This window comes from Corylus avellana, chromosome 3 (assembly GCF_965113065.1).
Source record: "Corylus avellana chromosome 3, dhCorAvel1.hap1.2, whole genome shotgun sequence".
NCBI lineage: Eukaryota > Viridiplantae > Streptophyta > Magnoliopsida > Fagales > Betulaceae > Corylus > Corylus avellana.
In genome coordinates this window covers 29,054,007-29,175,902 of record NC_142492.1, presented here as the reverse complement: position 1 = coordinate 29,175,902, position 121,896 = coordinate 29,054,007, and the positions used below count along the sequence as shown (strand labels likewise).

General features: G+C 35.2%; 5 protein-coding genes across 14 annotated transcripts; 3 read left to right on the top strand and 2 right to left on the bottom strand.

Annotated features, from left to right (window-relative positions):
- Positions 1–8,375: 8,375 nt before the first annotated feature.
- APT3 (adenine phosphoribosyl transferase 3) lies at positions 8,376–15,906 on the top strand. The gene is made up of 6 exons (XM_059587374.2): positions 8,376–8,729; positions 9,133–9,243; positions 12,334–12,426; positions 13,554–13,703; positions 14,666–14,724; positions 15,730–15,906. Exons 1-6 carry the CDS (start codon positions 8,648–8,650, stop codon positions 15,781–15,783), a joined length of 549 nt encoding a protein of 182 aa, XP_059443357.1. The 5' UTR covers positions 8,376–8,647; the 3' UTR covers positions 15,784–15,906.
- Positions 15,907–20,221: 4,315 nt separating this feature from the next.
- Positions 20,222–21,553, bottom strand: LOC132175814 (sulfated surface-like glycoprotein). The gene has a single exon (XM_059587871.2). The coding sequence runs from the start codon at positions 21,397–21,399 to the stop codon at positions 20,548–20,550; it is 852 nt and encodes a 283-aa protein (XP_059443854.1). The 5' UTR covers positions 21,400–21,553; the 3' UTR covers positions 20,222–20,547.
- A 19,280-nt stretch (positions 21,554–40,833) lies between these two features.
- On the top strand, positions 40,834–55,497 carry LPPBETA (Phosphatidic acid phosphatase (PAP2) family protein). 8 transcript variants are annotated; one of them, XR_009439541.2, is made up of 4 exons: positions 40,835–41,532; positions 54,267–54,304; positions 54,638–54,811; positions 54,969–55,497. XR_009439541.2 is itself a non-coding variant. In XM_059588844.2 (3 exons), the coding sequence occupies exon 1, from the start codon at positions 40,931–40,933 to the stop codon at positions 41,522–41,524; it is 594 nt and encodes a 197-aa protein (XP_059444827.2). In that variant the 5' UTR covers positions 40,835–40,930; the 3' UTR covers positions 41,525–41,532; positions 54,267–54,304; positions 54,969–55,497. The 8 variants fall into 8 exon arrangements, 3 of the variants coding, with proteins under 3 accessions (XP_059444828.2, XP_059444829.2, XP_059444827.2); XR_009439540.2 differs by having other exon boundaries at positions 54,267–54,344; XR_009439538.2 differs by having other exon boundaries at positions 54,267–54,811; positions 54,969–55,064; positions 55,187–55,497.
- Positions 55,498–98,505: 43,008 nt separating this feature from the next.
- ORP2A (OSBP(oxysterol binding protein)-related protein 2A) lies at positions 98,506–108,894 on the top strand. 3 transcript variants are annotated; one of them, XM_059586311.2, is made up of 11 exons: positions 98,509–99,128; positions 100,709–101,071; positions 101,579–101,675; positions 102,741–103,183; positions 104,374–104,529; positions 105,433–105,600; positions 106,140–106,280; positions 106,537–106,767; positions 106,880–106,993; positions 107,805–107,995; positions 108,416–108,894. In XM_059586311.2, exons 1-10 carry the CDS (start codon positions 98,730–98,732, stop codon positions 107,982–107,984), a joined length of 2,292 nt encoding a protein of 763 aa, XP_059442294.1. In that variant the 5' UTR covers positions 98,509–98,729; the 3' UTR covers positions 107,985–107,995; positions 108,416–108,894. The 3 variants fall into 3 exon arrangements, with proteins under 3 accessions (XP_059442295.1, XP_059442294.1, XP_059442293.1); XM_059586310.2 differs by having other exon boundaries at positions 100,706–101,071; XM_059586312.2 differs by lacking the exons at positions 107,805–107,995; positions 108,416–108,894 and having other exon boundaries at positions 98,506–99,128; positions 100,706–101,071; positions 106,846–106,973.
- Positions 108,895–113,592: 4,698 nt separating this feature from the next.
- Positions 113,593–120,005, bottom strand: NRT1.1 (nitrate transporter 1.1). Its single transcript, XM_059588304.2, has 5 exons — positions 119,870–120,005; positions 119,606–119,783; positions 119,463–119,502; positions 118,785–119,356; positions 113,593–114,612 (listed from the first exon to the last, which is right to left on the bottom strand). Exons 1-5 carry the CDS (start codon positions 119,973–119,975, stop codon positions 113,742–113,744), a joined length of 1,767 nt encoding a protein of 588 aa, XP_059444287.1. The 5' UTR covers positions 119,976–120,005; the 3' UTR covers positions 113,593–113,741.
- Positions 120,006–121,896: the final 1,891 nt, after the last annotated feature.

The window sequence follows — 121,896 nt, the reverse complement described above, 5'->3', positions numbered from 1 at the left end:
TCACACTAGGATTAGGGTTTTTATGACGTTAGGGGAGGTGGAGGGTCGAAGGGTAGGGTTTATATAGGGGCTTGGGGCATGCTTTGGTTTGAAAATGTGGAGAATGAGTTAAAATTATTTTTCAGACTGTCAGTGAGTGCTCGGGTACTATTGAGCGAACGTTTAGGTACTATTACACAATGGATAAAAAGGTTTAAGCGTAAGTTTGGGGTATTGCCTAATGGCTCAAAGACTGGTCAACGAAGGCTCGTGGTGGTCCCCCTAGCATACGTTCGCACTTAAGTCAAGAGCGTATGCTCAGGTGGTCCCCTAGCGTACATTCGGCCAGTGAGAGTGGTTTTGGGTTTTTGCTTCAAAAAGTCTCAAGGAGTTGAGTTACGTGCAAAAATATTTAGGTCTTTTGGTTTATAAAACCTTGTTAGCCATTTCTTAGCAAATCATTAGCCTTTTAAAACAAGTGTTTTTGTTGGGGTATTGTACAATGTAACATAATTCCTATGTTTTGAAAGTTTGAATAAATTCTATATTTTGTCTGCATGTGGACGTGTGTAGCATAATTAGAATTGAATGTTGAAGCAACCCTTGTCTCATGCAAACGATCCAATTGTTGTTTGGAATTTCGGGTGCTCAATGCTCATCACAAGGCCAAAAAAATATTTACCCACAACATTCAAGAATAGGTTTTATTTAAGAACGTTTTTAATATTATTTGATTCTCTTATTTATTGATATCAATTTTTTAAGCCTTATTTATTTTGTTGGGATTTTTTTTTTTTTTTTATATGTCTACACAAGGAAAGGGGGAGGAGATATTCGAACTAATGACCTCCGCTTCATGAAGCGTAGTCTACAACCAATTGAGCTACCCATTGGAGACTATTTTGTTGGGAATTAAGTTTTTAAGAGAATCAAATGATATTAATGCATTTTTAAAATTACTTATTTACTATAATTAGAGAGCCTTAATTAAAAAATATTGACAGTAATTAAGGCTTTAATTTTTATTTTTTTTGGAAACTTCACTTTAGACCCATAAAATACCATGTGTTTTGAAAAGACCCTCAAAATTTAAAAAACTCTCAATTTCACCCCCTAAACTTTCAATTTGATGCAATGTGTCTCCTCCGTCAACTTTTAAATGTTAAAAGTGATAAAATGACCCTGATTTTTTTATAAAATTTCATATTTACCCTTATTTTCAAATTAAAAATAAAAAAATAAAGTTATTATAAAAAAATAGCACAAGGTGACCCACTTTTTTTTAAAAAATTTTTAACTTTTTAAAGAAAAGAGGAAAATCGAAGGGTAATTTGGTATTTTTAGGGATTTCTGTTAGGGTTTAACGGCAAAAATTGACAGAATGAGTAAATTGCATCAAAATGAAAGTTCGATGGGTGCAATTGAGAGTTTTTGAAATTGAGACTTATTTACCATAATTAAAGGGACTTAATTAAAGACCATAGACGGTAATTAGGGCTTTAATTTGTTTTATAAAAATATTTTTATTAATATTCATTAGTCGGGGGCCTTTAGGCGACTCCCTAATTAACCTAAGAGTAATGTTAGAGACCATCTTTTTATCATATTTTTATCTTCCTAAAGCTGATGTGGCTTTCAAAATCATCATTGGATCAAAATTCAAGTATGATTAATATAAAATTTAATAGTGATTTTAAAAATCACATCAACTTTAGGAGGATAAAAAAATGGTTCCTAATATTACTCTTCACCTAATGGTGGAGCCGGCCTCCTTACGCCCCCTTATTTGTCATTCGAGTAAGTTTACAAATAAGCAACCAACAACAGCAGCCAGTAAGGGAGACTTTCGGAAATCCATAACAAACCCCTTGGTCTTATATTAATTACATGTATGTGTATATACAGCAATGCTTAGGCACAAGCAATAGAGAAAAATCATTTTGGGTATATTTCTTATAAATATGGAATGAAACAAAATATGAACAATATCATGGGAAGGTTGACGGTTCCTCAGTAGTTGTGATAGAGTTCACTGTCGCGTACGAATGTTGAGCAAGTCCCACATGAGTTTGTTTGCTTTCACGATTATATATGGCGATTAATTAAGGCAAAAGGCTCCTTGGCGCACAATAATGTAAAGTACTTACGGAAATAGAGGCTGGACAAAGGTTTCCAACACGTTATGTACGATGATAAAAACGAACAAACAACGAAAGTATGCATGTCATGATCATGATATATGTCACATTGTATCATGGATTTTTTACTAAACGTGTTAGTATGTATATGCTACTCAATGTAACAGAGTGTATATATGTATATATTGTTACGACTAGATTGCATATGATGTTTCCTTGCTTAGATACTCCTATATGCTGGTGTTCTCCAAATGTTGCAGAATACATGTATATGCCATATGCTGGTGTTCTACGAAAGTTGTACTATATATATATATATACTTTAATATCTCTTGTACCCAAGTATTTCTATTTCTACATTTCAAAAATAATAATAATAATAATAATAATAATAACTAAAAAAATTGTTTAAAAAGGATAAGTTGAACCCCCACAACAAATGCAAATTAGTGTTGGATGTTGAAATATCATTATGACATGGACTGAATTGGACCACCCAAATTAACATCCAAGCTGCAAGAAGATATGATGCAACTGGATCGATGTATAACTAGGTAGCGAAAGGTATAATATATTATTAATAATTAAGGCAATGGAATTATTGAAATATGTGGTGGATTATTATTGAAATCTTCGCCACACCTTTCAAAAAGTCTTTTTATTTGCCGTTTTTGGACACACACTGTAGTGGATCATAAGGTTGGTTAAAGGATTCTTTTAGAGCCACAACTCCAAAATTATTGAAATATCTATCATATATATATATATATATATATATGACCCTTATCTTCAACAACTAAAACAAAACAAAACAGAAAAGAAGACATCGATCTTTTAAGAAAAGTTAAAAGGGAATATATATATATATATATATTCCCTAATTCTCTATTTTAAAATTTAGTTTTTAAGATCCTAATTCCTAAATTTTAAGACTCTTATCTATTTTTTTATTTTTTTTTAAAAAAAATAACATAAAAATAATATTATGCAATTTTCATTTTAAAAAAAATTTAAAATAAAAATAAGGGATGGCTTGCGGCCACTCTTTATTATTTATTTTTTTTAAAAAAAAGGAAAATGATATAATAATATTTTATGTTATTGTAATTATTTAATTGAAAATTTTTTGCAGAAGTCATAATTAAATTTACTATATTAAAAATTAAGGTTTAGAAGACCAAATTCAAAAAAAAAAAGAAAAAAAAGATTTAGAATTATTTTTTTGGAAAAATTAACTATTAAGATGTTGACTATAGAAATGAGATTTTACAGCCATATTTCACCAATTGACCTGGTAGATGTTAAAAGAAAGGAACATTTTTTATCTGCATTTTTCACCAACATTTCAAAGGTCTTAATATCTTTTTACCCTATAGGATTGTACGTTGTAGCCTTGTAAGTATATATATATATATATATATATATATGTCCTTCAAGACTTGAAGTTGAAGACAATGTTAAAATAATGAGAAGCTGAAGGAGGGAAGGCTCGCGCAATTCGGACAAAAGAGGAGTCGGTCGGAAAGCTTTACTGCAAATGGCTCTGCTACAGTCTACATTCAATATTTGCACAGTAAGCAACAGTTCTAAGCTTAGCCACGTGGCCACGTGGCATGCCCTTTTATTTATTTATTTTTTTTAAAAAAAAAAACTATAACAATAGAGGATATTACACCTAATCATGAATTATATATATATATATATATATATATATATATATATATATATATAATTCATGATTAGGTGTAATATCCTCTATTGTTTATATATATATATATATATTAAAATCTCAGCCATTTAAATTGAGGCTTAATTCGAACTCAATATAAAATGAAAAATGATACAAATTTATTTTCTACCCATCTTCGGACAGTCCATTTTAAAATTTATTATTATTATTATTTTTGAATTGGTACTTCAAACTTTCTCATTAAAAATCAACTTTGTCGGTGGATATAATCTCATGCATACAAACCAGAAATTCATCTCTAGACTTTGTCCTCCCCTAAAGAGAGAGCTAGTTTTGCTAGATTGTGAGCCGCCCCATTTGCCTCACGCCCTACATGGTTCACACCGTGCTCTTGGAAGCATTGAAGAAGGTATTTCGTGTCATTAAGAACTTGTCTGTACAGCCCCCAAGCGTCTCCCTCCTTCCGGAGAGCTTGGACTATCTCAAGCGTGTCGCCTTCCAATATGATCTTTGTTATACCCAAAGCTTCACTGAGTTCTACCCCACTTCTTGCTGCCAAAGCTTATGCGGTTGCCGGGTCCTCGACATGATTCTTTGTCGCACAGAGCATCGCAATAACCTCACCCTTGCAGTCCTGCACGAGAACCCTGATGTGGTATTTTTGTGACAAAATATCAATTATAAAATTACCACTCACAATAGGACGAATCTTTGTAGGATACAACTATAGAGAGGATGTCGAACCTCAAGGATTGCAGGGGTTTTATTATCAAAATTCGAAAGATTAAAATTAACTTAATTAAAAAGAGAATTGATTTGATTTTAGTGCATGAAAATCAAAGAGATTTAAAATAAGAGAGAGAGTGTAGGTTATTGACTTCACCTCTATCCGCACAACAATAGTTAATCATAATTAATCCCAGATATTCATTCTATGCATGTTATAAATAAACAATAAACTACCTTATTAAAGAATAAGCATAATCTATCTTCGGTTGGCACGGATCGTCCATCTAACCACTAAGATGCGGTACGACCCATCTTCCATAGGTAGAAATTATCAAATTCTTTAACAGGATACATACAATCAATGAATAAGTGTAACCCATCTTCGGTTGGCACGAACTGTCTACCTAAATTACACTAAACTAGGATGTAGTACAATCCGTCTTCCCTAGGCATGGCCTATCAAATCCTATTGATCATATGTCAATTAAACCCATTGTATAACCATCATCCTCATAATCACAGAAAACAAGAATGATTTGATTTCAATAAAAGTAAAATACTTTCTAAGACAAAAGAAGAGTTTCATAAATATTGATTTTGGAATTTAAGAACAATTGCATTTAATATGAAGAACAAAAATCAATTGTAGCAATCCTCATAGTTATACAATCAACATGCATAAATTGAAAATCTAGAAATTAAATACAATCAAATCATTGTGCTTGGATAAGGTTACATCAACACCCCACGAAGGGGTTTAGCCGCTCATGATCTTCTAAGCTCCAAAGACAAATTTCTGATTTTTAGCTCTAGGAAGCGGTGTCCCCATTTTCTCAATGATTAGAGGCCTATTTATAGGGATTATGAGAACCCTAGAAGCCCTAAGAATCTCAGAAAAATTGTAATTCAGTCTCCCAATCGGATTGGGAGACCTAGAAAAACTTTCCTTCTCAATTTTGGAGTTTGTTTTGCCTCTGGCGCCCATGTGCGCTGGAGCGTATTGTAGCTACAATAACTTTGCTACAGTCCCCCCCCCCCCCCCCCCCCCCCACCTGCTACAGTGTCTGCTACAGTACTTGAATTGCATTTTGAGCCAAAAAACAATGATTTTCTTGTATCTTTATTAAACCCCTATCCCTACTCTTTTCCTTGATTTATCAACCGATGCATCCCAATTGATTTTGATGGATCATTCTGGCGGTTTACACTAGTGATTAGCTACAGGCTTCCTTGGCGTTTGTCTTCTATCCCGTTCCTGCTTCTCAGCCAAAGAGTGAGCCTCCAGTTGGTCTTTGGAGATACGTAAAATGGTTGACGGGTAGAGGAACTTCCCTTCAAAAACCATTGAGTTTCTTCTAAGCCAAATCTGCCTAGCAACAATGGCCACCCAGGTTCATCTCTTCCTCACTTGTTCGCTGCATCAACCGCTCCATAATACTCATAAAATCAGTGTGGTCACAAGTGCTTTTGCTTACTCGGACTGCACATTCTGCCAAAACGTCTTGGGCTGAGGGGCAGCTCCACAAGATGTGTTATACAGACTCTACCTCCAAACTGCAAATCGCACATAAAGGATCAGGAGTGACTTGCTTCTTGAATAAATTCTCTTTAGTGGCCAAGATGTTATTGCACACTTTCCATATAAGTGTTTTAACTGCTCTTGAGACTCCCCTACTCCATATTGTCTTTGATAAGCCCCGATTACTATCCCTGTTAGAGCAGCTGCCTTTGTCCACTTCGAAGCGCTCTTTAACCAAATGATATGCACTTCGAACCATGTAAACTCCATCTTTCGTACTTTCCCAATTCAGCCTATTCTCCCCTCCACGTGGGCTAACCGCCAAACTACATATGAGTAGGGGTGTAAACGAGCCGAGCTTGAGCGAGCTTCCCTTGTTCAGGCTTGGCTCGTTTAAATTTTACTCGAGCTCAAGGGCGAGCCAAAAAAATCAAGCTCAAGCTAATAATAAGTCGAGCCAAGCCAGCTCGCGAGCTGGCTCTTATATTTAATGTTTTTGTTTTAAATTTTTTTTTTTTAACTTCAAGTACTCTTAAACGGCAGAAGAAGTTAGTTTGCATATGAGTATTTGCTTAGCCTGGCTAGTCGAGTATGGAGCCTGAGTCAATACAGCAAGGCATTTGGTTTCAAAGAGAGAGGATATGCATCCTTTTATAGATAAGCAAACTTGGCGATTGATGTTTTCTTAACAATGTGAGACAAGTTAACAGGTTGCATTCAGACTGCATTGGGATAACGCCTCCTACAAAAAAATATTTTTTTAACGTCTCTCTCTCAATCCCCCTCACCAGTCACAACGGATCTTCCACCTGAACTCTCATTTCCCACTCTATCACTCACGCTTACCAGACAGGTAGTGATAGTGTTTGGGTCTGTTTGATTCTTCAATAGTTTATGCCTTTCGCAATCTCCCTCAATAATTTCTGCTTGATTCTTCTTTTTTTCGTTTGTGTCTGCTCTAATTGAATCAAGGTATTTTTAATGATTGCTCTCTCTCTTTGATCACGAAGGGTCTAGAATTTTTCATTATCTAACGCTTAAATATAAATGCAATTTTAAGGTTTTAATAATTATGAGATTTATAATTAATTATGTATTACTTAGTTTATATATATATATATATATATATATATATATATATATATATATATATATACACACATGAGCTTATACGAGCTATTCACGAGCTTAGCCGAGCTTGCTTTGTTTAATATTCGAGCCAGGATTTGTGTTCATGAAGTGCTTCATTTAATATTCGAGTCGAGCTGAGCTTATGCGAGCTGAGCCCGAGCTTGCTCGCGAGACGCTTCGCTCACTTAACAGCCCTACATATGAGCCTCGCTTTCTCAGCCGAGAAAATTTCATGCACAAGGGTCGTGTTCATTTGTGAGAATTTAACTTATTTATTTAAATGAGTCAAATTAAATAAGATATCTAAAAGTACAAATAATAAATCTAGAAAATGTAATATATAATTAATTGTGAACATGCAACTCTCTATTTTCATTACCCCGCCCAAAAAGTTTTGGAATTTCCCTAATAGCCCTTATGCCCCCTTTCTTTGTCACTCGAGTGAGCTTACAAATAAGAAACCAACAGAAGCAGCCAGTAGGGACACTTTTGGAATCCACAACCAACCCCTCGGCCTTAATTACATGTATGTGCATTAGCCACAAGCAATAGAGAAAAATCATTTTGTGTATATTTCTCTTCTCTAAAAGATATAACTTCAATAATATTTGGGTGTAAATTGAGTTTTCTGCACTCTTCAATAAGAAAGAGATACTTTAACTTAAAACTCCAAAAAATAATATAATTATTTTTAATAAATACACACAAATACCTATTGATAAGTCTTGATTGATTTTAAAAATTCTGGTGTCGGAGGCTCGATGGTTAGGTGAGTGAAGAGTGAAGGGTTCGGTAATCAATAATGAGCATTGGGTTATAATAAATGAAAAAAAAAAATTATGAAATTGATTTAAATTAAATACAGTATTTTTATTTCTATTGTATTGTATTTGATGCTATTGTTTATTGTGTCAAATTTATATTAAATTAAATGCTATAAAAAAATTTTATTCCACGTTTTGACAGAAGAGACTCAATATATACTCATAAATAGATTGATATAAAAAATAAAAATGATAGAAAATAATAAAAATATATCTGGGGAAGGAGAAAGAACTGGAAACAGAGAATATAAAATAGAGGGAGAAAGAGCAATAAATTAAAAGCACCTCGTGATACTAGTTTTTGTATTTTGTTACCACCTTTTACGATCCCTCTCTTTCTTACTCAATCGAAAAGATTTGGTGTCTCTCATATATATTCTTGTGCAGAGAGCCCCCTCTCTCCGGAAGCACTCTCTCCATCTATTATAAATACCCACCTTTCTCTGCCTCTCTCTCTTCCATTACTTTCTCTCTGTTGAGTGCTCTCAGCTACCGAGCTGGTTTCAACTGTGAGAAAGGGAAAGAAAATAAAGGAGAGAGAGAGAGAGAGACAGAGAGAGGAGGGAGAGTTTTTTTTTTTGGAGTTTTGTTTTGTTTTTACCTGTTTTTGAGTTGGGTTTGTGACATAGATACGATAATGTCGACGTACAGAGACGAAGATCCTCGTATCCATGGCATCAAAACTAAGATTCGGGTCGTCCCCAATTTCCCCAAACAAGGTTCGTCCTGTGATTTTCTTTCTTCTCTCTGTTTGCTCGCTGAGAAAATGTGGGAAATGAAATATTTTACAACCCCAGAAACAAAACAAAAAAAAAAAAACACCAAACTACGCGTTGTACAACTGTCTGCCTTGATGGAAGTGGGTTTCCATTTTTCGTTTGTAGAAACAATGGCCCATGAGTCTGTAAAGTTCACAAAAAAATTTCTACCCCAAAGAATAAAGGTTAAAATTTTTTATATTTCTTTCAATTTCTTTTCTTCCCTTTTCCTCAAATTTCCTGGCGACCACATAAAGGGTTTGTTTGTATTCTTCTTATGCTTCTTTTTGTTTTTCGGGTTTATTTGGGTTCACATTTTTGTTTTTGTGTTTTTTTTTTTAATGGTAAATGGACAAAATGACAGGAATTATGTTCCAAGACATAACGACTCTATTACTGGATCCCAAAGCCTTCAAAGACACAATCGATTTGTTCGTTGAGCGATACAAGGGCAAAAACATTTCAGTTGTTGCAGGTAAAAAGAAAAGAAAAGAAAAAAATCCTTTCTTTTTGTTTGGGGAAAAAGATTTGGTTGTTGTGGGGTTAGCATTTCTCTTGATCAAGAGCTTTTTGGGGAGAACTTTTTTCTCACTGTGATTAGCTTGAAGGTGGTGGGGTCCTTTGCTTACGACAAAGTAGGGCTGGGAGATGCAGAAAGTGCTTTCTCTTTCCTTCTTCTCTTTTCTATTGCATAAGTTTCTGGTTGTCTTTTTGAATGCTTTCGAGAGACATTATGGAATGGAAGTGACTGTGGGTTTTTGGGGGAGTGATTTTTTGTTTGACTATGAGCTTTGGTAGTGGGTTGTGCCATTGATTGCTCCCTCTGAAATTTCTCTTGAGCGGCTCACATTTGCTCGCTCTCTGCGGGCATGTGCTCTGATTCAATTTGCATGGATGGTGGTTGGTGATGGATGCCCAGGATGCCCAACTTGTTCAAATGTGGACCCGCCTGATGCGAGTTTCGATTGGGCCGGTCTTTTTGGCTCCATTATAATGTGGGTTTCACATTTCACTGTTCACTGGCTTGCTTCTGTGCCTCCTTTGTTCTCGTTATTTTTATTTTTATTTTTTAATTATTTTTTAGAATAAATCCTGTCTAAATCTGTGTGGCATTGTTGGTTTCGCCGGATGAACTGTAAATTCTATGCGTCGTTTATTGTTGTCCCTTTTTTATTTTTTTTAATGTGATTCTCTTAGGATTGCTTGCTTATTTCAGCTTCTTGAGATTAACCCTTGAAACTTTGATAACTAAATTATCGAATATTATGCTTTTTATCTTTATCTCCCCGTGTTTTGTATTGCCCGGTTACAGACATTTCGTTTTCACAGTTTGGAAACATTATTCATGTAAAAAAGAATCTGATGATGAAAGCAACGTTTGTTGCGGCTATAATTGCTTCATGTCATACAACATACCATGTACTTTGATGTACTTATGCAAACAATCTGTTTATACTAACATTACTTGCAAAAACTTGAGGAGAGTAGTAAAAGCCATATGATCTCATTATTGATATGGCCTTGGACTCTCTTTCTCATTTTTTTCCTTTTTTTTTTTTTTTTTGGTAAGTTTGGTCTCTCATTTCTATTATATCTGATTCAGAAATGATTTTGTTTGACATTTATTTTATGTGTTTTGTCCTCATGTGTGCATTAGGAACTCTTCCCTAGTGTGCTTTGTACACTTTTTCTGTCTTCTTGTCCTGTAATTCTGAGAACCTTTGTGGAATCTTCTGTTACAAAATTCAGTCTCACATGAATAAGATTCAGTTTTTTATTTTCATTATAGTTGATATTATTGTGTGGATAGGTTTTGATTATTAGAAAATCTAGTTTGTTTAGTGCATCATAAGGGTATGTTGCACTCAGTTACAATGACATTTGACACGATGCCGTGATGTTATGTGCAATCATGCCATTACATGTGTCTGTTTCAATATCTTTTTGCAATGCAATTTTTCCAAAAGTGTATTGTCTGAGTCGGTATCATTTTTCCACTTCTTCAACTACTATCAGTCTTCTGTATTTTCAAATAATTTTAAATAATTGATATTTCCAAGCTGACTCTCGTGATTGGAGATTAGTGTTTCCTAGGAGGTATACTTATCAAAACATTTGTCCCCTATGAGGAACTTCAAAATTTGAAAACAATGCAAACTAAAAAAGGATTGGCACCCTTCTCTATCTTTTATTTTTTATATTTTGACTTTCATACACCAGCTCCACTACTACCAATGGGAATTGAGTTTCCCATTGGGCTTGTAATGGTTCAAGTTATTTGACCTAGTGCACCTTGAATGGTCATAAAAATTAAAGTTAAATGCCATAACCTGCTCCTTTCTGTTGTCAATCTCATTCAGAATTGTCAGGTGCTACATCCATAGCCCTTAAAGGGTTTCTCTGTGTGTTGGAGTATACAGCTTGTCAATTGGATTATAAATGAACTATAAATATGTTACATGCACAGCTATTGCTTAGTTGAGATTTGGACTCATGACTTCTTAATTGTCAAATATTTGAGTTCATCAGATGGTGTGAGATCATTTGGTGATTGTCGTTCCTATTTGATTGTAAGGAAGGACAAATAGACCCTGGTCACTTTGACAACAATCCAACCTTTGATAGCACCTTTAGCATTCTTTGGGTTGGTGGTAGATTTTGAATTATTTGTGCCCATGGAGTTTTATTGTGGTCAGCTGAATGGAGAATAATATAGGTTAGGACTCTAGTTTAAGCTGGTTTGTGACAAGTACGAATTTTTCTATTAAAAAAAAAAAAAAAGAAGTGGGGGAGGGGCAGGGGGAGGGGGAGGGGGAGGGGGAGAGGGAGAGGGAGAGGGGCGGGCGGGCTGGGTCTCTTTATAAGTTATTTTCGTTTCAACTTCACAGGAACTTTTTTTGTTTTAAATGATTGTCACGGGTTGAGGCAAGTGTCTACTATTGAATATCTTCAATAGAGTCAATTCTATTACTGTACTGACTTAGTTTGGTATTTTTGTTGGAATCCTGTTTATAGATTTATTTAGTTATGGGCTTCAGGTATTGGCAAATGCCACTCCTATGCTAGTATCATTCAGGAATGTTACTTATTTTATGATAGATTATTTCTTATTTGTTTAAAGTAATGTTCTTTCAACATATATACTCATTGATGTTCTTTACAGGTTGGAGAGATTATGCTTTGTGTATGGGACATCCCCTAGTGCTGTAGAAGTTTCTTTGTGTATGCTTTCTTAGTGCAGTGTATAGTTTCTATTTGTTTTTTATGGAAAGGTTCTTTTTTTTTCCCCTGTTTTCTTAGAATATAAAAATTCAGAGATTTTTTTTATGCAATTTTTGGATCAATAATGGAAAAGTTACATTAAGTTGTAGTCAGCTATATGTTGGTGTCTTGTTTCATTTTTTTTTTTTTTGGTCAAGTATAAGTATTAGCATTGATACTGCTGTTCTTTTAATTACTTATGCTAATTGTTGTATTGAAAATAAAACAATTCTTGAATTACTTAGCCCTTGCATTGTGTTCTGAAATACGAGAGTGCCCTGTTGTTTTGTTTTGCTTTTTCCAGGAATAGAAGCTCGGGGTTTTATCTTTGGTCCTCCCATTGCTTTGGCTATAGGGGCAAAGTTTGTTCCCTTGAGAAAACCAAGGAAGCTGCCTGGTATTTTTCATCTTGCTACTGTAATTTCCTGTATCTCTTGCTATGAGTGCACTGACTCTCCCATTTTATTTTTTTTAAGACAAGATTTTTCTTCCATGCGATGTTGGTTCCTGGCAATGCTATTTCATTCAATGCATTTTTTTTTAAAGAAACATTTATAATGTTGCTTTCACATTATCTGCTTGTTCGTACTGATCCCTGAACCTGTAGTTTGGCCTCTTGTAATTTTGAAAATTCCTTAAATTTATTTTCCATGATTTCAAAAATTCAAGAGTCCAACTTTCTCAATGTGTGGATCTACTGAAGCTGCATAACCAGAGGAATTTTCTATTGATAGTGACCATACGAGACAAGTGCTTTATTTCCATTGTCTTGTTTTGGAAGCTGTAATCTAATTTGCTAGACGTGAGTAGTGTTAATCACCATTTAAGAGAATATCTTGGATTTCTTTCACACTGTAACTGCATATTCTCCAACTGAATGATGACTAATAATGCTGATGATTTTGGACCTTGGTTGTCGGGGGGGGGAAGCCTGACTACACTGCTGACAGCTGCTTTGTTGTGGAGCATTATTGTTATTTTTTATATTTACTGCCATTCTGTGTTTGAATGGTTGTTATGTTTTCTAGTTCTCGCATGTACAATATAATTGCTCGTGTTCTCTTGTGGTCTTCAGTCTTGGTCCATCTAGTGAACCTGTGGTCTGTATTTCTTGTGGTTTATTGTAGCCTGGTCAGGCATCACAATGATATGACACAACCATGTTTTAAGCTGAAGTCACCATGCCATGGGTTTCATGATTTTAGCATTTTAGCCTAAATGTTCTTTTCCCCCTTCTTTGGAGCCTGAATATTATGGTATTCCTAGTGCTTCAATAAAATATATTTCCCATCAGTATTGTGTATTGCTTTGTATTCCATAATGTTCTGGTGTTTATTGGAATCATGGACATATATAGTATTATTCTGATATGGCTCTTACAGAGGATATTAGGGGCTTAACAAGCCTTGTCCTTGGATCTCTTTGGGTTTTAAATATTTGCAGTCAACTTTGAAGATGTTGTGGCTACTACATAGATTCATATGTTGTTAGTACTGTTCAACTATAATCTACACTTAATGGCAGGTGAAGTTATTTCTGAAGAGTATATTTTGGAATACGGAAGGGATTGTCTTGAGATGCATGTTGGGGCTGTTGAACCTGGTGAACGTGCTTTAGTGGTCGATGATTTAATTGCCACAGGTGGCACACTCTGTGCGGCTATGAACTTACTAGGTAATTGCGTTGTAAATTCTTAATACACTGTGTTGTGTCCAATTTTAGATCAAATCATCCCCCTTCTGCCCATGGGCTTTTAATTTTATAGATAAGTTTTTACATCCTTGGGTGGGGAGTTTAAATGAATCTGCAATTCATCTTGGAAGCTATTTGAATCAGTGATTACAATTTTTTCTAATTTTTTTGTTTTTTTGGATAACCATTGGAATAACAGACTAAGCTACTTAACAAACATTATTTACCATGTCAATTCATTAACATTTAGACATTGAGAACTTTATCAGACCATAACACAAGAAAGCAGAGCCAATGGTCTGTGGATCAAATGGCAGTTCTTGCTTTAAAATAGGGGATGGTGGGGTGAGGTAACAGGTTCAATCCCATATGCTTGTGCGAATTGTGTTTATCTATAAGAACAGAAAAGGAAAACTAGCAAGCAGATTTACTCATGTGACATAACTAATTGGCAACACTTGGAAATCTATGTTAGGAGGAGAAAACTTAGAGAGTCAAACAAGAGTAAGTTAATATAAATATTAGGACACCACTTCTAGTGCAAAAGCCTAATTTACTGGGCTTCGAATCCATTTAGGTATATTTCTTTTTTAACAAGTAAAGCCGTTGTTGAGTAAGGTATATTAATCACTTACTCTCTACATTTTCTTAACGTGGGACACAAACCTCACAAGTGCACTCACAACAAATCTCCCCCTCACTTGTGAGTCTTTTCTACAATGACCCAATTTGCTAGTTAGGCTCTTTAAGAAAGCCAAAAAACAAAAAGAGGTACTTTGTTGCCTTAATATTTACTTGTTTGGCTTGGTGCACTACTTATATTCAGCTTCAAAATCATATCTAATTGCATGTCCTCTCTTTTGTTTTGTTGATCTTGCTGATGCTATCAAATTTTTGTGCTAATTACTTCAGTCAATTTTTTATGTAATCTTGTTGCTTCTCAGAACGTGTCGGAGCAGAAGTAATTGAATGTGCATGTGTAATTGAGTTACCGGAATTAAAGGTGCACATATTGCTTCAACTCTTTGCGTCTTTTTTTTTTTTTTTGGTGGCAGTTATTAAACTATCAAGTGACTATAGTATTTGCTTGCTTTAGTGCTTCTGTTACCTTGTTGCCTCCTGGAACACGTGAGCATAATTTCTGCACACAAAATGATTAAATTTTATTGGCAATTGAGTTTTGCCACCCATTTACGCTCACCCATGCATGACAAGGTTGATGTTTTCATATGTTAATTCTGGGAAATTGACAAATCATGGAAATGTGAAGATAAGGAAAAGCAAGGTAGAAGAGACATGTCAAGAATTTAAGTTGATTTTGGCACACTACTCATTTGCACATTGTTGGTACTGACTTTTAATAATAGTATTGAGTAATAAAACTCTGCTGTGCTAATTGTGAGAGATGGTTATGTGAGTCTTAAAACCCTGTAATCCGGATATACGGGCGCGTCTACTTTTAAGCATGTGGTATATATATGGTGTCATGCTCAAGACAGGTAGTTGAAAGTTTGGATTTTTAGTTGATGCCTTGAATGAGGAAACTAGTGCAGTCAAGTAATTTAGAGACAGATGAGTGGGGTTTATTTGATTCTCTTGTTGATATTAACTTCGAGTTGAAATGACTGCTTGGTAAATTGAACACACAACCTTAGAATAGATTTTGCATGAAGTGTGGAGGTGGTGCTGTGCACGGGTCGGGGTAGGTACATGAAGTGGCGCTGCCTTAAACAGGTTCCTCATCATAAAAAAGAAAAAGAAAAAGAAAGATTTTCCATGAAGAATATATATTGTCTCGCTTTTCCTCTATAATTACAATCCAACTATAGAGTTTCTTGTTTGTTTTGAATCATATTCAGGGAAATATCCAATTAAGCATGAATCTAGTTTTTCTCTGATGCTTGTTTATCTTATTCTGGACTATCATGCCTTTGTCTTATGTCTGCAATGGACCAAAGAAAAATCATTGATTTCGGCTATAACATGTAAATTTTTCTGGACATTGCAGGGTCGGGGGCGATTGAACGGCAAGCCATTGTACGTACTAGTGGAGTACCAATAATTGTGGCAGATGATACAATTAGCCTGGCTGTGGTTCACCATGACAACATGTAGAATAGAGGATATTATTATTGGGCCTTTTTGCCCCCATTATCAATGAATTTTGATGAACTTTTGTTGTTGAGACCCTTCATTTTACCTAGTAGCATAGGACATTGAATTGTGGAAAGGGCTTGATTTGAAAAAAAAAAAAAAAAAATGCTTCTAGTGGAGCACATTTTTTCATGAGAATTGAATTCATATAACCTGTCATGGGTTTCATTTGGGGTGCCAATAATAGCTGTCCTGCCATGTGACTTTGACATCAAAAGAGTGAAAAGGCATGCTAATAATTCTCCAAATACTTGCAATCAGACTTGCTTCTTTGGTCATTCTGATTGTTTCACAATTCTCCTCATGCTTGCTAAAGTTTGTCTTCTTTGGATACACCCCAAAAGATGCCCTTTTATGATGCATAAAACTTTAGCTGTTAATTTTCCACCTATAAGTGTGGTTCTATTGATTTCAATAAGCGTAAGGCTAGAAATTATATTTTCATCTTATAATCATTTTACGATGCTAATGTCTTGAAAAACGTTTTTAGCATTTTCAGGTCTATGTGTGTGTTTGGAAAACTTGGTTAATAGAAAAATGTTTTTGGTTAGCCATAAAACATCCTTTATTTTTAGCAAAACAATTTTCGCCCATAGAGCTATGGGCGAAAATTCACACCTGATGAACACCTGCATCATATCATTCTGTGTCAGAACCATCCCCATTGGAGTTATGATGCAAGCGAGTTTTATCTGTTTTGGGGTCAAATTCACACCTGATGAATTTTATTAAAAAGGTTACATCTCGAGTTTCGAATATTGGACTCGAGCGAGCTTGGTGGCGTTGGGAAGCTAATTCAAAGATCAATCATGTTTCACAAGTCAAAACGGGTTGAAAATGAAAGACTAAAAAGTTGGGCAGAAATAAAGGCAAAAATTCAATAAGGAAAGACTTAATTGCTCTATTGAGGATTGTAATAAATATTTAATTTCAGCAATCAAAGATCTTCAAAGTTATGTTTTATGAGGTTTGGCTAATTCCGATGTTTACTAGGAAAAAATGGGCTGCAAAGGGAAGATTAGAAAGCTGAATGAAAATAAATGCAAGAATCCAAGAAAGAAAGTCTTGATTTCTCTATTGGGGACTTTAATAAATGTTTTATTCCAGCAAATTAGATCATCCAGTAAGCAAATATATTTTATTTTATTATTTAAATTAGGATTTTATTTAATTGTAATAATTTTCTTTATTATTTTAGAAATTTCCATAATAGACTTAGGTTTGCTTTTGCTCCAAGTTTGCTTGTTGATAATACAAACCTTGGGTATAACTCACTCTTGAAAACTGTCTTACAAGGAAAGGGTGCCAAAGAGTTTATATACATATGGTTAAGATTAGACTTAACCCATGTATGACACTAAGATCATAACATAAATATAGCAGTCCAAATATGTAAGAGGTGATTAATCTATCAATATGAAACGCTCTGAGCGATTTTCTATCCCGTTTGCCTTGATTTCTTGATAAAATCTTGATTTCAGAAGAGTTGTGATTCTATTGTTGTTTACTATTGCAAACCCAATATGCCACCCTGCATCAAATCAAAAGGGTCAGAGTATTAAAAGAAAAGAAAAGTAGAATACCCCACTGAATTCTACTCGTTGTGACTCAGTCACTGGTGGCTTTGCATATTCATTTTTGTTTGTTTGTTGGTTGATTTTTCTCTTTTTGTTTGTTTGTTCTTTGTTTTCTATTGATGGAAATCCAGAAAAGAAAGCAAAAGAAAGAATGGTAAGAGAGAGGATAGTGATTGTTCGTTAAACGCAAAGGGTCCCATTCCCATCCCATGGCTGAATTATTTGGTTAATTGGGAAAGTAAAGCGCAAGTCACGCAATCGGATCTGTGTCTCCACCTGTTCTGGGAGAAAATGGTGGTGCGTGGTCGCAATCTTTTGATGGCTGATAGATACCTTCCATTGATATGCAAGCTAAGCTAAGCTCTTGGTGTCTTTAAGCATTTATGCTTTGCTTGCTCGGTCAAGAAAAGCACAATTACAAATATTCTACGTTCTTTGATTCAACTTTCATGTACACCAAAGCCAATATTGGTGGCACCTAATTCAGAATTTGAATGCCAATTTTCTCTCTCTCTCTCTCTCTCTCTCTCTCTTCTAAGCAAATAAGAAAAGGGAAAGGGAAAGATTGCACATGTGAGTTTTTTCAAATAAAATGAGAGTAATTGGGTTGTATTGGAAGCGGGCCAGCGGCCCATTTAGTAAACCGATGTGCTCTGTAATTAGCATAACGGAGCGGTCTTCAAAGCGGTCCAACTTCGAAAATGTTAGATTAATATTGTTTTCTCTTAGGTCTTCTTAATCCCATGAATAGTTTGATCATTCAAAAAGCTTAGCAAAGCTTGTAAAAGAGAAAGATACTTGATCAATTTTGATGAATGGTGCTCTATCGTAATTTATCCCATATAGAATTCTGTTTGTTAATGTGTTTTAAGTGTTTTTTGTTTTGAGGAATGATTTATGTCAACATTTTCTCTATTTTCTCTCCATCTCATCCTACAAATTTAATAGATCAACTATTAGATTTGTGAACTCATGTGAACCCAACACAAATTTAATAGTGAATTCATGTCTTTTAGCTAAACGTATATACACGATATTAAAGAAAAATTCGAAAAACATGATGGATTGTTGGGTACCAATAAGAGTACTAAAGTTGTGATTCTAAAGAGATTCAACTTATTACAATAAAATGCATTTCAGTCAAAAGATGTTTTTTTTTTTTTTTTTTTCATTTTTTTATTATTATTATTATTTTTTAGGCGATAATATTAAACTAAACATGCAAAAATATATTTTTTGAAAAAATCATAAAACTAGAGCAGTTTGCTCTAACAAAACAATTCACAAATACAAGTAAGAATATCTTCCATCAAAACTTGATCCATAACTTGTTTAATTGCTGCTTTGGCTAAGTCATGAGCATGAGATTTTACATCCCTTCTGACATGAACTAATTAACAATTTGTCTTAGAGCATTTCCAGCAGCTTCTTCGTCATTTTCCCTACATTTAAAGATCCAAACTACTTTTTCCTTCCCTATGTCAAAATACACTCTAATAGCTTTCCTTAATCATTTCCTATATCATTAAAATATTTGTTTTTTTTTAATTTTTATATATATATATATATATATGAGAGAAGAGATGAGAGAGAATTATGAGAGGAGAGAAGAGAGAATCATTTTTTTATATTTCAATAATCATAAGGATTGCAATAGTGGAACCCAAAACATTGGGTTTCACTGTAGCAATTATAATGCTTAGGATTCATTTAGGGAGTCTGTTATAAGATGTTTTTTGTGATTTTTTGAACATATTTCCTAAACTTAGGAAACAGACTCTCTTATAAGGAGTCTGCTTGGAATGCTTTAATCCTAAGTCTCTACAAAACTCTACAACATGTAAAACTCTCAAAGCTTCAACAGCAACAAGTTCAAGATTCACTCATTTGGTCAAACTTTTTGTCGCCATTGAATTTGTATGATCTACATGTGAGTCCTACATATTTAATGGTAAATTTAAAATCAATATAGATGAAGATGATTAGAAAAATGAGGAATAACATATCTGTTAGTATGCTGGCCAACAAGATGAAGCCCTCAATATATATACAAAATTACTCATAAATTTTTAATTAAGGTTGCATTTGTTTCAGTGAAAAATATTTTTTATATTTTCTAGAGTATGTAAAGGAAAAAAAAAAAAAATCTGGTCAAAACAGAAAATAATTTCCAGCTCAATAGCAAATTTGTCACTGTAGGGGGAACAAACACTTTGTGAAGCTTGTCTCTCTCTCATTGTTTCCACCACCTTTCTCGCTCTTAACCGCAACCCGGACCCATAAAGGAATCTTAGCTGCCACCCTCTCTATGGACTATGGAGCCAAGCCACTTAGCCACCCCGGCCCACCGTCCCCTTTTCGTCGTCCTGACCCTTGCTATGGTAAGAAGCCTCACCACCGCAGGCGCAGAGGAAAGCTAGCCATCCTTCCGGTGAAGAATTTTTTATCAACGGAAAATAAATTCCAGCTCAATAGCAAATTTGTCATTGTAGGGGGAAAATCAACCTAGCGCTCATGTAAAATCAAACTTCATGCCTTTTTATTATTATTTTTTTGATTTGATCTGTAATTTAATGTAGGAGTTTCTCCGGCTAGTTCATTGTATAATCAATATAACATTCATTTCGTCTTCAAGAGATAATTCAATCGGCTAGAACCACGCATAATGAAACGAATGTCATTAGTTCGAATCTTTCTCTCCCGCATGTCAAAAAAAAAATATATATATATAACATTCATTTCTTAGCTGATCTATGGTGAAACACCAGGAATCACACAAATAAATTATTTAAAACCCCCTAATTGCATGAAATGAAACGGTACATTGATTAACTAATATGTTTTGGCACCTATACCACTATGTTGGGCACCAAAATTTACAAAACCAAAGAAGCTGTAAATTGGTTAATTAGCATTCATCAACACAACTTTTCATAATTACACAAAACCATCAACCACCCAACACAGAGCAAAACGAAAAACTGTGTTGATAAATGCAAAGAAGAAGCTTCATCAAATCTCCATTAAGAAAAAATTCAGAAGACCAAAAAATAAAAAAAAACTTCAAAAAATAAATGAAAAATTTCCTAGTATTTTTACAATTTATATATGATAAGAAAGCAAGGCAACACCGCGCGAGAATCAAACACTAGTAACTCGCCGTTGTCCCCACTCACCGAGTCGAAACCGACTCGACCATCCAACAACGAGTCGATCCGGAGTCGCTTCGAGACCCTACCCGCTATGACCCGGCAAACCAGCATGGCCCTCCTGCCCCTTCCACCGCCGGCGCTCTCGTGTGCCCCACCACTCCCGGAGAACGTGCAAATCGCCGATCCCTTCGGCCCTGGAAACGCCCACGCGCCGCCCCGAGCGTCATACACTCCGCCGCCAGACGGTGGCCCCAGGCAGTGAAACCGCATCACCTCGTTTCCGTCCGCGACGCACCGCGCATTCTCTTCCCACGTGGCTCCACCGGTCGGGCCGCCCGACCCAGCACGAGACTTGACGGCCTCGCGATACTCCTCGAAGCGGGCCACAGTCCTGGACCCGTTCTGGACCTTGAAAATCATCTCGACCCGACCCGTAAAGGCTTTGGGGCTCCAACTCGTGTGGAAGATAATCTCTACGACGTTACGAGAAGGGTGGCCCTCATGCAGCTCGGCCAGGGCCGGGACGTAGGGCTCCGGAGCACGTGCCGACCGGCTTGCAGGGGCCGAAACGGGTTCGGATTTGGTGGGTCGCGGATGCTTTGTAGCGGGTTGTCTCTTGGGCGACGTGGACTTTGGGTTTCTGGGCTTGTGCTTGGTGGTGTCAATCACGTCCCTAATGCTCTGCACGCTCTTTCTGCAACTGGCACTGGGTATGAGGTGCTTCGGGTTCGGGTGGTACACGTCCTCGTACGCTCTCGATTTGCATTGCAACGACTTGACCCACCCGCTCGCCATCCAAAGCCCCGTTCGGATCCTCTCTTCTCTTTCTCTTTCTTTGTACAAAAGGGAGACAGTTTCTAAGGTTGTCTTTGTTTTGGCTTGGTGTGTTTGGGAGTTCTCATGTTCCCTTTGGCTTTGTTGTGCGCTGTTTGTTTGGTGGAGAAAGGAATGGCGCCATATTAAATGGATTGGGGACGGAATGACCATAATACCCTTCTGAAGATTTTGTAATTACCCACGTGGATTCTGTCTCTTTCTTGGGTGGGAGGGACTAGGGAGAATAGGAACAAATCTCATTTACTAGGAAAAAAGGAAACGAAATTTCATCCAACAGAGCTCTGGGAGAAGGTTTGGTCACTGGAGCCCTGTTGTGATGATGTGGCTCAGCCTCTTTCAGGTTATCATCATGTTGTTTCAATCCCATTATTTCATTTCCCTTTTTAACGGTGGAAGGAGAGAGACTTCTCTTTTGAAATCAGAAATCATTTTTGCGTATATTTTCGCTGAGTTTGCATGCTTTATTAAAGAAGATCATAAACAAAATGGACGCCATAATGTAAAAAAATATTTCTTAATTGAAATTAATAATGTTAAATTATTGATTAAGTGATTAAATTCACATTTTCTTATCAGCTTAAACTTTTGAGATAACTGGTAATTTAACATAGTATCAGAGTCAAAGGTATTGAAATCAAACTTTGACTCCGTCAATTCATCCAATTTAAATTAAATGTTTTAAGTGTTAGGCCTTACCTACTAAAAGAGAGTTTAAGTCTACACATCACACGCGATGAAGATTATTAAACTAATGATTAGGTAATTAAATTTACATCATTTTATCAGCTTAAACTTTTAGGATAACTGATGATTTAACGGATAATATTTATTTGATCTTCAAAGTTAGTGTATTCAACTGTGTACATTATGTCAATTGTGACACGTGTTATATAAAAATTCAAATAATATAACATTAGGTCTACTGTTAAATACATAAACTTTAAATTTTGATGGAATCGATTTTAAAGAAAATGAGAGAATATTGTCTTTCTAATTTACCGGTTTTAAAACGTTTTTTTTTTTTTTTTTTGGTAAGAAAAACATTTGAGTCTTGCCAACCACGGCTGTTGGAGATTGTTAGAAGGGCATTATTTCACATTACCGAAAAGCTGGTGGGAAACGTTGTCTTTGGCTTTGATTGGCATCCTGTGACACTGTATCTCTGCTTCGTGAGATTCAAGTTTTATATAATTTTTTTCTAAATGCTAAGTATTACTTCCGGAAAGATGCTATTCACAAAAAACAAAAGGATCAACATCAATTTTTTTCTTTTCCTTTTTTGTTTTTTGTTTTTTTGTTTTTTTTTGGTACAATGGATTTTCTAGAAGATATATTTAAGTTATCTATTGAGAATTCAATGTTTTTGAGTAAATGGTGTTAAAATGTTGATTAAATAATTGAATTGAATTTTTCTTTTTCTTATTAGTTTAAATTTTTAAAATAAATGGTGGTTTAACATGATATTAGAGTCAAATGTTCTTTGATAAAAAAAAAAAAAAAAAAGAGTTAAAGGTTCTTAGTTCGAACCCTGATTCCATCAATTTACCCTTTATTTAATTAAAAGTTTTAACTTGCTGTGTTTTAAAAAACTTGATATCACAAGTGAGTGAGAACATTAAAGTGTTGATTAAATAACTAAATTTACCCATTCATATCCTATGGGATATGATCCTCTATTTGAAATGGAGAGGGTCCCGTTAATCTTTTTAAGAGGGGTAAAATTGTTATTTTACCCCTCTTGAAAAACGACTAACCGCCTCTTCTCCACTTCAAATATTATATTTAAAATTGAGAGGAAATGAATGGAGATGATCAGTATCCCTATCATGTAAACTTTTATTGCATATTACAAGAACAAAAAAGAGAAAAAAAACAAAAAACAAAAAGTTGGGGGAAATTCATTTGCATTAATTTGTTTAGATATAGAGTTGGTAAATGTAGATAATAGGGTCAAGTCCTTTTCAAATAAAAAGTTTGCCCTCCCATCTAACTTTGATTAATGCTTTCATTGCTTTGTTTCTCCTTGAAATCAAAGCAACAATAACTCCTTCACTGTCTTGGTGAGCTTCAGGTTTTCAATGCAACAGGAAAACCCCTGGCCCCTTTCTTGTCTTCTCCCCATTTTATTATCATAATTATTATTATTAATAGAAATAAATCATGGGGTGGAATCTTTCATGGGAGTTTGAAGTGGAACAGGTGGGAGAATAGAAGAAGAACAATGGAAACTGGCAGAGAGAAGAGAATGCATCTAAAAAAGCACTGAAATTTGAACAAGTAAAACGACAGATTTTCTTCCACTTGTGTTTATTTTATTTTACTTGAAACCCCATTAGGGTGGTGCTCATTGGGATTACATCACAAGGGGACAATTACATTGAGATAATCAAAGGCTAATCAATAATAATTATATAGGTATATTTTTGTAGTATACTTGGCCATACTGGCAAAGTAGGCAAATTTTATATATAAACAATTTGTCCTATATATGGTGATAAACTGATTGTTTATATGGTATTTAATTAAAAGAAGTGCATGGTATAAAGGAAATAAGAATGTATACATGGTGGGTGGGAGGTTGGGGCTGCGGGTGGGGTTTTGCCAGCCTTTGCTCTCACGCCTGTGGCATCTATTGGGGCAAGTATCCGGGCGTGCATCAATTCAGCAACCCTATATTTTCCACTTTTTTATTTTACTTTTTTTCAAATTTTTTTGGTCAAATTATATAGGGAAAACTTTAGAAACCTCCCACTAATTTTCACATGTTTTGAAATTCTCAATTAATAATATCAAATTTTTAATTTCTTTCACTTATCGTCTTCCGTTATAATTTTTTAATTATTAAATCTGGTCAAAATTTTTAAAATATCATTTTCATAATAAAAAATTGTAAATATTCTAGCGTTTATTTTTTTATAAAAAATAAAAATAAAAGCATTTCTGCAATATTTTTGCGACAACTTTGCAATATTATCTTTTCTTTTTTTTTAAAAAAAAAAAGGTATTTGAGAAATTTTGACAAGATTCAATGAAAAATTCTAACCAAATGAAGTAATTAAAAGAAATTGAAAATTTAATAACATTAATTAAAATTCAATTTTTAAACTTAGAAATAATCTTAAAACAAGTAAGAATTTAGGAAAATATTCTAAAGTTTCCTTTTTTGGGGGGTAAACTTACCACCACGGTAAAGTCTTAATGAGGCAAAATTGATTTTTGAAATTATTGTGACTCAGAAGGAAAATCGGGCTGTCATAGCTAGTCAGAGAATGTTATAAATATATTTTGAGAAATTATCTTTTGCCCTTATAAATTACAACTCATTTTTTACTTTGCCCCATGAATTATCATTTTGTGTCTAAAACTCTTATTCTGTTACTTAAATGCCTTAAGTCAGACGGTCAAAGTGACATTGCGTTGTAGTTCATTGGGGTAAAGTAAAAATGCGTATAGTTTATGGAGGCAAAGTAACAATGAATTGTAGTTCATGAGGCAAAGTGACGGGTAGACCGTCTGAGTTAATGCTTTTGACTGACGAAATTGACCTTTGATTGACGGAAGAGGGATTTTGGGCACAAAATAGTGGTTCATGGGGTTGAATGTCACAGTTGATAGTTTATGGGAAAAAGTGTCATGACGTTGTAGTTCATGGAAAAAATGTAATTTTCCCTTATTTATTTATTTATTTATTTTTGGGGTATTTAGTCATGCACTTGTCTGTCTTCATTTAATCTTCAATCCAAACCGGCACTCATTTATAATAATTAAAAAAAAGGAGAAAAGTTGGAATTTTGTTTGAGTTGGGGTCACCAAATTAAGCCACCTAGAAGATGAAGTAAATTCAATTTGCAAGTACTATCGCATTCATCATCTACCAATTTTTAAACTGCCCCAAGCTGCAGGTACCAATGTAATGTTGCTATCACACCATCAATAAACCCATGTTGGGGTCTCAATACTTCAGCACATCTTTTGTAGCGTTAGATTCGTCTTGGGATTGGATTGCGTTTGCGAAATAAAGTTTTTAAGTTAAAAAATATTTTTTTGACAAAAGCCTCATTTTTAAGCTTTCAGCAAAAATGCGTTTTGACCATTTTTATAACATGATTGAGATTATGTTTGAGAAATAGAGCTTTTAAGTCAAAAAGACTTAAAAATGCTTTTAACACTCAACAAGTCCGTTTGAAGAAAAAAATACTCATTTGGTAAAAAAATTAAAAGTGTTTTTAAGGGTCCAAAAAACCTAAAAATTGTAAAAAATGCACTTTTGGCAAAAGCTTAAAAGTGAAGCTTTTGCCCAAAAGCTCATTTTGATTTAAAAATTATATTTCTCAAACGCAATTTCAAATAGGTTCTAAGTCAAAAAATAATTTTTGGCAAAAGCTTCATTCCAAAGTTTTCGCAAAAAAATGCGTTTTGACCATTTTTAGCGTAATATATATATACTTTAGAATTTTTTACTAAATAGGTCAGCTTTTGTTTGGTACGACTCTTTAAATATTTAAAGTATTTTTTAAGCTCTCAAACACAATTCCAAAGATGCCCTTAACTGAAAAATAGAATTAAATTCAAACAGTTGAAAAAATTATAAAAAAATACGCTGTAATTTTTTAAAAAAAAAAAAAAAAGAAAAGAATATAGCAACATGACCAAGGGCTATATATGGGCGACACAAAAGTAGGAGAAAATAATGACAGAAAACAAAGTGACTTGAAATAGAGGCAATGTTCGGTCCAATGGTACTCTCTATCCACAAGCCAACAGAAGGGATAAAACTACTTGAAAATGCTATTAATACTTCAAAAGTTCGTTTAAAAAAAAATTAGAAAAAAAAGTGTTCATTTGGTAAAAAAATTAAAAGTGTTTTTAAGAGTCAAAAAAGCCTAAAAATGACCAAAACACATTTTTGGCAAAAGTTTAAAAACAAAGTTTTTGCCCAAAAACTCTTTTTAACTTAAAAACTCTATTTTTCAAATGCAATTCTAAACATTCTCGAAGTAAAGAGTTCAACTCTTTTAGTACTATCATTGGCTTTCGAAGCTGCTTTTGAAAATTTTCCAAGGGCTTTTGAAGCTGCTTTTGAAAAATTTCCAATGGCTTTTGAAGTTGCTTTTGAAAATTTTCTAATTTTAATGTGGGTCAAAATTATTTTAGAATCTCGTGGATATCTTTCCATTCCTAAGAATGTTGTATGGGGGTATTGTTCAAGGAAGGTGCAAAAAAGTTTTAGTGGGAGGGGTTGAAAAAGACAACAACAAAAATAAGGGTTAAATACTAAATTAGTCCCTAGGGTTTCACAACTTTATTTTTTCCCCCCTGGGTTTTCATTTTTATCACAGGAGGTCCCTGTGGTTTTGATAAGTGACCAAATTAGTCCATCCGTTAGTTGACCGTTAGTTGACCGTTAAACTGGACACGTGGACCAATCAGACGTCGACACGTGGCACATATATTAATTTTTTTTTTTAATTTTTTTTTAATTAAAAAAAATGTTTTTTTAAAAAAAAAATATTAAAAAAAAAATATTAAAAAAAAAAAAAAAAAAAAAGAAAAATCGTAAAAAACTGGGGGTGGCTCTTGGCAATTTGGGGGTGGCTCGGCCACCCCCAAATTGCCAAGGGGGTGGCTCGGCCACCCCCAGTTTTTTACGATTTTTCTTTTTTTTTTTTTTTTTTTTTAATATATTTTTTTTAATTTTTTTTTTTAAAAAAAACATTTTTTTTAATTAAAAAAAAAAAAATTAATATATGTGCCACGTGTCGACGTCTGATTGGTCCACGTGTCCAGTTTAACGGTCAACTAACGGTCAACTAACGGATGGACTAATTTGGTCACTTATCAAAACCACAGGGACCTCCTGTGATAAAAATGAAAACCCAGGGGGGAAAAAATAAAGTTGTGAAACCCTAGGGACTAATTTAGTATTTAACCCCAAAAATAATTATTGAGAAGAAATTTATATTTCTAATGTGTTTTCAATTGTACGGCTTATATATAGTTAAATGAGGTCATAAAAAAAAAAATACAATAATTACAAAATCACATAAAATCACATAATATTCTTAACATATTTACAATAGTGAATACAGTAGCAAATATTATCATAACATATGGAGAATATTTCTGTGTAGTATAATGAGAATATTACGGAAATATTTTGTCACATAAATGACAATACCGTAATTGTACAATAATACCAAAATATTTTAACAGAAGGGAAGATTTTATGCAAATCCTGGGTGAGCTAATAGAAAAACTGGATAAGTAAGAGGTAGAAGGATTGGCAACAATAGCGAGAACAATGTGGTTGCGTAGAAATATAGTATAGTCTTTGGTGGAAAACTTGCTCATCCTTTCCCATTAATCCGAGATGTTAAGGAGACAATGGAGGAATTTAAAATTGCAACACAAAATGTGCGTACTAATGTTGAGCAAGACCGAAATACAGAAGCTCTAGAGTAGACAAATCTAGAAAAATGATAGGTGTAGGGGTTATTGTCAGAGATTAAGAGGGGAATGTTTTGGCAACCATGTGTTCCTTTTAAGCATTTTATAGTTGATCCTACAGTTGTGGAAGCATATGTGGCTTGAAAGGCGGAAAAATTCAGCATAGACTTGGATATCTTTGTTGAGGTGTAACAGTGTCACTCTAGTCAAGTGGACAGTTCTTAGAACATGATTTGTGGGATGTAATTTCAAATGTCATACAAGGCTTTAGCTTCACTCACTGAACACCTATTGATTTTCAGATAAAATGGTCAAAGGTTCGATCTAACAATCTTGAATATAATGGTGGAGGAAGATGCTATAGAGATTGTAAATGTTTTGCAGATAAAAAAGACATTCGTGGAGTCGATATGGACAATAAATTAATAATGCTAAGATATTCTGCATTGTTTTCGATCATGAAACGTGTGACAAGTCAAAAAGGAAGCAAATATGACATAAAGAAAGTCTTGTTATTATGATTTTTTAAGAATTTTTCATACATTTAGAGAATTTAATGTTGGTGCTCTTATTTGCTTATCTAAATTACAGTTTGTAATCTCTTACCCTTTTCCTATATTGCTCAGGAAAAAAAAACTTTAAAAGAAAGAATTTTTTTTTTTAAAAAAAAAAAAAAAAACAAAAATCTGTATTTGTTGTTTTTATTTTAGATTGTGTTACCAAAAGGGATTTTCAAATCTATAACTTTCTTTTATCTTTAGGGTAGGTATCAACTCCATAGCCTAGTTAAGGAGGTTTTTGTTTTTCATGGTCAAAAGCCCTTGAAATCGAGGAGGTTGATGACATTTATGTTTTAATTGAGTAACGTGGAGCCTTGAAGCAATCAATGCATCTTATGACCAAGCATTCAACTCAATTATTATTTCTTTTTTCAAAAATAAAATAAAAAAATAAAATAAAAAAATTATAGGGCAAGTATTAAACTCATGAATTGAATGCATCACTTTCCAACTTTCTCATATAGTTAAATGCCTGCCTTTTCATATATCATTGACAACAACATCATCACCATTATATTTATGCACCTTGGAAATTGCCCATAAATAGGTAGTATTATCGCCGACAATTTTTAACACAATTTATGAATTCAACACGAAATTAAAGAGTTAGGGTTAAAGAATCTGACTCGTTTAATTAAATAGATTAAGCTAAAATTGACATATATAGTCTTATATCCATACTTTGACACGACCTGAAACTAACAAGCAACATAATGACAGTCAATTTTGTACATAATAAACAAATCATAATAAAAAAATTAGATGGTTAGGGTTGAAGAGTTTGAATTGTTTAATTAAATGTGTCGAATTATAATTGACCTATATAACATGTACTCATACCTAAACACAATTCGAATCCAGCACACAAACGCAAATTGCCACCCTACTTAGCTTCCTTATTTCAGATAAGCTGTCAAAAAGCTTGAAAATTTGGCTATTATTTTGATTATAGTCTTACAATTTGGCAGCTTTTGAGAAACTCAAGTAGGAATATGTGCACCATTGTAGCACAGAATGCAATAACTGATGAGAGAACAGGTGAAGCCTCAGGTGCCACAAGCCAGGGCAGAGCTGGATCAGGTGGGACTCATTATTTATTCTTGAACCAAAATTAATTTAGACTGCTCAAAAAGTCAAAATACAAATCCTGAAAATCTACGGACTGCAATGCATGATTACCACCATGCTATTCTAATCATCAAATTGGCAAGGTTTTGTTGTACGCAGGTACACGGTACGCGGTACACCCACTGAAGCACTGCGGTTGGATTAATTATCAATCTCGTGCTTCAGATCTGTCACCATTGGCTTTGCAAATATTGTCTGCACCTGGGATGCATACTAGTCTTTCACTCGGGAGTCGGGACTATTACTTCTGACGCGTGAATTTATTTTTTTATTTTTTTATTTTTATATCAGAAAAAAAAAAGTAAAAAGTAGATGAGAGAAATTAATTGCAATTATTATATTTATATTTTTTCATTGGTAGCCGCACATGGGCTTAAATGAAGAAAACTACGTTCACTTTTTCAAATCTAACTAAATCATAATTTGATTTAACTCCAATAAAGAATAAAAAAAAAAACCAAAATAATTTATACTAATTAAGCAAAGTTTTTCTTCAAACCGAGTTAAAGGAATTTTCTTTAACTTAGTCTATAAAAGTGACATGTGTTCATTTTTTTTTAATAACATGTGAGATGCATATGAGTTTTTAATAAAATTTATTTCAACTTTATCTCAGTTATTAAAAAAAAATAGACACATATCACTTTTATAGATTAGATTGAAAAAAATTCATTAAACTCAATTTAAAAGAAAACTTTATCTGCACTACTGTGTACCTAACCACTTTGAAAATTTTATGACATTTGAATTATTCCTAAAATTTATTACGGAAAAGACTCAAAAGAGAGAGGAGGTACATATAATTTTTTTAATAGAAATTTGTTAATAAAAAGGGTTTTCTTGCTTAATTAAAACTCAAAAAAAACAAACAAACAAACAAACTTCAAGACAAATAAAATATTAACACTTGATCGGTTTCCTTTAGCCTCTAATAAATGGAGGGTGTAGAATTTGCAAAAATAAAAAAGATACATAATTTCAGTTCTTTTCAGAGTTTGACATGAGTGAAGTATATTTTTTTGCAAAGTGTTTAATTTTAATATTGTAATAATTAAAGGAGTTATGATTTTCCTAACAAATTGGCCTTTTTCTTTCTAGAGGAATCATGTTTGCAGAAGTGACATATTAGCTAAGGGTGGTTAGAGTAGCCGATTTTTATTTTAGCTATTCAAAATGTAATTTTTTTTTTTAAATTTTTTTAACTACTAGTTTTTCACTAGTATCTCTAACAGAATCTTTATTCTAACTCTTTACGTTCTTTAAATATTATTTTTTGATATGGTATTTGTTCTTTTTTTATCCCTGCATTTTCTCCACCCGCTCTCCTCTCTCTCTCTCTCTCTCTCTCTCTCTATGGCATGTTAGATTATATGTAGTATTGTCCCACATGGGTTAGAGATATGTAGTGTCTGTATTACTAGCCTGTATATATAGGCGCCTTAATTATATACATCATTTTGTGTAATTCAATGTACAATATTATTCTCAACATGATATATATTAGAGGTTCTGAATCACCTGTTATACATGTTCTCTTCTCTTCTCTCTCTTTTTTTTTTTTTTTTTTTTTTTTTTTTTCGCCCTCCCGTCTGTTTTCCGGCAATCCAACCGGTGACAACACCGCTCGAAACCTCAGAAGATGACCGTTTCAGAGCCGCCGAGCACAGCTTCATTGGAGTATTCACGCTCCCACATGCGCCACCCAGAGTCTTTGTCGTTCCGCCACGACTGCTTCCGCCATAGGTCGCCACCGTAGTTCACTTCCGATGGCAGGACTTCCATTCGACAAATCTTCCTCCGGGGATTCTAGATCAGCCTCGACCGCCGCCATACAAGCTACCACGCGCCCTCATGCATTGCCCCGAGTTTCGGCCATTCCACCATAGGCCACCACCATTGTTCACTTCTGACGGCAGGACCTCCACTCGACAGACCTTCCTCCAACGATTCCAAATCAGCCTTGACCATCGCCATATGAGCCGCCACACGCTGCTCAACGATCAGCACGTGAAACTTACACGCCTAGCGCCGCCATTACTACCGTTCGTGCACCACACACGCCAAGCCTTCTACTCAGCACAGCTACATGTCAGATCCTCAGAGCACCACATCAGCCCTATTGCCACGTGCCACACCAGCGATACGGCCACGATAGCCCTACTACCATGCCAATCGTTGACCGATGACTTTGCCATAGTTGACTAGATACTTCCTACTCTATTTTTCCTCTTGATCCCATTTTGTGGTTTGTTTTTTGCATTTGACCTTTGTAGATGGCACAAAACGAGATTTTTCATCATATTCATACTGTATTGGATGTCATAAACTACATTGTTTGGTCCCAATCTATGCGTGGTTTTCTCAAAAGCCACAAGCTTTGGTCTTATGTGACTAGTGTTACCATCAAGCCGGTTAAAGGGGTTACTGAAACTGATGACGCCCTCCACACTCATCTCATTGATTGGGATAGTAAAGGTCATCATATTCTTACATGGTTCTGTAACACCACTATTCCATCAATTTATGTCCTATTTGGTAGTTTTGATGAAGCTAAGGGTGTTTAGGATATGCTTGCATCTCGCTATTTTGCTGTTGACGGTGCTTGAGAGTACCAACTTTTGTTTGAGCTTTTTCATCTGAAACAAGAACCTGGGCAAAGTATCAATGATTTTCTTGCTCACATGCAATTCTTATGGGACCAAATTGATCTTTCTAATCCTATTTGGAAGGATCTCATCGATGCTCAGATGTATGCTGAACGCAGGGATCAACATCGCCTTCATCAATTTCTTATGGCCTTATGTGATGATTTCGAGCATGTTCGTGTGCAACTTTTACATTGCTCGTCTCTTCCTACTTTGGACAAGGTCATCTTCGAAATTGTCCGTGCAGGGAGTAGATTGCAGAACATGCACTCTCAACATAGTCATCCAGTGTTGGCTGCTCCACTATCCGTTTCTTCCTTTGTTCAGCTAGAGCGCTTTGACAAGTTTGGTGCTCCTCGACTCCCTCCTAAGCCTCGTGACAACAATTATTGTCGCTATTGTAAATGTTGAGGGCACACACTATTGACAAGTGTTGGCGTAAGGGAAGATCTAATGATCCCATTGCAAAAGTTGCTCATCCTGAGAACGCTTCCTCTACAGCTGTTTCATATTCAGCTTCTTCAGTTGCTACCTCTGGTGAGTCATCAGGATCCACTGTCACCTTATCGGCAGCTGACTTCGAGGAAATAGTTAATCAAGTCATCCGATCTCGTTCTAGTAATGCATCTTCCTTTGTCCTCTCAGTCTTGCCAAGTAATTCTCCATCTTGGCTTTTCGATTCTGCTTGTTACAATCACATGACACCCCCACTTCCTTCACCACATCTACACCTTCACCCCATTCCTCATCCATTCGCACAGCTGATGGCACCAATATGACTGTTAAAAATTAGGTACCATCAATACCCCTTCTCGTTCTATTCCTGAAGTTTTTCATGTGCCAGAATTATCCTACAATCTTCTTTCTGTTGGGCAATTGTGTGAACTTGGATATAGATGTTGTGAGTTTTAATTGTTACTCGTAATTGCATGATTCATTTGTAATATAACTTTTGCAAGTGCGAGGTCGAATTCACAGGGAATTGTGTTCATGAAAACACACTTCTATCTAAATTAATTAAACTTTAACCAAGTTCCAACAATTGTGTGATTTCTCTTGCAAAAATAAAAACTAAATGAAATTAACTTTAATCAAGTGAATAAAAATACTAAGGCTTCAGAATTCACACTCACCAAATCAAGCAACACATTCTCATGTTTGTTCATACATCCAAAGAATGATAAAACCCTATGCATGATCTACTTTTCATAAAAATACCACATTAAAACATTCAATGAATTCATCCATTATACAAATCACAAAGAATACCCAACTTAAACCAAATCATCCAATGTATCTGTTTGATTGACGAATCACAATGGATATCCAATTTAAATTGAATTATTCAATGTATCCGTCGGATGAAATACACCGAATATCCAACGTTTACACAAATAATCATCGAAACAATCAATTAAAAAAGTTTAATCAAATAACTAAATTGAAATAGAACATCAAATATATTAAACATCGGAATTGTACAAACATTACAATGAGAATGTGACTGCTAGTCAATGGTGAGGCTTCATCTTCAACCTTAGTTGAAGGTTTAGCCTCTCACGGCTACAAAAATCAAATTAAAATTAATTGTATTCATCAAAACTGATAAACTTACAAAGGAAAAACGTGTTCAGAGCTACAAGATGCAAAAAACTCAAAAAATACACTGAAATCTTATAGGAAGATTTCAGACCCAAAAATGGTGCAATCTTCTAGTCTTGGGTCATGATGACGAAACCAGTCGAAGAGATCTAAGGCCTTTCCTAGCCTTCTTCGTCATGAGTGTGTATGACAAATTCGTAACGAAACTGTAAGACCTCGCTCCAAAGAGTATGATATTGTTTGCTTTAGGCCAAACTTGCTTAGTTTTATTATTGGGTTTACTCCAAAAGGCCTCATACCATTTATTGAGAGCATATTCCATATAAACACATTATTTTTTTCACACCCAGTCAATATGGGACGTCACAATCACCTCCTCTTGGAACTCAGCATCCTCGTTGGCAACCTTCATGGGCTTGTGCACGCTCCCCCCATCTCAGGCTGGGTTATGACTCTGATACCATATGTAACACCCCGCTCCAAATTATATGATATTGTCCACTTTGGATCAAGCCCACATGATTTTATTATTGGGTTTACCTCATACCAATTAGAAAGAGCATATTTCATATAAACACATCATATTTTTCATACCCAGGCAAGGCAATGTGGAATGTCACAAGCACAATCCAAGAATAATTAATCATAGCGAATTCATGGCGAAAACCCATAGAACCTTTAAATAGCTACATTTTTCACACAAAACCCTTATGACATGAAAAGAACAACTAGTATATTTTTTGACACATCGGATATGGCAAATTTCTAAAACCTAAAACATAAATATATGGGGGCAGAGGGAGGGGGTTGAGAGAGGTCAAATGCCCTTTCACACCTCCCAAAAATTCTCATTACCCCCGATAGAATTTTCCCAATACCTTGGTTGTCCATCCTCAACTACTCATCAGTGGCATCCACTTTACACTAGCAAAATATTTTCAAGAGAACTGAGATTCATCCTCAACCTCCGATGGGATATTTTTTTCTATAATTGTTAGTTTGTTTTAGGATTAGGAGATTAGGACAAATAAAGGTAGAAGAAGGAAGAAGGTAAACAACTTTTTGATTTTTTGCAAAACGCAATGTTTAAGTAAAGCAAAGCAAAGACACACCATTTAAATACGGTTGAGAAATGCTCATTTTGTTTAGACTTGAGAGAGACCAATTGACCTTATAACTTATAACATTAGAATTTGAAAGGAGTTAATATCTTAATCAAGATTGTGGCGCCAACTTTAAACATGTTTTTTTTTTTATATAAGAGAGTGAGAGAGAGAGTTCAGTCACCGACTTTAAACCTAAGGGCTAAGTATATATATAAAACATTAATGCAATTTGATTTAGTGAAATCAAACTTGAGGCCTGACTTGTCTAGGTGCAATGTGTGATTAGTATATTTTTTCCGGGCACACAAATTTGTCAAAAAAAGTTTCAAGTATTTAATTAAAATTTTACATTGATTAAGCTTTTATATATAAATTGCTCTTTTAAATTAATTTTTATGAATACATTTAATTTTTGTTATATATTTAAATTATATGAAATATATAATTGTAGTTACTTGAGATTATGGAGAACGACAATAATTTAATTGAGCTCTAATCAAATTCTAAACGAGATGTGAAGCTATGTTCAATTAAAAACAAAACATCATAACATTTTTTCACAAGCAATCAAATCAGCAGAAAAGGGAATACATAACTCATTTGAATGTATCAATTAATTGTATTCGCTTTTTTTAGAAACAAGGATTAACATTTCGTGGCCATAATAAATCTAAAGACTAAAATAATCAAAGAAATTTTATTGAATTGTTGTGTTTCTTGTGAAGCATTATAAAAAAATTGACAAACTAATCTTAAAAAATGCTCATGAAATTCATTGAATGACCAAACCATACATTCAACAAAAAAATAAATAAAAAAACTAGCAAATGTTGCAACAGGTGAAAGTCTAGATGCTATTGTAAAAGATCTTGGAGACTCGTCATTTGTTATCCTAGTCGATGAATCTTGTAATATATATGTTAAAGAACGACAATCGTTTTACATTATGTAGATAAGCGGGGCCATAAGATTGAACTTTTTAGGCATTACACATGCTAGTAATACCACAATTGCAGTATTAAATATGGCAATTGAGTCAGTGCTTAGTAAACATGATTTAAGTATTAGCAAATTGCAAGGATAATGATAGGATTGAGCTAGTAATATGCGAGTAGAGTTTAATGGAGTTAAAAACTTTTTTTGAATGATAACACATTTTCCTATTACATTAATTGCTTTGCACATTAACTTCAACTGACTTTGGTTGCTATAGGTAAAAACGATTTTAATATTGTTGAAGCATCATGCAAATGTCCACTTTTTGAAAAACAAATTGCTGAAGTTGTGGAAGCACTTCAAAACATTGAAACTTCTACTAATCATGGCTTGAATCAATAAATGAATCTAAAAAGACCCAAATATAAACATTGGAATTATCATTATAGTCTAGTTATTAGTCTTATTCTTAAATTTTCTTTTATTATCGATGCAGTTGAAGATATTGTTGAAGATGATTTATATTATGAATAGAGAGCATAAGTAAATATATTAATTCAGTTGCTCCGAAATTTTAATTTTGTTTTCAATTTACACTTGACAAAAAATGTTTTGGGGATTACTAATGAGTTATCTCAAGCATTACAACAAAAAGATCAAGATATTCTAAATACAATTAAGTTGATTGAAGTTTCAAAGCAACATTTACATGCAATGAGAGAATATGAGTGGAACTCTTTATTTGAAAACGTTTATGTATTTTGTGCCAAAAACAATATTGTTATCCCCAATATGGATGATTTGTACTAATCCCGGTCACAATGAAAAGCTCAAAGCTTGAAAAATTTGCGTCGTTATCGTGTGGAGCTTGTTATACTATTATAGATATACAACTCCTACAACTTAACAGTTGTTTTAATAAGGAAAATTCTAAATTGTTACTTTGTGTTGCGTACATGCTTGAGTTCAGATGATTCATTTGCTACTTTTAATAAGGAGAAATTACTTCATATTCCTCAATTTTATCTAAATGATTTTTCACCAATTCAACTTATTACCTTGGATAGCCAACTTAAAACACATATAATTGACATGCATTATAGTGAAGAATTTGCAACACTCAAAGGGATTGGACAACTTGATTAAAAAATGGTAAAAATAAAAAGAGATATCATATATTCATTGGTTTATTCATAGGTGACATTCTTATTGATTATGTTAATTGCGACAACTATTGTTGAAAGTGAATTGTTAGTAATGAATATTGTTAAAAATCGTTAATGTAACCAAATGAGAGATCAATGGATGAGTGATTGTCTAATTACGTACAATGAAAATGTAAACTCTATCAACAATGAAAAAATATGAAGTGATTGCAAAATATGAAGAACTCGTCAAAAAAAATTGAGTAAATTAACGTCATGCGTGACAAAATCAATTATAAGTTACATTTATATGTTTTAAACAATAATTACATTTTATTAAATTATTTATTTATTTATTTTATTAATTATATTCTTTAATATTCTTTAATTAATTTTTGTTCAACATAAATACATATGAAAATCTTAGTTGAGCAAAGATTCGTTGACATTCTTTGTAATATTTTAAAATTTCATTTTGTTTTCTTTTTGGCTTCTTTCCAGTAAATGGAAAGAGTTGGAACCTCTTCAGAATGTTTTACAAGTACGACTGTGTTCCAAACTTGGGCTTCAGAGATTTCTAAGCCCCCGATCGGTGCTCTTTGCATGCTTCCTAGTGGACATCGTATAGAAGTGTAGGCTATGGCCCATGGGCCACATAAATATGGGCTCAAATAGCAAACGTTATGCCCGGGAGTAGTGGATCACTAAATTTGGATTGGGTCCAACTATAAAGAAGGAACAGTTCTCATCCTCCAAAATGGAGGAACAAAAGCCCAGAAAAAAAAAAAAAAAAAAAAAAAACTCATAGAGGAACAAAACAAAGAAAAGAAATATCAATAAATAAATAAAGCAAAAGAAACGTAATATCAAAAGCGTGAAGGTGCCAGTGGGTTTACATTTATACTGCGAAAATAGGGGAATTTAAGAAAATAGTATTTTTGGAAATTTGTTTTTTAATATTTTTGGAATTGTGTCGAGAAATAGAGCTTTTTTAAAGTAAAAAAAGAGATTTTTTTAAAAAAGTTTTATTTTGAGCTCTTTCCAAAAATATGTTTTGACAATTTTTAAAGTAAAAAAGTCAAAAAGTGTTATTTAGTAGACTTTTATACTATTGTCATATAACTATGGTGATATGACAATAAAACCAGACATTGGATCAATGAGAGCTTTATAACAAGAAAAAATCAATGGTTGATTTTTATTGTCACATCACCATAGTTGTATGACAATAGTATAAGAGTTTACTAAATATCATTTCTCTTTTTCTTATGTAACGAATTTGTATTAAAATGGATAACTTTTTTTTTTTTTTTTTTGAAGGGAAAATCATTCCAGTCTCATTAATTGATGAAAGATCACGAATATAAAACTCTTACATCACAGAGCAAAAGCTTTGAAAAAATCATAGCCGAAGTTACGAGGTTACAAGTCATAGATACATACATAACAATCTAACATTCAAGACCTATCTATGACATCAAAATTCGTTAACCTATGACTAATCTTCAGTTGTAACAACAGGTCTGCTCCAGACAAATTCAATCTGAAATATAGATAGCAACATCCTCCTGCCGAAACTCATCCTCCTCAACTTGCAAGTTAAGAAATTCTCAACCCAACAGCCCTGGACCACAAAATACAGAGAAAACAGGAAAAAAAATAAAAAAGACACAAAAGCCCAAAAAACACCACTAGAGGAAGACTGTCGGATGATCTTGGCCAGAGTGCGAAAAAACCACGCTTAGGCGCGTGTGAGTCACGATCTGTCGTGGGATTGCCGGAATCAGATGCAGCAAGTGTGGTTGGAAGTAGGCGGGGCCGGTGCACGTGGTGGAGGGGTGCGTGTCTAGGTGAGTCTGATAGAGAGACGTAGATCGAGCTATGAACAGTCCGATCCAAGAACCCTATCAGCGACAAAAAAAAGCACTACAGAAATGGTAGACGATACACCTGATGCCATTGCGTTTGAGCCTGTAACCAAACAAAAGTAAAGAAAAAGAAAAAAAGGGGGAGAAAGAGTCGGGGAAGGGAGGGGGAGAACTTCCCCTCTCCCAAATGAATAACTATGTTGATCTTATGTGCTTAAACCTAAGTAAAGTATAATTAATCCCAAAAATCTTCATCTTCTCCCATGGTGGGATTTTATTTTGTTATATCTATTATATTCTTGTACGTAAAAGTTGTTTCTTTTTACATTTTATTTTTACTAAACAAGAGGCAAAAATAGTTGAACAACTTTTTTTTTTTTTTTTTTTTTTTTTGAGGTGAAGTTGAACCTCTTTTATTTTTTATTTTTTGTGAGTGAAGTTGAACCTCTTTTAAGCGGTCTTATTAGAGTAATGCTTTCTACTACAGTATTAATCTTTTATCTGGTTATTTAAAGTAAAGCTATATATATATAGGGAAACGACATTTACTTTTTTTTTTTTTTTTACAAATTATCTATTCATTGATATAACAATTAAATGGGGCAAAATGCTCCGCACAATGCCAAATATATAATTTGGAATCTTTATAACTCAAACATTATCTATAACATACACAATACCCTCTCGCGCTATTATAAAATAATATTTATGAAAAAATTACCATCTCAATCAGTTTCAGATTTACAGTAAATTCTGGCAAATCATGTCTTTATTTGTTGCCATGTCCTTAATTCCCTGGTTATTTATTTATTTTATCTCCACTACTAGTGCTTTATCAATCACAATCTTCTTCGTTGCTTTTACCATAGTGATAATTATTTTTTATATTTGATAATTCCCCCGTCATTGGTTTATGGTTTGCTCACAAAAAATGAACCATAAGGAAACAAAAAACAAACAAAAAAACCAATTTCGTTATTCTTAAGGATTCGTGAAAACAAAACTTAAGAAAACGAATAAAATTTCACCACATAGATCGCTATTAAAAGCATATATAGATAGAATACATTCTTATTTAAAAATAACAATATAATAACAAAAACTCAACACATCCTCACGCGTTTCACACGCCACCGCCAACCAGCCACGCGCTGCGAAAAAGCACATCGAGGACGATTGACACACGTGCCCTGATTGATCTATGGTGGAGGCAGAAAAATGAAGGGAGAAGGGGAAAAGAGAAAGCTGGTAGGGAGGAGAGAGTCGTAACTCCCTCCCCCACTCTGCCATGCTCTCTATGCGCTGCTTTATTTCTAGTAATATTTTTTTTTTTTTTTTTTTTGAAATTGGATTCCATAATCATATAATAATAACTTCTTGCTCAGCAAGAACTGTTTCAATAATACAAACTGGAAAATCTGTAAACCAGATCTGTAATTCATTTTGATGCAAACCCATTTTTGCGAGTTGGTGTGCAGCCTCATTGGCTTCACGACGCACATGTTGGACTTTCCACATACTTCCACACTTCATCAATTCTTTTGCATCTTCAATTATCTGTCCTTGAGGTCCCATACTGATTATTTCTAGTAATATTTACCCCCTTCTAAATATCATTCTTTTTGCAATGTCATAGTTTAGAAGATCTTTGGAAAAAAAAATATATACATTACAATTTCTACTGCAAGGTTTTAGTAAAAGAGAGAACAGTAATTTCTACATGGTAATTATAGTAATGCATAATTATTGCAGAGTTTTTTATTGTTTTAGTGAGTGAATAGTATTCTGTGTTTGAGTACTTGTTTATTTACCGAATAAAACTAACTAATTGGCTGAGTTTATACAAAAAAATATATATTTTTTTGTTTTTGTGATTTTTAATGATTTGAATGTCACTAAAATAGTTTTTGGGTGACTTGTGGAAGTTGTTTAGATGAATGCCCCACAAAACGGCATCGCTTCGCTATTCTTTGCCAGCTCACAGTTGACATAGCCAAAACACCCACCACTCACCAACTGCCAAGTCCGCGGCCGCGCCATTCCCAAGCACCCATGGACGCACCACCACCGCTACCAGGCAAATCCGGCAGCAGCAGCACACTCCTCGGCCGCCTAATAAGCGTAGACGCCTCCATCTCCCATCACCTCCACACCGTAACCCGACCGCTCCTCCCCCACTCCCTCCTCCTCCTCTTCGAGCTCTCCGCCGACTTCCGCCTCTTCTTCCCGATCTCCCTTTCCCTCCTCCTCAGCCCCACTCTGCTCCGCCCCTTCCTCCCCCCTCTCCTCCTCGGCCTCCTTCTCGACCTCGCTTTCGTTGGCCTCGTCAAACTTATCTTCCGCCGCCCCCGCCCTCCACACAACAACGCCTCCACCATGAAGGTCGCCGTATCCGTCGACCACTTCTCCTTCCCCAGCGGCCATGCCTCCCGCGTCTGCTTCGTCGCCTCCCTCGCCCACCTCTCCGCCGCTGCTCTGCCGGATTATAAGGCCCTGAATTATGCTCTCCTTCTTGTTTTGGTCTGGGCGGTGTTCACATCCGTCTCCAGGGTTCTTCTCGGCCGCCACTTCCTTTCCGATGTCATCGCCGGGGCGTGTTTGGGTGTTCTCGAAGCTCTCTTTGCTTTCCACTTCCTCAGGTTTTAGCGTTTCAGGTACTGTGATCTCAGATTTTGGTCAAGATTAGCTTCTTCTTGTGAGCTTAATTTGAGTATGAATGTCCCGTTTCTGCATTAGCTTACTTGTTTTTCTTTATTTATTTTCGAAATGTGACTCCATAGCAGTCTTAAATTCATTCGTGCTGGTGGATAAACATTGGATGGATTTGGTATGAAGTCTTAGGGGGCTACAAGTATTTTAGCGATAGGAGAAATGGCGGGTTTAAGATCTGTAGATTGATTAGGATTTTGAAAAGCTTGAGGTTTACGGGCAAAAAACGGGTTCTGGTCAGCAACGAAATTGGGTTTTTGAGGCAGGCATTCAGGGGTTGATTGGTGCCAAAGGTTAGAAAATATCATTGGGGTCTTATGGTTTCTAAAGGTGTAGGGAAAAGGGTTGTGTTTTGGGGTTTATACTAGGCTTGAAGAAACCGAAACTTGGCTCTGCGCGGTTGTTAAGATCAGTAACCAAGCTGACTTTTTGAAATTTTATGTGCAACTTGATATATGGATGGATTTTGGTTTGTAAGAAAGATTTTAAGTAAGGGTTAGAAATGAGTGGAGAATTATATCAGGTTGTTGGTTTTAATTGGTTGTAGAGGTTTAGGAATTGGAAGTTAGGTAACCATGCTTTTCATAAGCTAAAACACTTAAATTTCAAAACTTTATTAATCCAACTCTAGTAATCTTTGAGAAGCACCCAGATTTTTATAGGCTTTTGCGCGTTCTTAATCAGTTTGTTATGAGCAAGTGCAATGAAAGAGACATTGAACCATCTTTTGTTAAATTGTTGGGTAGTTTGGGCTTTTTGTTGGTTGGTTTTTTTTTCTCTCTGTGGATTGCGCATGGATTCTTTCTTAATCAGTTCATCATGGCCTATATTTTGGAATAAGAAAATTCAAAAGCTTTGGTTTGACATTCAATTGTGCTGGTCTTTGTGTATATAGATGAAGTGCTGCATAGACGTGTAGTCGATTTGTATGCTTATTTGTGGAGTATTCGAAATGCTGCTGTGTGGAAGATGGTGCCTACCTGCCTTTTTATGGTGTATATAGATGAAATGCAATAGTTTTACTTTAGTGGGCATGAAATATTATTGTTGGGACTTTGGTTCACCAATTTTTCGCTCGTTTATTTTTACTCATCAATGGTTTTGTTATTGGTTTCAAATCTAGATCCTTCTTTAGATTTTACTTGTCTTTTAGGTAGAAGATGTTGCCTACCTGCCTTTTTATGGTGTATATAGATGAAATGCAATAGTTTTACTTTAGTGGGCATGAAATATTATTGTTGGGACTTTAGTTCACCAATTTTTCGCTTGTTTATTTTTACTCATCAATGGTTTTGTTATTGGTTTCAAATCTAGATCCTTCTTTAGATTTTACTTGTCTTTTAGGTAGAAACTATTAATACGCCAAGGTAAAGGCCAGAGATCATGATGCAATGCTTCAATGAGGCCAACTACATACATACAAAAAAAAAAAAAAAAATCTGGCTCGCGTCGAGGCCACATGGCTCAATTAGACTCACCTATTGATAGAGTTTGACAAATGACCTGCAAGCAATAGTTATTTTCTGGAGCTATTTGATTTACCAAATTATCCTTGATTCAATAAAATTGACTAAAAGCTAAACATTTGGATAAAAGGAAATTGTATTGACCTAATAAATAAACTACTATGTAGACTTACTTTTGAACCAAAAAAGGGTGCTTGTTTTGGATCGCTAGGCTTAGGATTTCAAAGGGAGTACTTCTCTATTTATTTTATGGATGCAGTATTAGATGTACCATATTTATTGTCCGAGATTCACCAGGATAAAACAAAATTTCTTTACTAAATAGTATGATGACTCATGCAGAGTCCTGAAATCTAGAGAACTTGCTGCAGAGATTTGGAATTGAAGCATCTACTGCACAAGGAAGCCATGATCACTAATCAACATAGGAGAAACAAAAGTAGTTGTCCAAAGATAGAGAGTATAGAAAAATAAAGCCTATCCTCGAAAGTCCTCTCTCGTTTCTCAAAACTTCTATTATTCCTTTCCCTTCGTAGACACCACAATAGACAAGAAGACACCATCTTCAATACAACAGCACTCTGAGGGCTACAAGCAGGCCACCAACATGCATATAAGTTGACTACTTGTCTAGGCATAACCAAGACAACCTAAATCAACTGAAGAATACGTTCCATAAGGCCTCGACAATCTCACAATGGAGAAAAGGGTGGTCCATGGACTCTCCATTCTTTTTACACATACAACACTTATTAATCACGATAAAATGTTGTTTTCTCAGATTGTCCATGCTAAGGATATTACCTAGGGCTGCAATGCCATATAACTAGAAGCTTCCTTAAGGGCCAACTCTCCGCACCACAGACCATGCCTGAAACTAACCTTCGAGTTATCTTTGACCTCAAATCTAGTACGGTTGGTGAACTTCCCCCAACCTCTCTTAATATTCTTCCATAATCTCACTCCATACATCTCAGGAGGCTCATTAGAACATCACTCACCCCACGAACTACCAAATTTAGAGTCCACCACAATTCTCCACCAAGCCTCTTTCTTATGCATATAGCGCCAAAGTCATTTTTCTAAGAGAGCACGATTAAACAATAGCAAGTTCTGGACCCCCAACCCTCCATCCAAGACTGGAGAACAAACCTTGAACTAGCTTACCAGGTGATATTTGAATTCTTCACCTAGTCCTCCCTATAAGAATTCACGTTGAAGCTTCTCAATACGGTTAGCAACACTCGCAGTGAGAAGAAAGAGGGACATGAAATACATAGGTAAATTGGAAAGAGTACTCTTAATGAGGGTGACCCTACCTCCGTTAGACAAGTACATCATTTTTCAACTAGCCAACAGATGCTCAATCTTTCTGGCAATGCTGTTCCAAATAGACTTAGCCTTGTAAGAGGTCGGTCCCCTTACGTCAAAGGAAAGGGGGAAACCCCACAACCCATAATGCCAGCCAACCCATCTACATTAGCAACATTAACTACAGGAACCAATTCTGACTTAGCCAAATACCTTCAAGCCTGAGATGACTTCAAAACATAAATACAAGCATTGCAGATGACAAAGGTGATATGGGTTAGTCCCTCAAAAAATAAAAGTATCATCTGTAAACAAAATGTGAGATATATCAAACCTTGTCCCCACAGATAAGCCAAATAGTAATCCCCCACTCATTGCAGTGGAAATCATCCTATCCAAAGCCTCCATCACAATGACAAACAGCAGAGGAGACAGAAGGTTCCTTTGTCTCAAGCCAGGGGAGCTACTAAAAAAATGGTGGGAGTGTCGTTAACCAAAACTGATAACCGCACTGTGGAAATACAATGAGCAATCCAAGAACACCACTTTCCCCTAAAACCACACATTGTCAGCATTTATGATAGAAAATCCCAATTAGCATGATCATAGGCTTTTTCTAGGTCCAGCTTGCAAAGAACGCCTGGCTTCCAAGATCTTAATCCACTATGAAGGAATTTATTGGCAACAAGAACAGGATTTAGTATTTGCCTACCCTGGATGAAAGCATTTTGCGACTTTGAAACAATCTTTTCCAACACCATCTTTAGCTTGTTTGCTAGAATCTTAGCAATAATTTGTAAATGCTACTCACAAGACTAATTGGGGGAAAGTCTTTGGAATCAATAGCCCCTGAAATCTTTGGAATGGGGGCAATATAAGTAGCATCTTTTCAAACTTACCTCTAGCATATAAATCACAAAAAACCTTTATAATGTCTTTTTTTTTTTTGATAAGTCCTTTATAATGTCTTCTTTTAACAGTTTCCAACAAGGTTAGAAGAACGCCATAGAGTAGCTGTTAGGGATTGGCGCCTTGTTGCCATTCATTGCTTCCACAACCTCCAACACCTCCCTTTCCTCAAATTCTCTCTCCAACTAATTAGCCTCAGTCTCACCAATAGAATCAAAGGAAAGACCATCCACCGAAGGCTGCTAACTGAATTGCTCGGTATACAACTTTTTATAAAACTGGACAATGTACTCGCTAATCTCCACCCCATTGGTAGAAAGTGTGCCCTCAATCAACAAGGAGTCAATGGAATTCTTCCTCCTATTGGAGTTGGCCACTTTGTGAAAAGACTTTGTGTAGTTATCACCCTCCCTCAGCCATAAAGCCCTAAATTTTGCCTCCAATTCACCTCCTCCACAAGAGTGGATTCTCTAACTCGCTTACTACTTCTTCCTTCCTCCTCTTCTTGTCACCTAAAGTTCTCTCCTCTTCATTCCAACATTTTGAGCTCCCTAATGCCTTTGCTGGCAACATTAGAATAGGAACCCTGCTCCTTTTGAGGACAACCTGCTTCAATAGTTGTCAATAACGCCAAAAACTTCTCCTCAAAACCTTGACTCAAAACCCCCCAAAAACAATAGATTTCCTTTGTACATTGCAAAATCCAATCTGAACACGCCAACCTGAAATGACCAGATTTCCCCGCCACAACTGGGGAATAGGAGTTTAGGGGGTGCACAACGAGGGGGTTCCGTTGTTGAAAAGATCCACAACCCGGCAAGGAACTGAGTCCAGCACAGATTGATAATTCCTTCCAACACTATCCAACTTCATCCCAAACACAGTAGACATAGTCATCCCCCTTCTCAGTAGTAGGACTGATTTCCCATAGAAGACCCAATGAGGAGCCAATGCTTGGGTCTACAGGAAGAACCAGCATCTAAATGGGTAACACCAAAATCTTAGCCACGGCTAGGTCTGGAGTAGAAGACTGATCAACTAGCGGGTTCTGAGCAGGACCACCAGCAAGAGGGACTACTTGAGGCTCCATAACCAAACCCACAACTTCAAACTCTGCCCCCCTCCTCAGTTGGGGCTGAACCACATAACTGAAGCAAAACTAGCCAACTGGCAAGTTCCTTACCATTTTCTGAGGTCGCCAAGGCCTTGGAAGGTTCACTAGCAAAATCTGGCCTCCCCCAAGGCAAACACCTCCTTCTCGACGAGGATTGGGTCATGGTGGGAAGGGCCATCAAAGTTGTTCTTGTCGGCAGAAGTACTGCTTGTCTCCGAGCTTCTAACCAGATGGATGCTGTGACGACCCACAACTGCCCCAACGTAACAAAGGCAAGAATACAGGGCATCGCAATAACCTCATCATACATAACATCTCATAACATCAGAGATAATCATGAATCTTGTAGCCAAAACGTCACATATATTTTTTTTTCAACATTTAAACCATAAACTTCACATAACACACAAAGCTGACAATGGACATCTATATTGTTAAGCGTTTACATTGTACTTTTACATAACATATACCCATACTACAAAGACTAGACAAAAATGACGTAGGCGGCACAATACCAAATACATCATAAGTGTATATACATATGAAAATGTACACAAAAGGTAGACTATGATACTAGTTTAACAAAACCCAAGGCACACAATGACCTCAATTATAATAGCCCAAGTACAAGGCTACTGAATTATCATCTATATCCTCATCACCTGCAACAACAATAACGTCTATACGATTGTGGGGTTACTACAATAATATAGGTGGATATGTGAGTCCATAGTCTCAATAAGTATAAAAATTACCAACTTAAAACCAATGAGCCGATCCTTATATAAAATATTGTTCTACTATGAGCTTACAATAACTACTATAGATTTTTATAATTTATCAAAGTAAACTATAGTTGATAAGGTAAATACTGTAGATAAATAATCCTTTGCAACATAATACCTTAGCTGTAGAAACACATATATATGTATATATGCATTTCACAACCCATTAAGCGAAACGCATACATATGAGCATATCTAAGCAAGAAAACAGTTCATAAACATCAATAATACACATAAGTCCTGTGCAATGCAATTTTTCGTTTATTCCCTTGTTTCCGTTCTTCTTTCATCATAGTGTTGTGGGACTTTGGCCCTCAATCTTTGTGTATTTATGGGGGACTCTAACCCTCAGTCTTCGTGTAGTGCTGGAGGACTCTAACTCCCGGTCTCCCTTTTTCATTTTACATTAAGGTCTTCTTCATATTTCACCATAGCAGCAATGCCATTACAATATCATTAATAACATACATTAACAAATATAGCATCATTGCCCACATGTTCTTAAAACAATTCCTTTTGTTTTCATAATCATACCTATTTAAAACATCATTCTAACACATAAGAGATTGAAAACAATTAACTTAATCAACACCTTTGTTCTAATCACAATATCTTAACACATGTAAAATCATCAAAGTACATATATTCATGTTTATCCCCAAAATATTCGGGTCATGTAAAACATAATATTCATGCTTCAAAACAAGTATCTTATCCTCTTTGACGTTTGAGAAGGATCCCATACTCAAGCACAACTACAATATCACATTGCATTACAATGTTAGTCTTAACCCATGTCAAAACTCCCCAATTATTGGCCAACTCCATAGTGTTCAACATCTCAAGCACAAATCCTTATAAAAACCTAGGACAAATTAGGGTTAATCATTACTACACATGCAATTAACCCAATCTTAAAGAACATATAGGGTAAACCGTCAACACCAACAACAAAATCCAACCTATAAGAGAATTCTAGGGTTTAATATCAAAAATCCCAAATTAATCCAACTTAGAGAAATTAGGGTTTAGTTTTTACCTGGAAATAATCGGTGAAATCAAAGCTCCAACACCAAGAATCAAGTACTTGATGCCTAGAAATGGAGTAAAAATCCTCTTCTTGCACAAACCCAAGCTCAAGCCCTAACCCAATGTGAGAGAGAGAGAGAGAGAGAGAGAGAGAGAGAGAGAGATTGAGAGAGATTGAGAGAGAGAGAGAGAGAGAGAGAGAGAGAGTGAAATTTTCGGTTTTGGGGCATTTGAAATTGCATGTATACTATTTATAGTCAAAACCATAGTCTTTTGTTCGAACTGACAAACACCCAGTTTGAATTGAACACCATTTCACGCAATAAAGCTTCTGAGAAGCCTTTATAACCGCATCCAGTCCAAACTTGCAAAAATTCCGTTTGAACTGAGCACCTAGTTACTCATTTGTTTGAACTGAATTACTCTTAGTTCGAGCTGTGCTCACACAAAAGCATAGTCTCCAACTCAAACTTAAATAGAACGTCACTAGAATGGAGCTCTCAGCCATTCGGCCCAAAACTACCGAATTCAAATTAGACTTAGGATGCAATTTGGAATGGAGCATTTTGCCTGGCTCCAAAATGTCCCAGTTTGAACTGAACTTAGGATAGAAGTTGGAACAGACACCTCAGCCAAAGCTCTGGAACACCTCTAAACTCGCCGGTCGAACTAGAATTGGAATGACACTTGGAACATAAGGCTCTGTTTTGCTGTAGACTACTTTTTGCCTTGGCCAGTTCGAACTGATGAGTTCTTAGTTCAAACTGATAGCATAAAAGTGGAAATAACTTTGTAAGTATTTTATAGTTCCCAATATTATGGTTTAATAACTAGCAAACACCCAAACTATTTCTTGGTGTTACAGATGCTATTCTCCATAACAGCCCTACTTGGGCAATCCGCCGAAGAAACCACCAGGTTGTGGAGAACCCGAGCCCATCCTCGCATGCAATGTTGGGATTGGTGTCCTAAACTCCAATTGGTCGAATGATTTTTTGTTGTAAATGAATAATACTCTTTATTTCCTGTTTTATTGTTGATCATTTGGCATATGTATTGATGTTTACATGTATATCTATGATTGAATATTATTCTGTCATGTACATGTAAAGGGCCCTAACTTGCCAAAATCATTGTTCGTGGGCGTAAATGGAATTGGGCATTCCATTTAGACCATAATATATCAATCTATGACGAATTATCTTGATCAAGTGAAGCAAAGAGGTTTCAGGTTGATATGTTGGTATAGGAGCAAAGAGATGCCATGCGTCGAACAAATCATATGAGTCATCATTATTTTAAACATTCATAAAGAATGATGTATGTACACGACTGTTTATAACAATTACTCTAAATCCTGAGAAGGTGAACTTAGATGTAAAATGTAGGTCATTTTGATGCATCAAGGAGTGAGACCTTACTACGGTCAAAATCTCGGTGTATTTGGTGATCGCATGTAGTAATGTGGGAACACCCTCTTTAAGAAGGAATCTAAGTTCTCTGTATAGAACAAAGTGATAAGGAATATTTCTCTTGATGTAAATTTAATGAAAATGATTATTATGAAGCTCGGGCCTAAGTGTTTCGGTGGGTGATGCTGAAACTCTTATGTATGTAGTAAGATGAGGTTTTGTAATGACCCATGGAAAAGTGCTAGCCACATCTACGCTATCACCCCAAAAGGACTAGTCAATTTGGAGTTTTCCTAGAATTCATTATAAAGTCTAGTTTCACCTAGTAACTGGACTTAGAACCACCCACTCTATGTGGGCTACTTCTCATCTTCTAAATATGGGACTAGAGTGTTACAAATTCCCCCTCTTAAATTTTCGACGTTCTCGTCAGGGTCACGTCATGCAGTGCTCTAGTGCCACATGACCTGGTGTTACTAGGTGGCTTTGATACCATTTGTAATGACCTAGGGAAAAACACTAGCCACATCTACGCTATCACCCCAAAATGACTAGTTAATATGGAAGTTCTTTAGAATTCATTATAAAGCCCAGTTTCATCTAGTAAGTAAGCAATGTGGAACTTAGCACCCATGAATATCTTTATAAACCACCCACTCTATGTGAGCTACTTCTCATTTTTTCAATATGGGACTAGAGTGTTACAGGTCTCACAGATTACAAAGAATAATCATGTAATTAATTTGGGTACTCAAGGATAAGAGGTAGTGAATTAAAGTGGCAATTTATGGACTGTGATCAAAAACGAAATATTCTAGGGAGGGGTAATATGTATTAAATAAGCATGTCATGGGGATTTATTGATTAAATTAAAAAATACAAATTAGAGTGTAGTCACATTTGTTTAGTGGAATCAATTGTGTTTAATAGTAACCCGTGACAAGTTATTGATAACAAATATCATAGGCCAGATAGATTGTGGTGGATTTCTTCCAAACAAGGTCTATTCAAGGTTAAGGCCCTTTTTTATTCTTTGGCTTGCAATGAAGGTGGGAGATTCCCTTGGAAGAGTGTGTGGCGGACGCAGGCTCCTCCGAGAGCGGCTTTTTTTGTTTGGTCGGCGGTTCTAGGCAAAATACTAACCTTGTATAATCTCAGGAAGTGTCATGACATTGTGATAAACAGGTGTTGCATGTGCAAGAGGAGTGAGGAGACGGTGGATCATCTCCTTCTTCATTGTGAGGTTGTTTCTACTCTGTGGTATGCCATCTTTAGTCGCTTTGGGATGGCCTGGGTGATGCCTAGACGGGTATTTGATCTGTTAGCCTGTTGGTGGTCTTCTGGGAGGCGGAGGAGTGCTGTGGTGTGGAAGATGGTGCTTTGAGGACTTGGAGAGGTCTTTGGAGGACATTTTATCCTTTTGCTTTCACACTTTGTATCTTGGGACTGGGGTACATCTGTCCCCGTTGTTGATTAGATATGATGATCTCCTTGCTCGTTTCTTTTTCTAGTTAAGTGATCCTTTTGTATATTTCCTGTGTACCTTGGGGTGCCTTACGCTTTTAATAAGACTAAGCAGTTATTTATTTATTTAGGCTGTTTTATAAAGGACCAAGGAGTTAAAATTCCTAAATGCCTAAGCAGTTAAAAAAGCATTGGGCTAAAGGGATAAAACCCAAGCCCAAGCATTGGGCTTCAAGTAAAAGGGCTAGAGTTAAACCTAGCCCTAGGAGGCACATGGGGAGAGTCCCCACGGCCGGCGGTTATTCTCCTTGTGACCACAAATCCTAGTACTGCTAGGATTCTAGAGTGCTCTTTTCCCACCTATCCAAGTACAACTAAATCTATAAATAGAGTACCCTGTAGAAGCATAAGTGTACAGTTGTGACAATTAAAAATACAGATCAAAAACTGTATTGAGTTTTGGTTTTACTTTATGCTTCTAGTTTACTCTTGAATTAGTGAGAATAGGTTGTGAGTCCACACTCACAGACTCATAGTTATATTTAGTCATCAAAGAGAAGACCTGAAGTCTCAATCAAATCCTCAATTACAAGAAGCTAGTTGTGTTCGTCATCAAACATGCAAGAAGAATATCAAGCAGAATTATATAGCCCAATATGCCTAGGAGGCCAAAATTTCTCATAATTAACACTCAACTTTTTTTTTTTTTTTTTTTTTCAAATAATCTACCATTGTTTATCTTGATGAAACGGTCTATGGGATTATTTTTCGGTCCATATATTTTTATATGCATGATCCCAACACGCAAAACCCCCTTTGGCCTAGGAAGAAGTGCGACAGTCGAACTAGAAGATGTGGCAGGACCACTAAGGGTAGTAGCCGGAGTAGAATCACCAGCCGTGCACGACATTGCGGGATCACCGAGTTGGCCCAAACCCGTATTCTTCACTGGAATCTAACCCATGGGCTGAACTGAACTCTGTTTGCAAAGACTTTCGTCTTGGGCTTAAACAAGACTTTGAGCCGGCTACCCTCAAAACCCATCAAGGCCTCAATCTTAGCGCCACGAGCTGTATGGTCTTTGGGCTTCAAAATAACTTGGGATGGGCCTTCAGCAGCATTAGGATTCAGTTTCTTTTGTATAGCACCTGTTTTTTAATCTCAACTCATTTTTCCAATTAAGCTTTGGGATAATTTCTGGCCTCTCCAGATTGATGGACAATAAACTACCTGAACTGGTGGAAGTCCGGGAAGCATTTTGTGCTACCTGTCCATCTGGGATCAAGTTGAGACTTGAGAGGAGGAGAGACGGACTAGATTCTTGTTGGAGTAGCAGCAGAATAAGTGTTTGTTGAGAATGGGTGTCAACAGGTTTTTGATTGATTTTAGGAAAATGTTCATTTAATTTTAATCTTTAATAGGCACCTGGTGTTCACTATATAGACAACTTCAACAACATATGTGCTTTATATTGTACGCCTAAAATGAGAAGTTGGAAAGTTTACCTGCAAGATTTTTGATAAGTAGGCACATTTTTGTACAGATTAATGTTTCTGCCAATGGATTGGGAAATGAGGTCACAGTTTTAATCTATTTTGGACTAGTGAATAATACAATGCTTATGTCTCAGGCTCCGTTTGACATTGGACAGTTATTGTTTAGTGGACAGGAACTGTTGCAAAAATTAATTGATGTGATAAAAAAGTAAGAATGTTTAGTATAAAAAAGTGAAATTTTTTTGTTTTGTAGTGATTTTCTTATTTGAATAATAGTAAAAAGTGATTGACATGATGTAAAAAATAAAAATGTTAGGAGTTAAATTTTTTGCATAAATTGTAAGGGGCTCCTGACAAATAGTGCCTCAATGACAATACAAGTCAGGCAGAGATGGTTCCTAGGAAATTTCCTTTGAATATGCCAATCAAATCTAGGATGATTTGGGTCTTTAGACAAGAGCTGCCAGGATTTCGTCTATCCCATGTGCATATCTGCTGCCGTCAGTTAAGTCTTCTTTCGTAGACATATTGCTGACACTAAGGCAGTATTGTGCTTCTCTCTTTGAGGTTTTCAATCCCCTTTTCCACTTCCTGACAGTTGATTGGATTGGAGTTGATTTATTGGTCACTTATCTGTAATCACCTCTGCTCTGTCAGGTTTGGTTGATCCTCCATCTTTCTTTGCTTGAGGTGCAGAAAATAATTGAAAGGAAAGAAATTCTAGGAAAAATTAGGTAAGTAAAGCTTCTCCTGCAAAACGATAAGAAGTATACATGTACTCGTAGAGAGTTCTGTTTTAAAGTTGGTGGATGAAAGATTGGTTGGCAAATCCTGCTGGAGTTTAATGGTGCTTTCTCTATGTTTCACTGACTTATTACTTTTTGCGTGATGTATTAATACTGTTTTTCTTTTGATACTTCTAAATTGGATTTTGGGTAAGCCTCAAGTTAATAGAATGAATGAAAGAAAAAAAAAGAAAGTAGTCAGCCTAATCATTTTTAAAATTTCTGCTTTACCCACTGTCATATGCTTTATCTGATAAGGTGTTGTTGGTTGACTGATTGATTGATCATTTGCATTTCTTTTGATTTTGAAAAAAGACATCATGTAATACTAGGCTGATGGTTATCGTTGAAATTTGCTGGTTGCAGCGTGGCTGTTATTATTAGGATGGAAATGGGAAACAACCCATGATAAAAAGAAGCTAAATATATCTTCGAGTTTATAGACTTGACACGTGGGGGGGGGGGTGGACACTTTTAGCACCAAGAGTTATAATCCAACCCCATACTTTTGAAAAGAGGGGGATATGCCATTATACCATTAGGCCATTGAAGACTAGTGGTGGTTGTTTGTTTTTACATCTTTTTCTTATTGATGTCACTAAGCAGCTTAATCAAGAATGTGAAATTGCTTGTGCTGAGGTCTCTGTCCTTGGTACTTGTCGATTGTAATAATTTAGGCTATAGTCTACACCCACTTCTGCTAGGGTCCTACCATGGACACCAAACTTGGAATCTTTGGTCTGTTCCGAAAAGACCAAGGTAATTTTGTTTGAATTTGTCAATTTGTGGGGGCACCTGCGTGCGTGCGTGCTTGCTTTTCTTTATTTTCTCTGTTCATGATTGTTATTTGAAATCCAGAAATACCGGCTTTCCTGCAGAACTAACCCAGACTTTTTTCTGGAATGCAGGAGACCTTAAACAGGAGCAGGCAATCATTGAAGCCCTGGTGAGAGCATGTGTCAAAGGCTAGACAGGCTTTAAGTTGGGTGAGGCAAACTTTTCTGGAATACAGAAAAGTTTTCCTTTAATTTGAACTTTAATCCAGTCTTTTGTGGGCTTGAGCCTTCCCCCTCATTCTCATTCTCAGATTGATTGATTGATTGAACATCATAATTAGAGGCAATGTTATATAATGGGAGGAAGTATTTTCTATACCAACAACAAAATACCATGATTCCTCTTGGGTTTGGCCTTTGTCTATCGTTGTAGATGAGATAAGTTCGCGTGTCAACATTTTATTGTCGCCAAGTTTTAAGGCTTCGTCCTCTTGTTTATGTAGGGAGAAATTCCTCGGTAATTAATTTCAGAGAAAACGTTCATGTACTAAACTTGATGCAGAAAAAAAAAGAGAAATTTATACATTGATAATGGACTATGGCATGGGTAAAAACCAAAGAAAATGCTTGGTATACAGTTTAGCCTCGAAGAATGCTTTGGTCAAATTGTGTACAAGGTTGGTCATAAACACTTTATTTCCCCTCTTTTGATTGAATTATCCCCACTTTTGATTGTATGGGACAAAAGACAATCAAATTGTTCACGACTTGTTTGACTTTGGTTTATCAAGATGCTTATTTAAGCCTCTCATTGTTCAATGTGGTAACTTTTAGGACAATTTCTGAGGTGGCACGCCTGCTATAGATAATGATGAACCCAAATGTTCTACAGTCTACATACAGACAGCCTGGGAGCGCAGCCCCATAAAGGTGATTGAAACATGTGACACTGGGCATGATAAATTCTAAACAGATTTTGGGCAGGTGCTCATCAGCACAGAGTTTGATGCCTTTCTGACTGAAAAGCTTGGATTGTGAAATTGTGATCGCAGAGGGATGGGAAATTGTTTTACATGGATTTCCATTTTATCGATGTGCGTACACAGTTCAGAACTGGCACAAGCAGAGGACCTGGGCAGACGGATTCGGAGTCTGAAGAAAGACTGACAACATTTCAAGTAGGAACGTTGGAAGAGTTAGATGATCATGCAGACAGTGCCGCATGACTTGCAGCTCTGTCATCATCTTAGGCTCACTCTGTTTACTTGTAGAGAGAGAGAGAGAGGTACTTTTAGGTTAAGATCTTAAACTAGCGTTGTTTTTAGTGTCTCAACCATAATAAAACATAGGCTACGTTTGTCATTGGACTTGAAAAATGAAGTGATCTGTAATTGTAGTAAATTTGATTAATGTGAAAAAAAAAAGTAAAAATGTTTTGTATGAAAAAAATAAATAAATTGTTTTATAGTGATTTTTTTATTTGAATAGTAATAAAAAGTGATTGATGTGATGTAAAAAATAAGAATGTTATAGGTTAATTTTGAGATGAATAGTTTGAGATTTTTCTGGTGTCCTTCGGCAAACACATATAAGGTAGTGGCCGAGTTAGGAATTTATCTTAAGATAATTTTTAATTTTTTTTTTAAATTTTTTATAAACTATGATTTTATTATATATAAAAATTACACAATTCAAAATTGATATATTTTATAACATAATATGTGTTATACTATTTTATATACAATGTGTATCACAAAAAAGTATATCTATCAAACATCATATATATATATATATATATATATATATATATATGATTGATATATTAATAAGTTAACATATAGGTACTAGTACAAATAAAAAAAATATAAAAAATAAAGTATCAAATTGCATCCTACACTCTTTTAACAAAATCATCATCAAGTATTGAATTTGAATTGAAGCTCATAGAAATTCTATTTCAATATAGACAATTAAATTATTTGCAAGAATCTCATTCTCCATTTTGTAATGAAATATTGTTTTAACAATTTTCATAACTAAAAATGTTCGTTCGATAGTTGTTGTAGATACTAGCATAGTCAAAACAAGATGAATCAATATATCAATAAGATGATGTGTCCTTGATTTTTTTGTCTCCGTTAAGCATCGACATAATTCCGCAATGGAAGGCAATTTTTTTTTTTTTTTTGATTATTAAGCATATCAAGTTAAAAATATCTCAACTAAAATCTAAAATTAATTTTGTTAGTTTTTATTATTGGCTCATTCGGTGTCCATGAGATTTATTTTATGTTTTTAGGGATTGCGTAGAATTGTACTTAAGCCTGCAGATGAAAACATTCAAGAAAATATTGCTAAAAAAATGCAAGTACAAGAGAAGATGTCCGAACCTTAATTAGGTTGTCTAGACATGATAAGCCCCAGGGAGTCACTATCCCCTAGGTTGTCTGAACAAGTCAAGGGACACCCACTCTTGGGTTGAAGAGACATCTGAACATTAGTATAAGCTGTTTAAATGTTGTTTACAATTACCTACTTAAATTAATAGGCAAATAATTGAATGTTTTACCCACAAGTGCACGAGGACAACACAGTAGTATAGTGTGCAAATACGGGGTCATTCTCACCAGGATTGCTGAATCTTGTCTAAAATCAATTCTCAAAGTAAAATAAAACAAGAGATTGGATTTAAGTTGACAATGATAAAAAGGTAGGACTTTGATATTCACCACTAATTATATTTAGCTAATATGTCAATATGCCAATGTTTTGATCATGCTATGTATATCTAATGTTTGTCAAACCTAAGGGCATGTGTATATACTCCTTAAGCTATTGATTTTCCTAAGCAACGAGTTAGGCATACGTGTATACTCTAACTCTTTCTTCCCTAAAGGATTTAGCATGGTGTATACTAAGTTGTTCTTTAGAAAATCATATATTCTGTGGAAATCGACAAACACATGAGACCTATGGCATGGGTGTATACTTCCGGTTCTCCATGTTGATTAACCCAAGAACCCGGTGTGGATTACTTTTGTTACTTATGTTAAACCCATGACTCAGTCATCTAAATTGATTTAATTAACTAGTCCATACCACATGCACATGTTGATCAGACACACACATATGAGGAATTCATGAAAATATGTATTAATTAATTTAGATATCACAACAAGATCATCACAAATGCGCCAATATTGAATATTAACTAAACATAACTAGGGCTTCAATCTAACCCTACTAAATAAATTAGCTACACATGAAGTTGATGTTAAACATTTTCATAAAATAAAGGAAATGAAAGGAAAAGAATAAACCCGAAACTTGAACTTGAAGAGCTCCAATTCTTCTCCTTACAAAGCATACATATTCTAGAGGCTTAAGGGTCTATTTATAGGCCTTTAGGAATGCTCTAGAACCCCTAAAAATCGTAGGGTTTGAACCCTAGTTCGCACTAAGCTACAAAACCCTAAATGTGCTCTTTCCATAACAGGGCTGGCGACTGTCTTGGCCATCACGCACGGGTGCGCTTGATTGCAACCCGTGTGTGATTGATCGCAGGTCTGCAATTGATCCTCCTCGTGCCTGCGCTCGATCGTGGATGCCTTGCATGTTGCCATCCTCGCCTGTAGTGCGCTCGATCGTAGCTCCCCTGCAATTGATCACTCTACCAGAGCCTTCCAAAATCCAAAATAGCTCATTTTCAAGTCCAAAACTTCTGAAATTTCTTCTTTTTTTTTTTCCAATGACCTACAAAATCAAAGAAAACACAATAAAGAGCTAAAATGACCTAATTAACTAAAACTAAAGGATTAAAACATGTAAGTTAAGGGCTGAAAATATGAATATTTTAGCAATTAACACCAAACACTAGTTGCTCGTCCAAACATTGTTGCAAACATGAGCTCTCGGGTTAAGAGATGTTCAGACATGGACATGAATGTTCGGACACCATAGGTTAATTTTTTTTTTTTACAGTTCCTTGACCTGTCTGAATATCACAACGGATGCAAACATTATGTTTACCTAATGTCCATACACCAAGGACAGATGTTTGGACATGGAAGGTAGTTAAGGTTACAATACCCTAGGTGTGTTTGGTCACCTTAAGTACCCGTGGACATTGTCATTGCAAAATGCATGGTTGCTATTTAAAAGACTGCTTTGCTTCAATCTTTAGTACTTCTATTAGACACACGAAATTTGAAGGCTTCATTGAGAGCATTGAGAGACAAGTCCATAGAAGTTCTTGAATGTGAGTCAAGAGTTGTTTGTATGAAACTCTTGAACTGAAGATTTAAGCAAAAGGTGCAACAACTATGATTACACAAAATACAACAGAAGTCTATCAGTGGTGATTGGTAAGGATTGCACTCTCAGAAGACTAGCAAATATGGTAACTTGTTGCAGGTGAGACACTTAAGGAGAGGGTCGTCCTACAGACTGTCATAGTAGAATTACAAGGGGTGTAAGTTTTATTATTCTTTGTAGTTGGTTAATCTATAGTGGAAATATTCCTAGGTTAACTATCCTAGAGAAGTTTTTCTTTGGTGCAAGGTTTTCATCTTCATTAACAAAACTCTGTGTGTTGTAGCTGTTTATTTTGTTGGCTTAATTTTTAGAATTGCATTAGTTATTATGATATATTCTAAACTGCTGTGAGTTAGTTTATTTTGTTGCATGTTTGGGGTCAGAATCGTGGGTTGCGTAAAGCCCCTTTTAAAATTTCACATGTATATCATGAATGCTAAATAATTTATAGGCATAATTTGGATTTAAAGCTGAACTAAGTGTCAAAAGTTTCATTGTTCCCTCACCAAACCTACTATGCTTTTGCAATTAAAAGTTTGTGGTAGCATTATATATGTCAAATGATAATGATACTCCACTGTAATGTGATCTCATTGGTGACAACCTCAGTATTCAATATAACGAGCATTCAAATTTGGAATATCAATTTCAAACTGCTTGGAGAAAGAGACGACTTTCTCAAAAAAAAAAAAAAAATTGCAATTTTCATCTCTTAATTTTTGGATGAGTCATTTTGTAGTAGAGACTAATTGCCTAGCATTCAAAATGTCTTGAGAGTTTTGCTATAAATGTTGAACATTAGTAATACCTATGACTTCCTACATCAAATATAAAATGAATATGAATTGGAAAGATATAAATATTTTTGTTAGGTCTTAGAAATTGGCCTTAGTTGATGATCAAAACTTAGGTTGAAAAACTTTTTAACACTCAAATCTTTGGTGTAAAAAGTTTTGTTTAAATTGTAAAGACTATCATTTGGATTGTTACCAACGATGCTAACGAAATTCGTGGATAAAGACATTAAGGATCAACCTGAGAGCACCGTCATTGTTAAGTGCCAAAATATTCATATTTTAACCCTTAAACTTATATGTGTTAATTCTTTTAGTGTTGTTAATTTATACTATTTTAATTCTTTTATGTGTTTTCCATGCTTTTGTAGGCTTTTGGAAGAGAATGAAGTAAATATGGAAGATTTAGGCTCAAAGAGAGAATTTGGGAAAAGTTGGAGTTCTTGACAGTGCGATCGATCGCAAGGAACCTACGATCGAGTGCAATACCAGAGAAGACAAGCAGCGAGTGCAGCCAAGTGCGATCGTGCGCACACCAGAAGAGTCTCGATCGCAGACGTGCGATCGAGCGCACCCGTGCGCTGGAGACACATCAGAGGTGGCCAGACTCATTTTCCTTCCATATTAGGGTTTTCCAAGTCACACTTGTAATATGACTAAACCCTATGAATTTTCTAGGTTTACTAGTGTGTCAAGGACTTCTAAAATCCTATAAATAGACCTCTTAGCTTCTAGGAAAAGTGTGGAGAAAAGAGGCATAAGCTCTGAAAAGGAACTGAAGGCTAAATCAAGAGGAGTTTGGGTTTTTCTTCTCTTCCACCTTTTATTTTTGTTATGTAGTTTATAGTTTAATTAAGGCTGGATTGAAGACCTAATCATGTCTATTTATAATTTCAATATTGGCACCTTTGCTACAATTATATTTTGGTGTATTTAACTTGATTAATTCCTGTTATCTTGAATTCCTCATATGTGTTTGTCTGGCTAACATATGCATGTGGTATGAACTAGTTAATTAAATCAATTTGGATGATCGAGTCCTGAGTTTAATAAAAGTAACAAAAGAAATCTACACCGGGTTCTTGGGTTAATCAATATGGGAAACCGGGAGTAGACACCCATGCCCTAGGCCTCATGTGTTTGTCGATTTTCACAGATTTATGCTTTCTTAAAGAATAACTTAGTATACACCCATGCTAAATCTTTTAAGAAAAAAAAGAATTAGAGTAGACACCTATGCCTAATTCGTTGCTTAGGGAGATCAATAGCTTAAGGAGTAGACACCCATACCCGTAGGTTGGCAAATATTAAATATACCGGTATGATTGGTGTATTGACATATTGTTGTCTTACTTAGTCTGATTAGTGGTGGATATCAAAACCCTAATCCTTTTTAATTTTAGTTTATCTTTTATTTTAAATTCAATCGTGACAATTGAATTTTATATGTTTAATTAAATAGGAAATTACTTCTAAACATAATTTACCAATCTTCGTGGGAATGATTTCGTATTTGCCTGCTATACTATCGTTTGATCTTGTGCACTTGCGAGTAAAACGTACCAAGTATTTGCCTATTAATTTAGGTGGGTATTTGACACAACAAGTTTTTGGCGCCGTTGTCGGGGATTGTGTTAAATTTTGTTTAAAATTATTTTCCTTTAGTTGGTTATTTTAATTTTTAATTTTAATTCTATTTTTATCAAAAGGAAAAATATTTTTTTTAGTTTTCCATTTACTTCTCTGTTTCTGTTCTGTTTCAGCTTGCAACACTCGACATTCCAAGGCCGTCACTTTGATGTGTTGATGCTAGTTGTCCTAGTGGACTCTCGAGAGCACCGTCACTTGGATAGTCACTATGACGTGTTAATGCTGCCTACTCCAGGGACTTCCAAATAGTTCCGTCTCTTGGACCGACACCTGGTCTATGTTAATGTTGCTTGCTTTCTAAGAAGTCTAGAAAGCTCTATCACCTAGTTTGTGCTGACGCTGTGAGCTATCACTAAAAGCTAGTGATGAAACCATAGTGAGCATTTCTGGCCATCTTTACGTTCTAGGGATATTTGCACTAAGCTGAAGCTGATTGGTACTGAGCTAAATAGTTAAGGATGCCTATTTTCAAAGGTTAAGCAAGCCAATCAAGAGTGGTTAAGAGTCCTTTAAGAAGGAACATTTTCTTCGATCTTATGATGAGCCAAGAGAGTTTAGTTAAGAGCATTTAGTTCTTTCCCTCTCTTGAAGTTTTGTGATTCAAACCACACCACTATACAAATCTTCAACCGCTTGAAGTCTACCATGGGTCAGTAAGGAGTTTAGGTGTAGTAGATTGTCTAATGAGGAGTTGGAGTCTATCGAGGAGATAGGGAGACAAGTGAGGAGTTTGTTTGCATGTGGATTGTCTTAGTAATTTTATTAGGGTTGTAAGTTTTACTATACATATACATTGATTATTCTATAGTAAGTGATTTTTTAGGTTTGGCTGCATCGGAGTGGTTTTACCTTTGATATGTTCAAATGATTTCCACTTCCTTAACAAAGTCATTATGTTGTTTGTGTGGTTTGATATTCTTAATTGCTCACTAACTCTAGTTTGAATTTCTACATTATTGTGCATTTGTGTAAGAGGTCCGATTCCAGTCCCTTCAATTGGGTATGAGAGCGAGATTCACTCACTTTTAGACTCATGTCCCGGGTCTTTTTTTATTTATTTATTTTTATTTATATTGTCATAGAGTTGACACCCACAAATGCACTTGATACGAGCGACAAATGGTATCAATTTGAAAATTTTGAGGCTTTCACGATGTCTGCTAGTAGCATCCAAGAGTCTCGTGACTCTAATCCTTTAGAATTTTCCGTTAGTGACTCTAAGGAAATGGATGAATTGAAAATTTCCTATTACGACCTCTTTGAGGATTTTTCTGTATTAGTTGATTTGAACAATTTTTAAATTTTTTTTTTTTAAAAGCTCAAAGGAATTGACATTTAAAAAAGTTGCTTGGTACTTGATTTGAGAAATGCTTGTGATGTTTGCAATGTTCTTAAATATGAGAATGCTTTGTTAATTGACAGGATAAATTCTCTTAAAAAAGATTTGTGTGAAACCAAGATACTTTATAACGAATTCACAAGTGAGAGATTGAAAAGTATAGTTAGGATTTCTAGGTTGAATTGGAGTAAACTTGTTGCCTATACCTCACATGCTTATGTTAGCAAGAACAAAGACCATGTTGCTAAGCTTGTGAAATTGGGGATTTTAAGGTTGAAAACTTGCTTGGATTAAAATGCATGATTGTGTGAAACACAAATCTATAATTCCCTTTAGAAAACAAGCTTTTCTCATTATTGTGGGATCACAGGTCACATTAGACCAAATTACTTTCTTTTAAGATCCCAAGAACCTAGGACTCAATGGAATGCTCATAGGAGAGACGAACTTGGTTAGGAAAATCAGAACAGCCTTGATTGAGCAGGTCAAGCTCATAAGCACTAGACTTAATGACTTGTCTCTAATTTATTCTAATGGAATTTGAGTGAAAAATGATGACCACACTTGTTTGGTTGCTCACACTGCTCTTAAAGTGCTTGATACCTGTCATTGGTATCTCGACAATGCCTACTCTAAACACATGTCAAAGGAGGACAAATCTATCTTTAAACTTCTGAAAGAGTGCATGGGTGGTAATGTCACTTTTGAAGATGGCAGCTAGTCACAAGTACTCAAAGGCAAGGGCACCATCAAGATTCAGGATCTGCCAAAGCTACACGAGGTCCTCTATGTCAAAGTCTTCAAGGCAAAATTGTTCTGCAACAACCAAATTATGGTGATGTCCTAGTGGTTTAATTCTCCAAGAAAGAGTGCAATGTCTTCAATGATAATGGGTAATGGATTTTAGGACGACAAAGAGCATCTGACAATTGTTATGGAGTTGGGAAAGGTACCACTATAAGTTGCAACAGTGTCAAGTTAGATGAAGTTGAATTGTGGCATCAACTCTTGGGGCACCTGAACTTTAGGGATCTTACCAAGGCTTTCAAGAAGGAACTCATCTTGTGCTGGCCAAGGTAGGAAAAGTTGAGAAGATATTATGTGGGCCTTTTCAGATTAGAAAACAGATGAAAGTTTGAAAATGTTGCCTTTGAAGACTACTACGAAGAGCATGGGATCAAGTGGGAATTCTGAGCCCCCATCACTCCACAACAAAATGTGTTGAGAGGAAGGATAGAGTGTTCCAAGAAATGAAATGTGCAATAATTCACTTCAAGAATTTGGCCACTCACTTCTAGGGGAAAAGCCGTTAACACAACCTGCCACATCATCAATCAATAGGGTCTACCTAAGACTTGGAACCGAAAAAAAAAAAACCCCCATATGAAATATGGAGGGAGATGAAGCAACTATCAAGTACTTCCAATTTTTGGAAGCAAGTACTACATTCTACGAGATAAGGAAAATCTTACTAAGTTCATCAATAAAAGTGATGAAGGGATATTTATTGGGTATTCCTTGTCAAGTCGAGCTTATAGGGTCTACAATGAGAAAAATGAAATTATGATGAAGTCCATCAATATGGTGGTTGATGATGATACCATAGAGGCACACAGTGAGGGCCGAGGGCCGGGGAGAAGGTTGTTAAAGATAGCATCGAAAAATCGGGTTCAAATTCTGAAAGTGAAGAACCATCAACTTCTAAGCATAAAATGTTGTCTAAAGAACCTCCATCCCAAATAAGTTTGAATCATCTAAAATAAAACATCTTAGGTGATTTGGATGAAGGAAAAAGGCTGAAGAATAAAGTAGTCAACCAAGTGTCTCACATGTGCTAGTTATCTCACATTGAATCTAAAAAGGTTAAGGAGGCTTCGAATGATGAGAGTTTGGTGGATGAAATGTATGAGGAACTACATTAGTTCACTCGTAATGATGTTTCAACTTTAGTTCCTAGACCTACTAAGCACAATGTCATTGGTACCAAATGGATACTTTGGAATAAGTTTGACAATAGTAGTACAATTGTGAGAAACAAAGGCAGATTAGTAGCTCAAGGTTACACCCAAGTTGAAGGCATTGATTTTAATGAGACTTTTGCACTAGTTGCTAGACTTGAGTCAATTTGGATTTTACTAGGTATTTCTTGCAATTTGGAATTCAAGCTATATAAGATGGATGTAAAGAGCGCTTTCTTAAATAGTCTCCTTCAAGAAGAAGTCCATGTCGAGCAACATAAAGGCTTCAAGGATCATTTTCATTTGGATCATGTTTACAAGTTAAAGAAAGCCTTGTATGGATTGAAGCAAGCATGAAGATTATGGTATGAGAAACTCATTGCTTATCTCCTAGACCATGGCTTTTTTAGAGGCAAAGTTGATTGTACTTTGTTCATCTGTAAAAGCAGCAAGAATATGTTGATTACTTGGATATAAGTGGATGACATACTTTTTGGTGCTACTGTTGACTTGCATGCTTATAATTTTGCCTCGAAAATGAAGAAAGCTTTCGAGATGAGCATGATTGGAGAGTTGACCTATTTCTTGGGCAACTTTAGGAACTGATGGAGGTATTTTTGTTCCTTAGTTAAGGATGCCCACTTTCAAAGTTAAGCAAGCCAATCAAAAGAGTGTTCTAGAGCTCTTTAAGAGGGATCTTTGCTTTAATCTTCTGATGAGCTAAGATAGTTTAGTTAGAGCCTTCAATGCTTTCCCTATCTTGGAGTTTTTTTATTCAAACCACACCACCATACATACCTTCAACCGATTGAAGTCTATTGTGGGTCGATATGGAGTTCACATGTAAAAGTTTCGCCAATAAAGAGTTGGAGTCTATTAGGGACACAAGGAGACAAGCGAGGAGTTTGCTTGTGTGCAGATTGTATTAGTAATTTTGCAAGGGTTGTAAGTTTACTATGCATGTACATTGATTTTTCTATAGTGAGTTTTTTTTTTGGGTTTTGGCAGCGCCGTAGTAGTTTTATCTTTGAGATGTTCAAAGGGTTTCCACATTGTTAAGCAAAATCATTGTGATGATTGTGTGTGGTTTGATATTTTTAATTGCTATATAACTCTAGTTTAAATTGTTGCAGTGTTGTGCGTTTGTGTAAGTGGTTGGATTCCAGTCCCTTCACATTTTATAAACAACATTGGCATCCTCACGTTGATAGTAAGTGGATCATTCTTTCATTTTATTTCCAAACACTAAACAAGTAGCACCAAAAATGCGCTAAACAAGTATCACCAAACATCCTTACTAAGCTACAAATAGAATTCTTTTGCAAGGTTGAAAACGTTCTAGGACACATCCTCTTCAAAATATAAGTTTATAACCCTAAAGTTAGAACCTTTTATAAGAAAACCTTAACTTTACCACCAAATATCCTAACTCTCACACACAGACTTACGAAAATAACTTAATTATGTGAGAAAAACCGAAATATGATAAGTGCTAAAATATTCATATTTTCAGCATTTAACTTGCATGTTTTAATCCTTTGGTTTTGGTTAATTAGGTCATTTTACTTCCTTTTTGTAGGCTTTTGAAAGAAAATAAAGTAAATTTGGAAAATTTGAGCTCAAAGAGAGAATTTTGGAAAAATTGGAGTTTCTGGTAGTGTGATCGATCGCACACGGGTTGCGATCGATCGCACCTGTGCGCTGGAGAATTCTAGAAGCTGCAGACAGACTCCCTTTCCTTCCATAATAGGGTTTTCCAACTCCCGATTGTAATAGGATTAAAACCCTACGAAATTCCTAGGTTTACTTGTGTAACAAGGACTTCTAAATCCTATAAATAGACCTCTTAACCTCTAGGAATAGGTGTGGAGAAAGAGGCACAAGCTGTGGAAATGAACTGAAGGCTGAATCAAGAGGAGTTTGAGTTTTTCTTCTCTTCCACCCTTTTATTTTTATTATGTAGTTTATATTTTATTTCGGGCTAGATTGAAGCCCTAGTTATGTTTTGTTAATATTTCAATATTGGCGCCTTTGTGATGATCTTGTTGTGCTATTTAACTTGATTAATACCTGCTTGCATGAATTCCTCATATGTGTGTGCCTGATCAACATGTGCATGTGGTATGGACTAGTTAGTTAGATCAATTTGGATGACCGAGTCCTGGGTTTAACTTAAGTAACAAAAGAATTCACATCGCGATTCTTGGGTTAATCAACATGGGGAACCGGGAGTATACACCCATGCCCTAAGCCTCGTGTGTTTGTCGATTTTCATAGAACATATGCTTTTCTAAAGAACAACTTAGTATATACCATGCTAAATCCTTTAGGAAAGAAAAGAGTTAGAGTATACACCCATGCCTAACTTGTTCCTTAGGGAAATCTATAGCTTAAGAAGTATACACTCATGCCCTTAGGTTGGCAAACATTAGATATGCATAACATGATCAAAGCATTGGCATATTGTTATATTAATTGAATATAATTAGTGGTGGATGATAAGTGCCAAATATTGCATATTTGGACCCCTTTATTTACATTATTTAATCCTTTAGTTGTGTCGTTATTTAATATTTTGTGTTAGTTTTATGTTTTTAGTATTTTGTAGGTCATTGAAGAAAAACTATAGTTTTAAAGGGAAAAATGCAAAGTTTGGAAGAAAGAATACTTTGAAAAGACCTAGATGATGTGGTTAAGTCTAACCAAATCCAAGAAATAGGTTAAATCAGATTAAATTGGATAAAAGATCAGATTGGATAAGATTTCGGATCGGATTCAAATTTAGATTTTGCATACGTCTCAGTATTTTGACTGTAACTTTCTTCTCAAATATCGGATTGAAGTGATTCAAATGGCATTGGAAAGCTAACGCAAAATAATACAATTTATTATGAAATATGATTTTCCTAATTTGGACGGTTTCTAATCCAAAATCGCCCCGCAATTAAAGGACACAATCCTAGAGAGCAAAATTCTTTTGTTTAGTTTTTCTTTAGGTTTAGGTTTAGGTTTAGATTTTATTTTTATGTGGAACTAAATTCCCAACTAAGGTTGGGGATGAAGCCTCACCGATGAAGAATGACATCACTTTTATGTAAGTCTTTATTTATCCGATTTTATTGAGTTTTATATTTCAATTGTTTTACTTCTAATCAATGTGTGGAGTGATTCTTGGATATCTCTTGTGATTCAAGGATACATGTGATGATTTAAGATAATTTCATATGATTGATTGCTTGGTTTTTAACTCATAAAAATTGGATATCCCTTGTGATTTGTTCTACGGATACATCTGGTGTTTCAATTGAATTTGAATTCCTTTTGTGATTTGGGCAATGAATGGATACATGGGATGATTTTGATTAATTCTTTGAAGCATAGTAAATCATACATAAGATTTAAATTGTGAGAACTTCGGATAAATATTGATGGATATGGAGTATGTTGTTATGATTCGGTGAGTGTAGATTCCTAAACCTTAGTCTTTATCTTTTGTTTTATTTAGTTTATGTTTATCTTTTAATTTTTAAAACCAAAATTCAAAACCCTTTTGGAACTAGGTTAGGATTTAATTAGTTTAGATTTAAATTGCTCTTTCAAAAATACAATTCTCTGTGGGTTCGACCTCGCACTTGCAATCCATTAAACTACAATTGATTCGTGCACTTGCGAGTGAAATAAATTTGCACAACAGTGGATATCAAAATCCTAATCCTTTTTTGTTCTTGTTTATCTTTTATTTTATTGAATTCAATCGTGACAATTGAATTTTATCTTTTAATTAAATAGGAAATTACTTCTAAACATAATTTACCAATCATCGTGGGAATGATTTCGTATTTACTTGCTATACTATTGTTTTGATCTTGTGCACTTGCGAGTTAAAACGTACTAAATATTATCTATTAATTTAGGTAGTATTTTGCACAACAAAATACTACAAGGCTAGGGCAAAGAGTTTACCTTTCTGCATAAAGACTCCAAAACTCGTCTCTCTCTCTCTCTCTCTCTCTCTGTGGTGTTTAGGATGATGAGGAACAAAAATAAGGCATCTAAGGTTTATCCTATGGCCTTAAATAAGCTCTCTCATTTATGTGCTACTTTGCCTCATTTGACTCACTTGCAAATTGTCATTGTTCGAATAGTCCTCAGATTGTTAGGATGGGCTTTACTAACATGGATCATTTGAACGACGATGAAGCGACTTTCCTATTTTTTTCATTATCTACCATTCGAACATTTCTCAAATAAGTGTAGTGATAAAAATCTAGAGGCCATAGATCTCTTGGACTTTCACCAATGGTCATTGTAATTCTCAATGAATTTAGACCCCTAAAGCGACAAAGAGAATTAATCTCCCTCTCCACAAAATTTGGTATAATGAAACAGTATCTCTTTCTATAAGATTCAAAAATCAATATAATGCAAAATATTTGTTTTGGGGTTAAGGGATGGGCCCAAAACGGCAACATGTGTGTGTTTTTGGTCGGCTCTAATAACCTATGTGGAGTGATGTCGTTTGGGGCTTGGACAAAAACAACATTGTCTTGCGCATTAAGAGATAGGAACCTCGGGCTCGAAACAACATTGTCCAATTCCATCGGTTTGACCAACCATTGTGTCTTCTTCAACCTTTCGACGCACAAACGCATTCAAAACACAAGACTACAAATTTTGTGAACTTTCCTATGTTCAAGTATTGATTAAATGATTAAATTTATATATATTTTTCTATTGTTAAAATTATAACTAGTTCCAAAAGCTTACGGTGATAGGAAGAATTGAATTTTAATCATTTAATAAATATTTTAACACTTCCTCTTACGTGTAGGCTTAAACTCATTTTTAATAGGTGAGACCCACCAGGCGAAATATTTAATTGAAGTGAGGGAAGTAAACTGTGGAGTTAGGATTCAAACTCAAGACTTTTGGCTCTAATACCATGTTAAGTCATCACTTGTCCCAAAAGCTTTAGCTGATAGGAAGACATAAATTTAATTATTTAGTCAATACTTTAACATTCATCTCTTCTAGTGACTTCTTAAGAAAATTTTAGATTGGGGTTAACATCCTCAATGCCCAGTGGAGGATTTGTTTTTGGTTTTTTCATAGAAAAAACTTTCTGCAAAACGTCCCTTGTCTTCTGCAATGGAGGATTTTATGAGATTTTTCTCCAATATTCATCCTGAACGTCGTACAATTTATGCAATCCTCCAAGAGTTACTTGCAAATGGAGTAATGTTAGAGATCATCTTTTATCCTCGTAAAGCTGATGTGGCTTTCAAAATCACCATAGATCAAAATTCAAGTATGATTCATCTAAAATTTAATGGTGATTTTAAAAGGTACATCAGCTTTAGGAGAATAAAAGATGGTCCCTAGCATTACTCTTGCAAAGGTCGCTTGCTTGAGTTTTCAAAATCTTGTTGGAAATTATAAAATGCAAGAACTTATCTATGGATTGTCTTGTCTATTTTGGACAACATGTGATAGGATTCTCCCTCTTGAGACATTAAGGGCTTATTTGGGATTTTGAGGGGTTTAAAAGTCTGTTTAACATTCAAAAGGTCCGTTTGAAACAAAAAAAGGCACTCGTTTGATAAAAAGATTAAAAGCGCTTTTAAAGGTTTAAAAAGCCTAAAAATTGCCAAAACGTACTTTTGACAAAAACTTAAAAATGAAGCTTTTGCTAATAAGCGCTTTTTGACTTAAAAGCTCTATTTCTGAAACGCAATCCCAAACAGGCTCTAAGATGAGGCTCTGATACCACTAATGGATCTTGAACGAAATTGGAGACAATAATTTCCCATTTGGATGCTTATTACATTGGAGAATTCTGGAGAGGGCAAAAGGCAACCTAACTATGGACCACTGCATCATTTTATAGATGCAGTGGTGCTCTTTACCAAGAGTTGCTTCTTGGTTAATATTTTTTCACCCTGATTGTGAGAAGTATTTATTCTCCCCAGGTTGTGATAAGTTCAACTCAAAAGAATATGGGAAGGAAAAAGCACTGTGTGCAATTAAATTTTGTGGTTTGTTCAGAGTTAATTTTTTATTATGAGAATTTTTTTATTTTTTTTATATACATCTCTTGTACATATGTTGATGTACATTGATATGAGAGAACATAATTATTCATTTAGAGTAGAAGAACACGACAATACTCCACTCAGGATAAGAGAAGACCACAATTTGACTAATTGTCCGATTCCCATTAACAACCAAATGACCTTTAAATAGAAATACAATAATCTAATAAGATAACACCTAAATTGATAAGAACTCATAATTAATCCTAATCCTAAGTTCAAATAAACGAATACTAATTTAAATAATCTAATCTTAATGAGTTAGAATTACATTCCAACTCAACCTTATCTTATCCCTTTTCATACATAAATGCTGATGTACAAGATTTATACATACGTAGTAGGTCTCTTTTATTATTAATTTTGCTTACGAATTAGGAGATATACATTTAAGTGACTAAAGCTACACTTGCAGTAAACTGTAGATCAAGCTCTAGCTGTCATGGATTCAAATTGGTTGTACACTTGCAACCATTAATTCTATATAATAAAAGCCAGTGTACCTTCCTATATATGCATCCTACAAATTGGTTGTACTCCATGAAACACGATTAATTATTGACAAAAAAGGTTTTACTTTAAGCATCTTCTAGATCTTTTCCTGCCAATAGCATCCATATATATATATATATATATATATATATATATATATATATATATATGATCCATCATATCAATCACACACAGACACAACTATTCAAGAATGTAGAGTAAACTTCAAGATTTCCCATTCACACCATTGAAGATTCCATTAATATTCATCAATATGCACAGCTCTACTTAGACTTCAACTTTAAGAAAAAAGCAAAAAAAAGCAGAGCTTTCAAGTCGATGATCCCCTGTCACCAACAAGGAAAAATGAATATAGTTGAAAGTTCTAGGGTGGGATTAAAGAAAGAAAGAAAGATGGTATGGGCAGGTGCAGGCACATGGTTTGCTGGTGTGACACATATTTTGATAGGATAGGGGAGCATACAAGCATTGCGCCATGCATGCATAGAGGACATGAGCAGCTGTGGGGGCCGGTTGCTAGTGCTCCAATGAGTTGTTTCCCAACTGGAACTCTGGCGATCTCAATGGCGGAAAATGGCTCATTGTTTGGTACTTGAGAAACATGGATTTGATTGCCGGTTGTTTCTTCTTTCCCACCCTCATCACCCTAGCGTTGCGTCCCATAATTCATTATTATTTTCTCATCACCAACTTTGATGCCCCACCCGCCCACTAAATATCTTATTTTTGGTCTTCAACTTTGAATTTCTCCACCCTATCCTATATATAAACCATGTGATTTATTTGTTTCTCTCAAAAGTTTTCTTCACCTTGTGTAGCAATGAAGAGGGTGTGGGGATGGATGGATCATGGATGGACCATCAAAGATTATATTCATCATGCTTCAACTATATATAGCATTTTTCATATATATATATATATATATGCTAGACATGGATGATTAAAGGACATGGGTCATAGCTAGCTAGGTACTGACATACGGCATATTCAAGCATCAATTAGTTGGACATGCATGGAAGCCACAACCCTACATCTACTCATCAATGGATCTTCTGGTCCAAGATCACATCAATGGAAATTAAATTGGATATCAAAGAATGTTTAATAAGCAGAAGCTTCTTTATTAAATTAAATTTATCTTTTTTTTTTTTTTTTTTTTTTTTTTTTGTGATCCTTTTAGATAATTTACAGCACATGCTAAAGTATATAATAGAAAAGAATACAAAAACCACCGAGTATAAAAGGTGTACAACTCACATGAGTCACATTATTTTTTATTTTTTATTTTTTTGTCAATTTCTAAAATTCTCCCAATATTTTTTATGCCTTCTTGTCTCCTGCTTGAAACATCAGTTGGGAGCATCATTAATTAGATACCTAACATGCATAAAGCTTCCTTTTTATGCATACAAAATTAATAATGAAGAGTGTACCATCCCATACAACTTGGAAATGATGCTCTCACACTCGTGCCTCCAAATGTACAAACAAAAGCTAATTCTCATTAATGCCCACATAAGAATAAACAAGACATTCATCCAGTCCAGTATTTTTAGAAGGGTCACATAAAACTCAGAGAATTAAAAAAAGAAGGTAATTAAGAAAGAAAAAGATAAATTTACACTCTTTTTTACTCTTTTTCTTTTTTCTAGTATGTTCTCCCATGGAAAGAAATTTAAATGGAAAGGATAATCATTTTTCTCGTCAGATTGCAAAGACTCATCGTTGTTAACCTGTTTACTTGAATGTGGCTGAGGCTTCAATAGTTCACCACTATGACCTTTGTACATTAATAATTATTGATTGTCCTTCATCTTTGAAATTGGTTTCTGGAGTGGAGACTAGTCAAAAGGGAGAAATCTTGAAAAATGAAAGCATATAGTACAATTAAATCGTGTGGTGTGAGAGCTATATATCCACTTTATGTTAATTGTATTTTTTTATTAATTAATATGCACAGCAAAAAAAGAGACACATTTCATTTTTTTAACTATTTATTTTACAAATTTAATTATAGATTCACCCGTCTACTATACAAAAATAGCTAAAAAATGAGTCGAAGAATGATCTTTTATCATTTTTCTTGCAAAAACTAGGCCTAATTGCGTCAATTAAAATCTTGTAGGTTGTGTTTTTTTTTTGTTTTTTGTTTTTTGTTTTTTCTTTCTTTCTAATCACCCTATATTTTTAAGATTCCATGGTTGATCTTAGATGGAAGAGAAGCAAGATAAGGAAAGCGATTGAAAATGAAAAGCATTTTAAACTATTTTCCTTTCTTTTGTCCATCCTAGCTAGCTTTTAATATGTATGACTGTTATTGCTCATATCTAGTGCGACTAATGAGTGCAATTAGCCAACACTCACACGTGAGAGAGAGAGAGAGAAAGAGGTGTATATATGGTGACTTCACATGCATCAAGATTCAAATGGCTTGTGTTAAGGCGTTTCTCCACCCCTATCAACACATGAGCACGTGGATCCACACAGCCATCAACCTCAAAACCCTATCTCCTTTCAACACAAGCTTCACTATTAAGGACATTATTTAATGTTATGGATAGCATAAAACAAGCATTATACCCATCTCAAATAACTGCAAGTTGCCTTCCAAAAGCATGAAGAAATAAAAAGGAGTGGTTTATAGATTGTGAAGTGAGATTTCTTGTTTTTTTGTGAGTCTTACCAAACCAACTTTGCCTTTCCAAGATGAACTTCTGATTGGGACTATCTTAAGCTCTAGTGGGGCCGCTTAACACACTCTTAATAGTTAATGCAGACACGTGGTAGGAGATAACTTGGATAGTTTTGGTCTCACAAAGAGATGACACCATTATTTTTAGGGGTGAGTGTCTGACATTTGATTTTCTCTCGGATTGATGTTATATATATATATATATATATATATATATATATTATTTGATTAAGTACAATACCTATGTGATAAATTATTATTTATCTTAAAAGTTTTATATTTTAGTACAAGTGGTAATTTAATATAGTATATATTATAACAAATATTTTAATTTCAAATTTTGTTTTTATCATTCATCTCATATTTGAATTAGATTTTATATGTGTTTAGCCTCACTTAGTAAGAAAAAATTTAAGTCCGACCACATGTAAAGTTAAAATATTAATTAAATAATAATTTTTTGTTTTTTTATTAGCTTAAACTTTTGTGATAAGTTGTGATTTAAATTTTTGGAACAAATGGTGATTTAACACCATATTCATCCTATTTGAGTTTTATTTTTATTTTATTTTTATTATTATTTTTATTTAATATTATTCTTGGGGGGCTTACTCATAAACTATATATGGAGTCAACAGCTTAGAAAAAAAAAAAACTATGGAGTCAACATTTTACTTTCTGGTTAATTAATAAGATATAAACCTAGTACTAACCATATTCCCATTCCTTTCAATTGTATCTTTTGAAATTTTATTCTTTAATTTCTTTATGATGAATAGTAAGAATTATATTCTCAAATGATACATTATTTATCAATGCATCTATATGTATAGAAGGATCTGTGTCTGATTTTAGAAATTAAAAATATTCTTTTTTAAAAGATCCATATAAAAGGCACATGATGCAAACTTAGACCAGCTAAATATCTTTTTTGGACGTAAACTAAAGAACAACCCCATGTGTCCTAAGGACCAATCAATCAGAGCCTTGTTTTTAATGTGTATCACACTACCTTTTTGAATACACTAATGTGACATATCCACTTGACAACATTTGGGGAAAAAAGAAACTTGACAAGATCATAGCCAAATTTGACAGACCATATTTTGAAGAAGTATTTGTATTCAGCTCAACAAATATTTTTTTTTTATTTTGGTTACCCATTTTCTTAAAGTATTTATATTTTGACTCAATATTTTAGCTATCTATTTTCACTAATTCATTTAACTATTATTTCTTTACTCTTTCACCAACAATCATATTTTTGAAACTGTCATTTCCTAATGATAATATTATTCAAAATTTATCTTTTTTCTAATGATCATTATTGTGCAAAAACGATCACAATTACGGTAAATAAGGCAAAGACAATCACACACAAAATAACACCAACATTTAAGTGGTTCCCTCAATGTGAGGTACATCCATTGGCAGAGACAATCCCGAACAAATTCACTATAAAAGATAGAATACAAAAATATAGTAGAGAGAAAATCACTCAGAACCCGAAGCCGCAATACACCTAAATTTCATTATCACACAATAGAGATTATTCCCCAAAAGAAAATTCAAAAAATAGAAATACAAACTCTTCTTTTGCTGGGACAAGACGACAGTTGGTCTCTATTTTCTCTCTTCCATAGTAGTACCTTTTCTTTTTTCTCTTTTATTTTGGCACCTCCTTTCTAAGAAGAAAACAATTGGCATTGTGATTCTCAGATCTCACCTACAATAGCCCACTATTTGTGTAATACCCCGAAAATAAATTAGGGTAAAATACACTATAATTATGATGTTAGGGTTGGTTCTCATTGGGTAAAGTGTAAGACCTTTGACTTTTTAAGAATTTACTATTGCACTGAATGTTCAACAAAGGTACCGATGCCTGTAGAATTGAAGAATCAGCTTATACATGGTAACCAATGAGTATGTGATCAATTACGGTGTGAAGGTTCAGGAATAATTCCTAAAGGACGAGAAAGCATTGGAAACACCATCTTAAGAGGGAAATCTTAGATTTTCGAATCCCAAGAAGGCACTCAAAAATATTGGAATGGACACCATGATGTTTGTCTCGAAAAGAGCTTTTCGGAGGGGTCGCATGCACAATTCCGAGACTCGTAGCAAAAGTTATGATCATGCAATTCTATGCATGATCATAGAATTGTTGATATGAGTGATGTTGCAGTCCATGAGATTGTTAAGCATGAATTCTGGGAGCTTGAGCTTGCCACGAGAGATTTGACTGTTGGCTCCATGTTGGGTTACAGGAATCAAAATAGTGGTCGTGGTCTAGAGAATGATGTGTTCTTATGCCCATTAAATTTGTTAGAAATTTGTCTCATTATAAGACATTCTCGAATGACCCTGCATGAAAGAAAAGAAAAAAAAATCAGATCTATAATTAGTGCAGTAACTGTGCTGCTCTTTGGATGTACGATCGATCTTACCATAAGGTTCGCTCGATCGCATTGGTGCGCTCAATCGCCCTGGTTGGACGCTCGAGCGCACCTCCAAAGGCAAAATAGGAACTGCGAAAAAAAAAAAATTAGAAAAACAGAAAATTTTAAAAAATAAATAAATTAACGGAAAAATCAAAATTGAAAATTGAAAATTAAAATAACACAACTAAAGGAAATTAATTCTAAACAAAATTTGCCGCAATCCCTAGCAACGGCGCCAAAAACTTGTTGTTACAAATATCTACCTAAATTAATAGGCAAATTATTGTATGTTTTACCCGCAAGTGCACGAGGTCAACATAGTAGTATAGGGTGCAAGTATGGGGTCATTCCCACGAGGACTGCTAAATTTTGTCTAAAATAAATTTCAAAAGTAAAATAAAACAAAGATTGGATTTGAGTTGATAATAATAAAAAGGTAGGGCATTGACATCCACCACTAATTATATTTAGATAATATATCAATATGCCAATGCTTTGATCATATTATGTATATCTAATGTTTGTCAACCTAAGGGCATGGGTGTCTACTCCTTAAGCTATTGATTTTCCTAAGCAATGAATTAGGCATGGGTGTCTACTCTAATTCTTTTCTTTCTTAAAGGATTTAACATGAATGTCTACTAAGTTGTTCTTTAAGAAAGCATAATTCTGTGGAAATCGACAAACACATGAGGCCTAGGGCATGGGTGTTTACTCTCGGTTTCCCATGTTGATTAACCCAAGAATCCGGTGTGGATTTCCTTTGTTACTTTTGTTAAACCCAGGATTCAGTCATCCAAATTGATTTAACTAACTAGTCCATGCTACATGCATATGTTGATCGGGCACACACATATGAGCAATGCATAAAAGCAAGAATTAATCAAGTTAAATACTACAACATGATCATCACAAAGGCGCCAGTATTGAATATTAACTAAACATAACTAGGGCTTCAATCTAACCTTACTAAATAAATTAGTTACGCATAAGTTTGATGTTAAACATCTTCATAAAAGAAAATAAAAGAAAGGAAAATAATAAACCCAAAACTTGAACTTGAAAAGCTCCAATTCTTCTCCTTGGAAAGTGTGTTTTCCAGCTTCTTTATTCTCAAGGTTTAGAGGTCTATTTAAAGGGCTTTAGAAGTCCTTGTTACACTAGTAAACCTAGGAAATTCGTAGGGTTTTATTCCTATTACAAGTGGGAGTTGGAAAACCCTAATATGGAAGGAAAGAGAGTTTGTCCGCAGCTTCTAGAATTCTCTACCGCACGGGTGCGATTGATCGCAAGTGCGATCGATCGCAAATCTCCTGCGATCGATCACACTACCAGAAACTCTACTTTTCCAAGATTCTCTCTTTGAGCCCAAATCTTCCAGATTTACTTCCTTTTCTTCCAGAAGCCTACAAAAACAAGGAAAACACATAAAGGAACTAAAATGGCATGAATTAACTAAAACTAAAAGGATTAAAACATGTAAGTTAATGGCTAAAAATATGAATATTTTAGCACTTAACATGTCCTACTCTTCGGGCACGTTCGACCTCAGGGGCGAACGTTCGGCCAAAGAGTAAAAGCTCTCGGCCATACAAATAAGGTCCTATGCTTCTAGGGTGTGGTTCATCTCATCCTAGGCTCCTAATGGACACATGCAAAGTAACATATCATGCTAACATGCAAACTTAAAGCAATAAAAGGCGGGTTGAAAACTCTTTAAAACATTTTTGGTCTTTGTGAAAAAATAGGTACAAGAACTTGTCAAGGCATTGTTAAAACTTGTAATACTAAGAAAGCAGTAAGAATAACATGAAGGTTAAGGGATTGGACATGAAAATACCTTGATGATGGAAAAACTCCACCAAGGCTTCCTCCTTCTCTTTCAAAATCACTCATCACTCTAGGGTTATGGTCTTTTGGTGTGAGGAGGGGCTGAGGGTCGATGGTAGGGGCTTATATAGAGGCTTGGGGCACACTCTCCGTTGAAAAAGGTAGAGAATGGGTTAAAATTACTTTTCAGAGAGTCAGCGAACGTTCGGGTACTTTAGGGGCGAATGATAAGTGCTGAATATTGCATATTCAAGTCCCTTAATTCACATATGTTAAGCTCTTAATTTTGTTATTATTTGATCTTTTGTGTAGTTTTTGTGTTTTCGTGCAGTTTTTAGGATTTTGAAGAAAAGAAGTCGTTTTTGGCAAGTTTTAGACTTGAAAGTCATTTTTGGAAAAGCTGGATGCTATGGGATTGATCGCAGGCCAAGCTAGGCTCGAACGCATTAGTGTTCGAGCGCACAAGCCACTAGGATTGAGCGCACCAGCGCTCGATCAGACAAGCAGCCAAGCTCGAGCGCACAAGAGGTAGGATCGAGCACAGGCATGCGCTCAAGTGCACCTACATGGGATCGAGCAGACTCGAGTGCCCACATGCAGCAGAACCCTTTTTCCACATCAGATTAGGCAGTCTCCCTTTTGGACTAGGAGATTGAACCACGCTTTTCCTAGGGTTTCTAGAGCTTCTAGGGTTCTCCTAATCCTATAAATAGACCTTTAAGCATTGAGAAAATTAGAGAATTTTATAGAGGAGTTTTGGGAGAGAAATTGGAGGCTCAAGCAAGACGTATTTTCGGTTTCTTCTTTTCCTTTTTATTTTCATTATGTGTAACTAATATTTTTGGTAGGGGCTAGATTGAAGCCCTAATCATGTCTCTTTAGGATTTCAATATTGGCGCATTTGCTGTAATTATATTTTGGGATACTTAACTTGATTATTTTCTATTTGATTGAATTTCTCATATGAATGTGCCTCATCAACATATGCATGTGTTTGGATTTGTTATTTGTGTCAATTTGGATGGCCGAGTCTTGGACCTAGTAAAGTGAGAAAAGAACCTCATCACGGGTTCGTAGATTAATAAACATGGAAAACCAGGAGTAGATACCTTACCCTAGGTTTCATATGTTTATTGGTTTTCATAGATTTATGCTTTCTTGAAAAACAATTTAGTAGATACCATGTTGAATCCTTTGAGAAAGAAAAGAATTAGAGTAGATATCATGCCAAATTCGTTGCTTAAGGAGATCAATAGCTTAAGGAGTAGATACCATGCCCTTAGGTTGGCAAGCGTTAAGTATACCGGTATGATTGTAGCATTGGCAATTTGCCCTTCCATCTTTGACAGCTTGATGAGAGAAGTTCTTTGAGTCCCCGAACTCATTCTTAAGTTCTTGTATGTTTCTCCTATTGGTCATGGTGGCATTCTTCAGCTCTTGTATGGCTTAGGAGTTGGAATTCTTGAGCTCTTGTATAGCTTGATTATTGCTCATGTTAGTATTCTTCAACTCTTGCATGATTGCTTTCAAGGTGTCATCCAATGATGACTGTGGTGCAAGCTGTGGCACTTGAGTGGAGGACTGATAAGTAGGCGGTTGAGCTTGGTGAGATGGTCGGAACTGATTCTAAGCTTGAGTGGACGTACCTCCCTGATTAAGTCGCTGATTATGCTTCCAAGAGAAATTAGGGTGATTCCGCCACACCGGATTGTAAGTCTCAGCATAAGGTCCACTTGTGGGTTTTCTGTACTCATTGAAGGCATTGACTTGCTCTGTCGAGTACTCAGCAACTGTTGACAGAGATGGGGAGTTTTGAGTGAAGTGCATTGGGCTGGCACATAATCTGCCTACGTTAACTTGGTAAGTATCCGCTGCATTTATTGGTTTGTTTAGGGCCATAGCGTCAAGCTGACACCTGAGATCCTTGAGTTCCCTTTTTATGTCAGTATCGTCCTTCACCTCGTAGAGGCCTCCCGTCTTGGGAGCGGAAAGTTGTCTACCAAAACTATCTTGAAAGTCCCATTGTTGTGCGCGTTCGGACAGTTCAACCAAAGTTTTATAGGCTTCATCCCTCGTAAGATTTAAGAATTCTCCACCATTCATAGACTCAAGCAGGTTACGCTTTGTTTGAGTCAATCCCCTATAGAAATATTGAACAATCTTCTCATTCTCAAAACCGTGTGGTGGGCACTTCGTAGTATGCTCTTTAAACTTCTCCTAGCTATCAATGAATTTCTCCCCCTCTTTCTGCTTGAAAATGGTGATCTGTTGACGGAGATCATTGATTTTGGAGATTGGGAAGTATTTGTTGTAGAATTTGCTTTGCAGCATTTCCCAAGAGGTGATGGATTCTGGCCTGTTGGAGTGTAACTAGGTTTTTGCCCTATCACATAGGGAAAAAGGAAATAGCCAAAGACGCACTGACTCTTCTGAGAAATTTTGCAATTTAATCAAGTCGTATATCTCCAAGAAAGTCCTCACATGAACATATGGATCTTCGTTCTCTAACTCTCTAAATGAAGGAAGGGTATTGATTACACTTGGCTTCAAATCGAAGTGAGTGGCATTGGTAGCCGACAACACTATACATGATGGTATGTTGGTAGTGGTGGGTGCAAACAGTTGCCTGAGGGACTTGGGTGGATCTCGTTCTCCCATCTTGGTGGCTGTCTTAGATTCTCTCTCGTCGTTCTTTCAATCTTGGGATCAAAAGGGGTTAGCTCCAAATTTAAAGATCTACGACCGAGCATGAAAATATGATCTAACAAACTAAAAACTAAACTGAATTGAACTAAATTAAACTATACTAAATTAACTAAACACAATTGCAAAGAGAAATTAATGCAAACAAAAACTAAAAACTCACGAAAAGGACCAAAAAAAAGGGCAAAAATCTATGGAACTGCTGCAAGGGCTGCTCACTGAGTAGGTGCACTCGAGCATAGGTGATGTGGGATCAAGCGCAGGTGCGCTGATCTGTAGGAGTGATTGAGCTAATGATCATGTGCAAGTGCGCACAATTCAGATGTTCTGGCCACAGGTGCGCTCGAGCGTAGCAGGGCTACTCTCGATTGCACTTATATAGGTGTGCAGGGGCAAATGCAGTCCGGAGCAGCAAAATAGAGACTAAAAAAAAATCTTTTTTTTTTTCAATTTTAATTTTTTTTATTAGTAACAAGAATAAAATTGCAAAAAAATAAAATCCTAATTATAACTAGTAGAAGAATAAAACTAATTTAGAAATACATTGGTTTAAAAAATTGAACAATTCCTCCGCAACGGGGCCAAAAACTTGTTGTGCAAATTTATTTAACTCGCAAGTGCACGAATCGTTTGTATTCTTGATAACAAATTTAAATCTAACGTAATTAAACCCTTACCTAGTTCCAATTTTTTTAGAGGTTATTGTTTGAAAAAAAAATCAAAAGCATAAACAAATTAAAGTGAACGAAATCTAATGACGAAGCACTAGGGTTTTGAAATCCGCACTTACAAATTCATAGAACATAGTTCCATGATCTATAATATTTCCCAAAGCTCTCACAAATTAATCTTAGGTATGTTTTACTATTGCTTCAAAGAATTAATCAAAACATCTTATGTATCCATTCATAACCCAAATCACAAAAGAAATCCAATATTTTATTAAATCATCAACTGTATCCGTAAATAACAAAAAGATATCCAATTTTTAATAAAGAAAATCGAGCAATCAATTGTATGGAATTCTCTCAAATCATCAAGTGTATCCTTGAATCACAAAAGATATCCAAAAATCATTCAATCCAATTGATTAGAAGTAAAATAATAGGGCAATTAATTCATTAAATTGGGAAACACTACATACATGGAACAAAGTGCTAATCATAAATGAGGGTTCATCTTCAACCTTAGTTAGGGGTTTAGCCTCTCATGTTATAGAAAGACAAAACAAAATTAATGGAATTCATAATGAAAATTGAATACTTACAAATATGGAATCACAAATTTGAGATCCAAAAGCTAGGAAACCCTAGAACTCTCTTCTTTCTCCTCTGGAATTTCGTACTTCGTAGCCTCCCTAAACTAATCTGAGATCTGTTCTATTTATAGGCTAAAACTAGGGTTTACAAGTTGAATTAGAATTAAATTCGTTGCCAGATCGGACATGTGTGCTCGAGCACACTTGAGCATGCAGCTTCGCCCTCCCGCGCAGGCATGCACGAGCGATGTCCTTTAGATTGGGCGCATCTGCGCTCGATCATGGCTGTGCTGGGCTCAAGCGCTTGTGCGCTCGAGTGTAGTGTTCTGCGCTCAATTGTAGGCTTGTTGGCAGCTTCTCCCCAAAATGTGCAACTTTCGCATAAAGTCCCGCAGTTTTCCTTTAGCAACCTATAAAACACTAAAAACACAAAACTAACCCAGAACATCAAATAATAACACAACTAAAGGATTAACAAAAGTAAATTAAGGGGTCAAAATATGCAATATTTGGCACACATCAATGATATAGGGCTCGTCTCACTCAAGTAGTTAAGAAAATATCATAATTAAGAAATAAGTATAATCCATCTTCAATTGGTTGGACCATCTGCCTAACCTCTAGATGCGATACGGTTCGTCTTCCCTATGTATGGACTATCAAATCGCTTAATCAGTTATACGCAATCAAGGGATAAGCATAACTCATCTTTGGGTCGTAAGAATTGTCTACCTAAATTAAACTAAGCTAGGGTGTAGAGTAATTCGCCTTCCCTAGGCATGGCCTATCAAACCCTCTTGATTATGTGTCAATTAAAACTGTTGTATAACAATCATTCATATTATTGATACAAAATATTTCCAATAAGCTCAAATAAAAGGCCTATTATGATAGAAGGTCCACGACCCACTAAAGCTGCCAAAATGCATGCTTTCAAATCTTAGCGTTATTGCCTGATCCACGCCATCTCAACTTGTTGCATGCAGAATCACGTAACCCTGATAATCAAGGAAGCACACCTATTCTCCAACAAACCAAATCTGGGAATGATAAACTGGATCTTGAGATAACCAACCAGATCTCACTGAAATGAGTCCAGATACATGATACTCTTTCCATGCATTCTCCTCAAGATTATCTTGAAGGATATCTATCGGTTAAAACCACTTCCAAAGATCAAGGGAGTCAAGTGAGAGTCCCATAAGGACTCACCCACTCACAACTTCTATAAAAGTAGAAGCCTACCACAACACTAGACACGATGAATTCTATACTCAACTACTCTCAATTTATTATCTCTCTATTATTATCTACTCTAATTTCTACTCAAATTCTAACTTAGGCATCGGAGGTGGAACGGCCACACACCCCCCACTTCGGCTTTGGAATCCAGTTGCTACCAGGGTTGATAACTGTCTCAACACATATAATCACAAAAGATATGAATGATTGAGTTGATTCAAGATAAAAAGCTTTCTAAGACAAGAGAAGAATTTCATAATGATTGAATATAAACGTTAAAACCAAATTTCTAAGTTATACAACTGTCACGAATATAGAAAATTCATAAATTAAAAGTATAATTAAATCATTGTTACTTGGGAAGCGCTACATCAACACCCTATTACAAGTTTAGCCGCTCATGGTGGTGCTAGAATGACCTCCTGCCTTGTTCATCTTCACTTCAACTCTTCAAGCCTCCAAGAAGATATTTTCTGTCTAAAAGTAAGCACACCTTCTCTCTAAGGCTTAGAGACCTATTTATAAGGTGTAAAATAAACTTTAGAAGCCTTAGAAATCCCATAAAAATTGTGCTTCAGTCTCCTAGTCCACTTAGGAAGATATGCTAGTACAAATTGGAATAGGATTCGTCAAGATTTTCATCCTTATGTTGTGGGGCGATTTTGGCATAGCACACGTCCAAATTAGGAAAATATTACTTCACAATGATTTGTATTATTTTGATTTAGCTTTCCAATGCCACTAGTTTCACTTCCATCAGATACTTGAGCTGAAAGTTATAGACAAAATATAGAGACATGCTAAATCCAAAATTTAATCCAATCCGATTTTAACTCCAATTAGATAAATTCCGATTTAATCATTTCATTGATTTGATTAAACTTAACCACATCATATAGGTCCTCTATTATGATTGGTTAAGTTTAACCACAACAAAATCAAATAGATAATAGTGCTAAGGAATTAATATATGTGAGTTAAGAGGCTTGAATGTGCAACATTCGACACTTATCACACCCCCAAACTTACATATTGCTAGTCCCTTAGCAATACAAAACTGAAAATAAATTGAAAAACAACTAACTAATTCCTTCTTTCGTGAGACGTATGATTGCATTTAGCCTATAAACAAACATTTTAAACCCCTAGGCATCCCTAGAGGACGAGTGAAGTCTCGTGAGGGTTTAATAGGAATGATACCGACAAACATTGTTAGCATTATGGTATTCAAAGAATCAAGCATCACTGAAATAATGGTTATCAATAATTGGCAAGCTTAAAAAGATAAAACCTCATCTTCAAAATTCCAAGAAATCAGTTAAATCACTTACAAATGGCAGTTTGATATACAACAAATTCCAATTAGTGCAAAGTGAACTAACACATAATCATGAGGCTTCAAAATAATTCATACATAAATGATTCTGCATCTCAAAATTTATTGGACTTCCCATCAGGTGAAACAACCATGGCATTTTTTTTTTTTTTTTTTTAGATGCTTAGCTCCCTTAAGCTTTTTCTGGTTTTCTGTTGATAGCTCTTTGGGCACTGGGTCTTGGGAGATTGATTCAAGAAAGGATGTGATATAGCCTTGGGCTGTCCTTTGCTCTTGTTTGTTGGCATGTTGCCTTGATTCGTTTGATGACAAGAAATTTGTGGGTTTGGTGAACTTGAAGAAGAAAGTCTTCCGAAGATGGTCAAGATGGAGACAAGCTGGGAAGCATGTTATTCTTACTAAGTCTAGAGGATAATCGGGGGTTAAGTTGCATTTTCAACTGCGTATCGTCGAATGGGTTTCAACAGATTACTCTTTGTGAGACCTCAAAAGAGGCATAGGATATTCTTGGAAGACCTATGAAGGATCTAAAGGAGTGAGGAAGGCCAAACTATAAATGTTGACATCTCGATTTGAGACTGTGAGCATGAAGGAAGATGAAACATTTGGAGAATTCAACACCAATTTGAGTGAGATTGTGAACTCCATGCGAGGACTTGGTAAGAGAATTTTGAAGTTAAAGTGATTGAAAAATTTCTTCAGTCACTTCCTTCTCGGTTTGATCTTAAAATAACTGCTGATGAGGAAAGCAAGGATGTGGAATCATTCGATATTGATGAATTGGTATGATCTCTCATAACCTATGAGAGTAGGAGATTCTCCCCTAAAGTTAAAAGCATAGCATAGAAAATCACTAAGAAGGAAAAGGAAGTGGTTCATGAAGAATCAAGCGATGATGAGTCATCTGACTCGGAGCCTATAGCTATGCTAACTAGAAACTTCCATAAATATTTGAGGAATGCCAAACAGATTGGAAGAAGATCATCAGACTAGGCTATCAAAGGAGAATCTCAGAAGGATCCAAGAGATAAATCCAACAGAGACAAGAAGACTTGTTTTCCTCAATGCTTTGAGTGTCAAGGGTTTGGTCACATTAGGGCTGATTGTGGGAACCTAAAGAATGCTCGAGAAAATGCCATGAATGCATCCTTGAGTGATGAATCAGAGTCAAATGACCAAAAAGGGAAGAAAGTTATCTACATGGCATTTCCAGCCATTACTCAAGGTTCTAGTGATTCTCCATTAGCATGGATGCATGGTGAGTCTTATGAAGAGAACTCAGATGAAGGTTCAGTGAAGAGCAGCAGTTATCTTGTGTCCCATAACACCCTTATTAGAAACTGCACAGATGCTAGGAGAAAGTGCAAGGAGCTGTTAAAGCAACTAGTTGTTGCTAAAGAAGAAAACATTCTTCAAAATCTGCTAGAATCGGCCTACAAGACTAAAAAATCTCTAAAGGTAGAAAATAATTCCTTGATGACTAAATTGTTTGATGCTAACAAAACTTGTGCAAGTTTGCAGGATGAAAATTAGTTGTTGGTGAGAAAAATGGATGGGGTTAGGAGCTCTGAAGATGCCCAGAAAGAGGACCCTCACAATGAATCCCCATCATCAAAATTGAATACCATTCTGAGCATGCAAAAGCCTTTCAGTGACAAACATGGAATTGGATATGATCAAGATGCCTCCACTTCAACGACTATGGTAGCTTCAAAAAAATTGATAAATTTTGTCCTTGCTTCACATATTTCACATGTTGAGTTAAATAGACTTGAGGATAATTGTTGTGCCAAATACCCACCTAAATTACTAGGCAAATACTTGGTACGTTTTACTCACAAGTGCACGAGATCAAAACGTGGGTAAGAGTGCAAGTACGAGATCATTTCCACGAGAATTGTTGTTTTTATTTAGAATTGATTTTCCAATTTAAATTGTCAAATTGTCACAGATTTGCAATGGTGAAAAGATATAAAAATAATGAAAAGATTAGGGTTTTGACATCCACCACAAATCATACTAATTAAGATAATACTAGGCCAATGTTCTAATCATATGGTATATTTAATGCTTGTCAACCTAAGGGCATAGTATCTATACCTTAAGATATTGATCCCCCTAAGCAATGAATTAGGCATGGTATCTACTCTAGTTCGTTTCTTCCCTAAATGATTTAGCATGATATCTACTAAGTTGTTCCTTAGGGAAACATAATTCTATGGAGATCGACAAATACATGAGTCCTAGGGCATGGTATCTACTCCTAATTCCCATGTTGACTAAGCCAAGAACCCATGGTGAGGTTCTTTTGTCACTTTATTAAGCCTAAGATTCGGTCATCTAAATTGACTTAATTAACAGATTCCAAATACATGTAAATAATGATGAGGCACATTCACATGGAGAATTCAATCACATAGGATTTTAATCAATTAAATTAAACCACAATGATTGAAACAAAGGCAGTAATATTAAATTAAAAAGACATGATTATGGCTTCAATCTAGCCCTAACAATAAGGTTAGTTACACATAATGAAACTAAAACTAAAACATAAAAAGAAAACTGAAAGAAGAAACCGGAAAACGCTTCTTGAAGTAGCCTCCAATTTCTCTCTCTGGAATTGTCTATTTTCTAAGAGGCCTAAAAGTCTATTTATAGGCTTTAGAAAGACCTAGAAACCCTAGGAAACCTAATAAAATTGGAGAACAAAACCCTAGTCCAATTAGGGTTGGGAAAACATAATTTTAAGTGGAAAATAAGTCTTTCCGCATCTGGGTCGCCCGTATGTGCTCGATCACTATGCCTTGCGCTCGATCGCTGCTTGCGCTCGATCATTCCTCTGATGTGCTCGAGCCTATGTGTGGTGCGCTCGATCCGAACTCCAGCTTTTTCCAAATTTGGTCATTTGAGCTCAAAACTTCCAGAAATGCTTCATTTTCCTTTAAACACCTAAAAACAGACAAAAACATAAAAAGGAAGTAAAACAACATAAAATAGCACAACTAAAGGATTAACACACATAAATTACGGGGCTAAAATATGTATATTTTAGCACTTATCAATAATGACAAGGGTAAGGGTAGAAATACCTACATACCTTTAGGTTTTGTAGAAATGAAAGGGTCCAGTGGACAAAGCTCTCATGCTCCTATGAAGGGAGCTCCCTTCCAAAAGAAAGTTCCCACCTGTTATTCTTGTTGCAAAAGAGGTCATATCCGACGTTATTGCAATCAACTCTCTCATAAATCTCCAATCAGGGAGAACTCCAATGATTATGAGTTTGAGACTCACAATGACTCCCTTAACCAAATCATTTCTCTTATGAAGGACATTACCTTTAGATTGAACAAACTTGAAGGTAATTAGGGTCCTATCTAGGATGGGTTGGGGTTACATGGCTAGTTCTCCTTGCTTATTGTGATATTATGTGTTCTAGCTCATGTATTGTGAGTTGCAGTGATTGCATCTCTGTGTTGTTTAGTTGGTTCTTGACTGATTTTTTTTCTTGGAAGCTTTTTGATGATGTGTTCCCTGTGTTAAGACAGCATTCCTCCTACTTGTTTATCATGTGTTTGTTTTTGTGAGATACATCAAGATGTTTCTGTTGACTAATGGATTCACTGTGAACCTTGTTGGTCTGAGTTCTTCCATATGAAGTGATTCCTTAGGAAGTTTTCTAGTTGTCAATCTGTCAAAGACATTTATTTTATAGCACAAGTTTTAAAACGAAGATGTTCATTTTTCTTAAGTGTCTCATGTCCACTCAATTTGAAACTTTGTTTTGACCTTTTACAAATTGACCTCATATGTTTGAGTTCTCAAATGTTCATGGCATCACCTCCTTCAATGACTAGTAAATTGATCAAAGATCATGTATGCCTTAACATTTTTGGACTTCAAATGATGTCTAGTTTCTTGATCCTTATAAAAAAAGCCGATATCTATGTATTGCGGTAAAAGGTGAAACACCCAAGGGATTGATACTGCTTCAAATAAATAACTTGGACAATTGAGGAGGAATGAGTGTGTGACTTTTGGCACAAGAATTAGAGAAGAAGGGTTTGACTTTTGTCAAAAGAAAGAAACAATGCATTGTTAGACATCTTGACTATTGACGTTTGAATTGTGTGTCCTTTGTTTTTGAAATGTTCACACACTTCACTGACTTTACCTTAATTGGATTAACTTATCAAATTTCTTATATTGAGAATTAAATCTGTGGATGTGTCTATCCAACTTGTGTGACCAGAGGATTAATTGATCTTTTGAATCTTTTGTTAGACTCTTGAGAAAGTTTTTTTTGTGTGTGTGTCACCCAAAGCAATTTGTTTGAAAAACAAAATAGAGGAGGATTTTCTATGTTGCTGTCTTAACGGAGGAAATCTAATCATAACGAGAGTTGGTTTGTAATTCCCGTCATAACAAGGTCCTTTCTTGTTATGACGAGAAATGTTGTTCCTTCTATTATAACGGGAGAAGTATTGCGTTAGGACGGGAACTTATTTGTGCTTGAAAATTTGGCTTCCCGTCTTAACGGGAAACATCCCAGTTCTGACGAGAACTGGATCTAGAACTTCCTCACTTATCCCGACGGTTGCCTCTCCCACCTCCTTTAGGTTTTTTTTTTAATCCTAGTCCCACATTACTAAGATCCTAGTCTCTGCTTCCCTACTTAGCATATAAATAAGAAGGAGCCTAAGTTCTCAATCATCACTTCCAAGTTCTCTTGATATATAATTTGTAGATATACTCTGAAAATTATTAGTTCTTGTGTAAACTTACAAATAACAAAAGTTTAATATTTGAAGAGCCAAGCAATAGCTCACACTCTCTTGGTTATTATCAGTCATTCGTGAGAAGATCTAGAGGTCTCAATATTCTTGAGATCAATTGTGTTCTTGGAATATGGGGAAAATTCACTTCACCCCCCTGAAGTTTGAGGTGTTTTTCAATTTGAACCCCAATGTTTAAAAATTTTCAATGTACCCCCTATTGTTTTAAAAATTTGCAATAGAGACCCTCCGTTACTAATTTCCGTCTAAGTGGACGGAAATTATCCCACGTGCGTCTCACATGGGAACAATATGCATTATCTTCCAATTTTGCACCTTAGTAAAGCTAGTGAAATGACCTAGAAGAAGCAAAAAGTTTTTACTCGTAGCCAAGGCGTGGCAATAGATCTTCAAGTAAATAATCATTGTTCTTTCTATTTAATTGAAATAGCAACTGTTTTTCATATGTTCTTCATAAAGCTGTTCTTAGGCATTCGAATATGATTCTTTCTGCTACGAAAATTTTGATTTGCATACGTATTCCCAACAATGAGGTGGCATAGTAGTTATCCCCTGAAAAGCGTCCCATTTTTTCTTCCGAACTATCCCACTAGGCTTATCAGGATTTGTGGTTCGGGCGCAATCACACATGATTCTCATGATAGTGTGATTGAAAAAAAAAAAGCAATATGTATTTGTAATATTCCAAAATGTGAAAAAAAATTAAATCCTTTAAGTGTATCTTGAAGACAATGCATGTATAAAATTTTATATTGAATGTGTTCTAAATAAGATATGCTATATAAATGATTTTAAAGAGTTTTAATTATAATTCTAACACCCCGGTCCCATACTAGAAAGATGAGGAAAAACTCACATAGAGTGGGTGATTTATAAAGATAGTCATGATTGTTAAGTCCCACATTGCCTAGTTACTAGGTGAAACTGGGCTTTATAATAAGTTCTAAGGAAACTTCAAATTGACTAGTCCTGTTGGGGTGATAGCGCAAATGTGGTTAGCGCTTTTCTTTGGGCCATTACAAATGGTATCAAAGCCACCTAGTAAGGCCAGGTCATGTGGTACTGGGGCATTGCATGACGTGGCCCCAACGAGGATGTCAAGAACCAAAAGTGGTTCCCTATACATTATTTTAATATAAACATTTTTCTTTCTTCTCTCCTTTCATTTTTTTTTTGTCTTTAATTGGGGATTGTGTTCGAATTTTGCGAAAAAAAAAAAAAAAAAAAAATGAGAGTGTGTGAGAACTTGTATTTTGTAAAGAAATAATATTTTAATAGTATAGAAAAAGGTGAGGGAAGCTTTTGTGAAATATATTTTCATATGGAAGCAAAAGTAATTTTATTCCCTTAACTTAAAAAAAAAAAAAAAAATCAAAGAGAACTGCTAGTAGCAGGACTGGCAAAACAGGTATCTGACACGACCCATTTACAACCTGCGAGGACCCGTTACACGATTAACCTATACACGAACACGACCCGTGTTATCGGATTTGACACAATTATAAGTTATAACACATAATATAACCGGGTAACCCAACACGACCCGTTTAACCCGTTTAAAATAACCGAGTCATATTTGGTAGACATATATGTTAATTATTAAGTACCAGAATCTAACATCATAAGAATTGAAGATGATAAGGTAGCTTCCATTTTCTTCGACTTTTAACTAAATTTTGGCAAAACAAAGCCAGAAAATATCAAAGCTCAGGATATTGTAGCTGTAGGTCTTAATCAAATATCCAATTTTATAAAATAGAAAAATTTTGAGAAACAGAGCATTTTTCTCTTTTGGAAAAAAAGACAAGAGATAGAGAGTTAAAAAGTAAAATAAATAAACTACAAAATTATACCCCCTTTTTGTTATACAAATCAAGGAAGACAGGAAGAAGAGAAACCAGATGGGTAAAATCTGCAGAGATTGAACGGGAAGGGAGGAACCAACGGAAATTAGAGGAATAGGCGGTTCTGGGAAGAGTTGATGTTGTAAATCTAATAATTTTATTTCACTTTTGACGTTCGTTCCTGCCTTATCATCTTCAAATGCACCCAAAATCTCTAGTTTAACCATAATCCCAAATACCAATGAAAAACAAAATCAGAGTAAGAAAGAGAGTCAGAAATAAAATCAGAGTGCAGAGAGAGGAGGCCAAGCGGAGAGAGAGAGGGGGGGGGGGGGGGGGGGTGCCTGCTGCTGCGAAGTTCCTGGCGGCTGGGTTAGACTTAGTTAGGGACTTAGGGTTAACTTAGAGTCTTAGTGCACTGCTTTTTTTTTTTTTGTAACGGGTCTGGCGGGTCACGCTGGATCGACCCGTTAGATACGAATGTAACTTGAACCTGATAAGCCTAAACCTAATACCTATTTTTTTCGTATTATATTTATGTCGAGTTCGCGAATCATATCAAAATTACCTACCTAATTAGTAATGCTCTTAGACATATTGCATGTTGTTTATGTCGCGACTAAGATGTATGAATTTGGATCTGCAATTGGCAAGCAGTTGGGTTGCACTCTTGAAAGCATTTTTTGGTGTAATAAAATTGACAATCTTATTCTAACGCATCTTATGGGCCCCTCCATAAACGTACGTCATAAAGCATGTCTTGGAGGACCGTCATGGCGTCATGTGTGAAAGCAGCTCGATGCTGTGCTTCAATTAACTCCAATTTCCTGGCATACAAGTATACAACAACTCTCCAGGCTCAAAAATAAATAAATAATTTTTTTTTTTTTTAATCAAATAGGGAAAGGGGTAAATTAGTTTGTATGTTATAATATTCTCATAAGAATTTTGGGTATCATCTCCATCCCCAACTTTGGTGTATAAATATTTAAAGAGGAGTAATTATAGATTTTTAAATTATGTAAGAGCAAATCTCATTAAATTCTTATAAATTTTCGCTCATTTTGATACTATTATCGCATTTCGTTATGATTTTTTGTTAATTTTTGTCAAAATACTCAAATACCCATGTGTTTTTTTCATTAAAAAAAAATGCTTAAATCTTTACAATTTTTCATTTTATTTTATTTTTATAATAAAAAAGGGGTATTTTGGAAATTTTAAAAAGATTTAACAAAAAATTTTTAAAAATTAAATAATTGAAAGTTTGATATCCTTAATTAAGAGTTTTTAAACTTCGGTAGTACTTTCAAAATGCGTGAAAGTTTGGTGAGATTTTGTGAAGTCTACCAATCATGTAATTTAGGCCGTTTATAGGAATTAAAACGCTTAAAAAATTTCACCTATTAAAATTATAGTATCTTATATTTAAGAATGAAATACATATAAAAAAAAAAAAAAACATTTTTCAAAGAAAAAATATTTCTATCACTCTCGATAATATGTCATATTTTTATACGTTTTAATACCTAAAAAGGGCAAGAGTATTTAAAGATGAGGCAGTAGAGAGAGAGAGAGAGAGAGAGGGGGAGAGAGGGGGACCTGGAGAGAAGAAAAGAAAAGAAAGGTGCGTGGGAAGGGTGTGGAGTGGGATGGCGAGCCACATGTGGGGAGAGAGAGAGAGCAGCCAATATATTCCTGTTGTTTGTTCCATCTGTTACTGCAACGTGTCAGAGAACTGTTTCGCCACCTCCCCCAAGGGGTTGGACCGGTCTCGTGCAAATGTTGAAAAGTCGATGATCTACTTTGTATTTGTTGTAATTTAACTGTGGACCGACCGACCGACCGACTCCTTCTCTCTCACTACATTACAACATCCATCGGTAGTTTTGCTGTTGTTGTCACTTTTATCATCCATCAATATAATTCCAACTCTCAACATACATATGCTTACTTCCAAAACTACTTGGTATTTCTTGGAATATGGTTTTTTTTTTCCTCTCAAACTAGTATTCTCGTGAGTTGTTGGCCCACTCACCCCACGTACCTTCAAGTTTTTTAAAGTCATATTTGTCTCCACCGGGTTAACTTATGTGGGTGATAAATGTTTAATATATATTTTAAGCAAATCATTTTTACAAAATAAATTTCTCTTATGTATATGCCTATAAATAACTTAATTAAAAATAAATTTATTATCATATAGAAAATTGAGTAGAGAATATAAATAACCATTTATAATTTATAATTAAAAGCTTTTACTTGGCCATCAGATCATACAATCACACCCTCATAAGAAAACCATACATACACCCTCCTCGATCAATCAATCCACCCTACAAGGAAAATCAAGCATCATTGACAACAATGTTATTGTACTGGACAAAGAGCACATCCTCTCTTCCTACTCTCTTCACTCCGGTTTCCCTCTCAAATATTCTACTTGTTAAGAAATTTATCTTATTTTTTAAAACTGGTGAGATGTAATAATTGAGAAAAACACAAAAAATAAGCAATTATAAAACTTAGAAATTTACGTGGTCTATCACTAAAAGCTAGGTTCACATAGTTTTAGCGAAGTTTTACTATTTTCGAGAGATAATGATACATAAGGCATCAATAATACATCCGTACAAAGTGCTAGTAAGAAGCGACTATAAATATGACCTTCAACTGGGTCAAACCACCAAAATGGGAAATCAGGTCCGGTGGGAATCAAATACAAAATCAGGCTCCATGTAACTTATTAATACTATTGACTTAAGCATTGAAGGGGTCCTTGCTCACCGGCATCTCTACGATAGTTTTTTCTTAGTTTAGTAAGAAGGCGAGGCCATCCAAAAATTGCTTATATTAATTGAAAAATATAAAGCATAGTTTATACAAGGATGGTGATGATCAGGTGACAAATGGATGACAGTCCACATTTCATATATCTATTTTTGTTTTTTTTTTAACAAATCAACACTCATTCAAACAAAGAGGCTACCGAGGGCAGAAAGAAAGAAATGCAAGCTTATTAAAACCCCAACCGGACAGATCTAAAAAAACAGGAATGAGATTATAAAGGGGAAAAAAAGATGCGAATGCAGACCGAGAAAACCCCTTGCTGCGGCGCGTACTAGTGATAGATATTGCCATTGAGAGTACGAATACTCCTACCAAATATCTAAACAGGCTTCATAAAAAGCCATGGAGATTTAAATGAAAAATAACTATGGAAAAAAGGTTTCCGAAAAGAAACCAAAAAGAAAAGAAAAAAAGATCAACTCCAAAGAGTCTCATCTGGTTCGGGTTAACTAATAAGCAACACAACAACAGAAAGTTACATAACAGCATAAACTCAAAAAACAGTGATTACTCTGGAGGAGGTCATCGGTGGTGAACTGCACGACGTGTGAGACCCATGCGCCGGCCAATAAGATCCACATGCAAGAGCATGTGGTCCACTCGCCGGTGCGTCAATGTTGGAATGGGGCACAGAACGCAGCGCCAGGCAACTGGATTGCCGGGGATGCTGGTAGAGGAGTGCGTTTCGGCCAAGGGCTGATGGGGAGGAGTAGATCGGGCTTTGAAAAGGTCGATCTTCAAAACTCCATAGATCTGGTCGGCAAAACGTTAAAGGAGACGATCCACGACGGGGGAGAAGCGGCCGGAAAGGAGTGGAAGATGCAGCTTTTGTTTACTGAGAGTCAGGATAGATCTAGAGCAAGCTCTAGAGAGATAAGAGTTCTCTTCTGAAAAGAGATACCCAACAAAAAGAAAAGCATAAAACTGAAGAAAAGGAAAAGAGGAGGAGGAAAGACAACTGCTTTTTTCGTTCAAAGAGAAAGAACAGAGTTTTTTTCTTTTTCCCGCTAGCTAAAAGGCATAGAGTTTCAAATATTTTTCCACTAGAACCCAGCAAATTTTTTTCTTTTAATATCATGTATTATATATAACATGTTGATCCGATTGAGGAATATTGAAAGTCATTTTCATATTGGGTTTTGACAGTTTTGTTAGGCTTTTGCTATACATATAATGTATGAAATAAATGGCGGGGGGCAAGTGAGAGTCGTTTTCAAGTGGTTAGGGCAAGAGTGGATTACAGGCTTGATACTTCAACAGATGACAGATAAGGTGGCTTTATTGCAACAGCTAAGCTAAGGCAAATAATGAAATGATAGCTAGGGAAGTTATCTTGGGAAGCTTAATTAAGGTTTGACCAACTTGAAAGCCTACGGAGCCATAGCATTAGCCCATAGGGCTCCCCTCCAACTCCAAGATTCCTACTTAACCAAACTGCCATTTCTTGGTTATCCGCTTTTGGCCCCATTAGTTTATCATATTAATTTTGAAAAAAAATTATATTATTATCATAGAGAAATTTCTTCTAACTAAACTTCATCTATGACGGACTTAATGAGAAAAAGATGATTAATATGCCAACGAGGAAAAGATGCAATAATCATCTGAATATCCTTCACTAGTTGTCAAAATCGGCTCCAGTTTCTAACCCGTAGAATTCACTGTTTGAACCACTTGAAGCTCATCACTTTTCGTGATAATATTTATTATTCTTTGTTTGTTTGTTATTTATTTCTAAATAAAAGCTAAGCTATTTAGTACTTTTATCATATGAGAGACGAGTAATTATAGAAGTTGCTTTTGTGTTTTCCTTGTGTCATTATAAAAATGAGGTGACTTTTAAAATTACAATTTGATCAAAATTTAATTATGATCAATCACATGGTTAATGGTGATTTTAGAAGTGATCTCATTCTTATAGTAACACAAGAGTAAGTACTTGTAGTATTACTCGAGAGACTGCTCCTTAATCTGGGTTATTGGCATTTGGCAACCTATTAGCCCGATTTTTTAATAAAAATGAATGTCGTTTTTTATTTTATTTTATTTTTATAAAAGTTCTGAGAGTAATTGATAATAAATTCATCAATTAAAATTTCATACCAAACCCTATTTATGTGAGAACTATTAATGGCAACTATTTTTTCAAGCTTAGTTTAGTTCAAAAGTAGCCAACATTAATTAATTATTGCATGGTTTCTTCTTTATTTTTTAATTAGTAGGTCACCCACCTACATCTTAATGATATTCAACCAATGGTTATATTACACACCTACAATTAATTGATATATTATAATTGCTTCTTTTTTTTTTTTTTTTTTTTTTTTTTAACAATGATACAATTTAATTCTATATTTTTATGAGAAAGAGATAGTAATTTTTATAAAGCAGGTAAGCTAAATCTAAAAATTACAACTAGTTGTTTTATTGTACCTAAGCTCAATTCAAGTTGCACGCCTACTTAAATGATATGGCGTTTGACATTGTAATTTTATAGGCAAAAAATACAATTTTAAACTAAATTACAGAAAAATAAATTGTTTGAGATTGCAAGTAAGGATGTGCTTTTTTGAAAACGCACAATTATAAAGACTAAACTGCGATTTTAAAGATTCTATCAAATGCTTAATTCTGTTTTAAAAATCAAACTTTTAAAATCGTACATTTCCAAATCTCAAACCAAAACAAACATAAAAAATTGATTATAAATTTATAGATATTATTTTTGCACACCTACTTAAAGATAAGAATACACGAAACGAAACTCAGAGAGTACAAGGAGACGCGGACCAGCGCCGAAGGGGCCCCTACAAGAAGCAAGAGGAAGCCACAGTAAGAGTAAAAATAGGAGGTATTACTATTATCTACTACAAATTATCTTATTTAACAAATCCTAATATTCTACCATCTATTAATTGGGTTCAAGTTAATTCCGTTCGAATTAACTTGTTTATTAAACCAGTTAGTTTTGGGTGAATTCGCTTAACTTGTAAATGACCCGCATAATCCGTATAATTAAATTATGTAATATATTTTTTTTTACAATTTAAAATCAAAATACTAAAAGGTTAAAATTCATAGAAAGTAATTTATTTATTTTTAATTTAAATTCATATAGAGGTCAAAATTGATCAAATGGGTCGTGTTTGGATCAATCAAACACAACTTGTTTATTAAATAGGTTATGCGGGTCGAGTCATGTCACATGCTTATCTAAATGAGTTATATTATGATTGAGAGGTTTAAATCGTTTAATTAAATAAGTCGTGTTCGAATCGACTTTTATTGAATTTAAGTGAGTGGACTCGTGATGTGACTTATAAATTACTATTAAATCAAAATTCAATAATGATCAATCTTAAATTCACCTTTAAAAAATATATATATTAAATTCAATTTTTAAAGTTACATAAATTTTGGTAAAAAAAAAAAAAAAGAAATGCTCTCTAGGCAACCATTAGTAATTAGGAGACTTGCCCAAAATAGTGTTTAAATAGATACTTAAAAGTACAAAAGGGATTTGGACACCATTCCATTCCTGGTAAACAACTATTCCAACGTATCTATCTCATTTCTTGAAAGAAGTGTTAAATACTATCAAAATTCACAAACAGCAAAAAGATACCAAAAATATAGCCGAGCCACTCAAAATAATATAAAAATACTATTCATAAATAGTATCACACCCGGATTTCGTGAGTATTTCAACTTCATCTCGACAGCCACTCAAAATATAACTTGCATCCATTACCATTTTTTTTTTCTTTTCATAATTTAATATATATATATATATATATATATATTACAGTCATGATTTTCATAAAGAGAAATGTTTGTTTCAATAAAAAAAAAATGACAGAAAAATATTTGAATTGAATTATCTTCAGTTGATTTAAATTGAATTAAAAAATATTCAGTTAATTATATTTGAAGAGTATTTTTGTTTTTTTACTTTTTTTTATGACAAAAATATACCTAAAATTCTCATTCATATATCACTCTTTTGGCAATTAAGAGTTATTGCCAGGAGGCAGGAGGCAGGAGGTGGAGGTACGTGTACTGGGTGAACTAGCTATTGAATGCTGAGAAAAATGATGGCAACAAGTAAATCAGAGACTCGAGTGAAACATAAGGCCCCAAATTTGGCAACCTGGGAACAATTCCTCAATTGTACCATATTTTTATATATCACAAAAAGTTTATAACATTTAAATTAAATCAAACTCAACAAATTTAAAAAAAAAAAAAAAAAAAAAGGCAAAAAAAAAGGCTTTTTGTTTGGGCTATGAATAGTTAATTGAAAAGATGGTAAAACTGATGATTAGATTTAGAGAGGAGGCAGTAAATGTGCGTTGGGAACAGCGCCCCATTAATCGCTGCAACAGTCCCTCCCTCCTCCTCTCGTCTTTGCTCAATCACACACGATATTTTACCGATAATTTCATTTAATTGCCCCCCCCCCCAATGTCTCAGGACTCACCAATATCTCCTTCCCTCTCTCACAGTCTCTTTCTTCTAAAGCAAAACGAAGCAATCCAAGAATAAGTCCTTCTCAACTTTCGAACTCTGATTCGGCAGCTCTTCAATTACCTTTCTGCCCCCCGCGTTTATTTCCAACTGCTCCCCCTCCATTGCCGTCTCCTCTCTCTCTCTCTCTCTCTCTCTCTCATATATTATAACTATATATATATAGATATACGTGTGTGTGTATATATATATATATAATATAGTTGTACTATATCCCTTTGCCATGAATTGAAGCAACTAACAAGCGCTACTTATTATAGAAAATCCGTCAAAATCTCTCTCAGTTTCAGCGCTCAGCTCGTTCTTCGTAGCATTAGCTGTAGCTGTAGCAATCTGTGCTGTGCAATGGAAAACTCAATGTGAGACGACATTTTTTTATTTTTATTTTTATTTTTATTTTTTGTGTTGCCAAAATGCGAGTGAAGGAAATGCATCCGCTGTGCTGCATATCGCTGGAGAGCCCCGGCGGGAGTGTGGGGGACCGATCCGCATCGTCGTCTCTGTGGAGGGCGAGGAGCTTGCCGGCGGGGTTTCCAGGCGGATCCGCCGGTAATGCGGGGGGATCGGAGAGCTCGGTGGCCGGGGTGCTCTACAAGTGGACCAATTACGGCAAGGGGTGGAGATCCAGGTGGTTCGTATTGAGGAACGGCGTCGTGTCCTACGCCAAAATCCGGCGGCCGGAGAATTTGAACCTCCTCGCGCCGGCGACCGATGACGTCAGGCTGATCGGAGAAATATCCGCCGATCGGCTCTCGAGAATGGACAGTGGGAGACGGAAGCACCGGAAAGATGTTGGCATTGTCCATCTCAAGGTATTATAAAATTTTAATTTCACGAGAAAATCTGCGGATCGCGAATCGCCGCTTTTGGCGGTATTTGCACTGGAAGAGATTTCCTTTATAGGCAAAATCTTGGTTTATATTTCATGCTGTTTCTGATTGTTTTGGCAGATAAAAAATAAAAATAAAAAAATAAAAAAATAAAAAAAAAAACCACGAAAGAGTATAGAAGGCTTTGTTATCCGAGAGAGAAAAGCGTATGAACCAGGGGATTCTGGCATTGTTCGTCATTTTTGTTGTTTACTGTGATCTCAGTGGGGTTCTGTGACAACCTTTCTCTCTTCGTCGGTTTTGTAATTTCAATTTCATTTTTCAACTTTTTTACAGTTTAACTGGTTGTCAATGTATAGTGGGTCACATCAGCAGGTGGTGAGGGGGATTCATGGATAGGCTACGTTGTAGCCTTGTAGGCCTAGTTATTGCCCTCTGGTCACATCAGGAGTCGATCGGCATTGGTCGGATTTGAGCTCTCATATGTTCTTTCTCATATCCTTCTTGCTTGATTTCTGCTCTTTTTCTTTCTCCACGCTTTCTTTCTAAGATTTTCCCTAATCCTTATTTCCCAGTGCAATCTCATCCTCTTTAAGTTTGGTCGTATTTTTTTTATAACTTTTTGTTGCTTGCCTTGTTGTAAAGTTTCTGGTACTGTTTCTTTTACTCGAGGTGAGGAAGATTTTCTTTTTCTTTTTGGGATGCCACTGCCCTTTCGTTCTTAAAATATAATACTACAGGCAAATAGAAAGACGTGAAGCATTTCTTTATTTGGAAAAAAGGAAATGTGGAATAGTGCTGCGATCAGCTGGCGGGGATTATGTTTTCTGTGCAATTGAAATGGGTTTTTGTTTGTTACCTTCTTCTGGGTGTTTGTTAACTTTGTTTGCTTTTACTTGTTGTGGGGTTAATTTGGTTTGAATGGTTAGTGGTTGCTTTTAAGTCACTAAAATATTTCAGGTATGGGTCTGATTTGTAGCATATAAACAAAGGAAAAATGTGGGGACTTTGAGGCCATTGCGTGGGGTTTCACTGTTTGAATATTCGTGTCTATGCTATTACTGTTTAGAAACAAGAAAAGAAAGGGGCATACTACTGTTTTGGTGATTTTAGGCAAAATCTCTCACTCACAGCCTATATATATATATATATATCCCTTACTAGATCTCAGTGCCGAATCCACCTCGTGTTCATTCTATAGCCCTTTTAGCTTTTTGGGTCTGGCGATGTTTTGGGTTTGGGTTTACATAACTGGTACTACTGCATGACGTCCCCGTCAAAATGCTGTTGGTGTAATTAGGAGTTTAAAAATGATGAGTAAGAATTTGGTTGTAAAAGGGTGAAGTACACCACTTGGGCTGGACCGAGCCTCATCTGGGTCTGTCTATATTCAATACATATCTTCGGCAGAGCTAATAATCTACATTATCTTAAATAGAAAATATCTGATGTGTAGGCCTATTTCCTCTGTTGACTTTTTTTGTTTTGTGAATTTATGTTAATTTTTAAGTGACATACACTTGTGTTATTTATAGACGTTGTTTTTTTGAAATTTTTAGCAGATCTCATCGTTCCGGGAGAGCAAGTCTGATGACAAGCGGTTTTACATATTTACTGCCACGAAGACCCTTCATCTGAGAACTGATTCGAAGAGAGATCGGGTGGCTTGGATACAAGCTTTGCGCTCAACTCGGAGCTTATTTCCACATAGACCACTGAGTGACAGTCTCTCCCTTTTACCACCAAATGATTTATCTGTGTCAACCGAAAGGCTTAAAAAGCGCTTACTTGATGAGGGGATGAACGAGAGCCTTGTAGAGGACTGCGAACAGATTATGCTTTCAGAATTCTCAGAAATACAAGGACAAGTTAAAGTTCTTTGTGCAGAACGATCCAATTTGCTCGACACATTAAGGCAGTTAGAGGTATATATTCTAGTTATTGTTATGCTTTGTCAATTTGTGGATTAATGCTATGATCAACTGGACAAAGCCTATGTCACCATTGAGTGATTTTATCAAGGGCCGCCACATCTTTTGTCATAGGACTCCATGCCTTCCTTGCATCCTTGGGTTTCCTATGATTTGTTACAGATCGATGAGAGAAAAATTTTAACCAATTTTTTTTCTCTTTTGTTGGTTTTTCAATTTGTTCTTCTTGACCTTTTCAGTATGTATTAATGTCCTTTCCACCTATCATCTCGACATCCTTATTCTGACAGTTACCTTTCTTGATTGCCTGGGGGAGAGGGGGACCTACATGAGGGCAAAGGAAGTCCACGACTCTCCTATATTTTGAAAACTCCTTTCAATATTTTCTTTTGCTACAAGAACCTGCACATCGAATTAAATATTCTACCTTTTCTTAATGGAGTGAACAAATCATTCCTAGAGTAAGTGCGTTTATCTTCTATATTTACTTTGCATTTGCAGGCAGCTAATATCGAAGCTGAAGGCTCTGGAATTCATGATGCTGAATACCAACTGACCAAACATGAATTTTCCGGTCTAGGGCATGGAAAATACAGTGGTACGTATGATATATGCCTCCTAATTCTTTCTCTTCTTTTGCTATGTATTACCCACATTTTGTTTTCGATGTTTGTGGCAATAATGGAGCTAATCCATTGTTCAGTAAACAGATTAAGTTGAACCTATATTCAGATCTTTACAATCATTGACTCTGGAAACGGAACATTATGGCATAGCTCACAATAGCTTGGTTGAAGACTTTTCTGATCTGACCTTAGCTGAAATATCCATTCAAATTTGATAACACATTTCACTTCCAATATATACTTCGTTCTCTGACAAGCCTTCAAATGTAGCAAGTATAAGTAGAAGTCCATCCTTTGTATATTAGTTTGCTGAGTTCTATCTGTAAATCTTACATAATATGTCCTTGTTGAATTATTGCTGATGTTCAATCCTCGTTGAAATCATTTTTAGCTGTTTGTTGTTTTTGTTTCATCCACTATTTAGGAACTATGTTGACTTATCATTTAGGTCGAATGGTTGCATTTTGAGTCATAGTGGTTTCTTTGACATTTTATTGATTGATTACTCTTACATGGAGTACTAGGTAGACTCTTTCTCTTTCTACAATGATAGAAAGATTACTTATTTGCTTGTGGTTTATAATTTTGCCCTTTATTGATTTAGTTAAAATGGAAAACCATTTGGTATATTATCTGGAGTTTATATTGTCAAAACAAAAACTAATCAATGGATTGATTTCTTTGCCACCCAAATTACATTTTGTTTAAGTCTATATTACACTGTACAGTCATCGTATTGAATTTCCTCAATTAAGTCATTTGTGGGTATTGCATGGATAATTGTGGCCAATTGTCAAGACCAAAACTAATCAATGGATTGATTTTCTCAACCACTCCTAATTATGTTTGTCCAGATAGTTTTGTTTAAGTTTAAAATACAGTTTATAATCATCATATTGAATTTCCTCAATCAAGTCATTTGTGGATATTGCATGGATAATGTGGTCAATTTCCCGCTGTCTGTGAGCACCATTATCTAGGTTTGTGTTTTAGCTTCTTACCATGTATGCATATTTCTTGACATTTATGGTTTATAGAATGCAGCACTACTGAATCATCTGATGATGTTGAGAAACAAGAGCTTGAGGAAGTGTCAGATGAAGATGAAATGTCCTTTCATGACACAAAGGAGTATTTTATTGAACCCACTGTTAATTGTGGGTTTATAAAAGGAACTTCAAATTATCTAGATAATTATATAGAAGCTGAACGTCGATCCGATGTGGAGAAAATGCAGACTAAGAATGAAGCTCAAAAGTTCGGACATCTGCCCTTTGAAAGGCGGAAAAAGCTTCCCGATCCAGTTGAGAAGGAGAAAGGGGTCAGTCTTTGGTCCATTATCAAGGACAATGTGGGAAAAGACCTCACACGTGTTTGTCTCCCTGTTTACTTTAATGAGCCAATATCATCTCTTCAAAAATGTTGCGAGGACTTGGAGTACTCTTTTCTTTTGGATCAAGCATATGAGTTCGGGAAAGCGGTAAGATTGATATACATTACTTATTTTCAGATACACTTATTAGTTTCTTGGTTTACTTATACTTGCAAAATGGACATAATGCGTTGATGGCTGTCCCCCAATCTTTACTAAAGGGATTTTTGTTTTTTGCTTAAATATTGTTGAATGCTGCAACATATTGGGCAAAGGACTGGTTGGGGTATGTTTGCTATGAGAGTTGATTGGATCCATTCTTTTTTCACATAGTAATCAAGATGAATTGTTTGCGCTTCTGGTAATCGCTATAATATAGCTGTTTTATTTATTGCACGAATATCTGAACGGACCTCAAGTTATTACTATATTCATTTCATCTTTCATAAAGTGGTGTTAAGGTGTTTACTCATAAGCATTCCAAGCTTGGCCTGTAATGATTTTGATTAATCCATGCTTTTGCATAAGATGATCCTTACAGTGGTAATATTTGGAGCCTTCTTTATTGCATCATTTACCTCCACATTATTGTCTTATATTCCCATTCGGGTGCAACTTGCCTCCAGTTGATTCAGTTGTAAGAAATTAAGAACTGAACCAACCAAATGCGGGTCTACTACTCAGCATAGAAGCAAAACTGAATTGGTTATAGAATCAAATCAAACCAAGTCAAACCAAATAATCTTCCAGTTGGTTTGATTTGCTTCCACTAGTTTATTTTTTCTTCAAAAAATATATATATTGTATTGGAAAAAGAAAAAGTATGGATAGAGAAAAAGATATAACATAGGCACAATAGATGAAGAGACATATTCTTTTTAGATTATTAAGTGTGGTGTATCTTTTTTTGTTTTTGTGTTTTTTCTTCATATGTATAAATTAGGACATATGTGAACTCAAGGTATTACGCGTAAAATGTTCAGTTCATGTGGGTTGGGTAATTCATCATTCAGGTTTAAAACTTTTGGACTAAAATCGAACCAAATTTGTCAAGAACCAAACAAAAACTAGTGAAATTGATCGGTTTGATTTGGGTACATGAGAACCAAGTGGCTCACCTAACTCCTATCGTTGGATATGATTCAGTTCAATAGATTATTCTTAGAATATGCTTTTTAATGACTTCTTTTGCATGTTTACTGCGGTTAAATGCTTTGTGAAGATCCAAGAATATAATTGTTGAGAAAATTGTTGAATCTGACAATTTGCTCCCATGGACCTGTGTATTGTGTAATCAGGGGAACAGTCTCCAGAGGGCTCTGAATGTTGCTGCTTTTGCGGTTTCTGGATATGCTTCCTGTGAAGGTCGACACTGTAAACCATTCAATCCTTTGTTAGGGGAAACTTATGAGGCTGACTTTCCTGAGAAAGGAATTCGCTTCTTCTCTGAGAAGGTACCGTCCAACCATTCGCTTCTTCTTTGAGAAAGGAATAAACAGCAATTATATTCATCTTAAAGTGGAAAAGAGTTTCATCAACAATAAAGAGAAAATTGGCATGATGTATCACTTTCCAGAAACTGAAAAAATGACTTATATTAACTGTGCGAAAAACAGGATCTTGAATTAAGTCTTTACAATGGAATAGACAAGTGGCACCACCCATATGTAAAGTGGTAATCAAATGACAAAATGGTACAAATTACATTTCTTACCCATTAAACGAAGAAAAGGCTACTATGTATAACCCTTAGGGAAAGATTTCATGAATATTTTGTCTGGAAGTTTGAAGATTGCGTTTGCGGTTCATAAGAATATTGGCATGATTGCGTTTAAAGAGAAAATTGGCATGATGTATCACTTTCCAGAAACTGAAAAAATGACTTATATTAACTGTGCGAAAAACAGGATCTTGAATTAAGTCTTTACAATGGAATAGACAAGTGGCACCACCCATATGTAAAGTGGTAATCAAATGACAAAATGGTACAAATTACATTTCTTACCCATTAAACGAAGAAAAGGCTACCATGTATAACCCTTAGGGGAAGATTTCATGAATATTTTGTCTGGAAGTTTGAAGATTGCGTTTACGGTTCATAAGAATAGTAAAAAAAAAAAATTAATTAATATGCGAATGTGTTCTTTCAGAACTTAAGAAGTATGAGCGGGAGGCATAATTACACACCTTGAATACATAATGCTGCTGTATGGCCATGTATATGCTTCAAGTATCTTTTAGTCACTTCCATAAGTGTACTGTGTACACTTTGAACCTATAATACCATAAATGCATAATCAAACAATTGACTATAATCTTAAATCCGAAATAATGTGATAATATGTTGATTCAAACAGGTCAGTCACCACCCAACACTCATTGCCTGCCACTGTGAAGGCAGAGGGTGGAAATTCTGGGGTGACAGCAACATCCGGGCAAAATTTTGGGGGAGGTCAATTCAGCTTGACCCTGTTGGAGTTCTGACCTTGGAATTTGATGATGGTGAAATTTTCCAGTGGAGCAAGGTGTGTGTTTCTGCATGATTGTGTTTGTGCAAAATATTGACTGCTCAATTGTCTTGATCTTGGATAAACTATTATAGGCCGCTGCCAAATCAAGATTGATTGGGCATAACCTGTTTTTACATACTTTGGTCAGCTTTCTTATTGATCCAAACCATTCAATTAGGTCCTCAGAAAACAAAGGTTGAAATACTTCGTAGTTTGCATAAATTCTTTGAAAAAAATGATTAACATCTTGCTTATATTTGAAAGGCTTATAACATTGCATATATAGGCCACAAAAGCAGGTTTTTTTTTTTTTTTTTTTTTTTTGGTTCAGTGAAAAAGGCACCAACTTTATAATATCAATGTTATTTCGTCTCATATATATTTTCCTTTAATCTGTTGAATAGTTTAAATTGTTGTAAAAGCTAATGGAATTATGTAAGTGAATGATGCCCTATCAAGTTTGATGTGGTGTTTCTCTATCATAATTTATCCACTTTACTCCTTTTGTATTGGGATGCCACAAATATTCTAAAGTATGATCATGCTATTCATAGGTCACTACAACTATCTATAATCTTATCCTTGGTAAACTGTACTGTGATCACCATGGGACAATGCATATACGTGGTAATCGCCAGTACTCATGCAAACTCAAATTTAAAGAGCCCTCTATTCTTGACCGAAATCCTCGCCAGGTTAGTAATGCATTGTACTTGTTGAGAATTCCATTTTGTGTGCTTGCCAGCCTGATTGTTGCTTCTTATGTTCTATAATTATCTGTAGAAGTTAGAAACTTCTAAATGCTTTACTGCTTCATCACCCTACATCTTTATGGGTCTACAATCCACATACTGTACCACTAGTCAGGATACAACCTGTTTGTCTAATTTAGTTGTTATTTTTTCTGACATAATTAACAGATTCATTAAATTATGTCCTACATCTACTCAGGTTCATGGATTTATTGAAGATGTTTCTGGAAAAAAGGTTGCAACCTTATTGGGAAAGTGGGACGACAGTATGTATTATGTTAATAATGATGGAAGTGGCAAGCCAAAGGATTATACTACCTCTTCCGATGCATCCTTGCTTTGGAAAAGGAGTAAGCCTCCTCCTAATCCCACTCGGTACAACTTAACTTCATTTGCAATCACATTGAACGAGCTGACACCTGGACTGCAGGTAGACATGATGTATTAAATCAATTTCTAAGTAGGCATTTTCATTTTCCTCTTATGCATCTCTAATTTCTTTTTATAGTTGTCTGATCCCGGGTATTTGATCACGGATTAAGGAGAAGCTCCCACCCACTGATTCGAGGCTTAGACCAGACCAGCGGCATCTTGAAAATGGGGAATATGATAAGGCGAATGCAGAGAAGCAGCGGTTGGAGATGAGGCAAAGAATGGTATACTTGGCATCTCACCTCCTCCTCCTCAACATCATGCACACGCATCTTAGCTCATTTGCTATTTTTTTTGTTCCTCTTGTTGTGTGATTTTTACACTCTGAAAGCAAAAAATGTTCAGCCCAACCATGTTGTACTTGGCCTATGCGTATGTGTTTCTCAATGCGGCATTGAGAATGTTAGGGCACATGTTGGATGGGTTTTTGCTCTTAATTGTGCTTGCCTGCCTACCTAATGATAAGTACTGATCTTGCTTATTAAACTTTGAAAATATTGTATCATGGTTTAAGTAGAAGATTAGGTTAGGATTTGTTTGCTGCTTCTACTGAGATTTATGAGAAAAAGGGGGGCTGGATACTGTGGATGGTATAAATTGGCGTGTTGAGCTGCAAATGTCACAATGGACATTCAGAGCTGAATTAAAAATGAAGAAACCATAGTATGGCTGATAGCAACAAGTGCAAGTTGAAATGAGTCCTGTAACAAGTGACATTAAGTTTTCTGGTTTCTTGGGCTCTTAAATTTCCCCCAAGTAGTACCTACATTCTGACTTAGTTTCTACTGATTCCAGTCGTCTTGTTTTGCTTTTTCAGGTTTCTTTTAGTTTTGTTGTTAAGTTCTCTGTGTGGTCTTTTGTTTGTATACTTGATGGGGGAGAAAACATGTAGAGACTTTTAAATTAAAAAATTGTAAAACATAGTAGCGAGTATATCTACCTTCAAGCAGGGCCAACTTCAGATTTTATGCCCACATTCATCAAAGCATTTATTATTTTTATTTATTGGTGAACATCATGCTCCTCATTGTACAGTCAAGGAAATTACAAGAAAATGGGTGGAAGCCCAGATGGTTTGAGAGGGAAGGTGACAATGGAGCCTTCCGCTATGTCGGCGGATATTGGGAAGCTAAGGAGCAGGCAAACTGGAATGGATGCCCAAATATATTTGGTGAAATTAGCAAAGACCTTGTTGATCCCTTAGAAGTGTCATGATCTTAGTTCAGGTGTGTACTTACTCTACACCATATTGATCTTAAAATTTCACTAGTCTGCTATCGTTTGCTCTTGCATTAAAAATTCATACGTTACAAAAGCCTTTGAGTCCTAGTGGAAACAGTATAATTGTAATATGGGCCTGCCTCATTGTTTATGATGAAAGGAAAATCCAAAGCCTGAATATGTTTCAATGATTATTTCTTTTCAAAGACAGTATTCAAATCTGTCTGCCTGTCATAGTAAAAATGGAAAAAGAAAGAAAAGAGAAAAAGAAAATCCGTCTCCAAGTTCTCATATCCATTCACCACTTGATAAAAAATACATTCTCTCCAAGTTACTATGCCTTCTACTACACGTCACTGAACCTGTTTGTTAGAATTGCACAGTAAAATTTTAAATTGACTTGAATGTGTTTGTGATAAATGCAGGACAAATAGAAATCCTTTACACCACTGTTAGAGAGCAAACTGGCAAGAAATAGCCTGGTTGTTCTTGATTGGCGAAGTTGGTTTGGGCGGACTGGTGGAGAGCTTATCTTTCAAGTCTTCATCAATGATTAGTAGATCAGAAGCCTAGTGTATCTTTTTAATATTGGTGTTGTCTGCAGCGGGGTAATTTGTGTAATGTAATCTTTCTCTTTCTCTCTCTCTCTCTCTCTCTAGCATTTATATCATTTTTATTCTGTAATTTCTTAGAAATAAAACAAAGAAAGAAGGTACTTTTGCCATCAGTTTAAAGATGTAATTTCTTTGTTCAGGCTATTAAGAGCAGTTCTTCTTCCTTGACCTTCCTTCCAATATGCGAGCAATCAACCAAATGTTGAGAGCCATTATGGTGGTATTTGATAACATTTGTTAAGAGGTGGTTTTTGTGTTTTGATGTTAAATAAGAGTGAGAGTAGTTATGAGTTTTTGTGTTGAAAGATATTTGTTATTGTTTTTACCGTCTTGGTGAAAAAGGAAAGAGAGGAGTTAGTTAGCAAACGGGCTATTCTTACTTGCCTTTGAGAAACTTATCACGTTGTCATTCAAGTTGGCCAAATCCTTATAGCTGCTTCAGTCTTTGGGCCTTTTTGGTTTTGTCTCCATGCTAAAGAAGAGTTGATGAACAGCTGAAAGATCCTCCATTACCCATCTTCCTTGGTCCTTCATGACTCGCTCTTTCATGGGTTGCTCGATTTTGATCCTTATTTGTGAGAACAAGTTTAAATTTTGTACACAGATGAGTTGCTTCCTTCTCCCATCGGCCGGCAGTTCATAAACCTGTGTTAATAGCTGGCTGCATTTGCAAACTCTCAATGATTATTTTTGGGGCTGTTTTGTTAATGTGGATGAAACGTTGGGAGTCTGCAAACACCCAAGCGACGTCATCCCGACTTGTCAGACAATCTGGACCCCAACAAGCAGGCCATAGCCGCCTTGGTGGAGCGGCACTCGCTGCAGCTCATTTTCCTTCCTTTCTTTTTGCGAAGTTGGTTTCATGTTCTTCACCTTTTCCTTCCTTCGTTTCTTTCCACTATTTGACCTTTTCAGTGTTTTCTTTCATGGGCGGAGGTGGCCCCCGCGGCCACCCCATCAATTTTTGTTTTTTTTTTTAAAAGAAAAAATAAAATTGATTTTTTAGGGTTTAGGTAGAATAATCTGGTGTGGTAATGTTTTTTCCTTAAACTTAGGTTTATTCGAAAATGTTGAGGTGTCACTTGATCAGTGGTGGGTACAAAGGGGCGGGTTTATACCACCTCCTTATAGAAGTCACTCTCAACTCTTTATACCTAGCCATACACCCTTTTCTTTCCCCCCACCTTTTTCATCTTTTATTTCTTCTATAAAACACATGCACAAACTCTAGGCCAAGCAAATTTCATCATCTCTCTCTCTCTCATCTTTTTTAAGAATACTAGGGGTACAAACAAGCCGAGTTTGGACTAGCTTCCCTTGTCCAGGCTCGGCTCATTAGAGTTGGATCCTTGTTCGAGCTCGGGCTCGAGTACTCAACTCAAGCTTGGCTCGTTTAAGTACATTTGAGTTTCTTATTTTACTATAAAATTAAGAAGAAAAAAAAATTGACACTAATTTGCTTAATGCTAGTATAAAGGAGTCAAAAGATGATTTTAATCACAAAACCTTGAACAAAACCTGATTAGAATCATAGAATGTATTGAATTTGAACATTTAACTACCATGCAGTAGCAGTATGCTACTATCACTCTTGACTCTCCAAAGTCAATCCAAGTATGAAGTATCCAACAATTCCATTTCCTATTACATTATTAAATATTTGATATTTACATTTCAACTATACCATACAAAATGAAGGGGCTGTAAATACAACTCAAATATGAAAAACCATTACAATTTACAAATCAAAATTATGCACCAACTCCAGTCCCCATTAAATTAGCTCAGCAACGCCTTCAACATCATGCCGTGTTGTTTAACTTCATTTGATTACACCAACTTCAAATTCACTTAAATAAAACATGTGCTTACACTAACAAAAAAAATAAATAAATAATTAGATCATATGATTTAATCCCTTGCTTTATTTACACTTTCGGTCTTCTTTTTTTTTTTTTTGAGGGAGGGTCTAAATTTGTTAAGGGATTGTTAATAACACAATTTAATGTGCCTAAGACAGAAAATCAAAAACATGGTATATTTAATAACACATACATGGTAAAAATGATTAGTGAGGCAATATCAATATGTTTCCAGAAAATCATAAACAATTTATAAACAAAGATATAGTAGGCAGCAACATCATAATATAAAAAATCATAATTATACACCAACTCCAGTCCGGCTGTCTCCATTCAAATCAGCTCAACAACTCATTCAATTCAACAATAAACATCATGCCATGTTGTCTAACTTCATTTGGTTACACCAACTTTAACTTCACTTAAATAAAACCAATGCTTACACTAACAAAAAAAAAAAAAAAATCATACGATTTAATCCCTTGCATTATTTATACTTGTTGTCTAAATTTGTCAAGTGATGTTTAATAACACAATGTAATGTGCCTAAGACAGAAAATCAGAAAATAGTATATTTAATAATACATACTTGGTAAAAATGGTTACGGAGGCAATATGTTTCCAGAAAATGATAAACACCATATAAACAATACATTATTGCACTAGCACAGAGACTCAAAAAATCAAATACTTAAATAAAGATATATCAGGCAGGATCAGTATAATATAAAAAATAAAAATTATACACCAACTCTAGTCCGACAGTTTCCATTCAAATCAGCTCAGCAACTCCTTCAACTCTAAGTGCATTGTATGATATGGTACGCCGGTACATGCGGGATAATGATTATGAGCTTAATATATATGTTAACTTTATGGTCAAATGTGTGTGTTATATGATTCTTGGATTCAATGGTTGTTTCGTGATTGGCGCAACCATGTTTGATTGGCGGTCACGACAAGACGTACATCATTAGTAGCATGGGCCACCCGAAGTTGGACTGGGTCAAGCTACTAGTGTTATGGACGGTAGCGTATAATGGCCAAAGCACCGACATTGTATTACAGGCCCATCGGGACAACGCCAACCCTGCTGAGAAGGGGTAACATCCCTGGTATATGAGAGATAAATGCAAAATTGGTCCATGTAGTTGGCCTAAATTTCAAATCACTCCATGTGGTATAACGAATAATTTATTGGTCTGTATAGTTGACCTAAATTACAAATTACTATATGTGGTATAAAAAATAATTTATGGGCTCTCAGGGTAAACCAAAATAACAATTTAAATTAACCTAACATCATCTATCCCCAAAATTTTACTCCGTGCGTAACCTTCCCTCATTTTCATATTCCTCACCACAATTTGTGAGCATTTTGCGAGAATTTGACAGTCGCATTTTGTGAAGTGGCTAAGGAAGATGAGGGAGGGTTATGCACATGGTCAAATTTTGGGGAAATATGAGATTAGGTTAATTTACTGTAACAGTATGACGTGGAGTGAAGGCTGATGTCTAATCTTAGTTGGCATTCTAAAATGATGTAAAAAACCCTACCTATCATTTTTGAAAGGTAGAAATTAATAATAACATGTGTTACGTTTTTATTGGGTATAACGTGGCAACGTGATAGATTTTGTTAAGTTTCTTAACGGAAATTTATTTTAGGAAGTAAACAGTTATTTTGGCATACCTTGAGGATCTATAAATTATGTTTCATACTACAAGGAGTGATTTTTAATTTAGGCAAACTATAGGGGCTTATAAATTATTTTTTATACCACTTGGAGTAATTTGTAATTTAGATTAATCACAAGGACCAATTTTGCTTTTATCTCTTCAAATGACATGTACATCGTTTGCATTTTTACTTACTAAGTCGTCAGACTAACCCTTATATTATTTCCCCTCCATTATGTAAAATTGCATTTTTTAGCTAGCTTAGCTGAGAATAGATCTGGGAAGACACCTAATCATTATGAGGACTTGGACTCGGTATGGTTGAAGTTGATGTAGGATGCTGATAGATCTATTTGTCTCGAGATGCTCAACATCATCTTTATGCTTTATTTTGTTGAACATAAGCCTTAGTTTATTCAGAACAGTTAGTAGTGATATTTATATTTTGATGACCAGTCTCTGAACGATACATTTGGAGACCTATGCATGGTATGATACTTTCAATTTCACTCTGGTTGTTATAATTGCAGTTTTAAATTATTGCTATATTTGTACCTTAGTCAAAGTCTTCTACTGCAGTCTCTTTATTCGGAGAGAATGTGATTCCCGAGTCTTGTTCCTTGAGGAAAAAGACTGAGAGGTGAACCATTACTAGTTAATTGATTTCGCTGGGGTGTTACATTTTTCCACCAACATGTAGCGTTCAGTCATATCAGGGCCATTCCCCCAATCGCCGAATTTGAGTGGTACATGGATTAGCCTCCTACGCCATACTCAGCATCAAGCCACTATATATATAAACTTTACCCGGTAAAGGTAAAATGATTTTTTTTTTTCCTAATCTTCCTACTCTTGCCCAAAACTCTTGTAATATTGTCATTATGCATTATCTAGAGTGATAATTGACTGAAGCATCGAAACTATTTCCCACCGGCCTGCTTGGACAAATTCTTGTGCCTAATTGTTTTCTCTTTTACCGGTGTTGTTTTGTCATCAATCGAAAATTGAACCAACAAGTATCATCCACTCTAACTTGAGCAGGAATGTTAAGGAAGGCAATGAACACCAAGGAAATCAATCAACCAAAAAAGGCAACTCAAAATTCACCAATCGGCAAACCAAAAATTCACAGCAACAATAATTAAAACAACTACCACACATGTTGGACTAGGCTAACATATTCCATATTCAGTGCAATATGTCCATATCCAATTTCATCGTGTTAATGAGTGTTGATACATGATTTGTTATTTGTCTCCCATTCTGTGTATAAATAGACTGCATTGTGAACATAAAAATCATATATATATATATATATATATATATCATAATATCATCAAGGAAATATAGTTCTCTCACTGAATAAGTTTTTTTTTTTTTTTTCTATGTTTACCTTGTACGGTTTCTATCTCTAATTTCAGAGTTTTGAAATGCATTGCTCATCTACTTTGTTACCCAAAAGCCCATATCTTGTGGTGATTCTTGCTGCTTATAAATTTCCATTCTTCTTTTGTACAAAAAAAGGTTGCAAACTACATTGAAGGAGGAAGGAGTTGATATAATACAAAAAACTAAAATGAAAACTAGAGAAACTCTCATGCATGGCAACTTGGATCTACTTCCTCCAACTCTATTCCCTCTTCAGCAAGCCTCTTGTCTTTGTAGACATACCACTTTGCACAAACCAAATATACCACCAAATTCAAAGCACTCAAAATAGCCAAAAGCCAATAGAAATCGTAAAGCTTCCCTTGATTGAGATTATCTGCAAGCCAAGGTTTCTTGTTCCCAGTCACCTTGTGCACTACAGTAACCAATAAAGAGCTAACGAAGAACCCCAGCGAAAGTGTGCTCAGAAATAGCCCAGTGCTTATCGTCTTCATCCCTTTTGGACACTCCCTTAGAAAGAAATCAAGCTGCCCTATGTACGTAAAGGCCTCCCCAGATCCCACAAAGAAAAACTGGGGAACCAGCCAAAACACACTTAATGGGATCACGGCCGTTGGATCATCCGTCAAAGCATGCGATCGTGCAGCCTTCAAACGCTTTAGCTCAGTGAGCGCTGCTGCCACCATTGCAAAGATTGAAAAGACAAGACCAACCCCTATGCGTTGTAGTGGGGTGAGGCCTTGTGGGTTTTTAAGTAATTTTCCTGCGATGGGAACGATGATTCTGTCGTAAATTGGGACAGTCAAGAGAATGCTGCCGACGAAGAAGACTGTCAGGGAAGCTGCCGGGATCTGAAAGGAGCCAATCCGACGGTCCATGGTTGTTGCTTGGGAGACGGAGAATGTGGTCATTTGGGCATAGACGGTCCAAAACATGATAGTGGTGGCCCAGATGGGTAACATTCTGATCACCAATTTCACTTCTTCAACATCTATCAAGGTTGATACATACCACTTGTTAACGGCTGTGATGCTGCCACCCATTTCCGGGTACTTGATTGCTGCCTTGTCCAAGAAACTGCATATATAGGCCAATATTTGTTAAAGAAAATAAAGAAAAAAAAAATCTACAATTATTTTTAATCTGGTATGTTTAGGTTGTGAGATTTCTAATGTGGGTGTCATGATATGAAGTAGATATAAACATGAGAAATACTATGTGTATTTATATACAATACATGCACCCTATTTTAGTAGTGGGATTCCTAGCAATTATATGTGTGAATTGTAGCAATTTTGGCAAGTAATGTGATAAAATTTCATATAAAATTCACTTGATCAAATAAATTTTTCGTCTGTCCGACTATCTACCCAAGCAAGTGAGGCTTATACATGATATCACCTTATCTATTCAAATGGCTAGCAATTCATGCATGTAATTGTCACGGATCTTTATCCCCATTCTACCCATATGATATAAATTTGATGTGGTACGTTGATGGACACTACTATATCAGCCCAATGAAATAAGAAAAATAAGAAATGTTATATGCACTTCCAATTGCTTACTTCTAAATATATATTCTTCGACGTGCCATTGAAAATCACTATAGTGCTATAAATTCTCTCATGGTCCTTCTCTCATCTTTTTTACTTTTTAAAATCACAATTAGATTTGTAGAACCCATATGAACCTCACAAATCTAATTATGATTTTGAGAAGTGAGTGAATGAGAGAGATGGGCAAGGAAAAGAAATTAATCATTTTCGTAGATTTTGGATGGATCACCATTAATCTTTGAATCTAATGATAATTTTCAATAAAAACATGAACTTAAAGAATAAAGGACAAAGTTTTCCTCCACCATATTCTATAAAAATGACATGCGTCATTTTTCATATGAGTAACATATTTTTTAAATAACATGAGAGAAGTATATGTTTTTTGAATAAAATTTCTTTCAACTTTATCCTTGCAATTAAAAAAAGCATGTGCTTCTCATATTAAAAGTGACACATATCAATTTTATAAAATAGGTTAGTGGAAAAATTTGTCCAAGAATAAAAGCACATAACATTTCTCATCTGCACACAGTTTTCCTCTGAACCGAGTTGGAGGAATTTCCTCTAACCTACTCTATAAAAATGACATGCGTTACATTTCATGTGAGCAGTGGCGAATTTACACAGGGGCGCCCTGGGGGCAGGCGCCCCTGGTAAATTTTTTTTTTTTTAATTTATTAAGCATTTTTATTCAAAATTTTATGGGTGCCCCTGGTAAAAAAAAATTACCAGGGGCACCCTTAGCCTTCTATTGGTCCTTAAATGCCCCTTATGCAAAGAAATGAAGCTATTTTTTATTAAAGAGAGAGAGAATAAAGTTATATTTTATTAGTGGAGAGAGAATAGATAATAGTTTATTATTAAAAAAAGATAGTGGGTGAATTTTTTAGTGTTTCTAGTCATAGTTTATAGATAAATGTGATTTTTTTGGCTAAATTTAGATTCTAGTCTCTTTTATGTAGGCTTAAATTCTAATATAATTTATGTTTTGAGATTTGAGGCTTTTCTAAAAGAAATAGCCGTATGCTAGCTAATAGCCCACTAAAAGTACTCATTTTTCGTAGACACTAGTAGTCATTTAATTGTGCTTAGTTTATTTCGTAAGTAGTTTAAATTATTATATGTTTGTGATGTCGTTAGATGAAGATTTTTAATAGTTACTTTGATTTTTTTTTTTTTTTGTTGGGTAATTTGATGAGTTTGATTTGATTTGTGATACATATATTATGATATAATTTATTTTTTAATTGTATTTACCGTATTATAAAAAATATATATAATACATAAAGAGAAAAAAAAATTAATTTTTTACGCCCCTGGTAACTCCTATTCCTAGATCCGCCACTGCATGTGAGAAATATATGTTTTTTAAATAGCAGGGGAAAAGCAAAGCATATATTTTTTGAATAAAATTTATTCAAACTTTATCATTGTAATTAAAAAAAAAACATATGCTTCTCACATGTGAATGACCCATATCATTTTTATAGAATAAGTTGAATAGTTAGACCAAAACTCTATCCTTCTCATCGTTGATGGGCAAAGAGTCGGTGGACAACGTCATTACAGCTTTTCCATTCATATGAAGGCAAGAAATATATGCATGGACAGAGAGATCTCTAAAACAAACTGCAAATTTTCTATTAATAGAATATATATGATGAAACGAAAGAGAAAGTGTCCGTGAGTGAGGGCGTTAGCTGGGGTGGGTGGGATTGGGAAGTGCATAATGCGAGACAAGAGGGCGTGAGAATCGATTACAGAGGTCAGAGAGACACCGCTGCCATAGCCTCTCGTGACGTGATCCTCTTTTGATCCCTTTGTAAATCGCACCATGGGGCTGAGATATACATGCATGTTACACCAACACGGGCAGTGTGTTTTTCTTCTCTTTTTTGTTTTTGTTTTTTTTTTTTAAATATATATATATATTGTGCTTTTTAAAAAAAAAACAAAAAACTTTTTTCTGAAATATTAGTTTGAGTAATAACAAGAGATTAAGAGTGATTGGTTTAAGATAAAGGTGAAATAAAATATTGACCATTTTTGAGAAAAAAAAGCCAAAAACGAAAAAAAAAAAAAAAAAAAAAAAAAAAAAAGGGAAAACTTGACAAAATTTTTTTAAACTTTCACGCGTTTTGAAATTATTTTTCTAATGTTCAAAAACTCTTAATTTAGAGTATCGAACTTTTAATTTTTTGCAATATCTAAATCTGTTTGAAAATACTGTTAAATCTTATCAAAATTTTCAAAATACTTTTATATAAAAAAAAATTACAAATATTAAGGCGTATGTATTTTCCTGAATTTTTGCAATTATTTTATTTTATTTTTTTATAATAAAAAATAAAGATATTTTATAAATTTTGACAAAGATTTAACATAAAATCCTAACGAAATTGGAACATTTCAAAAAGTTGAAAGTTCTATACCCTAAATTAAGAGTTTTTGAAGATTAAGAGAGTAAGCATTATTAGCAGTTTCACCAAATTTTACTTACTAAAATAATTAAAAGTACACATTTCTCTATTTTAACTATTATTTTTTTTTTCGAGCACCACAGCCACATCACAATTTTAACAATCTATTTTTACTATTCTATTTAAATATTATTGTTCAAAAATTTGTTTATTCTTTCTTTTAACTAATAAAGGAGGAGAGAAACAAAAAAGAAAAGGGGAAGAGAGAAACCATTTTTTTTTTCAATTGGTAAATGAATAATACTCAATATTAATAGTGAGTACTCTTCGCTCACTACTTTTTTTTTTTTTTCAATCAAATTGGTGAAGTTGTAGAGGAGAGTTTTTAAGCATTTTCATTAAATTGTCTAATCAAATAACAAAAAAATGATTTTTGTTTGAGTGCTAATAGTGTTCTAATGTCAAAACACATGACAATTCATGTAAGTTTTGTAAAGTTTCTCTTAATTATTATTATTATGAGAAAAATGAGAAGAAAGAAAAACAATGAGGGGAGGGGAATTTGGCAAACCGTGGCATGATTCCTTTGGAGAATGAAACAAAAAGCAGATAATATAAGAAATGAAAAAGTAATTCTATGCTGACATATTGCATGTTGATTGAAGCAAATGGCATCCCATCAATTACCGTTAACTGAAAAAGGACGTAACCTGACCAAACAAACTAAGCTGTCCATTTCATGGGACCCAGGTTGCGGCTGCCCACGGCACTAATTAATGATTCTAGACTTCTAGTATTTGATTGGCACATAGATAGATAGATACTTGTCCATCGCTCTATACAGATGAACCCAATTGTTGGATCACCCCTCATTCATTGTTCAATATATGTACCGTCGAGAATTTACCAAAATGTGAAAATATATATATATATATATATATATTCTTATTTATTTATTGTTTGGTAAATGGTAAGTGTATTCTTATTTTCAAATGGAGATGGAATTCATTTTTGCAACTCCAACACTACATTCCAAGTTGTATCTCAGCTCTTTTTTATTTTTATCTTTTTTTTTTTTGTTAAAATACTTAAAAATATTCCTATTTTTTTTAATTTCAAAAACAATATATGAATATTTATATATATGAGGGTGAGGGAAATGGAAAAGCAGTTTTTAGTTTTTATTTTTATTTTTTATAAGTAAAATGGAAAAGCAGTTAATATAGTTGGTTGAGGGTTGAGGTAGATAGGTGTAGTAACCACTAACCGGAATTGTTTGGTATGGGGCAATCTCTGCTTCTTCTTCCACGGTCCCTCGTCTTGAATGTCATCGACGTTGAACAGAAACGATGAATCCGAAGGAAGTTTCAAATCCCTCTTCCGCCAGGCAGCGACAAACACGGCAGCAATCTGCGTCAGCGGGCTACCGGCGAGCTTCTTGTACCGGTACCGCCTCGTGCCCGACAAGAACACAACCAACCCAAGCAGAATGGCGAATGCGCAGATTCCGTAACCCCACTCCCTCCCGAGATTGTCCTGGATGTACACCAGAACTGTCACCGCCCCTAGCGATCCGATGCTTATGAAGAAGAAGAACCAGTTGAAGAAGTTCGTCATTTGGAGCCTTTCCCCTTTGTCGGAATCGTCAAACTGGTCCGACCCGAATCCTGACACGCTTGATTTTAGACCCCCGGTGCCCAGGGCGGTGAGGTACAGCGCCATATACAGAACTACTAGCTGATTGCCGCTTGCCGGGATGCAGGGTCGAACACCGCCGGCGGTGCATTTTGGGGGTCGGAGGCTGGGGATTACGGTTGAGATTGTCAAGATCGTGACACCCTAATCACCAATCGATCGAGGAATCAAATCAAGAACTCCTACAGATGCCTATTTAAAATTTAAAAAAAAAAAAAAAAAAAAAAAAACAGAGTAGAAGAAATCTTACAGCTGCTTGTACGATGGCGAAGATGGCAATTGTGAGATACCTGGGAAAAGGGTAAGCAAATCAAGCATATTTAGCAAGTTTTAATGGAGTATTTAGGAATGGGAAGAACAGGAAGAGTGAAGTGAATTTTTAGAGTATTCAACCTCCCAAGAAAGGTGTCTGCAATAAAGCCGCCGAATAAACAGAGCATGAAGGAGGTGCCGAGGAAGTTGGTGACTGTGTTGGCAGCGGTAGCATTTCCCAAATGCATTGTAGAAGTCAAATAAGTCACCAGATTGACGGCGATACCCAGCGTCGTTAACCTCTCCATTGCCTCTCCGCCTGAAGAAAAAGTAACGGATCATTAGTATGGAAGAAGATCAGGAATAAAGGTAGAAAAATATATATAAAAATGGTGGATGTGAGACCCAAAATCATGGCGGCGGCGGTCCATCCGCCGGTTTTAGACCTCTCGGCTGGACGGCCTTTGTAGTCCCAGGCATCTGGGAGGGTTTCCCCTTGTGCAGTACTCATTGTGTTGTTTTTTCTTTATCAGGAGGATTGCTGAAAACTCTGGAGTAGCAGTTGTGGGGCTAGTAGTATCCTATTTGTAGCGCGCGAGGGCTCAAAAAACAAAAAATGCTGATTTTTTTATGAAGTGACACCTGTAAGTTAGGTTTGTGTCCTTGGTATCTCAGCCGTTCATCTAAATCGTCTCCCGGCCAACGATATAATTGGAATTGGAATTGGAATTGGAACCATCATAGACTAACAAAAACACCTTTTAACTTGTTTATTTTTCTGTAATTTTGTCAGACTTTTTTTTTTTTTTTTTTGTCTTGTTTTGTTTCCTTATAATAGTTTTTGTTTTTGCTTGTAATAATGCTCGGTCCTTTTTCTCGATTTGCCTACTTGATGCTCTTCGAGTTTGTTACTTTGATCTAGACCTTTGGATTCTAGATGTGAACATTATCCTGACTTTCGGATTGAAGAATATGAGCTTTGGTTTGGGGTTCTCTACTTTCAGTACCGAGGAATAAGAGCTACCTATGCATTGGTTTAAATCTGTTTGACGCAAATTTGTTGTTTAATTTAAAAATTAGTCATAGGTTAGCGAATTTTATTTGAATCTGGAATGTAATACGCCATTTTTTACGCTTGTAACCTCGTAACTTGGGTTATTGTTACTTCAGAGTTTTTGCTCTGTATTATTTAAGCTTTAAGCTCGTTTATTAATAAATGAGATTGAATTGATTTTTTTTTTTAAAAAAAAAAAAAAACCTTTTACGTTACTCCCCTCATTTATGCTTAAACCACCCGGCCCCGCCAAAATCTGCCCAAGAACACCGGGTTTTGAGTTGAGATTCTTTGTGGTATGGTTTGATTCCTTGTGTTTTGGTTTGTTTGTTTAAGCAAGGTAAGATTCTTGCAATTATTAGTTCTTCTAGACTGGGGACCTAGAAAGTTGAAAAGTTAAATCAAGCACCAATTAAAACCCAACCCCAAAATCAACCGAATATTGTCAAGATTTTATAATCGGTAGAGTATAATTGGAAATTTAGGTCCTACCACACTACCCTACGGTTCTTGCAACAAACAAGAGAAAATGATAAGAGGGAGGAAGAGACAATTAATGCCCAAGGAAAAGGGAGATGCAAGGGAGATAGATAGGGTTATCTTTTATTTTATTTGGTATTTTTATCTAATGTGTAAAACTTTTATTCAAGACTGTAATAAAAGAGAGGTTTACACCCGGTTTTCTCTATAGAATTTCCATTTTCAATATTTATATTTATAGAAAATTTTAGTTTATTTTTTTAGAGATAGTTCATCAAAGAGATACGGTAGAATCTAATAAAAATTATATATTTTGTCTATAAAAGTCCATGTAGCAAAATGTCACATCATCTTCTTTTTGTTTTATTTTTTTCCTTCACAAAAAAAAAAAAATAATAAATAATGTGACATCTTGCCATATAGACTTTTATGGGCAAAATGTAAAATTTTTATTAGATTGAAGCATTTCTCTTCATCAAATTTAGTTTAATGGTAACACGTAGTCAAACAAATTCCCTTTAATGGGTTGAACCAAGGCTTTCTCATTAAAAGGAAACAGAAAATACATCTAGATTTTAGAGTTTATTGGTCGATTAATTATCAAAATATCAACATATATATATATATATATATATGTGTGCGCGCGCGCGCGCAATTTTTTTTGTTGTAATTAAGAATATCAAGGCAATGGAAGTAAATATATAAGCGTGATTAAGGGTTTGTTTGGGATTGCGTTTGAGGGGCCTAAAAGTGTATTTAACACTCAAAAAGTTCAGCCCGTTTGAAGAAAAAAATACTCGTTTAGTAAAAAAATAAATGCTTTTAAGGGTCCAAAATGCTTAAAATGACAAAAATGCACTTTGACAAAAGCTTAAAAATGAAGTTTTTGGTAAAAAAA

Coding starts and splice junctions, on each gene's coding strand:
- APT3 (XM_059587374.2), top strand. CDS start 8,648: ATGTCGACGTACAGAGACGAAGATCCTCGTATCCATGGCATCAAAACT. Junction 8,730..9,132: donor CCCCAATTTCCCCAAACAAG/GTTCGTCCTGTG, acceptor ACAAAATGACAG/GAATTATGTTCCAAGACATA. Junction 14,725..15,729: donor TTGAGTTACCGGAATTAAAG/GTGCACATATTG, acceptor TGGACATTGCAG/GGTCGGGGGCGATTGAACGG.
- LOC132175814 (XM_059587871.2), bottom strand. CDS start 21,399: ATGGCGAGCGGGTGGGTCAAGTCGTTGCAATGCAAATCGAGAGCGTAC.
- LPPBETA (XM_059588844.2), top strand. CDS start 40,931: ATGGACGCACCACCACCGCTACCAGGCAAATCCGGCAGCAGCAGCACA.
- ORP2A (XM_059586310.2), top strand. CDS start 98,730: ATGCGAGTGAAGGAAATGCATCCGCTGTGCTGCATATCGCTGGAGAGC. Junction 101,676..102,740: donor AGGGCATGGAAAATACAGTG/GTACGTATGATA, acceptor TATGGTTTATAG/AATGCAGCACTACTGAATCA. Junction 105,601..106,139: donor AAATTTTCCAGTGGAGCAAG/GTGTGTGTTTCT, acceptor TGCTATTCATAG/GTCACTACAACTATCTATAA.
- NRT1.1 (XM_059588304.2), bottom strand. CDS start 119,975: ATGAGTACTGCACAAGGGGAAACCCTCCCAGATGCCTGGGACTACAAA. Junction 119,784..119,869: donor CGCCGCCGCCATGATTTTGG/GTCTCACATCCA, acceptor CTTTTTCTTCAG/GCGGAGAGGCAATGGAGAGG. Junction 119,503..119,605: donor GCAGACACCTTTCTTGGGAG/GTTGAATACTCT, acceptor CCCTTTTCCCAG/GTATCTCACAATTGCCATCT.